This window comes from Camarhynchus parvulus, chromosome 14, assembly GCF_901933205.1.
Source record: "Camarhynchus parvulus chromosome 14, STF_HiC, whole genome shotgun sequence".
Lineage (NCBI taxonomy): Eukaryota > Metazoa > Chordata > Aves > Passeriformes > Thraupidae > Camarhynchus > Camarhynchus parvulus.
The window spans coordinates 5,098,730-5,218,291 of record NC_044584.1 but is presented as its reverse complement, the minus strand read 5'-3'; the positions used below and the strand labels follow the sequence as shown (position 1 = coordinate 5,218,291).

General features: G+C 51.2%; 7 protein-coding genes across 15 annotated transcripts; 2 read left to right on the top strand and 5 right to left on the bottom strand.

Moving 5' to 3' along the window:
* Positions 1–399: 399 nt before the first annotated feature.
* Positions 400–23,710, bottom strand: MSLN (mesothelin). The gene is made up of 20 exons (XM_030958443.1): positions 23,638–23,710; positions 23,503–23,530; positions 16,392–16,533; positions 15,388–15,603; positions 13,880–14,050; positions 12,828–12,974; positions 12,660–12,709; positions 11,673–11,793; positions 11,184–11,269; positions 10,392–10,515; positions 9,779–9,969; positions 8,528–8,618; positions 7,598–7,709; positions 6,950–7,155; positions 6,186–6,329; positions 5,172–5,305; positions 4,025–4,152; positions 3,438–3,532; positions 1,967–2,156; positions 400–494 (listed from the first exon to the last, which is right to left on the bottom strand). The coding sequence occupies exons 1-20, from the start codon at positions 23,708–23,710 to the stop codon at positions 400–402; spliced, it is 2,544 nt and encodes an 847-aa protein (XP_030814303.1).
* Positions 23,711–32,340: 8,630 nt separating this feature from the next.
* Positions 32,341–42,844, top strand: CIAO3 (cytosolic iron-sulfur assembly component 3). The gene is made up of 11 exons (XM_030958080.1): positions 32,341–32,426; positions 34,074–34,169; positions 35,207–35,350; positions 35,900–36,032; positions 36,640–36,774; positions 37,051–37,169; positions 38,415–38,544; positions 38,771–38,843; positions 40,517–40,651; positions 41,639–41,796; positions 42,462–42,844. Exons 1-11 carry the CDS (start codon positions 32,361–32,363, stop codon positions 42,698–42,700), a joined length of 1,428 nt encoding a protein of 475 aa, XP_030813940.1. The 5' UTR covers positions 32,341–32,360; the 3' UTR covers positions 42,701–42,844.
* Positions 42,845–44,338: 1,494 nt separating this feature from the next.
* Positions 44,339–48,891, bottom strand: HAGHL (hydroxyacylglutathione hydrolase like). Of its 5 annotated transcripts, none has more exons than XM_030958155.1 (8): positions 48,742–48,891; positions 47,994–48,058; positions 47,588–47,705; positions 47,062–47,170; positions 46,827–46,930; positions 46,493–46,594; positions 46,332–46,411; positions 44,339–45,615 (listed from the first exon to the last, which is right to left on the bottom strand). In XM_030958155.1, exons 1-8 carry the CDS (start codon positions 48,844–48,846, stop codon positions 45,426–45,428), a joined length of 873 nt encoding a protein of 290 aa, XP_030814015.1. In that variant the 5' UTR covers positions 48,847–48,891; the 3' UTR covers positions 44,339–45,425. The 5 variants fall into 5 exon arrangements, with proteins under 5 accessions (XP_030814015.1, XP_030814017.1, XP_030814019.1 ...); XM_030958157.1 differs by having other exon boundaries at positions 44,339–45,591; XM_030958159.1 differs by having other exon boundaries at positions 44,339–45,519.
* Positions 48,892–49,915: 1,024 nt separating this feature from the next.
* HAGH (hydroxyacylglutathione hydrolase) lies at positions 49,916–58,442 on the bottom strand. 5 transcript variants are annotated; one of them, XM_030958035.1, is made up of 10 exons: positions 58,369–58,410; positions 56,851–56,875; positions 55,448–55,659; positions 54,892–54,956; positions 54,031–54,148; positions 53,058–53,166; positions 52,150–52,253; positions 51,639–51,740; positions 51,335–51,414; positions 49,916–51,014 (listed from the first exon to the last, which is right to left on the bottom strand). In XM_030958035.1, exons 3-10 carry the CDS (start codon positions 55,550–55,552, stop codon positions 50,915–50,917), a joined length of 783 nt encoding a protein of 260 aa, XP_030813895.1. In that variant the 5' UTR covers positions 55,553–55,659; positions 56,851–56,875; positions 58,369–58,410; the 3' UTR covers positions 49,916–50,914. The 5 variants fall into 5 exon arrangements, with proteins under 5 accessions (XP_030813895.1, XP_030813893.1, XP_030813894.1 ...); XM_030958033.1 differs by lacking the exon at positions 56,851–56,875 and having other exon boundaries at positions 58,369–58,426; XM_030958034.1 differs by lacking the exons at positions 56,851–56,875; positions 58,369–58,410 and adding an exon at positions 58,109–58,240 and having other exon boundaries at positions 55,448–55,629.
* A 47-nt stretch (positions 58,443–58,489) lies between these two features.
* FAHD1 (fumarylacetoacetate hydrolase domain containing 1) lies at positions 58,490–59,825 on the top strand. The gene has a single exon (XM_030958119.1). It carries the CDS (start codon positions 58,564–58,566, stop codon positions 59,248–59,250), a length of 687 nt encoding a protein of 228 aa, XP_030813979.1. The 5' UTR covers positions 58,490–58,563; the 3' UTR covers positions 59,251–59,825.
* Positions 59,826–61,459: 1,634 nt separating this feature from the next.
* Positions 61,460–72,259, bottom strand: MEIOB (meiosis specific with OB-fold). Its single transcript, XM_030958441.1, has 13 exons — positions 72,191–72,259; positions 68,896–68,953; positions 67,562–67,693; positions 66,939–67,011; positions 66,368–66,563; positions 65,716–65,816; positions 64,185–64,237; positions 64,005–64,100; positions 63,511–63,612; positions 62,900–63,053; positions 62,384–62,567; positions 61,855–61,941; positions 61,460–61,576 (listed from the first exon to the last, which is right to left on the bottom strand). Exons 1-13 carry the CDS (start codon positions 72,257–72,259, stop codon positions 61,460–61,462), a joined length of 1,422 nt encoding a protein of 473 aa, XP_030814301.1.
* A 17,982-nt stretch (positions 72,260–90,241) lies between these two features.
* On the bottom strand, positions 90,242–117,929 carry HS3ST6 (heparan sulfate-glucosamine 3-sulfotransferase 6). The gene is given in 4 exon segments (XM_030958110.1): positions 90,242–91,089; positions 117,562–117,770; positions 117,772–117,894; positions 117,897–117,929. Coding segments are annotated over 4 exon segments (984 nt in total). The 3' UTR covers positions 90,242–90,470.
* Between the last annotated feature and the right edge of the window lie 1,633 nt (positions 117,930–119,562).

Below are 119,562 nucleotides of genomic sequence, written 5' to 3'. Positions count from 1 at the left end.
CTCATGAGTTTGCTTCTGGCATTTTTACTCAGTTCCAGGATTTATTTACAAGCAGCTGGCAAACTTCACTCCCACCCTGAGGTCTTGGCAGTGTCACGAGGTCAGGCTCTGAGAAATGTCATTTTTAACCTGCAGAGCTCACCCTTAAACCCAGCAGTAAGATGGGCTTTAGCAGTGGTTTGGGGCTGAGCTGGCCTTGGGCTGTCCCAGAGGAAAAGATCCTGCACCAAAGAGTCTGGGATCTTCCCGTCAGACACAACTGGGGTTTTCCAAGTGATTTGAAAGCCAAAAGTACCTAAAAGTGAGTCCTGGGCTGACCCCAGCTGCCTGGAGCTCTGGGCACTCCTCAGGCCGGGTCTCAGAGCAGGTCACAGGCTGGTCCCTCGTGGGAGGAGATGGTCAAGAGAGGATGGACACCGTGAGGAAGCTGAGGAGCAGGGCAGGCAGGAGGTGGAACACCATGGCCACGGTGCCCAGAGGGGCTGAGGACATTGCTGGAGGACAAAGAGGGCATCAGAGCAGAGCAATCAGTGACTGAACTGTGGAAAATGGATTTGTAGAGATAAGATTTGTTTGAGATAAGAAATGCTGACTTAGAAACGCCATGGAATGAGACAGATGTTGAGAGAGAGGAGTAAAACTAGAAAGAAGTTTCAAAGGAGGGCCTTGCAAATAAGACTGGATACTTTAAAGAAATAGAACTGTGAAAGATGCATTGTAGTAGGACCCATGAGGGGTAATTTTAGATTGTTAACTTTAAGGCATTTACAGAATAGTGTAGGAAAAGCTACACTATATAGGCCAAGAAATGCTTATAATAGAATTAAGAAATAGTTGGCTTCTGATTGTGATGGTGTGAATTATAACATCTGCATTGTCTCACCCTTCACATGAGACTGAAAATGGAATAAAAGTTTTTAAAACACCTCTCAGTTACCCCATCTCTGGGTTAGAAAACAACTTAATCTGACAACTGAACCACTCCTCCACGGGGAAAGCATCCCTCCGTGCTCCCTCCAGGGATTCTCTTCTACTGTCTAACCATGGCAAACACCAAGCTGAGTTTGCGGCTGGAACTGGAGGATCCTCACGTTTCCTTCAACCCAAACCACTCTGATTCTGCCCAAACCAAACATCCCCGAGGAGGAAGGCCTGGAAGTGCTCCTCACTCAGCTGGGATGTTCAGCAGGGATGCTCCCAGTGGGATGCAGGATTTGCCCTGCAGGGCTTTATGCTCCTCAGCAAAGCTGCCCCCCTTGCAATCCTTGCTGCAACCTCTCCTGGATTATCAACAAATTGTATTCTATTACCATCTGGATGACAGTTGTCTTCTGGTCAGTGGGCAGTTTCTCCTTATCTCTTCCACAAATGGGGAGACACTTGCTGATAGCAGCTATTGAATGTCACTGCATGGCTGATAAGAGCTACAGCATCCCACTGGGAGATGCTCTGCCCAGAGGGGAGAGCAAAGCATTCCTTCCCAGATATAATCTGGAGATTCTGGAACACCAGCACGGCTTCTCCACTGGATTCCCCAGAGGAGCAGCAGCTGCCTCTTCTTCCACTGGATCTTCAGAGGAAGACTGCACCTTTCTCCAGGATCCCTGCTCCAGCAGAACCACACCTGACACTGCAGGAGGGCTGAGCCACAATTCCAGTGGGACTGCTGCCAACACCCTGACCCACAGGGTGCCAGGTTGGGTTCTGACTCTGGCAGTGTTGTTTTAGTTTACTGCATTGTTTTATATTTTTATTTTCTTCCCTATTAAAGAACTGTTATTTCCTGCTCCCATATCTTTGCCTGAGAGCCCCTTAATTTCAAATTTATAGCAATTCAGACTGGGGGGTTTTACATTCTCCATTTCAGGGGAGGCTCCTGCCATCCTTAACACACACCTGCCTTTCCAAACCAAGAAAATCCCAAAAGAACCGTGAAACCCCAACCACCAGGGGCCCCCAAACCCACCTGGGAATTTGGGGGTGACGAGGTTGATGTATCCCTCCTGCACGCCCCCCGTGAGGCCGATGTTGAGCTTGTCCAGCTCCGACTGCTTCTGCAGCGCCAGCCACTCCCGCACCGGGGCCCTGCTCTGCCACTGGGCCAGCTCGGGCAGCTGCACCCCCAGCAGCCCCTGCACCTCCCCGGGCGTCAGGAGCTGGGGAAAAACAAACAGACGCACAGCAGGAGTTAGGATTGTGCTGATGGGCCTCGTGTAAGAGAGAGAAATTAGATCTTTAAAAATGTAATTAATAAAAAATAGAGAAAATCATTTAATATGTAATATTTAGTATACACTAATATTAATAATATGTAAATAAATAAAAATTAATAAATAAATGAACATATTTATTCTATAGAAATATGTATTTATATTAATATCGTTATATATTATTAAATATTAATATAAAAATATAAATTAGGTAATAATTTATTCTTTAATAGTATATTGATGATATAATCTATTAATAATATTATAGTAATATATTAATTATTTATTATATATAAAGAATGAATAATAATAAACAACATATAAATAGATATAATAAATTTAATATATTATATATATTAAATAATTCTATATTATTTAATGTATACGTTAAAATATTATTTAATATTAAATATTTAATAAGCAGAAAATATTTAAAAATTAAAAAAAAATTAAAAATAAACCAAGAAATTCTTTCACTACATAAAAAACAGAATATCTTAATTTATATATTAATTTTATAATTGATGAATAGTAAATAATATATAAATATTATATAAATATGTAATATAAATAATTAAAATAATGAAGAATAAAATATAAATAATAAAATAAATTATAGTAGATAAAAAATGTAATATTAGCTATATATAATCTATTTAATAACTATACATATTATTCAATAGGTAATATTTTATATTTATTATATATTAAATAATTCTAATATATACTATTTAATATATAAATAAAATAAGACTTGATTTTATAAGGTTGTGGTTTTTTAATAAGGTTTTTACCTATATGTGACAGGGTGGGAAGTCTGGGATGGAAGGGACCCCTCTGGAAATGATGGGGCTTCCATGGGAAGAAGAAAAATCTCCTGCACTCAGCTGGGGGTCCCACCCCTGCTGAAATCACCGGGATTTCTGCCCAAATTGGTGCCATTGCCTTGTCTGTGGGCTCATGGCTCATCCCCTGCCACTGTGAGAGCCTGCCCTGAGGAAATTCAGCTGCCTTTGCATCCACCCAGGACTCCAGATCTGTTTTTTAAGGTATATCAGGCCCTTTCCCCACTTTCTGCTGGTCTAACAGAAGAAATTTTGGATTTGATGGAATCTGGATTTGATGGAATTTGGATTTGATGACTTCCACCAATGGACAGCACAACCAAACCCAAGCACTGAACACAACAAAAGGCAGGGAATTAAAGAATTCCAAGGCCCAGCTCACCATCAGAGAGTCTCTCCTCAAGGTCACAAAGGTGCTCATGTTCATGTTCACGTCGTCCTTGCTGAGAACCTTCAGATCTGCAGCAGGAGCCCCCCCTGCACCAAAGCAAGGAGAGCATCAAAGAATGGCACAACCCAAAGAAGCACTGCACAAAACGAGGATTTCTCCAAACCCCATTAGGCTGGGGCTGATAACACACTGAGGTCCAGCTGCAAAACGTGGGGATGCTCCTCTTTTTTTTATTGGGAGTTCTTCTGTTGGGCATTAAAAATCTGTGGCAATGCCAAACAGTGGAAAGAAGGGTGAGGAGAATTTGGTAAAATTCTTGGCTTAACAGTGAAAAAAAATTGTGACACAGAAAAAGGCTTTGAGATAAATCCTGAGTTTGATTTTCCCTGTGATGGTCGGGAAACAGATTTGGGCAACTTAAAGCAGGCACAGAATATTTTGTACTATCTACAAGCTGGGAAAGACAAACTTTTAACAACTTGACTTTGAAAATCCCAAAATCTTTGATAGATTTGGATACCAATTTAGTTTGTGGCTAAGAGTTCTCTTTCCCCACAGCATCCTGGATTTTTACATACCCAAGTAAGGTAAAATCAACTCATAGTAAGCAGGTGAATGGTGCTGGTCAGAGAAAGCTTCTTTGGCTTTCTGGTACAAGATGTTCTTTGTCTCCTGTGAACAGGCTGAAGGATTCAGAGACGCCAGTCTGCAGAAAAATAAAGATTTAGGGTGAAGAAAGCTTTTAATATCTTCAACCTGTTCAATTTTTGCATATTCTGAGTGTTTTTCTGGGAGTCTCTGCACAGAACAGGTGATCCCTAATTCCCAGCTCTATGGAGAGAAGCTGAGAGGAAAAACAATGGCCCAGTTTCCTGCTGAGAATTTGTCCTTCAGGTGATGATGGCTCTGATGGTGCCCAATAAATCTGTCTGCTTGCCAAGTGGCAATTAATTAATTTAATTTAATTTAATTCAGTCTTTAAGAGGAGTTCAATCTGGAAATGCGTAAAAACCACGAGGATGTGGCACCTGATGGTTTAGTGGTGACTACAGTGCTGGGTGATGATCTGAGAGGCTTTTTCCGACCTTAAGGACTCAGTAATTCTATGAAATTCAATTTAATTAACTCTTCTGCAGATGAAAGCAGGCACAGAGTCAGATTTGCAGCTGCTGGGCTGAAATAAAGAGAGTTGGATTGGAAATCTGAGCTCTGCCTGGCAGGTTCTAAGGTGCTCCCTAAATTCCCTTTCCCTGAGAGCATAAAAAATGAAGTGTGATATACATATTTTTTTGAAAAATCCCTTCACGCAGGATTTTTCTCCTGGGAAGCTGAGAAGCCTCAGAGAAAAAGGAAAACAATAATTATCTGATTTGCTTCTCTTATGTTTTGCTGCTTTGGAAATTGCTTGGAGATAGTTTCATTGGTTTCATGTGAATTGTTTTGACTCAATGGTTAATCAAGGTCTCTCTCTGGAGAGAGCCACAAGTTTTCATTATTATCTTTTTAGCCTTCTGTCTGTACCCTTTCTGTATTCTTTAGTATAGTTTAGTATAGCTTAGTTTAGTATTATTTAATATATTATAGCATCATAAAATAATAAATGAGCCTTCTGAGAACACAGAGTCAGATTCGTCATTCCTTCCCACCACGGGGCACCCCACAAACACAATCAGGATGGGAAAGGGCTTTTGGAAGAAGCCCAGGACAGCCCAGCGTGGGACTCACTTGAGGCTGGAGGGGTTGATGGCCTTCAGCTCGGTGGCATTCAGCAGGCACACGTACTTGGTGCCAATGGCATCCAGGGCCGTGGCATTCAGGGCATTGCCCAGCTCCACATAGCGTTTGATTACTGCTGAGGCCTGGAAACACAATTAATTAGATCAATTTAATTCAATCAGGAGGTGTGGTTTCATCCCTGAAAGAAACTCAGTATATTTTATAATTACAAAAGTAAAATGGAACTGTTTGTGTTGCTATGAGTTTTGTGTTAGAGATAGAAATATTTGGTTTTTATCTATAATAGTTATTTTTTATTGTACACAATTTTCATATTATTTTATTATTTTTAATTTTAATTGTGTTTATTTTTATTAATTTTTTAAAAATATATTTTATTGTATACCATTTTTATATGGTATCAGAAGGCATTGTGTTTGAATTTAATTGGTTTGCAATCTAGTGAAACTTAGTTCATGGGTTGGTAAGGGTTATTGCTTATTAAACAATATATCTTATATATTTATATATATGTAATATATTTATATATGTTATATGTTTATTAAATGTTTTATAGAGATGTTTATATATTTATTTAACCGATTAGTAATCTAGAAATCTAGTTCATTATACATTTTTATATATGAAATATAAAAAATATGTTATACATTTATTAAACATTTCATAGATATGTAAAATATAAAAAATATGTTATACATTTATACATTATTAAACATTTTATAGATATGTTTCTATATTTTTAATGGAATTTTATGAGATAGATTTCTTGTTTTATAGGTGTGAACTTTTTTTTTACAAGTGCTAACTGATTTTTATTTGTATGATTTTTTTTATTGGGAATTTAATAGGTTAACTTCAAACAGAAAGGCCTGATTTTACAAGGCCTTTCTTTTATAAAGTTTATGTTCATTGGGCTACCCAAAATTGTGGCACCAAAGAAGCTTCAACCACCTCAGAACCCAAAGCAGCCCCAAAGCCAGGAGAGTAAGGCCAAGCCCCTACCAGGGAATCCGAGGGCTGAGTTTTCAGGAGAGCAGCCAGGGTGTCACCTGTCATATTCCAGGTGGAGATCTCCTCTGGGCTGAGCAGGGGGAGCAGAGGGCCCACCGCAGAGAGCACTTTTTCAGGATAACCATCAGGATACCTCTGTGGAGACAGCGCAGGGATGGGCTCAGAGCGGGGCTCAGGGAGCTGGGGAAAGGTGGGATGATTTTAGAGCTGTTTCCAACTCTCTGATTGGGATTGGAGGGAGGACGGAGCCACGTTCCTCTCAGAGGTGCCCTGTGAAAGGCTCAAAGCCAACAGGCCAGGAAAACCCTGATTAGACATAGAAATGAGAGATAAGAAATAAATATTTTCCCAGTGAAGATGGTCAAACCCTGGGAGAGGAGCTGAGAGACAGTGGAGTCATATCCTTGGAGATCCTAAATTCACCAGGACAAAGCCCTGAGAGATCCCGCCAGTGGAAATTTGAGTCACATCCTTGGAGACCCCAAAGTCCTCAGGACAAAGCCCTGAACAATCCCATCAGTGGAAATTTGAGTCACATCCTTGGAGACCCCAAAGTCCTCAGGACAAAGCCCTGAACAATCCCATCAGTGGAAATTTGAGTCACATCCTTGGAGACCCCAAAGTCCTCAGGACAAAGCCCTGAGTGATTCCATCAGTGGAAATTTGAGTCATACCCTTGGAGATGCTAAATTCTCCAGGACAAGGCCCTGAACAATCCTATCAGTCGAAACTGGACATTTTTGGGCTGGAATTACCTTGTCCAGGTATTCCTTCAGCACAGCCAGCTGGGGGTTGCTGAAGGGGTAGGTGAGGATTTTGGAGAGCTCATTTTCCAGGTAGAGGTCATTTTCCACGGAGATGTTCTGGAGGCAGGCACGCAGGAGCTCCTCAGGCATGTAGTTGGTAGGCATCAGCTCATCATCCAGCATTGTCTTTGTTATCTCCAGGTCAGCTGGGCAACCTGCTGAAGCTATGGCAAACACAGGGTTAAATTAAATCCTTTGGCTCCAAGCTTTGGATCCCAGAATCATTTTAGTTGGAAAAACCTCCAAGGTTGATTCTGTGCCCGATCCCCACTTTGTCACCAGCACCGAGCTCCTTGGACACCTCCAGGGATGGGGACTCCAAACCTCCCTGGGAGCCTCTCCCAAGGCCTGAGGAGCTCCAGGGTGACCCCTGGTCCCAAAAGGAATGGTCAGGGTGACCCCTGGTCCCAGAAGGAATGCTCTGGGTGAGCCCTGGGCCCAGAGGGAAGGATCAGGGGGAGCCCTGGCCCAGTGGCAGGATCGGGGTGAGCCCTGGGCCCAGAGGGAAGGGTCAGGGTGAGCCCTGGGCCCAGAGGGAAGGGTCAGGGTGAGCCCTGGGCCCAGAGGGAATGCTCTGGCCCAGGGCAGCCCCCATACCCTCCGCTCGCTTGTGCCGGCGGGGCAAGAGCCCCCCAACGACGGTGGCCACCTCCTCCCTGGACAGGTGGGAATCCCAGGCAAAGTTCCTCAGCCAGGTGGTCACAGCTTTCTGCAAGGAAAAGGGATCATCAGGGGGATTTGGGAATGCTGGATGTGCCTCCAGCACAGCCCCTGCTCCTCACACACCGGGCTCTGAGCCTGGAGATCCTGAACCAAAACCAACTCCTTAAATGTTTGAGCTGTCCCTTTGCCCCAACCACCAGTGACTGCAGCTCCTCACAAAGCACTGGGAGTTATTCCTGCTCTCCCCAGGGGACAGAAAAGGGCTGGCAGTGACCTGGATTTGCAGGTCCAGCCTCTCAACCCTGATGCCTTCAGGTTGAGCTTTCCTGTTTCCCAGATTCTGGACTGCCCTGGTACAGAACTCTGAACTCCACAGAAAGTGTCAGCAGTTCTCCTCACAGCTCAGGCACACAGAACAATCCTTTTCCAGCCCCAGAACCAAGGACACCGCTGCAGCTCCAGCCCCAAAAAGTGCAAACAACAGGGAATGGAGGAGAGCAGTCTGGGAGGGTGGGACTGCATCACCTGAGCTGGAATTGGACAATGAACCCCAACATGGAAATGGACCAAAACTTATCAAAGGGTGAAAACTTGTGACCCATCTTGGGTGTAGCCATAGCCAGGCCCTTGTACTGCCCAGTGTTCATCCTTTGAGGCCTTTTAATAAATCCCTGCCTTATTCCTTTAGCTCTGCCCAGCCTCTGCTCCAGGCCCCAGCTCCACAAACCCTCCCTTCCCACACCCCCATCCCTCTGGCCCCAGGTGCTTTTAAAGGAAGAACTGCTGGAACCAGGCTGGCTCTGCAGCCCCCAGCCCATTCCCAGCAGTGCCCCCCAGGGTCCCCAGGCCATGGGCAGAGCCCACCTTGGGGATCTGCTGCAGGATGCTGGGACCCAGCACGGGGATCAGCCCGCTCAGCTCGCTCAGGGTGAAGGCTGACCACGCCGAAGGAGGCCTGCAGACAAATATATATTGCAAATAAGTAAAGCCTTATAAAATAAAGGCCTTATAAACATAATTTAAACCTTACTACTCTAACTAAGCTATTAAATTCCCATAGGGAAAAAAATTATAAAAATAAAAATCAATTTACACAACAATCTATTCTTGTAAGAAAACAGTTTGCACCTACAAAAATAAGAACTCTGTCTCATAAAAATCCATAAAGAAAAAATATCTAGAATGACAAAAGTTTAATAAACATACACACTAACCATTACCAACCAATCAACTGAGTTTCAATAATTTACTAACCTGTTAAATTCAAACACAGTGCCTTCTAATATCATATAAAAATGAGCCATATACAATAAAAATTCAGCTATTCTACACAAAACCAAGTGTCTCATCTGTCTCATTTCTATCTCTAATGCAACCTACAATGAAAATGAGCAGGTGTCAGCTCTCAAGGAAGAACAAAACTGAAAAAAACCACCTGTAAATACCCCAGGATTACATCCTTGCAACATGTGACGTTAAGAAAACATAAGCTTTAAGCCCTAAAACACCTCAACCACTTCCTGTTGCACAAAATGTCATTGCAGCCAAGCAGAAATTGTCAGGGACATAAATCAGGGCAGCTGGGTGGGAAAATGGCCTTGAACAAACACATTCTTTTCTTAAGACTCTTTCTGGAACCCAAAGAATTTCTGTTGCTTGCTATGGCCCAATTCAGTGCCAAGATCTTGGGGCAACTGACAAGGAAGGAAAATATTTTGCTTCCCTGTGTGTTAGAATAGGGATTTATCAAACATCTCTCACTGGACAGGCAGAATGTTTCCTGAAATCCGTGCCTGACAAACAGCTTGACCTCACCTGTGATCACCAGGCCAGGCAGAGAAGTTTGATTAATGAAAAATCAGTTTTTCAGACTGGAGGAAAAGCTTTCATAACGAGCAAGAGAGACACAGAAGTGACCACATTTTACAGGAGAATTTCACCCAGGCCTTTCAGCGGAAATAATTTCAACCAAACAACATGAAAGACCCAGTGTAAAGCTCAAAATGAAGATTTTTTTGGAGGGGGTTTTGATCAAGCTGCTTGGCTGGAGTTCACTCAGGCCTTAACAGGACCATGGGTTTGATTAAGGGAAGAGTCCGGGAGGAAAACCCATACCCAAAGATGGTGTTGCCACTGCTGAGGACGTCCCTGATGGCCTCTTCTTGCTCGGGCAGGAAAGATCCACACTGGCTCAAATCCTTCAGCAAAGTGCCCCCAGAACTCCTGATGTAGTCCCCATCCAGCTCACACACCAGCCAGCCCAGCATCTCAGCGTTTGTCTGATTTATTTGTGTGCCAGGAATTCCCTGGGAGAAGGGCAGAGGCATTAACTGGGGTGGAGCATCCTTGGACCCCAATCCCTGCAGGATCCCCATGAGCCCTGCAGGATCCCAATTCCTGCAGGATCTCAGTCAAGCCCTGCAGGACCTGATCCCTGCAGGACCCCCATACTTGCAGGATCCCAGTCAAACCCTGCAGGATCCCAATCAAGCCCTGCAGGATTCCAATTCCTGCAGGATTCCCAGTCCCTGCAGGACCCCAGTCAAGCCCTGAAGAATCCCAATTCCTGCAGGGTCCCAATCAACCCCTGCTGGACTCCATCCCTGCAGGATCCCCAATTCCTGCAGGACCCCCATCCCTGCAGGATCCCCACACTTGCAGGATCCCAGTCAAACCCTGCAGGATCCCCAATCAAGCCCTGCAGGACCCTCAATCCCTCTCCCCATACCAGACACTCCAGAGCCTCCAGGAGCAGCTGCTGCCTCTGAGGGGCCTCTCTGGGCAGAACATCCTCATTTGCCTTCCCAACGTTGATGAAGAACTGGCTGCAGTTCCCTGCATAGTCTGAGGGGCTGGAAAGACAAACCCCATGAATTTTAGGGAATGAGGTCAAGCTCGAGGCACCCCATGTCTGATAAAACACCTCTCACACCTGCACACTGAACTCCAGGAGTTGTTCTTCCCCAGTTTTCTTCTAAGCCATTAAATCCTTTAAAAATTCCCTGAATTTAAAAAATTGTTCTTTAAAAATCAATTTTCGCCTGAAGGAATCTATTGTTCAAACTGTTCTAATTGTTAGATTCAAATTCAAACTAATTCAATGTTAGATTCAAATTCAAGCTAATTCAAACTAATCTATTGTTAAAACTGTTCAAGGTTTGGGTACAGAACCACAGCAGGGAGGTACTGGAACAGGGGAATTCACTTTATTTCCTGTTTTCTTTGGTGTTGTAAGGGAAAAGCACATTCAGAGACCTGGGAATGCTAAACTTGGCCTTGGCCACTGCCTGGGATGGGGCAGCCTCAGCCTCTTTGGGAAACCTCACAAGGAAGGATTTATTCCAATATCTCATACAAATCTACCCTCCTCCAGCTTTCTGCAATCCCATTTTTTATTCCCCAGGAAGAGGCCAAAACAACTCTCAAATAGAAATCAAATTAATCAGCCTGGTTATAAACTAATTTTTATTTTTCCCCTGTTGCTCTAGAGGCAACATGATGGAAACCACAGCACAGTTACCTTAAAAACAGCAGCAGGTCTTGGGGATAAGTGTCCCAGTCCTGGGGAATCCCATGCAGAGTCACCATCCTCAGCAAGCAGCTCAGCTGCAAGGACACCAGGGATTGCATCAAGGAGAGAAAAAAACACAAGGAAAAGATAAAATAATGGAAAGATTTTATGCTGCTCGGGGGAGAAAAAGGGGGAAGAAAAAAAGGGGGAGAAAAATTATGGAAATCAAAGGGTTTGGACTTCTCCTCTCTTCAGGGAAATTCAGAGCTGTGGGAGGGACATCCAGGACATTTGTTCACAGGAAGGGACCCACAGGGACCACCCTGACACCCCAACAACCCCCCCTGTCCCTGGGTCACCCTCTGGGGGGAGAACCTGTCCCTAAAACCCATCCTAATCCCCCTGCTCCAGCCCCTGAGCCCCAGGGGCTGTTCTGGCTGAACAATTTCCTTCAGTACCTGCAGGACAACCCCAAACCCTTGGGAATGTGGGCATTACCTGGTCCTGGCCCAGCCTGACCTCCTTCTTCCTCATGACTCTGGCCAGCTCCTGGAACCTTTCTGCCCCCACAGCGCCGGCAGCTGCACAGGTGAAGCCCTGGAGCACAGACTGGGACAGCCTGGGGGTTCCCAGCAGGAAAATCAGGAGGGAAAAGCCACCAGGAAGGAGCATTCAGAGCAGGACTCTGCTCACCCCCCACTGGTTTTCCCAGGTATAAATCTCTGTTTTCACAATTTTCATCTCAAATACGCCAAGAAGGCACAGCAGCCCTGTCACAGACATTTCTTTTATGAAAAATCCTCTCTTAGGATTTTCCTGCTGAAGCTGAGAAGTTCAGCAACCAGACATAAACAATAGGTTATCTGCGGCTGTGGAATGTAACAAGTCTGCCTGGATTGGCCCAGTTTAGATGTTTGGAGTTGGTGACCAATCCAGAACTGAGATCTCTCGGACACAGTCTGAGAGAGCTGGTTTGTTATTCTTCTTTACTTTCTATTGTTAGGTAGCTAGCAGCTTCTGGAAACTCCTCTTCTTTTTCTTTTTAGTATAGTTATAATAGATGTTTATATCATAACTTAATAAATCAAGCCTTCTGATCATGGAGCCCATCTCGTCTCTTCCTTCACCCCAAAACCCTTGTGACAACCGTCAACACAGCCCCTCTAAATTAATCCCTGGAATTGCCCTCCTGGAAGGTTTGGAAATGCATTCCCTGCTTAGAAATGCATTCCAGAGGCAATCTGGAACAAGATTCCAGGTGCAGCCTGAGCCAGCAGCATCATTTTAGAAGGAGAATGTGGTCCCTGGGTGTATCTGGCAGCTGAGCCCTGGTAAATCTCCGTGTTCCACGTCTGTGTTTGGGCTCCCATTCCATTTCCCATCTGTGTCCATGGATTCCAGGGGGTGGGTGTGGATGGGACATGGAAAGGTGGGAATTGCCAGGAAAACAAACAGAAAGGGGAAGGAGAGGAGGGAAATCTTTACCTGCTGAGGTCAGGCTCTGCCTTCACCACATCACTGAAGAACATGGCAGCCTGGGGAGCAAAGGCAGAGGTTTTCCAGGGAAAAGGGCTCAGTTTCCAGGGGGATTTGTGGAATTCATGGTCCCACAGAGGGCAGGGCTGCCAGGGAGGGGAAGGAGGAGCCCTTTACCTGCTCTCTGGTCCATGGTTTGTTGTTGAGATCCTGCAGGTTTGGCATCTCTTCCCCAAAAACCAGCAGGGATTTCGGGATGGAGCTGGCCAGGGTGCTGGGAATGAGTCTAACCAGCTCAGCAGGGCGGGCAACACTGGAGGAAACCTTGAAAAAACCCAAGAGAACAAACCATGGCAAAAAACCCAAGAGAACAAACCATGGCAAATCTCACCCAGCTTTAGCCCAAATCATGGCAAGATCAAAATTAGAGAATTGTTTGGGTTGGAAAAGACCTCCAGGATCAAGTCCAACCTTGAATTATTCTATGGTTATAATATAAAATACATTGGTTATGTATATAATATATTGGTTATATATAATATAACAAAAAATACATTGGTTATATATAATGTATATGTATGTAATATATAATATATATTATTTTTATATATATAAAAATACTATCTATAATATATATTTTAATCATAACATATTACATTATCATTATAAAATATTATATATTATATATAATATAATATTTTATATTATATTTTATACAGATGCACAACAATAAATATATATTATATATTATATATATATAAAATATTGTATATTATATATTATATATATTATATGTGATATATTTTTACCTATATTATATATATAATATATATTATATATAATACTATATATATATTATATGTGATATATTTTTACCTATATTATATATATAATATATATATTATATATAATACTATATATATATAAATAATATATTGGTTAATATATTATTACCCACTTATATTCTTTCCCTGGGAACATCCACAGGGAAGCAGCTTTTGGGAGCACCCCATTAAACAAATCCCTCCTGGCCTTGTCCCCAAGAGGCTGGGCAGGCCAAGGACAGTGACACAGAGGCAGCGGCAGGGTTTGAGTGGCCTGTCCTGCTGCCACCCTGCCTGGCTGTCACCAGCCCCCAGGGGATGCTGGCAGGGTGCAGCTGTGCCACACCTGGCCCCAGGTAAGCAGTGCCCCCGCCCCTGCTCCTGGGTGAGACAAAACAAGGTCACCTTTTCCACCAGGATCCTTTTCAGAGCGCAGGGCAGAGTGTCCACGTGCTGGGCAAAGGCTGGCAGCTGGATGGCCTCCAGGACAACCTCTGGGGACAAACTCCAGAGAGCGCTGCTGTTGAGGCCACCCACCAAAGTGCCCAGCTCTGCCAGGCTCTGACCATCCAGGATCTGCAAGGGAATCCCAGAAAAAAATCAGCTTGGAAAAAAAAAAAAAATCAGCTTGGAAAACCCTTTGAGATCCTCGAGTCCCAGCTGTGCCCAACCCCACCAATCCCCAGCCCAGAGCTCTGAGCGCTCATGCCTTCAGTTTGAGCTTTTATATTTTCCAGATTCTGCATTGGTTTCTAACCCCAAACTTCATATAAAGTGTCAGCAAGTTCTCCTCACAGCCCAGTTACATAGAATAATAATTTTTTGTCAAATTAAGCCATTTTCTGACCCAGAGATGGGGTAACTGAGAAGTGTTTTAAAAACTTTTATTCCATTTTCAGTCTCATGTGAAGGGTGAGACAATGCAGATGTTATAATTCACACCATCACAATCAGAAGCCAACTATTTCTTATTTATATTATAAGCATTTCTTTGCCTATCAGATTTAGCCACACTACTCTGGAAATACCTTAAAGTTAATAATCTAAAATTACCCTCATGGATCCTGCTACAATGCATCTTTCACAGTTCTATTTCTCCAAAGTATCCAGTCTTATTTGCAAGGCCCTCCTTTGAAACTTGTTTCTAGTTCCATTCCTCTCTCAACAATGCCCGTTTCTCTAGAAATTCATATTTCTCTACAAATTCATTTCCTGCATTTTTTCCAGCCCCAGAACCAAGGACACCGCTGCAGCTCCAGCCCCAAAAAGTGCAAACAACAGGGAATGGAGGAGAGCAGTCTGGGAGGGTGGGACTGCATCACCTGAGCTGGAATTGGACAATGAACCCCAACATGGAAATGGACCAAAACTTATCCAAGGGTGAAAACTCCTGACCCATTGTCCATCTTGGGTGTAGCCACGGCCGGGCTCTTGTGCTGCCCAAGGTGAATCCACGGAATTCACAGAATCACCAGGTTAGAAGAGACCTTCAAGATTGAGTCCAACCCAGCCCCAACACCTGAACTCAACCCTGGCACCCAGTGCCACATCCAGGCTTTGTTAAACACACCCAGGGGTGGGGACTCCACCACCTCCCTGGGCAGAACATCCCAGAACTTTATCACCTTTCTGTAAAAATGTTGATCACTCTTTCTGTAAAAAACTTCTTCCTAATACCCAACCTAACTTCCCCTTGGTGCAGCTCAAGGCTGTGTCCTGTGATTCTGTCAGAATCCTTTGGAGCCCATTTGATAAATCCCAACTTCATTCCTTTAACTCTGTCCAGCCTCTGTTCCCAAGGCATCAGTGCCACCTCCAGACATCCCTTGGGCACCTCCAGGGATGGGCACTCCCAGTGCCCGAAACCCTTCCAGGAGGAGCCTCCTGGGTGTGAGTGAGGAGCTCTGCAGTACCTGGTAGCCAGACTGGAGCAGTTTGTTCACCACAGCCCTGGCCTGCTCATTCCTCCAGCCCTGGACTCTGCCCAGGGCAGGCAGAGCTGCCTCCAGGTCCTCCTCTGGGATGTTCCTCTGGATTCTGGACACTGAGAGCCCCAGGGCAGCCTGGCCCAGGCCTGCCAGCACGGCTGGGGAGAAATCCTCCAAATTCCTCAGCAGGGAGGAGGCCACCTGTGCCACGAGACAGAGCAGAGTCAGAGCAGCAATGCTGCATCCCACGGCCCTAAAGCCCTGGGGTTCTGCCTCAGGTTTGCCTGTGGATGTGTGGAAGAGGTTTTACAGCGACTTCTGTGAGCCAGAGAGGAGTTTGGTAAGTTTGTTTACCCTGAAAGAATTTCTACTGAGGTCGTTGACAGAGAAACCAAGAAAGAGAGAAGGATAAGGAAGAGAGATCAAGAAAGAGAGAAGGATAAAGAAGAGAGATCAAGAAAGAGAGAAGGATAAAGAAGAGAGATCAAGAAAGCAAGGAGAAGAATAAAGAAGGGAAACCAAGAAAGAAGAAGGATAAATAAGAGAAACCAAGAAAGAAGGATAAAGAAGAGAAATGAAAAAATCAAAAAGCTATAAATAAGAGAAACCAGGAAAGAAAGAAGGATAAAGAAGAGAAACCAAGAAACAAAAAAAGGATAAATAAGAGAAAACTGCAACTGTTCCAATGAGCATTTTCTTTGTCTTTCCTGACCAATGAGTAAAGTGTAAACTTCTGAGCTTTGTAAGAATGTATAACAAGCACGCATGCTGGGATAAAAACAGTTTGAAGCCTTCTGGAAATGGAGTGTGTTGCTTTGGATTGTCTCCCTCTCAATGTGGATGGACCATCCCCACTACTGAGCCCTGTGAGGTGATGAAAGCCCAGCCAGAAACCAAAGGTGACCCAGAGGAGAGTGGTAGGAGGGGACACAGAGCTGGGCCCACCCCTGGCAGGTTTTGTGAGGCTGAGAGGATTCCCAGGTGCTCACCTGCAGCTCCAGGGAGGCTCCGGGCATCTCCTTGCTCCAGGGGCAGCTCCTCCCCAGCCTCTGGGCCACTCCCAGCGCCTCCTCCCTGCTCAGGTTTGCCACTGCCCCGGGGCTCAGGTAACAAAGGAACCTGTCCGGGAGGCTGGGGACAAAAGGAGAGGCTGGGTCACACAGGGGCTCCAGCAGAGCTCTCCTCTGTTCCGGAGGATGTTCTTCTCCAGGCACCTTCCCCCATCACCTCAGCCCTGCTGGTGCCAAAGCTCCAGCTCAGAGACCCTGGAAGCACTGCAGGGAAATCATCTCCCAGGAAAAGAACTGGGGATCTGGCCCCAGAGAGCAAGGGCAGTGGGGTTATTTGAAAACGGAACCTTTAAAAAGAAATAGAATGGAAACTTTAAAGACAAAATTGATAGAGCCCTTAAAGAGAAAAATAAATGGAACCCCTTAAAGAGAAAATGAATGGAACCCCTTAAAGAGAAAATGAATGGAACACTTAAAGAAAAACACAGAGGAACACTTAAAGAAAAAGAATAATGGAACCCTTAAAGAAAAAGAATAATGGAACCCTTAAAGAAAAAGAATAATGGAACCCTTAAAGAAAAAGAATAATGGAACCCTTAAAGAAAAAGAATAATGGAACACTTAAAGAAAAACATAGAGGAACCCCTTAAAGAGAAAAATAATGGAACCTCTTAAAGAGAAAAATAATGGAACCCCTTAAAGAGAAAAATAATGGAACCCCCTAAAGAAGAAATGAATGGAACCCTTAAAGAGAAAATTAATAGAACCCTTAAAGAAAAAATTGGTAGAACCCTTAAAGAAAAAATTGATAGAACCCTTAAAGAAAAAATTGATAGAACCCTTAAAGAGAACATGAATCAATAGTGCCATGCTGAGCCATGCCAGGAAATCAGACCCCCTCAGATCCATACCTGGCCAGTGGAAAGGCAGGAGCAGAGGTCAGGAGCAGGGTATAGTACAGGGCAGTCTCCCTGAGCAAGGTGAGGTTCCCAACCATCTCCATATTCACTGGGTCCCTGGCAAATTTTTGAAGCTGAAGGTGAAAAAAAATAAAAAGGGAAAATGACTCAGATGGATCCTTCAGTCCTGACAGTGACATGGGACAGTCTGAACCAACCTCAGGGCTTTTCACCTGGGTTTAAAGTTGTGCTGAGGTTTATGTTGTTTGTTTTCAAGTAAACACCGGGACCCTGATCAGGTTTGGGGTTGCTCCTCTCACTGGCTCCAGTTTGCTCCCTGCAGAATTCCCTTTGTGGAACCAACTTCTGTGCAAACCCCTCTCATCACACGATGGGGGGAAATAACTGCAGTGGCTGTTCACCTCAGATTAGCCAGAGAAATATTCCTGCTGGCACGAATTCCAGGGCCAGGCTGGACAGGGATTGGAGCACCTTGGTCTTGTATTTTCTGGGACCCCCGTGGCAGGAAGGAAATTATCAATCTGACTCCATGTCCTCAGAAGGGTAATTAATTATTTTATGATACCATATTATATAAAAGAGTACTATACTAAACTGTACTAAAGAATACAGACAGAAGGCTAAAAGATAATAATGAAAATTATTGACTCTCTCCAGAGTCCTGACACAGCTTGGCCCTGATTGGCCAATAAGTCAACACAATTCACATGAAACCAATCAAACAATGACCAGTTGGTAAACAATGTCCAAACACTTTCCAAAGCAGCAAAACACAGGAGAAGCAAACCAGATAATTATTGTTTTCCTTTTTCTCTGAGGCTTCTGAGCTTCCCAGGAGAAGAATCCTGGGCCAGGGGATTTTTCAGAAAATATGAATGTGACACGCTGGGACAGTGGATGAGGCTGGAATGGGATGGGTGACCCTTAAATCCTTCCAACCCCACCATCCTGGGGCTCTGATTCTGCTCAGGGTCCCCACTTACTGTGGCTTCATCCCCAAAAAGCTGCAGGTCCTCCACGGTGGCGTGCTCCAGGAAGGATCCCAGGAAATTCCGGAACCAGGCAGTGGAATTGGGGCTGTGGCAGCTCTGGCTGGGTCCTGCAGGAACACAGACCCCACGGAGCTGCAGCCCCCTGGGAACTGGCATTTCTGAGGCTGCAGCCCAGCAGAGCTCCCAGCTCACACCCAAATCCAGCGCTCGCACCACAAATCCCCATGGGACAGGGCAGAAGGAATCCCAGCCCTGAAAATATTCATGCCCAGCCTCTTTCTCCCTCCCTCCTCATGCACCAGAAGCTTTCTGCAGGGAATTCATGGCAGCTCCTGCCTGGGTCTCCATCCTGAGCACAACCAAACCCTGCACAGGCAGCAAATGCAGTGAATTTATAAAAAAATTACAAAAGTCCTGGGTTAATCAAGCCTTCAGGCAAGGAAATCATTCCCAAATCCATTAATTGCTGACATTCCCAGCCTGTTCCCATTGGAGAGTCACAGAAACCCTGTGAAGCCTCAGCCCTGGGACAGAGCCCAGGGAATTCGGGGAAATCCTTTACCATGCTGGGTGAGGAAATGCTTGATCCCAGAGTAGAGATTCCTCTGCTCCTGCACAGAAAGCTGGGGATAGATTCCATCCAGGGCAGCCACTCTGCAAAGGGAGGGAAAACACCTCAAACATTGCTGAGGCCAGGGCTGGGCTCTCACAAGAACATGGATGTTCTCAATCCCATCCTTTTCTGGTGGATTATGCCCTTTTCTGACCCAGAGATGGGGTAACTAAGAGATGTTTTAAAATCTTTTATTCCATTTTCAGTCTCATGAGAAAGGTGAGACAATACAAGTGTTATAATTCACACCATCACAATCAGAAGCCATTGTATTGGAATTTCTTAATTGTAAAAAAGCCAGTGCATTGTAATCTCCTAATTGTAAAAAAGCCAGTGTATTGTCATTTCCTAACTGTAAAAAAAACCAGTGTATTTTAATTGTAATTTTCCAATTCCAAAAAAAGCCAGTGTATTGTCATTTCCTAACTGTAAAAAAAACCAGTGTATTGTAATTTCCTAATTCCAATAAAGCCAGTGTATTGTAACTTCCTAACTGTAAAAAAACCAGTGCATTGTAATTCCTTAATTCCAATAAAGCCAGTGTATTGTAATTTCCTAATTCCAATAAAGCCAATTTCCCAATTCCAAAAAAGCCAGTGTATTGTAATCTCCCAATTCCAAAAAACCCCAGTGTATTGTAATCTCCCAGTTCCAAAAAACCCCAGTGTATTCTAATTTCCCAATTCCAATAAAGCCAGTGTATACTAATTTCCCAATTCCACCACACTATAAGCATTTCTTGGCCTCTCTATAATATTTCTAAATCAACATTTCTTAGCTTAAAGTTGATATATAAATACACACTATACACATATTTAATTAAGCTTTAAAGATTTTCTACAAATCCATTTCCCACCCTTCTCCAAAGTGATTTTCCCCCCCCTGGAGGAGCCCCCAGGGCGTGGCTCTGGTGGCACAGAGGGGACATCAGAGGGGACATCCGAGGGGACATCCCGCACTCACAGCAGCTGGAATTGCTCACAGGACACATCCTTGGCACGGAGGCAGCCAAACACCTCGGGGTGCAGCAGGAGGGGCTGAAGGCCCCCGTGGAGCCACCGGAGCAGCACTGGGGGGGTCCCAATGCCAGGCACCTGGAGCATCCTCTCCCACAGCCCATTGAGGAACACCAGGCTCCACTCCAGGGAAACGGGCGCCTGGGAAAACTGGGGGCAAGGCAGGAGAAAAAAACCCTGAATTCCAGGGAATTCCAACCAGGCATTGACAGAAATCCAAGAAAATCTGAATGTTAAATTAAATCTGCTGCTTTGAATGGGGCTCTTTGCACTGTAGGACGTGAAACACGACATGGACTCACTGCTCTTTTCAAGGTAAAAAGAGAATTTTAATTTCTGACTCCAGCGTTTATAGATTGCCAAAAGTGACAGTGGGTTGGAGGGTGACAGTGCCACCTCTCCAATGACACTGGACAAACAGGTCCTCAAATTTCTCCTCCTCCAGAAAAGAATGCAAAACAATCAGTTATTTACATAAAGTGTGTGAGAAAGTTCCTTACAAGAATGTAAACATCAGAAGGCTTAGAAAATCAAAATCTTAAAAAGAATCTTTAAAAAAAAATCTTTTAAAAAAATCTTGAAAAGAAAAATCTTAAATCTTAAAAAAAAATCTTTGAAAAAATCTTAAAATGAAAAAATCTTAAAATGAAAAAATCAGGGTGACATCTCTTTCCAAAATCAGGTAAAAAATAATCAGGGCATTTGAAATGAAGTCTTTTCCTGAGCAAAAATTCCCTGGATTTGAGGGAATTCCATTTGAGGGGAGGCTCACCTGCTGGCTGAACTCGGTCAGGGATGCCAAAAGCTTCCCGGCATCGTATTTGGAAAACAAGAGGATGGAATATTCTGGATCCAGAGCTGTGCTGGGTTTAGAGGCCAGGCAGGAATATAAGGAGGAGAGGAAATCATCCTGGACATCCTGGAGCCAAGCTCCCTGGAAAAGAGAAAGGAAATGCAAATCAAGAGAATATTTAGGGGGGAAATCACCCTCAGGGATTCCTCCCTTGAGGGGGGTAAAACACTGGCACAGGTTTTTAAAGCTTTATCCCCAAAAAAACCCACCCCCAAAATTGCCAAAACTTTGCCCAAATTTCTGAAAAACTTCATCTAACTAGAAACTTCCATGGGGACTTCTCTAATTCCCAAACATTTTTTCAGGGAAATGGCTTACAAACAGTAGAAGACAAAAACAAAACCAAGAGAAAAACAAACACCAAAAAATCCCCAAACCCACTGATAAATATTTGCAGGAGTACCATCCTTCTGTCAGAATTATTTACCAACAAACACAAATTGCTGTCAATTTCGTTGCAATTACTGGCAGCTACTTGAGAGATCACGACAAAACCTGGAAGAAACTAAACCTGGAATAGCCCAGGTGGCATTTTCCAGGCTGCAACCAGTTCTAATTGTGACTTTACCCCTTTTAAATGTACTTTTACCCCTTCTAATTGTGATTTTATCCCTTCTATTGTGCTTTTACTTCTCTAATTGTGCTTCTTTTACTTCTCTAATTGTGTTTTACTTCTCTAATTGTGCTTTTACCTCTTCAATTGTGCTTTCACCTCTTCAATTGTGCTTTTACCCTTCTATTGTGCTTTTTCTTCTCTAATTGTGCTTTTTCTTCTCTAATTGTGCTTTTTACCCCTTCTAATTGTGCTTTATCCCAACACCCAGCGTGACTCCCCTGCAGAGATTCACCCCAATGCTGTGACACCAATTTTTGAAGAGTCAATTTGATTTGCAAAGTCCCTTTGCCCCAACTTCCTTCTCACCCCAGTGGTTTGGAGAGGGAAATCCCCAATTCCCCAAGGTGTCCGTGGTGGTTTGGGCACCGCTGAGCCCCGTGGCACAGGGCAGTGTCCCCTGGAGGGTGGCAGTGTCCCCTGGAGGGTGGCACTGCCCCAGCTCAGGGTGAAACCCCAGCACAGCCTTGGCAGCTCCCCAGGGCTGGTGGGAAGGGTCAGAATTCCCAAGGAACACAAAGCCCAGCCCCAGGGATTGGGGGATTGAGGGTCCTCACCTGGGCACAGGCCAGCTGGGCAAAGCTGAGGCTGCACGGGGACCTTCGGCCTCGGGCCACCTCCAGGAGCTGCTCCTGGCTGGCACTGGGGGGACAGGGACAGGGTGGGAGTGGGGAACTGGGAATGGGGAAACTGGGAATGGGGAACTGGGCATGGGGAAACTGGGACAGCGTGGGAGTGGGGAAACTGGGAATGGGGAACTGGGACAGCACTGGGAATGGGAATACTGGGAATGGATTGGGGAAACTGGGAATGGAGTGGGGAAACTGGGAATGGAATGGGGGGACAGGGACAATGTGGGAGTGGGGAACTGGGAATGGGGAACTGGGACAGCACTGGGAATGGGAATACTGGGAATGGGAATACTGGGATTGGAGTGGAGAAACTGGGAATGGGGAAACTGGGACAGCACTGGGGGGACAGGGACAGGGTGGGAATGGGAATGGGGAAAACTGGGAATGGGGAAACTGGGAATGGGGAAACTGGGAATGGGGAAACTGGGGGACAGGGACAGTGTGGGAATGGGGAAACTGGGAATGGGGAACTGGGATGGGAATGGGGAAACTGGGAATGGGGAAACTGGGAATGGGGAAACTGGGACAGCATTGGGAATGGGGAAACTGGAAATGGGGGACTGGGGATGGGAATGGGGAAACTGGGATGGGAATGAGGAACTGGAATGGGGGAACGTGGGAATGGGGAAACTGGGATAGGAATGGGGAAACTGGGACAGCACTGGAAATGAGGAACTGGGATGGGAATGGGAATGGGGGAGCTGGGAGGGATGGGAATGGGAGAAACTGGATGGGAACTGGGGCAGAACTGGATGGGGAACAGCTGGGTGGGGGCAGAACTGGTGGGGAGCTGAGGCAGAAGCAGAGGGGAATGTGGGGTAAAACTGGATGGGAGCTGGGGCAGAGCTGGATGAGGGCACAGCCAGTGGGGAGCTGGCACCAGGCTGGCTGGGGACAGATCCAGATGTGAGGTGTGACCCCTCAGCAGCCCAGAGCACAGCTGGACACAGCACCCAAAGGCACCTGAGCGCCCTGAGCAGGGTTTGGCTCCTGGCCGTCCCCCCAGGGCCCAGCAGGGATCCAGCCCTCCCAAGTGAGCAGGAGCAGAGCTCAGGGCACAGGGGGCACACAGGGACAGGGCAGGACGCGGCTGCTGGCGCAGGGACGGGCAGGGGGGCACTGCTGAGCCTCAGCCACCATTCAGGTTCAGTGAGGTCTGGAGTGGGGCTGTTTGAGCCCCACTGGAGCCAAGATAAGCTCAGCACCAGTGCCAAGGCTCTTGGCTGCTCTCCAGAGCCTGGCCCTGCCTTTCTTTGTCTTCCCAGGCACAAAACCCCAGCAGGGCACTTTCCCTTCATTCACTGTTTGAACAAGTGCAACCGGAGCCCTCCCTGCCCACAGGCAACCCTGGGGAAAATCCCAAAATCTGGGCTCAGAGGGGTCTGGTCACCCCAAGAAAAGCAGAATCCCTCCCAAGGAAATGCCACAGTCCCCAGGCATGGCTCACCTACCTCTGCACCGAGGCACACACGGCTGATTCTGAGCCCCAGAACAAGAAAAGAGAGACAAAGGTAAGGAATTGTGGGAGGATTTGGCACACAGAGCCCTCTCTGAGTTTTGTGATAAATATTTGGAAAGGAACTCACCATTGACAGGGGAGTTGGAGCACTGCACCGGGAGGGGGAGAAAAGAGACAGGGTTAAAATGCAGCTCTGACATTGTTTGGGATCACTGCACACAGACTGGGGGAGCCCTTTGGGTTGGGGTGGGACCTGAGCACAGTGAAACCCCAAACCCTGAGCACACCGAAATCCCAAACCCTGAACACACCCAAATCCCAAACCCTGAGCACACCCAAACCCCAAATCCTGAGCACACGGAAACCCCAAACCCTGAGCACACCCAAATCCCAAATCCTGAGCACACGGAAATCCCAAACACTGAGCACACCCAAATCCCAAATCCTGAGCACATGGAAATCCCAAACACTGAACACATGGAAAACCCAAATCCTGAACACACAGAAATCCCAAATCCTGAACACACTGAAACCCCAAATCCTGAACACATGGAAATCCCAAATTCTGAGCACACTGAAACCCCACACCCTGAGCACACCCAAACCCCAAACCCTGGGCCCCTGGACAGTTCTTGGCTCTGCACCTCATTCACCGGGGCAGTTCCAGCCCATCCCACTCCACAAGGGGAGGGAAGTTCCCCTGGTGGTTCCAGTGGGGTCCCAGAGGAAGGGGGGCTGCCATGGCTGATCTTTAAGGCCCCCCAACCCAAACCACCCTGGAAGATTTTACCCACACTAATTTCAATTTTTTGGGTGGAATTACCCTTACCAGCTCTGTCCCAGCAGCAGCAGCTCCGTGGCACCCTGCAAGACAAAGGGATTTAGGAGCAGAGCCAGCACAGAACTCCTACCCAGCCCCAGCCCAGCCCCCTCAGCTCCCTGAAGGATTTCAGAGCTCAGTTTCTGCTGGGTTCTGCTTTTTTCTGACTCAGAGATGGGGGAACTCAGAGGTGTTTTAAAAACTTTTATTCTATTTTTAGTCTCATGTGGAGGGTGAGACAATGCAAATATTATAATTTATGTTATTATAGAATATATTATATGAATATATATAATATAATATATATTTTCTATATATGCATTCTATATATATAGAATGCAATGTAATGTAATATAGTATATAGTATATATTATATTAGCATATATTAATTAATAGTATATATTAATAAATCAATACATTATTTATATAATATATATCAATATATTATTGATATATAACAAGGCATTATTATATACCATATTCTATATAATATATTATAGTAATAACATATAATAATATGTTATAAATATATGATATAGTATATAATATTCTATATAATATATCTATATATTCTAATATATTTTTATATTATAAGCTAATATATTATATAGTATACCAGTGGGACAGGGAGGGGACACAGAGAGGGCTCTGCAGCTCTCAGGTCTGATGGAGGAGCGACTTTCCTGCTGTGGATGAGTTCATAATCCCAAAAACTGCATTAGGAGGGGGCCCTAAAGCAGCTTGGATGAGCACTTCATTCCTGGGATGGGAGGGGTCCCTGCCCATGGAGTGGAGGGGATTTAAGGTCCCTCCCAACCCAAAACCGTGCTGGGATTTACAATTCAACGAATACAGAGGTAATCAGATTTAATTATGATTATTCCTTAAGTGCTTTCCCAGCAGAGGAACAGGGAGCACACAGCTCTGAACAGACAGGAGGGATCAGTCCTGGTGGGATCTTCCCACCCTAAAAACCGAAATATTTCACTCACAAATCCAACAACAAACGGGACCACGAAAGGCTGGGGATTGAGAGCAACCACCCAAGTCACATTCAGTGCTCTGGCAGCACAAATTTCCCCTTTTAGGGTGACCCCAGCTATGGAAAACCCTCCTGGACCAGCCCACAGCAGACTCACCCAGCAGGAGGAGGAGGAATCCCAGCCCTGGCAGCAGAGGAGACATTTCTGGACAGGTCTGCAGGAACCACCTCAGCTCAGCCAGGAAAAACCAAACAGGAATAAATAAATAAAAACCAAACAGGACAGGTGTTCAGGAGAGCCCCAGGAACCAGTTCAGAAAGGAAAAACCAAAGAGAAATAAATAAATAACAATCTCAAACCCAGAGGAGGAAAGGAAAAGGTCAGGTGGAAATCTGGACACCCCAGCACCCTTCACAAACCCCAAAATTCGCCCCAAAAAATGGGAAAAACTCCAGGGGTGGGGGGAGGTCTGGGAAAACACAAGGAGAATTTGGAGTTAAAGAAGGCACCACGCCCTGAGCTGGGTCTGGGGTGGCAGAGGGACAGGAGGCGGCAGAGAAAGAGGAAGTGACCCGGGGGGGGGGTGGCCCAGGGGCAGGTGGCAGAGGGACAGGGGGTGGCAGAGGAAGTGACCCAGGCGGGTGGCAGAGGACAGAAGGTGGCAGAGGGACAGGACGTGACCCAGGCGGGTGGCAGAGGACAGAAGGTGGCAGAGGGACAGGAGGTGACCCAGGCGGGTGGCAGAGGACAGAAGGTGGCAGAGGGACAGGACGTGACCCAGGGGGGTGGCAGAGGACAGGAGGCGGCAGGAGGGCAGAAGGTGGCCCGGGTGGGTGGCACAGGGACAGGAGATGGCCCTGTTGGGTGACCCAGAGCCAGGAGATGACCCGGTTTGGTGGCCCAGGGCCAGGAGGTGGCCGTGCCCGCCCGGAGGGGACCCTGTGCCGCTCACCTGTGCCCGTTCCGGTCCCTGGCACGCTCGGGCACCGCGGGCTCCTTTTGACGGGCGAGCCGGGGCGTGGCCCGGGCTGCTGCATCCCGGGATGGAGCGGGACACGCCCTGGGCATGGAACGGGGCCGGGCGCGGAACGGGAGCCGGGAGCACACAGGGGATGGAGAAGGACACGGCCCGGGCACGGAGCGGGGATGGAACCGGGGATGGAACTCCCTGAGCTCCGAGAGAACAGAAGGGCATGGAGAGGGAGCGGGGCACTCCCCGAGCTCCGGGAGCCCAACGGGGATGGAGCCGGGCACTCCTGGGCTCCAGGAGTACCACGGGGATGGAGCGGGGACCGGGCACTCCCCGGGCACGGAGAGGGAGCTGGGCATTCCTGGGCTCCGGGAGCACAAAGGGGATGGAGCCGAGCAATCCCCGGGGATGGAGAGGGAGCCGGGAACTCCTGGGCTTGCGGAGCACAGAGAGAGGATGGAGCAGAAAAAAACCCACAAACAAACAAAAAACCCACCAAAAAAGAAAACCCCGACCAAATAAATAGGAAAACCAAAAAAATCACAAAAAAACAAAACAAAACACCACCCCAAAAACAAACAAAAAAACGCACCAAAAAAAGAAAACCCCGAACAAACAAACAAAAAAACAAACACCAAAGAAAAATAAAACAAAAAAATCCAACAAAAATTTAAAAAAACCAAAACCAAAAACACCACAAAAACCCCAAAACCCCAACCAAAAAACAAAAAAAACCCACCAAAAAAACCCCAAACAAAACCAAAAAACCAACCAAACGAAAAAAAAAAAATCGCTGTTTGGTCACTTTCTGGATGTTTCTCCAGGCAGGTTTTTGCCAAGCCCAGCTCCGGGCCTGGCCTGGGCTTGCCCGTTCCTGGCCATCAGTAATTGGTGTCGCTGTCCCCTCCCAGTGCCACCACACCCCCGCGGTTCTCGGCGCTCTCCAGGTCCTTATCAGCCCTCTGGAATTCCGGGAGTCACCAACAAACGCGGCTGCTGTGACTCAGAGACTCCCCCCAGGCCCCATCGCAAAGCACCAACCCCGCAGGAACCATCAGCGCTTGGGAATTAGGGTAATTAGTAATTAGTAATTAGTCACAGGGCTGAAGGCAAGAGGCCTCTGGGGATCCTCCAGCCAGGTTTGGGGCCAGAACTCTGCGGTTTGGCATTTTTGGGGGATTTTGGGGCTCACCTGGAATAAAAAATCCCCTTTAATTCACTCACTCCATGACACATCAGCCCTACAGGGCTCTGTGAAGGGGATTTGGGGCTCACCTGGAATAAAAAATCCCCTTTAATTCACCCCATGACCCTGCAGGGTCTGTGAGGAGCATTTGGGGCTCATCTGGAATAAAAAAATCCCCTTTAATTCACCCTGTGACACACCAGCCCTGTAGAGTCTGTGAAAGGTATTTTGGAGCTCACCTGAAATAAAAAATCCCCTTTAATTTACTCCAAGACCCTGCAGGGTCTGTGAGGGGAAATTGGGATCTTACCTGGAATAAAAAAGTCCTCTTTATCTGACCCCATGACACATCAGCCCTACAGGGCTCTGTGAAGGGCATTTGGGGCACACCTGGAATAAAAAACCCCTTTAATTCACCCCATGACCCTGCAGGGTCTGTGAGGGCATTGGGGCTCATCTGGAATAAAAAAACCCTTTAATTCACCCTGTGACACACCAGCCCTGTAGAGTCTGTGAAAGGTATTTTGGAGCTCACCTGAAATAAAAACCCCTTTATTTACTCCAAGACCCTGCAGGGTCTGTGAGGGGAAATTGGGATCTTACCTGGAATAAAAAAGTCCTCTTTATCTGACCCCATGACACATCAGCCCTACAGGGCTCTGTGAAGGGCATTTGGGGCACACCTGGAATAAAAAATCCCCTTTAATTCACCCCATGACCCTGCAGGGTCTGTGAGGGGCATTTGGGGCTCATCTGGAATAAAAAAATCCCCTTTAATTCACTCACCCCATGCCACACCAGCCCTGCCTCTGCCTCCAAGGAGCTTTTTCCCCAAAACCTGCTCCCAGTTCTGCACCAGGGCTGGGGGGGAAGGGTGGGGCACCCCAAAATTGAGGGGGGGGACAGCCCCAAAACGGGCCCGAGCGTGCCCAGGGCTGGGCAGGGCTGAGCTCAGCCAGGTGTGACAGGGACAACAAATCCTGCCCAGTCCCCCCCGGGCACGCCCAGCCGGGACAAAGGGGCTTTGTGCTGGCCCAGCTAAGCCGGGCCTGGCTAAGCCTGCCTCGGGGTGAGCAACGAGGCTCAAACTTTTCACTTTTTGAAAGCTGAATAAGGGATAAAAAGGATAAAATCCAGCAAACTGCCAAAAGCACAGCAATAGCTGTAGCAAATTTCCTTATGCACTTTGTCATTGAACTGTTTAAATGCATATTCATAGATATGATATAGTATATATTCATATATTATAAATATATTTATTATGTATAAATTATAATTTATAATATTATAATTTTATATAATTATATAAAATAGATAATGTCTAGATTTAATATTTATATATTTTATATAAATATATATATTTTATTCCTATTTATATAATATAAACTTATAATATCAATAAGATATAAACCATAATATAAATGCATATTATAATGTATATTTATATTATATATAATATAGTATATATAATGTATATAATAGATATTTATATTACAGTATCTATTATATATATAATAGATATTTATATGATATAGATAAATATCTGAGGGTTTATATAATACATATTATATTTAATATATATTATTTATATTATATATATAAATATTTGAAGGTTTTCTTTAATGTGTCCTGGGAATTCTTTAGCTTTGTTTCATCTCTGACTCCTTTGATTTTTGGGACTCGTGGATGCCATTTCCTCACAAAGTGGACGCTGATTTTTCACAACAACAATCCGTTTGTTCTGGGAGTTCCCTGCATTTCACATTCCTACACCTCATCCTGGGCTTTTCCTCCTGAAAAATCTGAGATTTTCTCCTGGGATGGAGAGAGCTCCAGCAGGGATGGGGGGACAGGGCTGCTCCAGTGCCACCCTTGTGCAGGAGCTTTCACAGCAGCTTTTGGAGAAGAGAATCCACGTGGAAAGAATTTCCTACCAAGGTCGTTGGTAGAGAAACCAAGAAAGAAAGAAGGAGAAATAAGAGAAACCCGAGGCTCACCTGGAATAAAATTCTCTATTCCAATGAATAAAATTCTCTATTCCAACGAATCTGCAATTCTCTATTGCAATGAACACTTCGTCATTCCTGACCAATGAGCAAAGTCAAATTTATGAGTTTTTATAAGAATGTATAAACAGCATGCACGCTGCAATAGTTTAAACATTTTGAACCCAGTTTAAACCTTCTGGAAATGGACTTTGTTCCTTTGGATTGTCTCTGTTTTAGCCACAACAATCCCCAGTGCCAAACCTGGCACGGAGCTGAGGGAGGATGAGGAGGATGAGGAGGAGGATGAGGAGCTCACCGCAGCCCGCGCCCCTGGGGTGACACAGCCTCCGTAAATGTCACCAGCAGCGAGATCCCTGTCCCACAAACAGGACAATATTTGCCTCCCCAAGGAGTTTGTGTCACTCTGTTTGCTCAGGGCTGCAGTTCCCAGCGGGGAATTCAGGAACAGAAACAAAATTTTGGCTCCAAGGAGCCGCAGAGCCCACGCCCAGAAATGCCAGAGGGGTCAGCCCCGGGTGGGGGTTTGGGTGTCACAGCTCAGGCACCCCGGGAGCAGGGACAGGACAGAAGGAAATGGCCTCCAGGTGCACCAGGGCAAGTTTAATTTGGAGATTAATGAAGAATTTCCTCCCCCAGAGGGGGGAACAGCCCTGGCACAGCTGCCCAGGGCGGTGCTGGGGTCATTGCAGGGATTTCAGAGCTGGCCTGGGGACAAGGTCTAGGGGTGGCCCTGGCAGTGCTGGGTTTTTAAAGGTCTTTTTAAACCCCAGTGATTCTGTGATCCCCTCCTCAGCTGCCTCAGCCCCTCACCTGAGGGCGATTTTAAGCAGCAAAGAAGGAGGGAGGGAAGGCAGGGATGTCAGAGGTATTTTCCTACCACCAAACCCCCCAGTCCTGATTTATCGCCTGCTCTGGGACCTGCAGAACAAAAATACAAACACTGCCACCCTTCTAACCCCAATCCTGACTTATCCCCTGCTCTGGGAACTGCAGAAAAATCCCACAAACACTCTAGACGCCCTAAAGCCAGCCCTGATTTAACCCCTGCTCTGTGAACTGGAAAGCAAACTCACAAACACCCCAATCCTAATTTATCCCCTGCCCTAGGAACCGCAGGGCAAAACTACAAACACTCCCACCCCTCTAACCCCAATCCTGACTTATCCCCTGCTCTGACACCTGCAGAACAATCCCACAAACAGCCCAACCCCAATCCTGATTTATCCCCTGGTCTGGAAATTGCAGAGCAATCCCACAAACATCCCCACCCCTGATATATCCCCTGCCCTGGAGCCCTCCCACAGCCCCTCCTGCGTCCCAGGGACAATGGGGACACCCCCAGAAGGCCCAGCAGCACCAAACACCCCTTTGTAGCTGGAATTCAACCCCACAGTTCCTTCCTGCAGGTTTGCACAAGAGCTTTCCTTGGCTCTGTGCTGTTTGCATTGCACAAGGCCCAAACCACGCTCAGAGAAGGCTCCAAGCCCTGCAGAGCAAACAAACTGAGCAAGGAGAGGGGAAAAGGGACTGCTGGGACGTGGGCTGTGCCTCTGTGCCTGGGTTTGGGGAGCAGCAGGGCCCAGAAATGGGGCCAGCGGTGCCCCAGCCCCTCCTGCTCAGGATCCCGTCCCATCCCATGGGTCCCATCCCATCCCATGGATCCCATCCCTTCCTATGGACTCCATCCCATGGATCTCTTCCCATGGATCCCATCCCTTCTTATGGACTCCATCCCGTGGATCTCTTCCCATGGATCCCACCCCATCCCATCCCATTCCATGGATCCCATCCCATCCTATTCCATTCCAATCCATCCCATGGATCCCCTCCCAGGATCCCATCCCACTCCATGGATCCCATCCCACCCCATCCCATCCTATTCAATTCCTTCCCATGGATCCCACCCCATGGATCCCATCCCATCCTACTCCATTGCATCCCATGGATTTCTTCCCATGGATCCCACTCCATCCCCATCCCATGGATTCCATCCCATGCCATGGATTCCATCCCATCCCATGGATCCCACCCCATCGCATCCCATTCCATCCCATCCTGTGGATCCCACCCCCTGGATCCCACCCCATCCTATTCCATTCCATTCCATCCCATCCCATCCTATTCAATTCCTGTCCACAGTCCCAAAAATCAGAGCAAACCTCAACTACTCCCTGCCTCTCACTCTGCCTAAACCCCAAATGTTCCCCACCCTAAATGAGCTCCTTAAGTACCCCCTGAGCACCTGGCTGGGCCCAGCAGCTGCAGGGAATTCACCTCATTTTGTACCTAATTATTTCTTTTCTTTTTTTTTTTTTATTATTATTTCTCAGAGCCCGAAACATTTGCTGAGATTTCATTTTGGGATCCCCTTGAGGCAGGAGATTCTCAGCACCCCCCAGCGCGTGAAAGAAGAGAATTACACCGAATTTTCCTGGCGCTGACACTTTTTTATTTGCTTAGGACGCCAAAAGGCCTTATACAGTACCAGTTTATCCCAAAAACTGAGAGCAGAAATAAAAAAATATTATATTGTAATTGTGGGCGCTTTTACGACAGTACTGCTGCTCGCTTGGCGGCGGTGCTGTAGTCCCGTGTCACGACACACGGCTCACTTTGCGGCGGTGCTGTAGTTCGGTTTCACGACACACGGCTCACTTTGTGGCGGTGCTGTAGTCCTGTGTCACGACACACGGCTCACTTTGCGGCGGTGCTGTAGTTCGGTTTCACGACACACGGCTCACTTTGCGGCGGCGCTGTAGTCCCGTGTCACGACACGCGGCTCACTTTGCGGCGGTGTGGCAGTCCCGTGTCACGACACATTGCTCGCTTGGCGGCAGTGCTGTAGTCCCGTGTCACGACACACTGCTCGCTTGGCGGCAGCCATGGCGGCGCGCTTCAGCGGGGTGCTGCAGCTGACGGATCTGGACGATTTCATCGCCCCCTCGCAGGTGACAGCGCCGGGGACCCGCGGGGACTCCCGGGGCCGGCGTGCGGAGGGGCCCTGAGGGGAGGCGGCGGTGCCACCTCAGCCTCTGCCCCTCGGTGTCGCCGCACGGGACCGTGCCCGGCCAGAAAAGCCCTCCCGTGCTGCTGGGGAAAGTGAGGGCTGGGAGCTGATCCTGCCACAGGGCCGGGGCAGGGCTCGGGGACACCGCGGGGTCACTGTGGGACACGATGGGGACACTGCGGGGTCACTGTGGGACACTGAGTCACTGTGGGGACACTGCGGGACACCATGGGGTCACTTTGGGGTCAATGTTGGACACTGTGGGGTCACACACCCGAGATGTCAGTCCTGGATTTGTATCCAGATTCATATCCAGCATTCATGTCCAGGATTTGTATCTAGGATTCATATCCAGGATTGATATTCAGGATTCTTATCCAGATTTATATCCTGGATTCCTATTCAGATCCATATCCAGATCCATATCCAGGATTCGTATCCAGATTCATATCCAGATTCATATCCACATTTATGTCCTGTGTTTGCTGAGAAGCACGGCAGAAGAACTGAGCTGGGACTGTGGGCAGGGCAATAGCAAACCCCAAAATGGTGAATTCTCCCTGCGTTTGGGTTTGTAAGGGAATTCCTCAGGGAATAACCAGCCCTGCCTTTGCTCTGAGTGAGGGGTTCCTGCAGGGGGATTCATTTAGGGGAGCTCAGAGTGCTCAGAGGAGGGGCAGGACACAGAGCCGGGGGGGGCTGAGCACTAAAATCAGGATAAAATCAGGATAAAACCAGGATAAAATCAGGATAAAATCAGGATAAAATCAGGATAAAACCAGGATAAAATCAGGATAAAATCCAGAAAAACCCCCTGGGACTCGTGCTGGGGCACCAGGGCAGGGTGGCACTGAGCCCCTTCTGTCCCCAGAGGCAGCTGGGCTGGGCACTGGCACCTCCCTGCAGCTGAGCTGGGACCTGGCGAGGAGGAGGAGAAGGAGGAGGAGGAGGAGGAAGGGGCTGGCTGCTCCTGCCACAGCTCCAGAGCCAGAGCTGAGCTGGAGGAGCAGCAGAGCTGTGCTGGGCTGGGATGATGCTGGAGAATTGTTCCTCCTGTTCCCAGGGGGTGAGAGAAACTTGGGGAAATTCCAGCCTGGATTGAGGGCAGGATCCAGAGCTGCTCTTTGATCCCTTTAGTTCTTTATTTTTTATTGAAACCCCTATTTTTTTAAATTTAATTCCCAATATTTATTTTTTATTTTCTCCCCTAAACTTATTTAATTCCTAATATTTTTAAATTTAATCCCCTATATTGATTTTTTATTGAACCCCCAATATTTACTCCCTATTGAATCCCCTATATTTGTTTTTTATCCAATCCCCTATATTGATTTTTTTATTCAATCCCCAATATTGATTTTATCCAATCCCCAATACTGATTTTTTAGCAATCCCCAATATTTAGTTTTTATTCAATCCCCTGTATTGATTTTATCCAATCCCCAATACTGATTTTTTATCAATCCCTAATATTTATTTTTTATTCAATCCCCTATATTGATTTTTATTCAATCCCCAATATTGATTTTTTACCCAATCCTCTCTTCCTTGCTCAGCTCCTCACCTCCAGGCTCTGCTGCTCTTTCAGGAATGCATCAAGCCTGTCAAAGTGGACAAAAAGCCTGGAAAAGCAGCAGCCAAGATCAGAATTGAAGCTGATGGAAGCTATTTCCAGGTCAATCAGGTATGTGGGGTCTTTGTTCACTGTAAAAAACCCCAGAAAAATCAGTGTACTTTAAGTAATTTAATTATCTACATCCATTTAATGGCTCAAAGAGGTGCTGTCAGCATTCCTGGGGTTTTTTTTCCCTTTTTAATTTATAATAAATAATTCCAATTTTGTGCCAGTTTTATGCTCTGAAACACTGCTATTAATTACTGATTATTAATATAAGAGCAGATGAGCTGAGATTGTATTAAACTTCAATTTAGCAGCATTTTAATTTATAAATTCTTTTCTAAGCAGTCATTTTATACTCAGTAATTCCAATTTATTCCAGTTTTTTATACTCTGAAACACTGCTATTAATTGCTGATGGTTTTCATAAGAGAGCAGATAAGATGAAAAGTTTATTTATTTTATCAATATTTAAGGATTGGCAGTTCCAGGTTGGTTGTGACAATGCCCTTGTGCTCACTCAGAGATTTAAGCAAGATATTTTTAATAAATCGTGCTGGGTTTTTTAAAAATAATATTTCAAATTATTTCTTTAAAAGCTTGAAGAATTCAAGCTGAGTTTTTTCTGTTTTCCCCAAAAAAAGCTGGCACTGCTCAGTTAACCAGGCTGGGAATCCCTCTGGGAATGGAACTTGGAATTTTAGGCAGATTTGATTTTAAAAAAGGAGGGCACAGCCCTTCCAAAGGAGCCTGGTTCCTTATTTTAAAATGTTAATAGTGCCTCATTTCCTGGTCTGTTCCTGGCTTTACTGAGGAGTGGTGATTGGAAGAGAATCTCTTGGGAAAATCAAATTATTCAGGGCAGATAGAAGGGAAAATATTCCCTTCCAGTGTCTGGGATGAAATCTCCTTTGCTGTGCCAAATAATCCCATTAAAAGCAGCCAAATTCAGGTGGCTTTATCCTCATCTCATTAAAAATAAAGATGTAAAAATCAAAAGAACAACATCTTCATTATTTGTAACAAAGTGGGGAAACTGCTCCTTAAATTCTGCGGTCAGAACTGAGCCTGCTTTGGGTTTTTTTTTTTTTTTTTTTTTGTAGGATGGGGAAGCCCAAAAGCTGGAGAAGGCCAAAATCACCCTGAATGATTGCCTGGCCTGCAGTGGCTGCATCACCTCAGCTGAGAGTGTCCTGGTGAGCCAGCAGAGCCACGGGGAGCTCTGCAAGGTGCTGGCCCTCAACAAGGTGGGTCCCACTCACCCTGCAGGAAAAAGGGGGAAAAATCCTCAGGAAAAGGGAATTCCTGAGCCCTCGGGGATCCCACTGCACTCCTGGGCTTGTTTCTCATTCTTAAAGTTGTAAGGGTGAGCCTGAGGAGCTCTGTGGTGCTGCCACTTTGGGTTTATTCTCATTTTTCAAGGGTTTGGTGTCAGTTCCTGTCTTGGGGTGAGCCTGGGGAGCTCTGTGGTGCTGCCAGCTCTGCCTGTGCCACACTTTTGGGTTTATTCTCATTTTTCAAGGGTTTGGTGAAGTTCCTGCCTGGGGATGAGCCTGGGGAGTTCTCTGGTGCTGCCAGCTCTGCCACTTTGGGATTTATTCTCATTTTTCAAGGGCTTGGTGCAGGTTCCTGACTCAGGATTAGCCTGGGGAGCTCTGTGGTGCTGCCAGGTCTGCCACTTGGGGGTTGTTTCTCATTTTTCAAAGGTTTGGTGTAAATTCCTGCCTGGGGGTGAGCCTGAGGAGCTCTGTGGTGCTGCCAGCTCTGCCACTTTGGGCTTGTTTGGTTTTTTCCAGGCTGCTGCTGCCCACGAGCAGAAGCTGGTGGTGGTTTCTGTGTCCCCCCAGTCCAGAGCCTCCCTGGCTGCAAGGTGCAAACTGGGGCTGCTGGAGACAGCCCAGAAGCTGAGCACCTTCCTCAAGGGCTTAGGCAAGTGTGGGGTTTGTGCTCTCTGGGCTGAGCTCAGGTTAAAGGGATTTAACCCCACGGGGATTCCAGACTGTCCAAAAGTTCAGTCACACAGTGAGCTTGGAGAGAGGGGAGGAAAGCTTGGGAAAAGGAGGGGGAGGGATTTTTGTAAGGGCAGGACAAGGGAAGGGATTTAAACTGCCAGAGGGCAGGGACAGGTGGGATTTTGGGAAGGAATTCCTGGCTGGCAGGGTGGGCAGGCTCTGGCACAGATTCCCAGAGAAGCTGGAGCTGCTCCTGGATCCCTGGCAGAGCCCAGGGCCAGGCTGGCTCACCCTGGCATAGTGGGAGATGTCCCTGCCTGTGGACCTGGCTGAGCTTTGAGGTCCTTTCCACCCCAAACCATTCCATCAGTCCATAAAACCTGTAAAGAACCACTGAAAACAATTTAACATTTTACATTTGCACTTCTCCTGTCACCTTTCCTCCTTTTCCCTGCTGTGAAACATCCCCTGCCCACTGCAGGGCCCAGCACCTGTGCCTGAGCCTGCCCCCGGGTGAAGTGGGAGGTTTTTTGCTGTATTTTGCTGTGTCCTGAGGTTTCTAACCCAGCTGCTGTCCTGCCCAGGTGTGCACCACGTGTTTGACACAACCTTCTCCAGGAACTTCAGCCTCCTGGAGAGCCAGCAGGAGTTTGTGAGGCGCTTCCAGAGACAAGCAGAGGACAAACAGGCCCTGCCCATGCTGGCCTCTGCCTGCCCAGGTATGCCTGCAGCTCCAGCTGCAGCCCAAAATCCAGCAGCTGCTCAGAAAGCTGCAAATGGATGTTCTGACCTGCAGGATGATTCTCCTCACAGCCCAGATTTTGCTGCTAAAGCAGTGGTGAGACACCTTAAAATCAATCTGGGCTGACATTTGCTTTGCTTTTTGTGCTGAACCGAGGCTGAAAATGGCACCAAACCTGGGGTTTGGGGAGAATGGGCAGAGTGAAGACCTGCTTCTTATTTTTTAATTAATTTGTTGATGATGTTCCTTGCAGGCTGGATCTGCTATGCAGAGAAAACCCACGGCAGCTTCATCATCCCCCACATCAGCACCACCAAATCCCCCCAGCAGGTCATGGGCTCCCTGGTCAAGGGCTACTTTGCAGAGCAGCAGGTACAGCTCTAAAAATGCTCTTCTTACTGCAGAACTCCTCCAATTCAACACTTCAGGCTGATTTTATATAAATTTGCTGTGTAATACACATGTAAGGGTCAATATTGCCTTGCCGAAGGCAGAAATCTTCCTCACTTCTGTCTTAGCTAATGAATAGTAATTAGGGTAGAACACTGAGCATGGGGTAATTAAATTAAACCCTCTGAATTATTTGGGAGAGCTGAGGAACCTTATTTTCAGTCTTTGTGCCATTGTTGTTTAAATTTGGTGAATCATTTCAAATAAGTGACCCAAGCCAAGGCTGCAGTGGGGGCTTAGGTGCACATCATGGCTTCTCCAAAAGGGATCCCTCATTCCCAGCCTCCTGTTCTGCTGCTGTCCTCAGGCTGGAACCTCTGGAATCTTCCCAGGGGGGAGCTGGAGATCCCCACAGCCAGCAAGGGGCTGCAGCACCCACTGGGATTTCCTGTGACACTTGCATGAGGCAGCTGCAGATTTGGGACAAAATTTGGCAATTTCTGGGAATATTTGGCACAAGGGACTGGAACAGTGGCCCAGGGTCAGTGACCTGATTGCTCAGCCTGTGTTTATTGCTTGGATGATCCTGAGGTTTTGTGGGATTCCAGATCAAGCCCTGAGGGGCTGAGCTTTGGGAGTAGGGAGGAAGTTGATTCCCTAATGCCTTAATTAGGGATTATTGGCTGCTCTGCCTGACCTTGGATCATTGCACCAGAGTGAGGGAAACTTCAGGAGCTGAAGGGAGCCTCAGGAGAGATGGAAAGAGATTATTCCCAAAGGCCTGGGGTGCCAGGACACAGGGAACGTGTGCACTCCCAGAGGGCAGGGCTGGATGGTGTTGGGAAGGAATTCCTCCCTGGGAGGGTGGGGAGGGGCTGGGATGGGATTCCCAGAGCAGCTGTGGCTGCCCCTGGATCCCTGGAATGCCCCAGGCCAGGCTGGACAGGGCTTGGGACAGTGGGAGGTGTTGGGGTTTAAGGTCCTTCCCACCCCAAACCATTCCAGGATTCCATGAAACCTCTGAAGCTCCATAACTGCTGACACTGCCTGCGGCTGAAATTGGCTTTAGGAGAGAAATCATTTCATTTACTCAGAAACATATAAACACACAAATTCTCATTCGTAGTGGGCGCCATTCCAGGCATTATTTCCCCCACTCTTTGCTCCTGGGATGCACTCCCTGGGACCAGGGGGATTTGGGCTGCCCCAGCCTTGTCTCCCTTGCAGCACCTGCCCCCTGACAGGATCTACCACGTCACTGTCATGCCCTGCTATGACAAAAAGCTGGAGGCCTCCAGGCCAGACTTCTTCAACCAGGAATACCAGACCAGGGATGTGGATTGTGTCATCACCACAGGTAAGCAGAGCCACAGGAGATTCCCAATTCCAGCAAATTCTGGGAGCCTTGCAGTGTTCCCTGGCTTCACTAACCCTTTGTCTCAGACAGAGGTTGCATATTGATCTGTATTTAATAGGGCAAATCATGCCCTGGTAAAATGCAGGTGCAGTTTAGGGACTGCTCTGTGGGGTTTGTTTGCCTGTATCCCAAAAACAAGAGCTCTTTGTGCCTGGTTCTGCCCTAGGAGAAGTGCTGAAGCTGCTGGAGCAAGAAGGAGTGTCCTTGTCAGATGTAGATCCTTCTCCCCTGGACACCATGTAAGAGCAAAATCCCATTTCAGTCATGTTCCTTTTCCTCCAGGATTTAGGGAGTTCAGAATTCCCTTTCCTCCAGGATTTAGGGAGTTCAGAATTCCCCTTTTCCCTGCTCCCTCTCCTCCAGGATTCAGAGAGTTCAGAATTCCCCTTTTCCTGCTGTCTTACACAAGTGTGTTTGCCCTTGATTTGGTTTCTTGTGTCACTTGAACCAGAACAATTGGGAGTTAAAATATTTCATGTACAGAATATGGTGAATTTCCACTGGACAATCACTCCAGCTCCTTTCATCCCACAAAAAGCTGCTGCAGGCTTTGGGAAGGACAAGAATCTGTCCCAGTGCTAAAAATTTCCTGAAGCAGAAGCTGTTGCTCCTCCTTATCAGAGCCACTGCAAAGATCCCAGAATGAAAGCAGAAATAACAAATATTTAGGTCACCCAGTTAATCTGCAGGAGGCTGTTGGTGAAAAATGACATTTAGGACGTGTCAGATGGGACTGGGGTTATTGCAGTGAGGAGGAGCTTCTGCTCCAGGGCCAGCTACACATTTTGGGGTCTGGGCTGGGAGCAGGGCTGGCTCTGCACTGAACACCCAGAGCTGCTTCCCCTGTGCTTCAGGGCTGGAGAACATCCCAGAGCTCCTGGAACACCAGAGAGGTGCAGCAGCAGCACCTCCCCGAGTTATCCATCCATTCATGAGGATTAATTATAGAATCATGGAATGGTTTGGGTGGAAAGGACATGAAAACCATCCAACACCTTCCACCATCCCAGGCTGCTCCTCCCTGAGTTATCCATCAATTAGTGAGGATTAATTAGAGAATCATGGAATCCTGGAATGGTTTGGGTGGGGAGGACTTTAAAACCATCCAACCCCAACCCCTTCCACCATCCCAGGGTGCTCCTCCCTGAGTTATCCATCAGTTAGTGAGGATTAATTAGAGAATCATGGAATGGTTTGGGTGGAAAGGACTTAAAAACCATCCAACCCCAACACCTTCTGTAAGAGAACCAAATTACCCAAACACCCAGTCTAAACAACTGAATAACTATTCAGTGCAATACAACAACCTTCCACTTCCCCAGGCTGCTCCTCCCTGAGTTATGCATCAATTAATGATGATTAATTAGAGAATCCTGGAATGGTTTGGGTGGGAAGGATTTGAAAACCATCCAACCCCAACACTTTCTGTAAGAAAACCAAATTCCCAAAACACCCCATGCAAACAACAACCTTCCACTGCCCCAGACTGCTCCAGGGTGTTCCTCCCTGAGTTATCCATCAGTTAGTGAGGATTAATTAGAGAATCGTGGAATGGTTTGGGTGGAAAGGACATGAAAACAATTCAACACCTTCCACCATCCCAGGCTGCTCCTCCCTGTTATCCATCAATTATTGATGATTAATTAGAGAATCATGGAATCCTGGAATGGTTTGGGTGGGAAAGACTGTAAAACCATCCAAGCACTTTCCACCATCCCAAGCCCCTTTCAGCCTGTCCTGTGACACTTGCAGCCTCCAGGGACAGCCACATCCCCCGGCACGCCCCGTGCCGCCGTTCCCAGGACAAGGGGAGAGGCTGGAGCTCGGGGGGAGCTGCAGTTTGGCTGCTGGGGCAGCCCCGGGGCTGTGTGTGTGCCCCCCAAGGGCTGAGGTGCTGCTGCTGTGCCCCCAGGCTCGGCAGGGCTGCGGAGGAGCTGAGCTCGCACCGCGGCGGCGGCTCGGGCGGCTTCCTGGAGCACATCTTCATCCACGCTGCCCGGGAGCTCTTCGGCGTCCACGGGGCCTCCATCCACTACAGACCTCTCAAGTAAGGAGCTGCAATCCCACTGAGAACTCTGGATTTTCTCAAGAATTCTCTCCCTGTTGATAGGCTGAATTTTTTGGGGTTTTTTTGTAATGTTCAAGTTCACGTCCAGGCTGAGATTGGCTGCTCCATCCCCCAGCTGCTCAGCAATAAATCAGCCAATATTAAATAAATCAGCCAATTCCAGGGAGAATTCCAGCCCCTTCCCCAGGCACACCCTGCAGTTTGGCCTGGTGGATTTTCCCACTGATAACTTCTAGAATAATTATAAAGTTTTAGAGTAATTGAGAAGGCAGAGCTCTGGTGGAGCTGGGATTCCTCACCTTGGATCAGGCCAATCAGGGAGATTTGTCCCTGATTATTGATCCCAAAAAACCTTGTGGGAGGGTTTTGGGGCTCTGTTTAACTGGAGTGAGACACAAAATAAATCACTGAGAGTTTGGGCATTGAGGCTCATCCACCTGAAGTTCCTTCTGCCTTCCCAGCTCTAATTTAATGTATCCTTTGGAATTAATTATATCCCTAATGAGCAATTTTTATGTTTAGGAGTCCCTGGTTTAAGAAGCAGAAAAAAACAGTCTCAAAAACTTGATAAAAATGAAATTACTTACGTTTTTTATCAGGACCTGGTATTCCTACTAACCTTAGAAATCTGGAATCCTCAGTCAGGGTTTGTTCCATGTGTTATGATCCAGCAGAAGTCAAAAATCCCCAACTGATGCTGGCTGAAGGAACTCAGGTCTGTCAGGAGGGACTCCCTGGGCTGAGCTTTTCAGGCTTTGTCCAGCACAGGTGTCCTCCTGCAAATTCTGCTCAGGTGCCTCCAGCAATCCTGGAAGGTTCTGGAAGGAATTCCTTCCTGTTTTCCTTGGATGGCCCAGAACTGGGACAGCTCTTCAGTGAGACTCACAAAGCATTTGGGTTTTGCTCTTTGAAGCTTAAAATAGAAACTGATCTGGAGAAACCACTTGCTGTGCTCTGCTCCCTCAGGAACAAGGACTTCCAGGAGGTGACCCTGGAGAGGGATGGGCAGGTCCTGCTCCACTTTGCTCTGGCCTATGGGTTCAGGAACATCCAGAACCTGGTGCAGAAGCTGAAGAGAGGGAAGTGCCCCTATCACTACGTGGAGGTCATGGCCTGTCCCTCAGGTGAGGCTGCTCCAAATCCAGCCTGGGGGAGCTCCAGGGCGTTCCAGACAGGAGAAAAGGGAGATTTCTCACCCCCTTGGGCTGTGACAGCCACACCAGCACAGCTGGGAGGGGGGGATTTTCCAATAATTCCTCAGCATTTAAAGAATTGCAGCTGAATTCCATCACACAACATTTGCATCATTCATTCATTAATTGCTTTTAAGGAGGATTTCCTGAGCTCTGGTACCTGGGGGGATTTTTCCTCTGAAATTGCCCAGACCTGATCATCACACGTACAGAAAATGCTGCTGTGGAGGAATATTTAATATTTGATTCCATTGTCCTTGTGCTGCTGCTGGCTCCCGTGGGAGCAGGGGAATTCATCCCAGAACTCATCCCAGGCACTTCTCCCTTTCCTGCAAGGCTGGGCTCACCTGGGCTGGGCTCAGGCTCCCTCCTGGGGGCAGGAGATAAGAGATAAGAGCTGGCAGAGCCCCAGCTGGAGCCAGCCCACATCTCCCTGCTGCTGGCAGATAACTGGGAGGGAACCTCCATCCCTGGGGTGTTTTCATCCCTGCAGCTGGTTGCAGGAGCAGGATAAATGACCTGGAATTTCTGAGGATGTTTTCCCAGCTGAAGTTACTGAAGTTATTAATCTTTTTTTTTTTTTTTTTTTTCCCCAGGCTGTCTGAATGGAGGAGGGCAGATCAAACTGGAGGGGGAATCCAGCAAGGAGGAGCTGCAGCAGGTGGAGAGGTTGTATGAATCGCTGAGGGCTGAGAGCCCAGAGGAGAACCAGGCAGTGAGGGAGCTCTATGAGCACTGGCTGGGGGGCTGGGGCTCAGAGAGGGCCCTGCAGGTGCTGCACACACAGTACCACGCTGTGGAGAGAGCCAGCTCTGCCCTCAGCATCAAATGGTGAGAGCTGCCCTGCCCAGGAGACCCTCAGTGCCTTCTGAACTCCACTGCTGATCCTCCAGGGACTCTGTGCAGCTCCTGCCTCTGGGAGAGGGCCTGGCACTGCTCAATCCTCCAGCTGGAGGGGATGGGATGGGAATAAACCCCAAATCTGCCTCTGGGAAAGGGCCTGGCACTGCTCATTCCTCCAGCTGGAGGTGAGGTGATGGGAATAAACCCCAAAGTCTGAGGGGATGGGAATAAACCCCAAATCTGCCTCTGGGAAAGGGCCTGGCACTGCTCATTCCTCCAGCTGGAGGTGAGGTGATGGGAATAAACCCCAAATCTGACAGGGACACAGCTGGCAGGAGAGGCAGACACACGTCCCAGGCTGATGGGACAGCCCCAGAGCTGAGGAGCTCAAGGACTGAGAGCTCAGCTCCAGGCTGAGCTTTGTGCCACAGCCCAATATTGCTCCCCCAGGCCTTGCTGGGTTGTCACAGCACTCAGATGTGTGCCTGCCCCTGCTGGAACAGCCTCATGCCATTAGAAATGGTCTCCTGAGGCCTGGAGCTCTCCCCATCACTGCCTGCAGTGCCCCCAGAGAGGGGATCCAAAGCCTGGGATCATCCCTGGGGCTGCAGAGGGACTGGAGTGAATGCTGGACAAAACCCCTGTGATTCCTTTTCCTTAAATTAGAATAATTTATACCAGGGCACTTCCTTCTCTGTGTCTTCTTCCTAAGCACTCAGCAGGGAGTGACAGAATTGTCCCACTGACCCACCCTCAGCAGCCACTTCCTGAGGGATAATATCCCTAAATCCAGGCAAAGCAGGCACGTACTGCTGGATAACATCCTGGAATTACCACAGAATAATCCCTGACCTTGGGGCTGGCAGGAACCAGAGCCTCCTCTGCACTTTGTTCCAATGAATCCACAGAGCAAATGGTGAATTTTCATGTTTTTAATTAAAAGCTTTCCTTTCCATTTTCCAGCTGTTGCTGATCATTCATGACCTCACAGTGTTCTAAGGCATCAACCCCTCCCCTCCTTCCTGAGGAGCAAACTGGTGCTTCCAGAGAGTTCCCTTTGCCATGCAGGGATTTGGCTGAAGCAGGGAATGGCCAGGGAGGGGCTCCAGGCTGGACTCAGCACATCAGCCCAGAAATGCACAAAATTCAGTGAGGCTGCATTGGCTGGGAATGAAATGCCCAGGGCTCTGCCCTTGGTCACTTCCCCAGTTCCCAACACACACACAGAGGTCACAGGGCCACCCTGGGCTCCCTGGCTGGCACCAGGACAGCTGGAATTTGTCCCAGTTTGGGGTGTGGAGCAGGCTCAGGGCTGGTTCACACCCACAGGGGCATCCCTGCCCCAAGGATAAATAAAATCCCAAAGGGGACATCCACAATGCAGCATTTCATGGGAACTGAGGGATGCAGGCCGTGGTACCAAGGGAGCTTTGGCAGCTGAATAAATCCTTCCCCTTCATGCAAAGTAAATCCAAACTATAACTTAATAAAAGGGAAAAAAAAAACCAAAACAAAATAAACAAAAAAAAACCCCAAAAAACAAAACAAAAAACAAAAACAAAACAAAAAAACCCCACACAAAACAAACAAAAAAAACCACAAAAAAAAAAAACACAAAAACCAACCCAACTTGGTTTGTAGCACAGGAAAAAGCCCCAAACCAGAAGACTCCAGTGGCAACAAAGAAATTCACAGTCCACACATGAAAATCCCTGAAATCAGCTCTGCCCCAGTGCTGGGAGCTGCCATCAAACGCTCGTTTTCTTCACAAAAATAAAAAAGGAATGACTTCACTGGTGTGAAGTGCCTCCCCACAGCTGCAAATAAAACTCTGCTCCTTTCTCAGACTCAAAAATAAATAAAACACAGCCCTGATTTTGCAGAAAGTGAAGGCTGGGCAGGCCTGGGAGCCCCAGCTGCTCCCTGGCTCTGGCAAGGCAATGTCCATGGAGTTGGCACCGAGTGTTTTCCAGGTTTTCTCTTGGAAAAAGCAAAAAGCAAAAAGGGATGCCTGGCAGCACTTTGTTCCTGGCTGCCTAAACTCTGTCCCACCCTGGGAAATCCCTCCTGGGGCTGACCCTGCTCCACATGGACATCCCACAGGGGCCAAGGGCTCCCCAAGGCAGCCACTGGGCCACAAATCCCTGTGGGAGCTGCTGGAAAATAGGGCAAATGGGGGGGAACCCACCCAAACCCTGCTGTGATGGGGGATTTGTCAGCACAGGGCTGGAGCTGGGTGGGTTCTGGTGCCACCAGTCACATCCCAGTGTCCCATGGGGGGGATCCAAGTGTCCATCAGCCAGGACACTGGGGCAGGGCGGGGCAGGGCCAGGAGGGCTCCCAGGAGTCCCAGAGCCATCACAGCAGCCCTGGACTGGGATGCAGGGCAGGCAGGGCAGCCTGGGGCTCCGTGGGGCACAGCACCACAGTCCTGAGCATCCCTGGCTCCTTCCATGGCAGCTCCCCAAAACTGGCACTGTCCCCTGCTCCAAGCCTGACCCTCTGCCAGCACCCCAGCCCCAAGGGGGGTCCCACAGCCTGGGATCCCCCCAAAGAGATCCAGGAGCTGCACAGGAACCCCAGGAGCCAGGGGGGAGCAGAGCAGAGCAGAGCAGCCTCACACAAGCAGCTTAAAGAAAAAATCCAGCCCCAAAATCCAGCTGGGAGCCAATCCGAGCTGTGCCCAGCCAGGAGGGAGCCCTGGCACCTCGGGGGTGTCACTTCTTCTCCAGGAAGGGCCCAAAGAGCCCCCAGTCGAAGGCCAGCATGGCCTGGGGGTTGGGCCTCTCCTTGGGCTTCTTGAAGTTGTCCCTGTGGGAGCGCAGAGCCCTCAGCACCTCCACAGGGTCTGTCCTGCCCGTGAACCTCTGCACGGCCTCCTCCCTGCAAGGGGACAGCCCTGAGAGCCTGGGGACACAGGGGACACACCCTGGGCTGGGATGGACACTGGGCACTGCCACCCTGTGCTGGCCCTGCTGGGGCACACGGTGGCTTTGGGGTGACCCCATGTCCGGGCAGCCTCCCCTGGCCCCGGGCTGGGATTTCCCAGCAGGGTTTTGGGAGCAGGGATGGATGGTTCAGGAGGGTTTGGGAGCAGGGATGGGGCAGGAGGGGTTTGGGAGCAGGGATGGATGGTTCAGGAGGGGTTTGGGAGCAGGGATGGATGGTTCAGGAGGGGTTTGGGAGCAGGGATGGATGGTTCAGGAGAGTTTTGGGAGCAGGGATGGATGGTTCAGGAGGGTTTTGGGAGCAGGGATGGATGGTTCAGGAGAGTTTTGGGAGCAGGGATGGATGGTTCAGGAGGGTTTTGGGAGCAGGGATGGATGGTTCAGGAGAGTTTTGGGAGCAGGGATGGATGGTTCAGGAGGGTTTTGGGAGCAGGGATGGATGGTTCAGGAGGGTTTGGGAGCAGGGATGGGGCAGGAGGGGTTTGGGAGCAGGGATGGATGGTGCAGGAGAGTTTTGGGAGCAGGGATGGGGCAGGAGGGGTTTGGGAGCAGGGATGGATGGTTCAGGAGGGGTTTGGGAGCAGGGATGGATGGTTCAGGAGGGTTTGGGAGCAGGGATGGATGGTTCAGGAGGGTTTTGGGAGCAGCTTTGGGCAGGAGCCCAGCAGTGCTTACGTGAGCCGCAGGAAGGGGTTGTACAGGAACTCCTCCTGCAGCGTGGATGGCACCGTGGGCAGGTCCTCGTCATCCCTCTGCTGCCAGGGGAACAGAGGTGTCCAAATCCCACTGCCATCCCACACCCTGGCCCCCCTGGCACAGGGGGCACTGCCACTTACTTTGGCCCACGCCAGCTTCTCCTTCACCACTTCATTCTCTGGCTCCACCTTCAAGGCGAATTTGAGGTTTCTGACGGTGCATTCGTGGCCACAGAAAACTTTCTGCAGGAGCAGCGGGCATCAGACCTGCTCCCAGGGCAGGTCCCAGCCCCGGATCCTGCCCTGAGCCCCAGATCCCTGCCCTGAGCCCCAGATCCCTGCCCTGAGCCCCAGATCCCCGATCCAGCCCAGGATCTCTGTCCCAGCCCCGGATCCCTGTCCCAGCCCAGGATCCCTGCCCTGAGCCCCCTCCCAGCCCCAGGAGCCCCCCAGGCTGGGAGGGAAGGGCCCTCACCGTGTCCTTGGGCAGGGTGCCCAGGATCTGGGTGAGGTTGGTGTGCATCTGCTCCGCTGTGCCCTCGAAGAACTGCCCGCAGCCCCCCACGAACAGGGTGTCACCTGTGGGACAGGGGTGGGCACCGAGGGACCCCAGGCATGGGGGTGCCAGGGTCACCCCAGCAGTGCTGAGTGTGGGGACAGGCGGCACATAGGGAGCGTGTCCCCAAAAGCCACGGGGGGCACGTGGGTACCTGAGAAAAGAGCTGGAGCATCTGGGGAATCGTCCTCCCACATGAAGTAGCACATGTGGCCCGAGGTGTGGCACGGCGTGAAGAGACACCTCACCCTGATGGTCCCAAACTGGGGGGACAGAGGGTCAGGGTCCCCCTGAGGGGAACAAACAGACCCCCCAGACCTCCCCACGCCTGCCTGGGGCCCAGCAGCTCACAGATCTGATGGGGCTTTGGGTGGGTCCAGCTGTGTCAGCTCATTTGGGACCCAGGGAGCCTCCAGCACAACCCCAAACAGGCTGGGACTGGGATGAGCTTCCTGGAATCTGAGGGGCCACATCTGCACCCACCCCAGGACACCAAGAGCTGAGCACGGCCCAACAGCAGCAACCCCACTGGGGACCACTGGGGACAGGGTGACCATCCCACTGGGGACAGGGTGACCATCCCAATGCACTCCCCACTGGCCCCCATGGGGACGCCCCTCAGCAGCAGGAGCCGTGTGTGGGTGTCCCCAGCCTGGTGTCCCCAGCCCTGCAGCTCTCACCGCGAGCTCCTGGCCGTGGCTGACCCTGTGGGTGAGGGCCCCGATGCGCTCGTCAGCCCCGAACACCTGCAGGCCTGGCAGCAGCTGGGCCAGCTCCTCATTGCCCCTGGCGTGGTCCCTAGGGCAGAGCAGGGAGTGGGACTGGGAATGGGAATGGGGCTGGGAATGGGATCAGGACTGGAATTGGGATTGGGACTGGGATCAGGACTGGGAATGGGTTTGGGATTGGGAATGGGAGCGGCAGTGGGAATGGGTTTGGGACTGGGAATGGGAGTAGGATTGGGAGTGGCACTGGGATCAGGACTGGAACTGGGATTAGGAATGGGAATAGGACTGGGATCAGGAATGGGAGTGGAATCGGGATTGGGAACGGGCACCGTCCCCATGGGGACACAGCCACACCTACCAGTGGTGGTGGGTGGTGAGGATGGCCCTGAGCACCACGTCCTCTTTCTTGATGATCTCCAGCAGCTGCAAGGGACCAGAGCAGCGGTGAGAGGGCAGGGGAGGTGACACACCCCCACACCGTGACCTGTCCCCTGTGCCACCAGGCAGGGCAATCCCCCAAAACACCCCCCGAGGGTGGGACAAAGGTGTGACCCCGCCTGGAGCAGGGCGATGGCACCACGCTCTTCCACGGCCATGGGGGCGTTTTTGGCCGGTGCTTTCTTAAGGAAGGCACATAGGAGGGCACGGTGCCACGGCCAGGGCAGGGACACGAGGGCCGTGCCACCCACGCTGGCCGCAGGGCACTGCCAGCCCCGCTCGGTGCCAGGAGGCTCCGATGCCAGCTCAACACGCAGGGCCAGGAGCTGCCCCGGCTCCGGGAGGAAGGAAATGCCCGAGGCAGCGCCGAACGCTGAAAAGCCGCGACGGGGAGGGCTGGCACCGGGGACAGCGGGCACAGCGACACGGGGGGCACGGCGGCCCAGGAAAGGGGGGTGCCCATGGGGTCACCCTGCACAGGGCTGGCTTTGGGGCGATCCCGCTGGCTGCGGGGCGCGGCGCGGGCTGGGAGCGGCTCGGGGACCCCGCGGAGCCCGGGCAGGGCAGGGCTCCCAGGCACAGCCAGGGCATGGGGGGCTCTGTCCTGCCCGGGGATGTCCCACGGACACCCCGCCATGGGGCCACCGCCACCCCCCGGACCCGCTCACCCGCTTGGGCACCGCGGCGTCCACGGCCAGGGCGTGCCGGGTGCTCTCCTCGATCACCAGGTACATGTAGTTGTCCTCCAGCACGGAGATCACCTTCACCTTCATGGCCCCGGGAAGGCTGCGGGACCCCGGCGCGTCCCCAGCGCCACCCCCGGGGCGGTCCCCGCGTGTGCGGGGCGGGTCACGCAGCGTGGGGCGGGCACAGCCCGGCCGCGGCCACACGGGGGACACGGGGGACACGGGGGACCGCCCCTGCGCCAGCCTGGGCGCGTCCCGACACTCCCGGCATGGAGGAAGGAGGGGAGCCCCCAGCCCTGTCCCCAAAATCAGCCCCTGCCTGCCCCAGGGCCAGCGGGGACGCGGGGAGGGAGGGGGGCTGGCACTGGTGGCATTGGTGGCACTGGAGGGAAGGTGCGGAGCGGTGCCGGACGCTGGAACTGCTGCAGGGGGGTCCTGCAGGGTCTCTGCCCCACGGACAGGGTCCCACCCCGAGTGCAGGAAGCCCCAAAGGCACAGGGAGCTGAGCTGAGCATCCCCAGCGCTGGGGCAGGGCTGGCCATGGCCCCCACACGGCCTTGTTGAGGCTGGAAAAGTCCCCTGAGACAGAATCCAACCATTCCCCCCAAAACCAAAGCCAGCACTGACCCACGTCCCCAAGTGCCACATGCACAGGGCTGCTAAATCCCCTCAGGGATGGGGACTCCTGCCCTGGGCAGCTGTGCCAGGGCTGGGCGGCCCCTCCAGGAAGGAATTTTCCCTAAAATCCCACCCTGAGCCCAGCCTGAGGCCGTTCCCTGTGCTCCTGTCCCTGTTCCCTGGAGCAGAGCCCGACACCCCCGGCTGTCCCCCGCTCTGCACAGAGCCAGAAATTCCTCCTGATCCCCCTTTTCTCCAGGCTGAGCCCCTTTCCAGCTCCCTCAGGAATTCTCCAGCCCCTCCCCGGCCCAGTTCCCTTCCCTGGTCATGCTCCAGCCCCTCCATGTCCCTCCAGTCCTGAGGGGCCCAAATGCCCCTTGTGAGGAGGGACTGGCACTCACAGCAGCAGAACCAGGGCTGAACCCTCCCTGTTCCCCTCCCACAAAAATGCAGCTGCCACTAAAGCCCCTGGGGTCCCCACAGTGCCACCCACTCACCCCAGGATTAGGCAGAATGACACTCCCAGCTGGTTGACTTCAATCTCCAGTCCAAACCCAAGAAATTCAGGAATCTGTGAGTTAACAACCTCTGCTTCCAGCTGTTCTTTATTTCCCCTCTGCCCAGCCCTCAGGACAGCCGCAGTCAGGTGTGGCAGCACAGAGTTCCAGGAGGCACCACAGCTTTAGGCAGCACTTCTCTCTCTGAACCACATAAAATTCAGCATTTTAAAGCAAATGAAGACTGGTGCCACCCCCCCATCCCTGCTCACCTGGGGACAGGTAACAACTGCTCAGCTGCCTGTGACTCCCAGGCCTGCTGCAGGGCTGTCACCTCCCTCAGGGGGACAGGCACCCACCAGGAGTGGCTGCTCCTGCATTCTGAGGCACCAGCCAAAGCCCTGGCACAGGTCACACACAGGGGACAGCAGGGAGCAGCTTCATGCAACAGCTTGGGACTCAAAGGGTGCAAGCACAGCAAGGCCTGGGGACAAGAGAGCAGCTGGATGGCCCCAGAGCCAGAGCAGCCCGTGGGGCTCCCAGGTGACACCTGAAGCAGCACTGGCATGGCAGGTCTGTCCCTGGAACTGGTGTTGGGGGAGCCAGGAGGACACCCAGAATGTTGAAGCAGCAGCATGGAGGAAACATTGGAATCTTCAGCTCCTGAGTTTGGTCTCTGCTACACACAGAGACATCTCAGTCCCACCTTCTGCATCCACAGCAATGACAGGAGCTGCTTCCTAAACCCCCAGGCTTGATCCTGCCCAGCCTGGAGTCTCACATCGACACTTGCACAATGATCTGCAGGCGACACGTGACAGCTTGAGAGAGCAAGAGGAGGATAAATATTCTTCATTGTAATATAAATATGCTGTGGAACATCTCAACAAGGGCAAAGTGCTTTTTTTTCTCTTAAAACAAAAAACCTAAAGAAAACTTGTCTCAACCACGACAGAAGATTTGACTCCTAAAACATCTGGAAGGTCTAAGTGACAGTTGAAGTGACATTAAAGTGATGATTAAAGTGATGCAGGCAGGGCTCAGTCCTTGGGCACTCTGAAGTTGTCCTTCTCTTTCCTGATGGCCCCCATGACCCGCACAGGGTCGCTCTCCCCAGCGTGCTCCTGGACTGACTTCTCCCTGCCAGGAGGGAAGAGCAGGGTCAGGATGGGACCCTGGAGGCACCAGGGGCAGGGCTCAAGGCTGCACTTCAGCACCAAACACTGGGCTTTGGCACAGCTCCCAGCCTGGTCTGCAGGCTCAGGAGGAAATGGCACTTCTGTGCCCCAGCAGCATCTGCTGTTTGAGGGAGCAGGACACACCAAAGCCTGTTGTGCCTCCTGAGCCAGGGAATGATGCTCAGCACAACCCCCAAACCAGGAACCTTCTGCCAGGACAGCCAGTGAGAGCCCGGGAGGCTCCCAGACAGGGATGTGGGAGGCACTGGGACAGTTCCCTACCTCACTCTCATGAAGGGGTTGTAGGTGAACTCCTCGGCGATGGTGGAGGGGATGGTGGGCTCTCCACTGTCGTACTGGGCCTGCAAGGAGGGACACAGGGCTGCTCCACCAGGAATTCTGGGGAGCAGGGAGTGTCCTGGACAGAACAGGACTTTCCAGGCAGGGAATTTCTCCCCCAGACAGCAAACTGTGGGCACAGCCAAACCCTGCTGCCCTGCAACGCAGCAACCTGGCTCTTAACTCCCTGTTCTCCCCAGCGGCTCCTGAGTGAGGCTCTGTGTGCAGGGAAGGAAGAGCAGCTCACCTTGGCCCAGGCCAGCTTCTCCTGGATGCTGGGGTTCCTGGGTTCCACGTGCCGAGCAAACTTGAGGTTGTTGATGGTGTACTCGTGGCCACAGTAAACCCTCTGGGAAGAGGAAGGGACAGTGACACTGGGCACTGCAAAGGCACCAAGGGGGGACTGCCAGGTGCCAGCAGCACAGCAGGAACAGCACACTCCACCCAACACCCCCAAATGGAGACAGGCACACGTGCCAGGACTCAGCAGGCAGGACAGGCTGCCAGCAGAACAGATGAGAGAGCCCCATGTTCCAGCCCAGCAGCCTTTCATAACCGGCCCCTGCTCCTTCCCCACAAAGCACAAACGCATTTGGGGCAGGCCAATCCTTCCCAGGGCACTGCAGCACCACAGAACTCCTGTTAGCATCCATTCCTTGCACACAGCAGTCTCTCTGCACAGCAGCACCCTCAGGGTGTTTCTCTGCTCTGTGTGCTGCTCTGGGCTGCCTCACTCACACAGAAGGAGAGGTTTGTACCGTTCTGGGGTCCAGGCTGCCCAAAATCTCAATCAGTGCCTTGTACATCTCTTCTGGGGTGCCCTCGAAGAACTTCCCACAGCCAGCCACGAACAGGGTGTCACCTGCAGGGGTGACATGGCATCAGGGCCACAGCAGGCTGCCCACACCAGCCTGGGGGCTCAGCCCTGCCACTGCTGGCCCAGCACAGCAGCTGAGCACGGGGACAGCCGGGCTGTGCCACACCAACACTGGTGGCAAATGTGGAAGCCTCACCAGGCACCTCCTGCCAGCACCTCCGAGCTGTGGGCAGCCCCTGTCCCCTGCTGTCCCTCCTACAGGGGACAAGGAACACTTTTCTTTGCTGTGAAACTGAACAAAGATGAGTCGCCTCTATTTTCTCCCCAGTGCTCCCTAAAATCTTGTTTAAGGCTCTTTCTCTTCCATGCAGGAGCTTCTGGAGAACACAGGGATGAAGCACAGCCCCAGGGAAGGGGAATCCTTCTCCCCAAAGCAGGATCCAGGCCCTGGCCACCAGCAGTGGAGCACCAGCCCTCCCTGACTCCCCTACTCTCTCCTCTCTCTGCTGTCAGACCTGAGCACAGATACATGGAAAAGCAACAGGGTTTGGGATCAGCCAGTTTGGCCTCAAACAGGAAACCAACAGCTCTTTTTTCCAGAAAAAAAAAATGCTGGATGTGGGACTCATGCAGGGCTCGCTCCTGCTGCTGCCTGCAGGGTGTGCAGCCCTGGCTCACAAATCCAGAGGGGCTTCCCCAGCTCCACCTACAGCTCCTGCTTGGGAAGGGGAGCACGAGATGTGGATGTTATAAACAGCTGCCCTGGCAGGAAGGGAGGGATGCACATCCAGAGGCACCCAGGCAGAGGGGGAGCTTCTGTTTTTGCAAGGGAACCTCCCAACTCCTCACCTGTAAAAACTGCAGGTGGCTCGGAGCTATTTGGCTTAGTCACATAATAACAGATGTGTCCCGAGGTGTGACACGGCGTACTGAGGCATTTCACACTCAGAGATCCCACCTGGGAAGAAGGCAGAACACTAAGCTGAAGCTGCAATGGCATGGTTAGAAAAGAATTGCTACTCTCAGTGCTCTAATGGTCCCAAATCTGCCCCAGGCTGGCCAGGAAGCAGCAGCTCTGCTCCTGGGAGAGCCCAGGGAGGGAGGGAGGGCTGGCAGGGAGCTGTTTCCTCCAAGCAGGTGTCCTGACAAAGGGAACTGCCAGATCCTTTCACGTCCATGCACTCAAAGCCTGGGTGGCAGCAGGAGCCAACAGAGAATCCTAAACAAAGCTGATGGAGCGTGAAAAAAGCCCCAAACAGAAATGGAGCTGAAGGGGAGAAGTAGATGAGGAAAAGGCAAGGATTCAACACAGCCTCATGTGCCCACCTTCCTGGGCTCCCTCCTGTGCACCCGAGGCCAGCAGGGCCCTTCATGCCTGCCTGCACCTGTCCCAGCAGTGCTGTCACCTGTCCCAGTAGCGCTGGCACCTGCCAGCTCCCCTGCCAGCAGGGGACAGCCAGGCTGGCACTGCTGTGCTCAGCCCATCTTCCAGCTGGCATCCCACGGGAACAGCTGGATCTGTTCTGGATCTTGCCGTGCTCCTGGCAGAGCACAATCCCTGCCCTGTCACACTCTCCCTGCCCTGTCACACAGCCCCTGTCCTGTCCCCCAGCTGCACAGGGACATCCAGCATGTCCCAGGTGCCCCAGTGCTGTCCTCACACATGGCAGAGGGGTTGCAGCTCCCAGGGCTGGAAAATGGTGAAAGCTGCATTTCAGCCATCCCCCATGTGCTGAAAGGCACCAGAGCTGCCCAGCCCAGGTGGGATCAGAGCTGTGCCACAAGGAGGGGATGCCCAGAGCCCTGCAGTGCCTCCCTTTACCTTGAGAGCTGTCAGGTGGGACACTCTGTGGGTCAGGGCCCCCACCCTGCTGTCCCCCCCGTACACGTACAGCCCCGGCTCCATCTTCACCAGCTTCTCGTTGCCTCCAGCATGGTCCCTGGAAGGGAAAAAAGGGATTTGGGGAGGGATGAACACAGGTTTATGGTCACTGGGAGTGCAGTGGTAAGCTCCAGGTGATCATTTCTGATCCAGCCTCTCCCAGGATCCATCACTCCTCACAGCCAAGCACACGCCATGGCAACAGGAGTGGAAATAATTTCTGCAGTAATTGGGGCAGTCAGAGGGGGAATCAATCCCTGACAAGTCCATCCCAGGTGGGAAACAGCAGCCTTAGGGGCTCCCAGTAACCTCTGCAGTAACTGGGGCAGGGAGGGAATGGGGTGAGTGGAAAATGTGCAAAACACCAGGGAGCAGGCACAGAGCTGCCCCAGAGCCCAGCACTGCTGTGCTGCTGCTTTGTCCAGCTCAGGGCTGCTTGTTTCGCTCTCCAGCCACAGAGGTGGCTCCACTCTGACCCACACACAGGTTACTACAGCAAAACATTCATGTTACACCCCGGCAGAGCCGATCTGCACTGAGTGATCCTCCCACAGTGCTGACTGCAGGACGCCTCACGGGCCTGTCCTGGCACCTCAGCACCGCTGTGCTCCCTCCCACACCCACAGCTGCCCGCAAAAATCAGCGTTTTAAAGGTGAAAGGCACTGACACACAGCTCAGAGCAAGGCCAAAGGAATGAGCTCTGATCCTTCTGCCTCAGCTGCTGCTCAGAGATCCCCTGGAGCCAGGAGAGCAGCAGCTGCTGGCTGTGTGTGTGTGAGGGACCAGGACAGGGCGGTTACCAGTGGTGGTGGGTGGTCAGGACAGTGGTCAGCCTCACTCCATGCTTCTTGACTGCATCCAAAACCTGCAGGAGCGACACAGGAGGAGAGTCACACCATGGAACGAGCTGGCAGCACCCCTGGTGGCACCTGGGCATGAGGAGTGAGAGCCACAGCAGCCCTGCAGGAGCTCATCCCACCCAGGCTGGAGGGAGAGGGCAGCACACAAGCTCTGACCCAGCCCCAAGTGCCATTTCCCTACATCTGCCCTACATCAAATTAAGGCCAAAATCCCAGAACAGGTCAGTAATTCCTGGGGTGAGGGAGGGACACAGCAATCCCTGGGGTGAGCTGGGGACACAGCAATCCCTGGAGTAAAGGAGGGACACAGCAATTCCTGGGGTGACTGAGGGACAGACACAGCAATCCCTGGAGTAAAGGAGGGACACAGCAATCCTTGGGGTGACCCCAGGCTGTCCCTGTGCACAGCCAGCCCTTCCAGCCTTTCCCCCACACCCGGGGCAGCCTGGGGCTCGTTCCCTCCTGCAAGGCCATCCCAGAGCCAGGGGGGTGTTACCTTCTGGGGCTGCACAGGGTCAACGATGGCAGCCTCCCTGGTGTCCTGGTCGATGAGGAGGTACATGTAGTTGTCAGTGAGGGCTGGCAGGATTTCCACCTTCATGTCGGCCTGGCTCACTGTCCTGGGCTCCCTCAGCTCGTGCTCGGTGTGCAGGAATTGAGCTCGCAGCTGTGCTGAACCTGGGCACCAAAACCAGTCAGAGCTCAGCCCTGGGAGGGGACAGGAGGGACAAGGCATGGCAGGTGCCCCAGCTCACAGCACAGCCCGACCTGCCCCCTTCAGACAGGAGGAGTGAGGCCACCATGGGACAAAACCTGGTGCCCCTCAAGGCTCTGCGTGCTCCAGAGCTGCCCTGAGAAGGAGAGGACACTTTGCTTTCCATGCAGGGACAACTCTGCACTTGCATCAGAGAGGAGATTTCAAGGGGCAAGAGAGCAGAATGGAGCTGGTCAAAGGCCAGCCTGGGACAGACGTTTTGCAAAAAAGGCACAAAGGACACGTCAGAGCCAAAAAACAAGAAGGAAGGAGGGCAAAAAAAAAAGGAGAAATACGGAAATACACACACTGCTCCGACAGAAATATCCAGTTTGTATTTCTGTGGGAAATGTCATCCTGCACTGCACATGGAGAGCAAAGAGGCTCTCCAAGGCAGGAAGGCTCCCTACCTGGCCAGGTAACACAGGGCCCTTGCTCATGCCTGCCCTGATGCAACACCAGAGCTTCCATGTTTGCTTTTGGTTCAATGTTTAATCAGATCCAAGAAGCAAATTCCAGATGCAAATAACCTGGGCTCCACTGCTTGGCTCTTAAAGAAATAGCCAACGCTGAGAGGTGTTACCACACAAACTGAAGGGAGGGAAGCAGAGACAGCGAGGCCTGGCATTGCTGGGGCCCTGCAGTTCAGAGCTGAGCTCAAACACTTGCAAGGAAAGAGACGCCAGTCCCTGCAGGTCAGGAACTGCTGGCTGAGCACCCACGAGGTGTTTGCACAACCCAGAGGTGCCTGTGCTGGCTCAGACCCATTTTATTCTGCACCACTGACTCTCCCAGAGGCTCCTGACTTTCCTGCTTGGCCACCTCCCTCCGGGCCACAGGGAGGGTCCCTGTGCTGGTGCTCACCACCCTGTCCCACTGTCCCCAGCCTGCCCAGCCCCGATAAGAGCAGCTCTGCAGGAGCCCCACAGTCCTGCAGATCTGCTCCTGCTGCCAGGCACAGGGAGCTGTCAGAGCCCTCTGGCACTACCATCCTGCCCAGAGCTTCTTCCACCTCCACCATCCCTGCTCAGGAGGGAAGGGGAACCAGTGAAATTAAACATAGTGCTCAAAAAAAACAACAAACCCAAGGCACAACACAACAGGCATGCACTGGGTATTTACAGGATTGGGAGAAGCATCCCTACCTGCAGTGCTCCTCTGGAGAAGCTCCTTTCAAAAAAACACAAAAAAGCCCTTACTATTCTTTGATGGGGAAAAATGCCCAAAAATCAACTGCTCGCCAACAGGGAGAACTTTTGGATGCTCTCAGTCACAAGAGTTATCTATACTGGGTGTTTGTTTGCAGGCCAGACATCAACTAGGAAAAAAAATACAACCAAACAAAAGGAAACAACCCAACCTTAACTTCAACTCAAAGGAAATATTCACATATTTCAAATGCTTCTTTCCCATGAACCATCCCTAACCTTGGCCCAGATCCCACAGTCTCTTTTCGTGTGTAATTTGCAATTCTTACCAAACAAACAAACAAGCTGCACCACATAAGGAAATGTTTCCAAACATGTAATTTCAACAAAGGAATGAGAAAGCATCCACCAAGAATGAAACTCACATGTTGTGAGTTGCCATGTGCAGCTCAGGAGCAGAGCAGGGAGCTCCTCACGCCCTGCTCAGACCTGTCCAGCCCAGAGGAGCTCCCTGGCCATGCTCAGATCCTGTCACACACACAGCTCTGCCCCAGAACTCATTAATGCCCAGTGACTTCATTATTACTCAGCTTTGTCTGGAGCAGAGGGGTGGGACAGCAGGCTCTGAATCACCCACCTGGGCTTGTGGAATGGATCATGGGCACAGCTGGAGCTGTTAATGTCAGCAGGCAGGTTCCCTCAGAACCCGGCTGCTTCGTGCACTTCCTCCAGAACGTTTGGGGTTACTCTATTACATAAAAGAGTGGAAAATTCCCGTTCCCAGCAGGGCTGTCACTCAGAAATGACTGCACGCCCAGCTGCTGCGCTGCCTCACAAGAACCACGCTCACTCTTTACACTCTGCGGGGATTTTTGGGATACCCAGCGAGTCTGTGGCTCCAGGAAATGCGTCTGAAGCCAGGGCAGCTCCCAGTCCCGGCAGTGGAAGGTGCAGAGCCCACCCTGGGACCTCGGGAGCTGCCACAGGCTCGGTCTGGCACTGCCACACGGCAGCTCCCGGCAGTGTCCCTGCCACAGAACCCCGGCGATTCTCGCCCATCACAGCCACGTCTTAAAACCCCAGCGATGCAAAACCACCTGAGGAGATTCCCAGAGAGCCCAGGAGAGGCGTTGAGGATTTAGGCCCGAAATGCAAACGCAAGCTCGGACCGTTTGGGGTCGGTTCCATCACCGGTACAAGCTGTCACCCGCCGAACGCAGCCCGGCCCCCCATCCTCCTCCTCCCCAGCACTGACCGCCGGCGCGGGGCTCCGCGGGGCCTCCGCGATGGGCTCAGCACGGCACGGCCCCGGCTGCAGCCCAGAGCTGCCGGCCTGCTCGGGCCGTGAGTCAGCCCCAGGGCCGGGCACGGCCGGGGCCGCGAGGCACGGCCCGAGAGCAACCGCCGCACGTACCGGCTCGGAGAACGGCCCCGAGGACGGCCCCGGCTGCCAGGGCGGTGCCGAGCCCCCGCCAGCCCCCGCGGAGCATCGTGCACCCCGCCCGGCCCGGTTACCTTGGCTGTCCGCCCCAGGAGGCGGCGGCAGCGCCGGCACGGCCCGGCCCGGCCCGGCCCGGCGTGCGGGGGGGCGGCGCTGCGCCCGGCCGGGCCCCGGGCCCGGCCCCCGGCCCGCCCGCTCAGCCCGCGGAGGAGGAGCGGGAGGAGCGGCGGCGCCGTGCGGGGACCCGCAAGGACGCGGCAAGGGCGGCCATGGCCGGCTCCAAACCGCTGTCCCGCTTCTGGGAGTGGGGCAGGAACATCGTGTGCGTGGGGCGCAACTACGCGGAGCACGCCAAGGAGATGGGCAGCGCCCTGCCCGCCGAGCCGCTCTTCTTCCTCAAGCCCTCCTCGGCCTACGTGCGGGAAGGGTCCCCGATCGTGCGGCCCTACTACTGCCGGAACCTGCACCACGAGGTGGAGCTGGGGGTGCTCATCGGCCGCAGGGCGCAGGCCGTGCCGCAGGACGCGGCCATGGAGCACGTGGCGGGCTATGCCCTGTGCCTGGACATGACCGCCCGCGACACCCAGGAGCAGTGCAAGAAGAAGGGGCTGCCCTGGACCTTGGCGAAAGGGTTCGGCTCCTCCTGCCCCGTCAGTGACTTCGTGCCCAAGGAGAAGATCCCAGACCCACACAAGCTGCAGATCTGGCTGAAGGTGAACGGGAAGCTGAGGCAGGAGGGGGACACCTCGTCCATGATCTTCTCCATCCCTTACCTGATCAGCTACATCAGCCACATATTCACCTTGGAAGAAGGGGACTTGATTCTCACGGGGTCTCCCAAAGGAGTGGGGTCCGTGGAGGCCAATGATGAGATCGAGGCGGGGATCAGGGACGTGGTGTCCATGAGGTTCAAGGTGGTACAGGGCACGGAACCCAGGAGCCTAAAAGGTGTTTGACTGCCACGGCCCCATTTCCATGGAGGCTTCAGCATACCTGGAGTGCGGCCCAGCCTGGAGCAGGTGGAGCCCAGAAGTTCCAGATTCCAAAATTTAATTCCAAAACCATACCTGGGAGCTGGTGACAGAGACATTGGAGAGGGCAATGGGCCTGGCTGTCCTTCTGCATGTGCTTCTCTTCTGCTGCTGCTTTGAGTATTGCCTTAAAATAAAAATTACTGATCAAAACAATTCAAACAATGATGTAGGAGCTAAGGCTTAGCCATGCTGTGGAAAATCAAAGATTTATATGAAGATATTCAGCCCTATATCAAGAGTTGCAGCTTTGCAAAGAGCTTCCTCTACAAGAGAAAGACGTCTGATTTTTCAGATTAATTTTGTGATTTCTCCCTGCTTTTTTCAAACATACAAATTAAAGAAGGATGGCTTTTCCTCGCACTCCAGGAAGCGAAGGCAGCAGGAAGTGTGCCAGATGTTTGGCAGATTGTTTTTTGCCTAAACTGAGATTTAAAAATGTTCTAAAAGTGAAATATTGTAAAAAGATCAAAAATAAAGAAGCATATGGATAAAGATCACCACCAAACTTTTCTTTTGAGTGATTTCAATATATTTTTAGTAAAACTGTAACTGCAGCAGTTGGAGTTTTAAGTGTTTCCAGCTGCTAAAAGCCATGCTGGGTAACTTTCCCCAGTTCCCAACTCCAGCTGTTCCAGCACTCCCCACCAGTTTGCATGACAGCGAGTTCTCTTTCAATTCAACAGCAAGTTGTAAAATATAATTCAAAAAATCCTCCCCATGCAAACATCAAAACCTAGATTTTCAAAGTTGCACAGAACTGGCTCACTTCTAATAAAAACAGATGGATTTTTTGTTTTGTTTTTACATAAATGCAAAACAGCAAAGTTAAACACTTCCATTTATCAGAGCCAGATCTTAATAACTGCAAGGATAAGCTTTGTTTTTAAAAGTGGGGAGTTCTACAGAGAAAAATCCTGTCTCCCAAAGAGAGGCAGCTCTGTGAGAGCAGCACAGTCCAGGGTGCTGCACACCATAGCGGCAGAAGAAATTGAAGAATTCCTTTAGAATTTCTTCAGAATTAAAAGAGCCATTAGGGTGAACAGTTCTGGAAGAGGAAGGATGGAATTAAAGTGTCTGTACTGTTTGCATTTCCCATCTCTGGCAACAGCAGCAGGGCATCGTTTGCAGTTTGGTCTCCAGCCCTGGGTATTGACAGAGCTGGGATTAAGTTATTGGAAACATTCCCTTCAGAATGGGAATTGTTATGGCTGGGAAATGTTGAATCATTTATTGCTACAAGAGGGATGCTGTGACCCAATGCTGGCAGCGTTTTTGGGGTCTTTATTGCCACCCATGAGTCAGGGGTGCAATCTGGGTTTGCTTGTCAGGATTTCCTGTTTCTGTGGGGGTTTTCTCTGCCACGTTGCTTTAAGGGTAGGGAGGGATCAGAGTTTCCCAGGGTGTCCTGGCCTAAAACCCTTTGGCAGAGCAGGGCTGGGGGATCTCCCTGTGTTAGAAACAGGCTGTGTCCCAACGTGCTCAGGAGTGAGGATGTGACAAATACTCCAGCAGGAGGGGAAGCTATGGACAGGAATATATTAAAAATAGGGAAAAATACACGGAGGAAGGCACAGTATACATACCTGGGTTCTTTAAATCCAGCTTTGGTGAACAGAGTCCTGCTTACAGCCTCAGCTTGATTTTTACTTGTCAGAGGTCACTGCTAATTGATTACTCTGCTCTAATTAAACTTAGTCTGCCCACAGAGACTCAGCCCTGCTGTTGCCCACAGCTCCATGTTTGGCCTCACCAAGGTGCAGCACAAACCCAGGCAGTGTTTCAAGGGGGGGTCTTTTATTTCTTTAACACAAAAGCAGCAAAGCAGTTAAAACCACAGAAGTTCAACAGATCTCTTTTAACCTGTTTGTTATTTCTGATTTTTTCAAAGTTCTCAGCTGAGTGAGGAAATTTCCAGCCCCCTTGAAAGGGGTTGAATTTGGTAGAAATAACATTTAAGCTGAGGCCCAAGTACACTTTTTAAAGTACAATCACCCAAAAATATGAACTCAGAAGCCCACTTAGAGGTATTGTAACGTGCACTTCTCTTTTACCATCAGAACAGACTTGGAAAAACCCAACAACAGCAGAATTCCATCTCTTACAACAGAGTGAAGGAAGCCTTTCCTAGCATTTATAAATAATTCCAGTCTCTTCCCAACAAGCTCTGACTGGCCTCTATGGGATCTGCCAGTTTGCAGGAAAGAAGATTCACTTTTAATCCAGTTCTCCAATTGGGTGATGAAGTAACCTGGAAAAATAATTAAGGATCTTTGGTATCACAGCACCTTGACAGAGATTATTTTCAGATATTTGACAGCATGTTTGACAGATTTATTTGCATTATTTCCTGTGTGAGTACACAGTTATGCCATCTGCCTGTCACTGCTGAAGTCAAACACTTTCATTTTGTCCTGGAAATAGGGAACAGAGAAAGGGGAGATGGGAGAGTAAAAAGAGTTTTGCCCAAAAGGACAAGTTTAAAAGTGAAAAACAGCTACTGTTTTGAATTAAACATTAAATACTAACTTTGAAGTAAATCTTGCTTCGTTCCAAGAGGAGTTGCCATTTCAGTGCAGTCTTCTGGTCTTCTTCCAGCATGAGGAATTCAGGGACCTGTTAAGAGGGCACCACAGACCACTTCAGCAGGTGTTAAAATATCTCCACAACGGAATGATGATGAAAAGAACATCTCACATATTTTTATACATTTCTAAGCTGTATTTTTCTATTTTAACCTAGTGCTTGGTATGAGATGTGTACCAAGACAGTCACATTGACCAGATAAACTGCAGGGTGTTTGAAAATCAGAGTTAGGGATTTCCAGCCACATCCTCAGAAAAGCATTATTCTGAATTGGGTTCAGTCTTACACTGAACACAATTCCTGTTGGCATCTGCTGACTTCCAACTTCTGCCAAGCTCTGTGTCTGTCCGTCCGTCCATCCATGCCATTTTTGTCACTCTTGCACACACCCACACAGAGACATTTTCAGATATCTGTAATTCTCCTCAGGCTCCCCAGCTGAGCTCAGCAGGAGCAGCCCAATCGCCCTTACTGTGCAGCCCAGGGTGTCCTCAGCCACACAGTCAGCCAGGTAGCAGGAGCGCAGGGTGCCCGTGTGGTCTGTCACATCCACCAGGATGTCAAAGCTGGCAAAGGTGGACTTGGCCTCTGGAGACACGTCAGTGCAGAAGGTGCAGGTGTTTGATGCCTCATTCACGATGAACCGGCACACTGAGCTGAGACACAAGGAGAGAATTCATGCAGATATGCAATTTGTTCTTCCTGAAACATTTTTCTAGACTGAGATTTCCCAAGAGACTTTGTCTTTATAAAAATTATTCCTCTTTTAAACTCTGGAGCCTGTCTTAGACAAAGTGACCTCTTTCTTTTTCACTCTAGGACCACAAAGAGCACCCAATCAAACCCCACACCAGAAACCCACATGGCATCCTCCAGAGGAGTTTTATTTCTTCTCTGGGATGGGACTAAAACGTTGCTCCACGTCACTTGGCTCTGGGCAGGAGGGACAAGCAGTGTCAGCACACACGCCAAGCAGGCAGTCGCTCACCATCTGTTGCGCAGGACTCTGGACACGCTCTCGTCGATGTCCAGGGTGGAAATGTAGCCATAAATAATTCCATGGACAGGCTCCAGCTTCCCATCACTCTGGAGAGCTTTTTCTTTCAGCTGTTCCACTGTGTAGACATCCACTACAGCCTCCACTATAAGTTTAAAAGACAAGTTAAGTGTGTCTGAGCCAGAAATGATTCAAAGAGCAATGGCAAAAGTGGATCTTAAGGCAATAAAAAGGAGATTTAAAGCAGCGTAGTAAAGCCCCCTCCAAAAAAAAAAAAAAAAAGTAAAACAAAAGGGACTCAGATCAGGAATATATCTATTAATTAATCTTTGTATCCTCCAAAAGGAGTTTTTGACAAAAGCTTTCCCCCTCACTTTTCCAAACTGGCTGCAGACAGAAAGAACACAGCAGACAGGCTGCAGCTGGCACAGTCAGCTGAGATACATAAAGATAAAATAAGGGACAGCCCCAAGAAACCATCCAGACTTTACCTACTCAGCCAGGCTGGACCTGAGCTTTGTTTCTGTGAGCACACAGAGCAGGAACTCTTTCAGCTGCACTATGAAATGACACTGTGCAGGTAAATAAAATCAAATGCTTACAGTTAATGGTTTCATTTGGCAGCTCCTTCACTGGGCTGGGCAGGGCTCCTGCCTGGGCACTCTCTTTGATGAAGCTGAAGAGAACATTTGCTTCTGCTGTTTCTGAAGATGCATTTTTAAAAGCTATCAGTATATGTTGCATGTAAAAGTCACAGCATTTTCGTATTTTACAGGTTTTTATTTTGGTAGCAAAACCACATTGGAATTAGCCAAGATTTGCTTTTCTCTTTTTTATTTTAACTGTTAATCCTGCATGGAATAAACATATGAAGGTTGCTAACAATAAAATAAAATAAAATAAAATAAAATAAAATAAAATAAAATAAAATAAAATAAAATAAAATAAAATAAAATGTCAAAGGAACTGGTCACATAGCAGACAAAAAGCAGGGAGATTTATGAAGAGCAGGCAGAAGAAATCACAGTTCAAACAGACTAATTAATGCATTCTAGAATAATTACTAAAAGCAAAGAAATACTTGGGCAGCTCTTACCTGGGTTAGTTGTAATGATGGTTTTGGATATCACAGTTGCAGTCATGCAATTCCTAAATTTGTCAAAATTGATTCTCACATCTGATGCAAATATAACTGTGCAGAAAAACACCCCCATGTTACTGGAGAGTAAATGTCACATGAAGAACTTCAATAAAACCATAAACCAGACTGGTTTACCTGTTTCTTGGGGGATCCAACTCTGTGCCAGCTGGATGGATTCATTATCCCAGCTAAATTAAACAAAAGTGGATTATGAAAACATTTTTGAAACACCCCTCAAGGTGTTTAGTACTAAACTACTAAATAACGTAGTTGTAATAAAATTGGCCAAAGGGGACACGACTCCTTTGTGACACACGTGGCACTGAAATTCCATGTGCCTGCTTTATCCCAAACAGGATAAAATAAAGATGGGTCTAAATACAGAATATACCTGGGAGAATGCTGTGTTTCAGCTTTTATCAAGTCATTTCTAGCTAAAGCAAATCCCAGTTAAAGGAGCTGTGTGTGCTGGGCCAGGCTGATTGCTCAGATCCCCAGGCCAGATGTTCAGCACATCCAACACTGGGATCTTTGTGGCTGGGGATGATGAGGCTGGAGTGAGGTCAGAAACATCCCTCAAAAATGGTAATTTCATGGTCTCTTGATAAAATCTCATTCAGCTCCTCCTAAATTTGGCTGGCAAGAGCACAGCCAAAGCACAGATTTGTTCTGGTGGGTTTTCTCCTTAATCCTTGGGAAAAGATTTAAGATATTTCCTTCTCATCTGATATTGCCCAGGCAGCTCTTCACTGCTGGGCTCTGGAATCCCCTGACAGTGCCCAAGTGCCAGCACTGAGAGAGCTGCTGGAGGAGTTAATTTCCAAATTAACCGTGGGCTGGAAAGGCTCACCCAGAGCTGCTTCTCTTGGCTTTGTGGCTATGAATTGTGTTAAACATCCCTGGTGGTAACAGCCCACAGTGCTGGGCTGGCTGCCTGCTTCCCCTGAGGGAACAAAGGTCCCTGAAGTCACTTTTTAACCACCAAACAGCAATCCCAGGGCAAGGGAACACCACAGCCCCACACGCCCCTGCACTTGGAAAAGCCACAAGTTTATTGAACAAACTCTGGGCAAAATGCAAAGGTTCCTCTGTGAACAAGGCACTGTTCATAGCAGGGATGGGCTGGGTGGAGTTGTGTTTGTAAACAGGACAAAGTTTGAAAATACAGCCAAAGTCACATCAAAATGTTCCTGCATTATTTTAAATATTTAAAAAACTATTTCAACCTGTTTCCACTCCACTTGCGATTCTGCTTGGCTTTAAAAATGGATCGTGCTCTTCATTTTCCTGCCCTTGTGCTTGTGGAAGAGACACAACAGCCTTTGCAGCTGGTTGTAAAAGTCATTTCCTGAATTAGCTCAAATGTCCACATTAAAAAAAAGGAATTATTTGGAACTGAGTTTCATTTTGCTATCCATGAGCCAGCAGGCTGTCAGCAAGCCATAAAACTACACAAGATATATAAGGCCGCTCTAATGAATCTCTTCAAGTCTCTTTTCAGTGTACATTGTTGCCTCATCTCAGTTGCCTCCTAAATAACAATATATTTAAATTAAAAGACGTGTTTACAGCTAATTAGTGTGTATTATAGCTAATTTCTTTACCCGTGTTTGCATTATTTTTTTAGTGAATTAAAGAACATTTAGTGAATTAAAGAACATCTTACCATACTATTGGGAAAGACCTCTCTGTTTCATCATACAGCTTTACTTCACACCTCTGGCCTTTCCTTTTGTCTGAAGTCATGAAATACTTTGGCTCCCCAACCTTGAAGAGGAAAGAGAAGAAGTCACTTGTCCTCTATTGAATGTTTAGGAGAATAAAACTCATCAACTAGAAAAGAAAAGGGTTAGAAAAGGGAAGAAAGACTGTAGACTACTAAAAATGAGATCACTTCATTGTCCCTTCATTTTGTTGATAAAAATCTCATCCAAGGGTGCGTGTGGTTACTGCCACTCAGCTGCCAAGCTGAACAAATGGAGCCCTGGCCACTGTGAGGCCCAAAATCCATTTACACAGATTTACAGTGAAATTACTGATGGCAGAGCACAGAAATGCTCCTCACTCACTGCCATCACAGCCCAAAATCCACATTTACACAGATTTGCAGTGAAATTACTGATGGCAGAGCACAGAAATGCTCCTCACTCACTGCCATCACAGCCCAAAATCCACATTTACACAGATTTGCAGTGAAGTTACTGATGGCAGAGCACAGAAATGCTCCTCACTCACTGCCATCACAGCCCAAAATCCACATTTACACAGATTTACAGTGAAGTTACTGATGGCAGAGCACAGAAATGCTCCTCACTCACTGCCATCACAGCTGCCAGCACGTTGAGGACTCTCCCATGGAGGCTTTGTCCATTTGCCACTATGTCCCCCAGGGAATAATAATCCTGAGGGTCCTTGACAGGCAGGTGCAGCAGAGCCAGGAGCCTGGTGTCTGTGTCATAGCAGGAAGAGGTTTTAACCACGGAGTGATTTTCACTGAGCAATAATTTGTAGCCACTAGAACAGAACAAATCCCATGGATCAGCACTGCACTCACTGAGGTATCAAGTGTAAAATGTTCATTCATATGAAAAAGCAACTTTATTCCATTATAGTTGTTTCCTAAAGGTACAAAAAAATCTTGTAGATTTTACTCAAAGAATGAAATTTACTCTGTTTAGTAACAAAGAACATTATTGCTTTATGACCTTCTGTTTATTAAATATATTCTCCTTTGAGGTTTGACTAGACATTGTTGAGCACAGGAGGAAGGTACAGCTACAGAAGAAGAAAACACCAAAAATTTCTACCAATTTCATATGTCTGGAAGTTAAAGCAAGTCTTAACTTTGATCTTTCTAGAAAGAAGTACCACTCCATGCTTTAAATTTACCTAGGAGTTACAGGGTTGAATTTTTCTTCTCTTTCTGCTTCCTTTGTCTGAATTAAAGGATTTTCAATTGTAACTGCAATAAAGCATTGATAAGTAATGTTAGAAATTGATTATAGGAACAATTATAGATATTTTTTGTGTGTGTACACTCTGTAAGCTCACAAGTTTTACCCAAACAACCACAGGCAGCAAAATCTTTCTATGAACTTAAAAGATAAAAGTGCATCCTGTAAATAAATACAGGATTTTTGTTGTGGTTTTATCAGCAATCATAGTCATATCTATAACTGAGGGAAGACAAACAGCAAGCTGCTTTACAGCTTATTTTTCATCATGTTTAAGACCTCAATATAATGTGAGCTTTGACGTTGATTAACTGCAGGCCAGCTCTGAGCTGCTGCACTCAGTGGGTTTCTTTTGTTGACATATTTACTGGGCTTGAGCTGAAATCCTTGGAATCTTGTTCCTTTCCTCTTTCTATTGAACAGAACTGAACAATTTGTTTCCAATTAGGCTGTTTGTGAGTCCTCAGAGCAAAACACAGCAAAGTCACCAGCACAACCCTGATTGCCATGCAAACAGAAACGTGGTGGGAATAAATAAAATCAAATAAAGAAACTCACCACAGTCACCAACCCTGAAGCTTTCTGAGAGGGATCTGATGTACTCTTCTCTGCCCCAGGACTGGACATTAATGAAATAAGTTGGGGAATCACGAATGGTAAAACTGAAGGTGTATCTCTCAGTGCCTATGTCTGCAAAAATAAACAGGGCTGCAGCAATTGCTCAGCACAGCTTGATTTCTAACCAGAATATGTGTATAAAAACTACTATTTTGGGGTTTTCCAGGATTTTGGTGGGAATTTTCTCCCACTGGAGGCCAGCAGGTGGTGCAGGAGCACGGTGGTGTTTGGGAAAGGGCTGCAGTTCCTGCTGTGGCTGTACCTGTGCACCCCGCAGGTGTGAACTTCAGCTCAAAGAGGAGAGGGGCAGGAGCTGCGGGAGGTGACAGCCAGGGCTGGCACGCAGGCGGGGCTGTTTGTACACACAGCCCCAGATCTGTGGGAGCTGGGCTGGCCGATGGCTCAGGCGGCAGGGTCGCTGCCGGGGGGGCCAACTGAATAAAGCAAAGTGTTTCCAATGCTATGGAAAATTCAGGATATTGGTGTCTGCATCCCTGCCCTGTCTCATACAGGTAACTAAGAAAGCTTTCCAGGATCACAGCATGATGCAGTAGATTGCTAAATTATCCAGGAAAACTTGAGTGATCCCCCAGAGTCCCCTGAGTGCAGGCCCATGGGGCACACACACCAACACCCCTCTGTGGACTCTGCACTAAGCTGGCCCCAGTTTTGGGTGACAATGATGACTTTCCCCTAAAACCTCACCCCTCCAGAGTCAGCAGGAGCCAGTGGCAGCAGAATAACTGAGCCCTTCTCCTGGAGCTGGAACGGCTCTCCAGGGCTGGAGGTGCTTCCTGACAGTGTCTGCACCAACCCTGACTGTAAATTTGTTATTTCAATTTCCAATTAACATTATTAACAACATACAACTCCCATTTTGTCCCAGATGAAGCTGTTCCTACTCAGGCCAGAAATTACTTGTGTCACTCCACAAGACATGACCTGAACATTTCTGTTTTAAGAGAGAACAAATATGAAGCACCAGCCCCATTCCAGCAGTATTTATGGAAGAGTGGGTTCATACTGGTTCTATCTTCAGAGCATGAAACACTTCCATGACAGAGATTTTCCAATTTCTAATTGATATGGCTCAGCCAAACCAATGCTGCTCTTTCATCTTGGTTCTCAAACAGACACCATTTTTTTGAGTGCATTTTTATTCTGGCCATTTTACACTGAGAAATCTGTTTATCATTTAAATCTTGATTTCAGTCATCTCTGCCAAATTACACCGTTGAAGAAAATGAAGTAAAAAGAGTTTAAAGGGACTGTACTTTTTCGGTCTGGAAAGCTTCTGACATCTGTTTTCCCAATAACCAGCCCGATTACATTCTGAAAAATAAAAAGATTATAGAGTACAAGTATTAAACCCAGATGTAGATGATGAATTAGATTTCATGGAATTATACTCTGCTGATGATAATAAACATATTTCTGGCTGGTAATCATTTTAATCTATTTATCCCACAGTACCGTATGAGCTAAAGAGTAAAACATAAACACACAAGTTTACATTAGGAAAAAATTGTGACTAATAAAAATATTAAAATAAATGCATGTGTTTCTGTTTGCGAAGAAAATGAGAGGACAAAAGTTCACCCCAACCCTACACAATTTTGGCTGTTCTACAGCAATCTCTCCTCAGGTAGGCAGCAACGTTGTTGTTTCATGCTCTCTGCACAGGTCTCAGATCTCCTCAAATGCTCCATGGAAAGTCTGGACAGGATTTATTTTACAGTGAAGTGCCCAAGGTTTTCCTGGCTCTCAGCACCATGAACCACACGTGTGCACCTACAGGAGCTTGTCCTGGCCTCAGCCAAACAGCCTAAATTTCTACAGGTGCCTCTCTCTTGCTATCTTTCAACTGACTCCAAGGGAGCTGAGGCAAGGAGCTTTTCTGTTGATTCAGACCAAAATCAATCTTATTCTGCTTTGCTAAACCTGTGTCTATTATGTAAAAACATCCTGTTCTCAATTGTCAAACACAACTACTGGGAGCAAACACACACACATGTAGATATAGATATATTACCTATCTATCTATCTATAATATAATATAACATAACAGCTGTGTGGTGGGTTCTTGTTGTTTTTCAGGTGGTCCTTGGTGTCAGAGAAGAGTTTTGAAGTGCTTGTTTGGGATTTAAAAGGTCAGCAAGGAAAGTCAGAGTGGGACATGGTCTGGAAGAACAGACTGACAATGCAATACTGCCAGGATCCTTCAAAACATGAAGCATCCTGCCTCAATTCCACGTCACAGAATCCTGGGATGGTTTGGGTTGGAGGAACCTTAAAGCCCATCCAGTGCCACCCCTGCCATGGCAGGGACACCTTCCACTGTCCCAGGGGGCTCCAAGCCCTGTCCAGCCTGGCCTTGGTCCCTCCCAGGGATGTGGCAGCCCCAGCTCCTTCACACGAGCCCTTCTGGCAGTCCTGAGTGTCCCATTCCAGCGGAATTCCAGAGCCAGCTGGGAAGGGCAGGGCGGCAGGTCAGTAACCCAGCCAGGATTCACTTTGTACATATTCCCAAAGCAGCGTGACTTGCCCGACTTCACTGCAGCAATATCGAGATGTGCTCAAAAAGCGGCTCTCCCATTTCCTTGGGATCACTAGAGGCAGCACGGGAACTGCCTTATCCTGCAGGGATGGACACACTCGGGAAGAGGCCACTTGAGTGCACCACTGTAGTATGCCCCTTCCAGACTGAATGCTTTATATCCACTGCATGCAGTGAGACTGATTAGGATCTTGTTTTTCTATTTTGGGTTTTGTTTCTTAAGAAAATAAAATCTATTAAATCAGAGTGCAACATTCCCTGTATCTCACCACCAAATGTCAAAGAACTGACATTTAGGATGAGTGCCTGCAGATATTAGGCTGATTGTGCCTAATTTCTGGTGTAAATATCCAATTTCCCAAAGAAATCTGCCCTGGCCCTGCTGTAAATATGTTCACCTCTCTGTCTCCAACCCCAAGCTTGCACAGAGAGCTGGCAGAAGGAATTCATCTGGCTGGAAACTATTTTGGACTGAGGAAGGGAGAAAAACTTCCAGAGATCATTTCCTTGATCAGCTCATTGTGCCACTGCCCAAGCACTCATTTCCTCAAAAGAGGAGGGGAACCCCCCCACGGTGCCTGTTTTGGCAGAGCACTGCTTGAGGCTGCTCAACCAACTCCTAAACACTGCAAGTGTTTACACTTGCATCTCTTTCACTTTTTAAAATAAACAGCAAACTCATAAACCGTGCCATTTGGATACTTCAAACTGTGTGTTCAGCTGTTTTAACAGCCTAACACAACACACACTGATCATTCTATCATCAATTATTATTTTATAAAAATACTTTCATTGTCGTGTGTTGCTAACCTCAATACTCAAGATAAGTTTTATTTGTAAAATAAAAGCTTTTATTTGTAAAATAAAGGCTTTTAACTGGGTTAGTGGATCATTATTTGGGAGGAACTGTGAATGGCAGGTTAGATTAGCATTGCTGAACACCAGTTTGGATCAGTATGGCTCTAAGGAGATAGAAAACTTCTCTTAGATCATCCCTTTTCTGTGCTTCCTCTTTCATTTGTTTAAAGTAAATGAGAAAATAAATTGTGCCATCCCAAATAAAAAGCAGTGGGAATGGGAAAACTCCCTATTTTCACTCTTTCCAGGAACATCAGGACTTCCCTGGAGCAGGGGAGGGGGGGATTCTGCCTCTGCTCAGGTGACACCCCACCTGCAGAGCTGCCTCCAGCCCTGGGAGCACGTGGAGCTGTTGGAAAGGCTGAAAGAATTGGGATTGCTCATCCTGGAAAAGAGAAGCTTTGGGATCACCTAATTGTGGCCTTCCAGGGGCTGAAGGAGCTGACAAGAAACATGGAGAGAGACTCTTTACAAGGGATGGAGTGACAGGACAAGGGACAATGGCTTCAAACTGAGGGAGTGGGCTTAGGATTGGGTAGAAATCCTTCCCTGGGAGGTGGGCAGGCCCTGGCACAGGTACCAGAGCAGCTGTGGCTGCCCCTGGATCCCTGGCAGTGTCCAAAGCCAGACTGGGCTTGGAGCACCTGGCACAGTGGAAGGTGTCCCTGCCATGGCAGGGGTGGCACTGGATGGGCTTTAGGCTCCCTTCCACCCCAAACCAACCTGTGATCCTATGCAAACCCATTGTTCATCCCAAAGAAGCAGAGCCAACCCTCGCCATGGAACTGTGAGGTTTTTACCCTGCCTTCCCAGCGTGCCTGAAGGTCCCAGATGATTGCAGCTGCATAATGCTGACTCTGTCATGTCCTTAATAATGTCTTCACTAATTCAGCATCCATTTCAAGTGCTACAAAGGAGCCTCTGATACATGGAATTGTCCAGTCAATATCTGTGCCCGTGGTACCCACAGGCTGTGGACAGCAACAGCATCAATTTTCATTTTGCTGCTTTGCACACAAAGAAGGGAAGTCCTTTCTACCCAACAATTGCACTAATGCTATCAGTACCTAAATACACATCAATTACATAATTTTGCAGTAATATAAGACAGTCAGGTACAATTTCATCTGGGAACAAAAGGCTGTGAGACTTACAGGACGAGCAAGGTTCGGATGCAGATCTGAAAGTGCAACAAAGTCCCGTGCTGAACGAGAATGAGCCATTCTTTATCTGAAACTGAAGGAAACTGACTTAGATTTTGTAAAAATCCAAACAAATCACTTAAGACCATTCACAGTGAGAATAACAAGTTATTTTTTAACATAAATGTTTTGACCTAATAGCATCTGTTTTCAATAAGAGGCATTTCAAGCCATCTGAAGTAGACAATTCTTTATTGTTTGGATTTGGCGATGGAAGTTATGAATTTTACTGTGACAGCTCTACCTAAGCTTCTCAAATAAAAGCCTGTAATTTTTATTTATTATTCATCATTAAATGACTCCATTAGCACCAGGCTCTGAAAAATATTTACCCTCCTTCTCTCTGGGAAGCCAACTGAATTTAATGAGGCAGCTCATATTTAAAAGGCAATTTATATGTGAGGAAAGAGAAGTGTTGGGTTGCAAAGCACCTTTAATTGAGGTTTTGGACTAAATATTAAACTACTTTAAAATGTGAGTTTATTCCTTCCTCAAAACAGAAAAGTTGTGAATTTATTAAAATAAAATTTGTGAAAACCAGTTCTTTTCAGGCTGCCAACGTGGCATTTACTGCCCAGCCCTGAGAGCACCCAGGTTCTCTCTAGGGGTGCCTAAGTGGGGCCATAGGTGCTTTTTTAGACCTTCTGAATGCCTTTTATTATTTCTTGGGTTCCTCAGAGACATTTAGATACTTAACAAATGGTTGTCAGATTCTGGTTTTTGTTGTAAAAGGAACCATGGCATTGTCCAAATCTTAATAACCTTTAATAGGAGAGAACTGCTGACATTTTTCAGAGGATGCCTGTTCAATCTTTAGAACAAAATCCTGAATGGCTTTCACAGTCTTTATACGTGGAACCTCGTGTGAGAATTGTTAACCATTTCATCAGGCATTAGGATAAAGGTCTGTTGAGCTAGAGAACAAATAAGCCTACATTTTAAAGAAAAATAAGCAGTTATCTGAGAACCAAGTGATTTTTCTAAAAGAGCATTTCAAACTACACTCTCACAGAGAGACAGCCCAAATTTGCCTTACAGAAACCACTGAACAATGGGGCCCTCAAACCTGTTCCCATCCCATTAGATGGAAGAATTTATGTTTCCTTCTGTAGGAAAATTACCTCAGCATCCCTCCAAGGCAGGGCAATATTCTCACCTCAGAAGAAGTTAAATATTGTTACCTGCTGTACCCCACACCAGCTGGGTCGAGTCAAAATGAACCAACACTGGAGCACCTGTATCAGAGGAAGATTAAAATGGTCATTTAGGATTTTAAATGGTCTGGGTTCTGAGAGCTGGAGCAGAGCTGCTCCACTCAGGGACCCTCAACTTCCTCAGGTGCTGCTCAACCCATCACTGACCTCCTCACACACCCGCCATTCCCCTCAGGTGCCCCTCACTGACCCTTCAGTCTCCTCCTGGACTCTTCCACCCCTCACCAATCCTTCAGCCTCCTCCTGGACTCTTCAGCCCCTCAGGTGCCCTCACTGACCCTTCAGTCTCCTCCTGGACTCTTCCACCCCTCACCAATCCTTCAGCCTCCTCCTGGCTCTTCAGCCCCTCAGGTTCCCCTCAGTTCGTGAGGGAGACAAGATGGCGCCGGCACAGTGGCGGGAAAAAGGCCCCGCGCCCCTTCGTCCCTCAGGGCTGAGGGGAGATGCTCTCCCATCCCGGCACGTTCAGTGGGATCTCCAACAGACCTGGAGTCACTGGGTTTGAGGAGGTAACAACAGGGTTAGACAGGATTTTGGGCTGGAATTGTTCCCTGTGAGGGTGGGCAGGCCCCGGCGCAGGGTGCCCAGAGCAGCTGCGGCTGCCATGGATCCCTGGCAGTGCCCAAGGCCAGGCTGGAGCTCCCTGGGGTAATGGAAGGGTCCCTGCCCATGGAGCTGGATGGTTTTTAAGGTCCCTTCCAACCCAAACAATCCCGTGATTCCGTGACTTACCAGATCAGGAATTAAAAATCAGGTTCATTCTACAAATATAAATGCACAACGCACCGGCAAGACAAAGCAATTCGCAGAAAGCTCTGGAGAAACCATTCCTTACTTCCTTTTTTTTTCTAATATTGGCTGTAAGGGAAAAAAATGTTGCAGCCTGTATTTTATAAATTAATCAAAATTTCTGGGTTAAGGATATTATTTGTATTGATTTACACCCAACAGTCCTATATTTTCAGGCTCTGCAGAAAGCTGGCTTGAGCCGTTTTCTCCATTTATATTGAATATAAAATTATATTTTATAAAATCAATACCCTTCACTTCTGCATCATAAAAAACTTTACTCCTGATGAGTAATTTTATAACCCCAAGGTCTCAGCTATTGCAAGTTTTCAGCATAGCCTGACAAATTCTCTGTGTTGACTCTGCATTACAGGATCTTTCATTTCTTCAATTAAACAGCTGAAAATGGATCCCACCTGTGCTCTTGTATTTATTGTGTCACAAAAATCCACGATAATTATCCCATGCTGATGACAAACAGGATGCCAGGGAACTGACAGCCTGGGTGTTTGGTTTTTTTTTCTTTTTAGGTCACCTTTTATACAGGATGATCCATGGATCTAATTTTGTTTCGTAGGTTTGATGTCTCCGCTAAACGGAACACGGCATTTTTTTCTGTTGGTTTTGTTGTTTTCATTACCTCAAGCTAATGAACAAGCAGAAGGTAATGAGCCTGGTGATAGGATCCCAATGGAATGGGAACAGGAACCTGGACACTGGCTGGGAAATGCTGGCAAAGGCGCAAGTCTCATTCTTACAGCCACGACTGCAATGCAAAACAGGAAAAAGGATCCCTGAAATGAGACCTGTGGGGTGCCCACTGCTGCAGAAGGTGACAAACCAGCACCACAGCCCAGGGGCTCGCAGGAGCTGAGCTGGGCCAGTATCTCAGCAAGGTTTTGGTGGGACACGAGCCCCTACTGCAGTGGAGCCTTGCAGGGATCTTGTGCATGGGTAGGTCCCCAGTTCCAAGTGGGTTTTGTCCAGGTGGAGCTGCTTTTCTCCCACAGGCACAAAGGACAGGTGATACCCGACCCTGCCATGTCCCCTCCAGGCCTTTGTTCCATTTCAAAGCCCCCAGAACAAGGGTGCTGTTGTGCCTCTCCTCGGCTCCCCATAATCACCGGCAGGGTTTGCTTTGTGGGCTGCTTCCACTCCTATTTTCAATGTACATTTGAGGGGAAAAAAGAAGCTGCTTTTTAACTTTCCCAGGATAGCTCCTGCTGGGAAGACGTTATCAGGGCCATCGTGACAGGAGGCACAAAGGCAGGGGACAAAGTGAGACCCGGTTCTTTCCCTCTGAGATGTCTGATTAGATGCTGAATTTCTGCCTTGCAGATACTGAGCCAAGGACTCGTTTGATGGGTCCTGTGGTGTCTCAGGTGACACTGTGAATTCTGCCATTCACACAGCACATGGCACCTCAGGGGCAGCCAGGGACTTCTGTGGTTACTGCAAACAAATAACACCTTTTTTGCTGCTTATAACCAACAAATGTCTAACCTGCCTTTATCCCACTGATTTACAATGCCAGCTGATTCTCCCAGCCGGGAATTTTCAATACAAACGCTGGAGAGCATCTGTAAAAACAAATGTTATTCAACTTCTATCCTGCTTTACTCAACCTTTCCTCCTCAGCTGACCTCGAAGTGGTCTCAAAAAGAAATCAGCATCGTTATCTCCCTTTGACAACTGGGAAAACAGAGGCGAGAGAAAGGCCAGAAGAGGTTTCCTACAATCCATGTGCCACACAGAACGAGCTCCCCTCTCCAGCACCAGCCCCCGCGGGAGAGCACCAGTGTTAAACCAGTGCTTTTCTGATCTAGTGCTTGATCCCTGAAAGCTCCAAGTGATTTGAACTCCGCAGCACTTCAGCGGCACTCAGCGCTCTGCCCATTCCTCCTGTGATTGGCAGAGCCTCCCCGTACACCGGGCTGCAAATTGCCCAGTCCCTGCTAATTAGCCTTCATGAATAGATTTATTTAAATTACACTCATTGGCATGGCCAAGCAGTGCAAACGCCATTTCGTAATTCACTTTAGCAATTTGTTACGTGACCATCAGTACACTTTGAGTTCAGGGGAAGAAAGTCCAGCACTAGCAGGGACATTTCAGAAATCATTTCCAAACCCAGAGCAATATAAAAATATTTGCTCTGTGCATTTTCCACTGCCCACAGCGTTTACTGAGAGGGCTTATTGAATATTTATACATCCTTAAGACCAAAAGAACTGGTAAAATGGAGAGGGCAGACATGTAATTTTATGTAATTGGCCTGACTGAATGCATTAAAAGCAGCAGATGATTAAAGGTGCTCAGTGTTCAGTGGTTTTGGCTGATACCTGAACTGGCAGAGCCTCGGGAGCACTGATGGAGTAAGGATGGACATCTTCAGCAGCAGCAATGCAGGTGCTGATGCAGCCAACAGGTGCTCAGTGTGTGTTTAGGGATATTTAATCCAAATTTCTCCCAGTCTTTGTTCAGCTCTCACTTCAGCCTGGTTCTCCCCCTCAGCACTGGAACCATCCCAGTGCTGTTTCAGTGGAAGCAGCAGCACCATCACCTGCAGCATGGAAAAACACAACAACCCAGAGCCTTGTTGTAAAATTAACACAACTCATGGTTGGTTCCCACCTCACCTGGGCTAATTCTGCCTTCTTGGGGCCAGGGAGATGCCAGGACCTGAGGCTGGTGCATGCACGTGGCAGCAGCACGAGCCTGCAGGGAGCTTAGACCCCAACACAGGCGTGAGCAAACAGAACCACATGCCAGGGGCTCTGCTGGGAATGCCAACAGCTCTCTCTGCTCAAGAAAAGCTCCATTTCTGGCAAAGACCAAAATAAAAAAGCTTTTTTTTAAGGTGTAAACCCCTGTGGGCCATGTAGCTGCTGTGCCCATGGGCAGGGAGGGAATGGCATTGTCAGGGCTGGAGCCTGGCACGGCATTGCTCCTCTCCCTCCCAGACTCACGATGTCTGCTCATCAGTGAGCTCAGCTCCTCATGATTCCATCACTAATTAATCCCTTCTGCAGCAGTGGTGGAGCAGGAATGTCACGGAAAGGATGTGGCACATCCCGGGGAGGAACAGCAGCCATCTGCACCAGCCCCTGCCCCAAAATCAGCTCCCCTCAGGTGCCAGGGCAGAGTGACAACCCAACAGAAACACCACAGCTGACATCTGAGACCTTCTGGATCATCACTAAGCAGTCAGCTTATTTTCAGTGTATAATTAGCAAATAAACTTATCCCAGAACTAACCTGTGTAGTTTTCCTACCAAAAAGGCAGAATAAGATGCCCATGTAGGAACTCACTGCTTGAAAGCACTGGCACAAGGCTTTTTTTCTTCAATTTTCTCCCTTTTTTGAAGCTCAGGCTTTGATTGCCCAAGATTTAAAGCCCTCAGTCTGCAGTTCAACTTGACTGAGACTACAGAAATTCAAAATTCTTCTTTTTAGAGCCTTCAGGCTACAGAGAATAACTTTTCCTGCACATAATTCCAAAATGACTTGAATTTTCATCACTTTCCCCAAGACCAGAATTTCCTCCTCCCTCTCTGAGCAAACAAGTGATGAATATTTTCCAACAAAACATCATGAATTAAAACACACAACAATTAAAAATAGTTTTAGTGACAGCTCCCTGACACAGAGGAAGAATGCGTTGAGGGGGGAAGAAAAGAAGATATTTAGCATTGTTGGCTGCTATTCAGACACTTCCAGCCATTCAAATCCATGAAACCAAACCCAAATTATATCTGGATTTCAGCTGGAGACAGATGAGACTGAGCAGTACCAATTAGGACACATGGAATGAGCATCTCCCACTGACAATACTGGGAGAAAACCTTCCAACCTCCAGTTGCTCCAGTTTCCAACCAAGCCTAAAACTTGATCCCTGCATGAGCAGTTCACAAGGAGGAAACCTTAGGATATCATTCCCAAAGACATATGGGGGTGGCTGTAAAAGAAAACTGGGACCTTAGAATAAATCAAATTTTTCCTCACCACAGAATTCAGTGAAGGGAGCACCAGAGAAATCCAAAGGGCCCATCCAAGCTAAACTTTCCAGCACAAATCCACCTTTGATCTCCTGGCTGAGCGTTTGGCCCCGGCCTGGTGGTGGCAGGGCTCCCGCTGCAGGGAGAGCCAGGACTGCATCCAGCCCTTCCTTCCGAGGGAATCGTGTGTCAACATTTCCACAGCCCTCCTGGCTGCCTGTCAGGCAGCTCGTTGGAAAACTCCTGCAGACCCACACTGACATTTGGAGGGTTTATCCATTAGAAAAACAAAACCTCCCCTCAAAGCCTGTTCAAAGTGCAAAGGTACGAGGCTTGATCAAAACGGGACTGGATCACGGAATTCTCCCTTAAGAAAATGAACACTAGAGGTCAATCTAACAACTTGTCCCAGAAATATATATCCCTGGAACAAAATATTACAGACTGCTGTGTTCTGTACAGCTCTAACCACCTCCAGACCCCCTGGCTCGGCCCGATCTAACAAGGGTTTCCTCTGTTCTTTGAGAGTTGCTCTTGTCTCGCTCTCCATTAGCATTTCCTTTCTGGAGCTCTCCCACACGGTCCCTGTCCCATCACAGGGACCTCTGATGCACTGAGCTCCCTGTCTGTGGGAGGAAAGAGGCAATTGGCTTTGTGTGAGGAGGCTGCAGGCCAAATGTGTCCCTGATGGAGCTCCACTGCAGCTCAGGTTTGATTAAGGATCAGGGCAGGAGCAGAGGAGCAGCCGGGGGCCGTGCAGGTGAAAACTCAGAACAACACGCAGGTCAGGATCCCATCTCATGGATAAACCCTGGAATGGGTTGGGTTGGAAGGGATCTTAAAGCTCACAAAGTCCCACCCCTCCTGCCATGGCAGGGACACCTCCCACTGTCCCAGGCTGCTCCAAGCCCTGTCCAGCCTGGCCTGGGACACTGCCAGGGACAGGCAGCCACAAACCCATGGTTCAAAAGAGGCAGCAGGGAACAGGGCTGGGATGCAAGGGGTGAGTTTGGGACTTCCAGACTTCAATTCTGATTCCCTTCCAATGCATCTCCCACCTAACAGCAGCAGGGTGACTTCAGTCCTGCACCTCATGCTTTCCTCATCTCATCTCTCAGATTCTGGAGAACCTTGAGACTACAAACTCCCACAGACTTTTTCTGCTTAACATCACTTTTGGCTGAGCTTTTTTTACTTTACCATTCTGAAATGCCCAATATTCCAATTCCAGCCAGTTTCTTCCTCCCCCTTCCCTGCTCTTACCACCAGAAATAAAACACAACCCTGCCAGCCTGTTTCAGCCTCCCCATTGCCACCTTCCTCAGCAAATCCCAAATTCCCCTCCACAAACCTGCTGCCTCAGACAGCCTCGATGGAGCACAGGAGCCCGCCTCCACTGGGAGAGCCAAGGGTGATCCAAGGCACAAAAGTAAATTCAGATGAAAGCTCATACCCAGCAGAGAGCGAGTTTAAGCACAAGATTTCAGCTGGGGACTCACTCGTGTGCTGCTCCCCTGCATTGGGGCCAAACTGTGGCTCTTTGCACCCGCAGATGGATCCTGCAACCCTGAGTACCCCGAGAGTAACATCTATTTATCCCCACCCAGGGGTTCTGTGCAAGGAGTAACATTTATTTATCCCCACCCAGGGGTTCTGTGCAAGGAGTAACCTTTATTTATCCCTACCCAGAGGTTCTGTGCAAGGAGTAACTCTATTTATCCCCACCCAGGGGCTCTGTGCAAGGAGTAACATCTATTTATCCCTACCCAGAGGTTCTGTGCAAGGAGTAACATATATTTATCCCCACCCAGGGGCTCTGTGCAAGGAGTAACACCTATTTACCCCCCACCCAGGGCTCTGTGCAGCAGGGCTGCCAAGCCCTGGCCCCTGCTGAGCTCTCCGTGAGCGAGCAGCTCCATATGGCAGCACCGGCTCCTCACTCAGCAGCTCGCCTGCTGCCAGCTCCTCTCGCTGCAAACGGCCCAGAGCAGCAGAAATGTTCCAGCTCCACCTTGGCATGGCCATTACCTTTCCAAACCTGCCAGATGAGTGCCTTCAAATCCTTCCCGAGAGTTTCTTGCTGCCTGGATGAGCGCAGCGGCTCTGCCTGCAGCCTGCCATGCTCCTCCAGGGCAGCAGCCAAGGCATTCCCAGGTGGAAATGTCTGCCAGGCCACAACCAGAAGCTGCCCAGCCCTAGTGCCCAGCTCCTCAGAGCCCAGGCACACCCAGAGGGCATGAAAATGTCTCATTTTAAAGCAAGGTGGTCCTAACACAGAGCTGAAGCTTCCTCAGGGATGTATCTCTGAGCCCTTCCCAGATAGTGCAGGCACAGGAGAGATTTTGGAGGGGTATGAGCATGGCTGGGACAGCAATGGATGCCTTGTGCCACTGGTGTGCATTAACACCTTCTCTTCAAGGCATAAAAGCTGGGCAGAACTGAACAGAAAACCTCCATTTTTGGGGCACTCAACACCTCACCTTGGCAGATTTCCATCTATTAAAATGCACAAATGCAATTCCTTGGCTGCAGGAGCTGCCCTTTCCAGTACCCCCATCCATCCCCATCCCCTGGGAGGAGGTTCCCCAAAAGCTGACTGCCAGAGACCCTTCCCCAAGACCAACAGCATCACAGCCCTCGGTGCCACCACCCCGTGGTGGCGCTGGGCACATGGCAAAGCCAGCAGTGACACCAGAGGGGTGAAAGGCACAGCAGTAGCTCAGATGGTGTGGCCTTATCCCAAGCAGGGTCACACTCAGCCCCAGGTTTGCAGGGATCCCACTCTCAGTTCATGGATCCATTCAGCCTCAGCCCCGCCACGTGCAGTTCCTGCCAAATCAATATCTGCGTCTTCCTGGTGAAGAATTGTGTCAGTGGGACATTAATGGGGCACAGTGCTCGTGGTGTCGAGGCTTTTTAACTTTTTTGTCAACGAAGCAAAGTCATTCATTTCCCTCCCCCTTCCCCCTCTGCCAGCCTTCCCAAATGCACAAAATGGGCTCCAGACCCACCTCCTACAAGGAAATGAGAACCAGCCCCGGAGGATCACCCAGCAAGAAGCCTCTGTTCAGAGATCTGACGCCTCTTCAAAGCCAGGGGAGCAAATGTGCTCCTACCTCGGCTGATTTATGGGGAACGGCTGCATCACCCGTGCGGGGGAAACGCTTAAACGCTACCAGAGGGAAAGGAACCAGCCCTGGCTGCCTGCTCCGAGCAACCCCGCTCTTCAGGAGAGTTTGTTTTCATCTCATTAGAGCTCTATTGCGTTTTAAAGGGAAACAAACAACCTGGAGGCTGCAGCTCTGCTAGGAAAACAAACACCGGGGTGGCAGCGCCAATGGCAGGCGGGATGTGCCCAGGGGGGCTCTCAAATGGTGGCACCAGCCTGGCACTGTGTCCCCACACACAAGGGGATGTGGGCAAAGCAGGTGGCTTCCCACATATCCCCTTCCCAGCCAAAACCCCCCCAGCTGGAGGCAGGAGCAAAGCCAGAAGCACCCAGGAAAGGCAGGAGCAAGGTTTAAGTGAGGGGTACAGCCCTGGGGTGTTTTTTTTCCCTTCCTTTCCGCGTTGAAAAATTCTGGGTGTAAATCGTTGTGTGTGTTTGGTTTTAATTTCTGCTGCTGCCCCCCTGTTATTTATGCTCTTGAAATATAACAGCAGGCACATGGAGAGCGTGGTGCTCATGAAATACAGCCCCAGTGCCCAGAGTGTTTATCGACCAATGCAGTAAATAATTCCAACAAGCACAACTCATCCAAGAGAGCAGGGCCATGCATGAAGGCTGCCCATCTGCCAGGCCCCTTCCAGCGCTGCCAGATCTGCCCCAGAAATGCTCTTTTCCATCTAAAATGCAGCCAAGAAAGCCAAGTGCAGCTCCCGAGTGGGTCCTGGTGGCAGCTGTGGCCTGGGCTGGCAGCATGGCCAGTGCGGCAGGGACATCCCTCAGGACTCCTTTGCCCACCATGGCATGCTCCCAGTTCATGCCAGAGGGACTTTAACAGAAAACAACAGCTCAGCTCCATCCCAGCTGGAGCAGAGGCACCCAAGGGACACAGCCACACCAGGAGCTGGACCTGCACAGCACCGCCAGTGCTCCAGGACAGCCAGGAGGTCACTGCTGGAAATAAAACCTCTCTGCAAGGACCTGATCTGGTTTGATGGTTGAGGAGGAGGCAGCAGTAACAGCCCTGTGCAAGCACTTGCTCATTTAGCATAGGTAATGGCTGTGGAATTTATTCAGCATCTGAATTCTCGGGTTTTTTTCCAGGGGAAAGGCCAGAGGGGACTCTGCATGCTGCTTCCATGCAGAGCTGGGTCCCTCAGCAGTCCCAAGGATTTCCCTGGATGCTTTCCCTCTCCTGCAACACAGAGAGCCCTGGAAAGCCCAGCGCAAGGCCAGGCAGATTTAGTGCTGCTACACTGGGACTCGTTCATCTTCCCGCCGAGGTGAGCCCACACTGTCCTCAAGGACAGGAGCTTAACAAGCACAGAGGAAGATCTGAACCAGATCTTGACCTGATCTCAATCACACAGCTGCTCTGAACCAAACAGGGCTGATTTATGCCCAATGTCCTGGCTCCAACTCATTCCCAGCTCCCTCTGTCCCCCCAGGCAGAGCCATGAAGGGACAGCAGTGCTCAGATCCCATCCTGGGACACTCACCAGGCATTGCAGCACTGACATGGGCAGCATGAAGCCCCTCAGACAGGGCTGTGCTGCAGCAAACCCTGCCCTGGGTGTGCCAGGGCTGCCCATCCCTGCAGTGCCTGGCTTTAGGGGGGAGCTCAGCACCACAGGGTGCCTGTGGGACCAATGGAGCTCACAGCCAGCTCCTCTGGGCATTGCTGCCAAAATATCACTGCCCAGAGGGGAAAACCTTCACCAAACCTGTGTCAGCCACAAAGCCAGGCTGGGAGAAAGCCCCTGCTCTGGGATTCCAAGAGACAACGCCCCCAGTGCTGCTGTGAGCTCTGGCCCTGCTGGTCCCAGTTCATCTCAGGGCAGCATTTCCCAGCAGGGTGGTGCCCAGCACAGCACAAAGGACACTTTCAGCACTTCTACCCGTGGGCAATCCTGATATCCCAACTCTCCTCAGCAGGGAACAGCTCCTTCAGTTCAGCAGGAGTCTAAAACACCCTGGAAATCTGGAATCCCCAGGCTGGGATCCCCAAATCCAGGCAGCATGAGGTGCCAGAGGCTCTGCCTCCACCAAGCCCCTCACTTTGCAGCACTGCCTGCACACACCAGGGCCTTTTACCTTCTCATCCTCCACACCAGGGCCTTTTACCTTCTCATCCTCCACACCTGGGCCTTTTACCTTCTCATCCTCCACACCTGGGCCTTTTACCTTCTCGTCCTCCACACCAGGGCCTTTTACCTTCTCGTCCTCCACACCAGGGCCTTTTACCTTCTCGTCCTCCACACCAGGGCCTTTTACCTTCTCGTCCTCCACACCAGGGCCTTTTACCTTCTCGTCCTCCACACCACGGCCTTTTACCTTCTCGTCCTCCACACCAGGGCCTTTGACCTTCCCAAGCTCCACGGGCAGACAGCAGCAGACACCACTGACCCATTTCCAGCCCAGCACCCAGGAGATTCTCCCAGCCCCAAGAGTTCCACACCTCCCGCTCCCTGCAGAGCATCCCCGGGGCTGGAGCACAGGTCAGCCCCCAGCCCTGGAGCTGGCAGGAGCAGGGAGCAGCACTGCAGCCCCACGGATCCCCAGCACAGCCACTCCACCTTGGCTCCCTCCCCACGCAGGAGCCGCTTGCCAAGCCCACATTTGGATCGAGCAACAGACTTTTGTGCTTTGGCTCAGGGATCCTGCAAACAAGAGCTTTAATCACTGCTTGCTTTTATGTGCTGAGAGCCAAAATTGTCTCGTTAAGTACAGTAAGTGATCAGTACTCACAGCACAGAACGTTTCAATGGCTGCTTGTGTGGGTAATTATTCCAGGCTTGCCTCTCTTCCCCTCTTGAGAAAAATTACGGAATGTGGAAATTATTGCGAAGCCTCTCTGGACTTGGAATGTTTTCCACCGGTTACTTCAGCCCTGCCTGCATTCTGCTGCCTGGCTGTGCCCCTTGCTGAGGGATGCCCATGCTTGGGCAGGCTGCTCCAGGATCTCACCTTCCACAGCTGGGCTTTCCTCAGGCAGAACAACCCCAATACCTGTCCTAAAGGTAACAGGAGGCTCAGCCTGGGCTCCCACCCCTGTCCTCCCCTGCCTGAGCACAGCCCAGCCTAGCAAACATTGATTTAATTTGGTTTTTCCCCCATTTTCCCCGTGCATCCCTAAATGGAAGCGTGGATCCGTGCTTGGGACCCCAGCTGTGCCATGGCCCCAGGCAGGAGCCTTTCCCTCCCAACCCTCTCTAATATTACACTATTAAAGTTGCCTTTTGGCTTTTATTAGGATTTTTTCCAGAGATAAAAGCAGGCTGTGGGAGCAGAGGGAGCCCCAGCAATATCCATGACCTTGGAGCTGACAGAGTGGGGAACCTCAAGCTGGGAGTGCTGTGGTGAGGCTGGGACATGCAGAGGAGGAGGAGGAGGAGGAAGAGGATGGTGCTCAGCTGTGCATCCCTCAGCCCCAGCCTGGATGAAGGCAGCAGCAGAGCAAGCTGCAGGGATGCTCCAGTGTCAGGGGATGCTTTTCTGGAAAAGGGGGAACAAAACACTCTCAGCACACTTGGAGCTGCTCTGCATCACCTTCTCCTCTGCAGATGCAGCTGGAGGCTGAAACCTCAGCGGGAGGTTTTGGGCACCCAAAAAGCTCCTGCTGAAACAGGGACAGCACCCCAGAGTCCCCAGCCCATGGGCAGCTCTGCTCTTGCCTCCAAGAGGATTTTGTCCGGGGCAATTCCAGCGTGGGATGGAGGAAGGAAAGGGATGGGAGGATTGGGATGAGAGATAAAGCCAAAAGGGATGGGATAAGTCCCCAGGAAGTTCCAGCAGGTTTCGGTGCACAGCAGAGCCTGTCCCCAGCTGGCAGGAGGGCAATGCTGTCACCCCAGAGCTCATTGCAGCAGGAGGAGCAGGACAGGGGCACCAGCTCCAGGGAGGTCTGGGTGCCCATGGCACCCCCAGATCCCACAGCTGCCACACAGGGCTCCTGCACTTCAGGTGGAGCTTTGCCCTCAGGGCTGGCTCCTGTCTCCAGTCTCCACCCCAGGGCTTGCTCAGGTATCCCCAGTCCAGCTTTGGGTGCTGGTGACGCACACTGTCCCCTCCAGCCCCGGGTGGTGCCACTGGCACACCCCCCCTCCAACTGCTGAGCACTTGAGTCTTTAAATGCTTTAAAGACATTTGTGTGCAGCAAGCAGCACAGAAAATACAGCTGCTCCCCTGGGAGGGTGGAGGGCTCTCCTTGTCCTCTCCAGCCAGGCACGGACCCGTTTTTCTCAGCCCCGTTTTTGCAGAGGGGTGAGGGACCAGGACCCATCTCACACACACAGGGCTGACAGGAAGGGAGCCACTCCAGAGGAGCATTGCTTCTAAACCACTCCAATATGGCAAGGCAATGTTAACCAGCTGGGAAAGCTCTTTAAAGACCCTTAATTAAAGGCTGGCTGTTGCACAGGCCCCTTTCCCATCCCCACCAGGAGTGTTTCCCAGTTTCCCGGCCTCTCTCCTGCTGCCCTCCATCCCTCACACTTTCCTTCCCTCTGGCATCTGCCAGCAGCGTGCTGGGGCTGCCAGGGGGGGTCTTCAGCCATCAGATGGAAGTTTAAACTCAGAGTAAAAGGGAAAAAACCAGGGGGGAAATTCCCTCATTCCCTCGCAGTTGATTTGCAGGCGTGGCTGCCAGCCTGGATGGCAGTGCTGGCACGGAGCTGCTGTGCCAGCCTGATCCTTCCCATCACTGCTTAGTGATCTGCACCAGCACTCCCAGCCACATAAACTGGGAAAAACGGGGCTGGATCAGCCCTTTCAGCTCCAGTTTCTCTTCCAACACCAGCGGTGGCATCACCATGAGCCAGCCCCAAAGGCTCCAGCCATCTCACGTGTGCCAATTCCCTGGGCAAGGGGCAGTGGTGGCAGTGCCCCATCCACCCCACAGCCATGAGGGGGTCACAGTCAGGGCTTGGGGCTCACCTCCTGCCAGAAAGGCATCCATTTATTCTTTCATCTGATATAAATTCATTAAGCGAGGAAACACCTTGCTCTTCCAAATCAGAGCACAAATTTGGCATTTGCACGGGATGGCTGCACACAACCACGCTGCTGCACACCACCACACTGCTGCACACCACCACACTGCTGCACACCACCACACTGCTGCACACCACCACACTGCTGCAGCCCCCAAAGCAACCACACTGCTGCACACCACCACACTGCTGCAGCCCCCAAAACAACCACACTGCTGCACGCAACCACACTGCTGCACACGCACACCACCACACTGCTGCAGCCCCCAAAACCAGCAGGGAGGATGCCCAGCAGCCCTGGCACAGCCCCCACTTACCAGGCAGTGCCAGCTCCTGCTCCCTGGGCCAGGGCAGCCTCTGCACCCTGGGGGAAATCCTGGGGAAAGCTCCGGTGCCTCCTCCCAGCTTTTATAGCCCCCAGGTGCCTGGCAGCACCAGCCTCACCTGGGGAGTGTGGGGTGGGACAGGTGTGGACACACACGTGGCAGCAGGAAATGGGAATGGGGATTGATGGGCATTTCCAGGGAAGAGCACGAGTTTCCATGTCACAGGTTATAAACATTCCAGATGAAATGTGGGACTGAAAATCAGCCCTGCTGCTCTCCTCATCTCCAGACCCACGCAAAAGCAGGGAAGTTTGAACTTCTTGCTTTTGGAGGTTTTTTTTTTTCTTTCTTTCTTCCCTATTTTTGTTCGTTCCCTTCTGTCCTCCTAAATCTGGTATAACAGAAAAAGGAGTAAATAAAGAATTTTGGAAAGCTCTTCCAGCCCTGCTCTTCCTGGCTTATGGAGCGGAATGGAGAGGGAGGCCCAGAGCTCAGGAACCACAAAACTTTGGATCGCTGGATTTTCAAAACAAAATTGGGTCTAGAAATGGAAACTTCGGTTAACTGAGGCGGGGATGAAAACTTCATTTCATACTTGGCTGCAAAGCTGGATCTTCATCATCCTCTTGTTCTGGCACTGCCCCAATTAACCTGAGACATTTTTCCAGCTCCACCAGCACGGGGTGTTTGCCATCATCCCCTGAGCAAGCAGCTGCCCCAGCTCCCTGTGTCCCAGCAAACACCAGCACAGCTCAGCATCCTCTCGTTATAACTTTATGAAAAGCTTTATTCCCCGAGGTTTTGAGCAGGGAGATCCAGCAGTGCCACCTCTCCCTGAGCCTCTGTGTGAGTTTCTGAGCAATTCCTCCCGGAGGAGCTGCCCCTGGATCCCTGGAGTGTCCCAGGCCAGGCTGGGCAGGGCTTGGAGCAGCCTGGGACAGCAGGAGCTGTCCCTGCCATGGCAGGGGTGGCACTGGGTGGGATTTAGGGTCCCTCCAACCCAAACCAGGATTCCATGACCCTGGAGAATGAAGTGTCCCAGTGAGCGCTGGGAATTCCAAGGAATCTCTGCTCAAGCCGAACCCTCCAGGACGGCACAAGTGGGACAGGGCTGCTGTCACCATCCCCAACGAAACACTTTTTTCGGAAGCACATCGCTCCACTGGAGCTCCTGAAAGCGCCACGAACTCCGCCGAGGTGGACTTAAACCCGCGCTTGGCTCGGAGCAGGAGCCGGGGAGATTTCATCCCCTTCCTACCAAAGCTGCTTTTATTGTCTTGATCTAATGAAGTGCAGACTTCACCTGGACAGAGCCATAAGTGGCTCCTCTCGGAGGCAATGAATACAAATACTTGACCTCGTGAGCTGCGGGGCAGCAATTAGTTTAAGCAGGGGGTTTGTGTAACACTTCAAAAGTCTTAATCCGTGCGGTCAGCCCTGGCACGGTATTTGCCAGAGCGCATTGAGTAGTCTTAATGAGTCCGCAAAGCGAGCTTTCAATACATTTTGGGTCGCTTCAGATGCTTCAAATGGCATAGTCTATATGGTATTGTGCGGCTTTAGAAAGGGCCGGGCTTTAAAAAAGTATGGTTCCCTTTCACAGGGCAGACAGAAACCATCTTTAGAGCCGGGACCCTTAACGTTTTGCATATCAATACGGCTGGGGCTGAATGCAGTCACTCAGCTGGGAAATAGGATCACTATCAGCGTTTCCAGCCTTTCACAGGCACTTGGGAAACTTTAAAGCCCTTGGCGGAGAATAATTTGGTCGAATGTCGTCGCTGGAAACAAAACCTAAACAAGCAGAGCGCAGTCCATCATGCGGAGCTGCCAGCGAGGCTGACAAGGGGCTCCAGCGGCTGCGACATCCCGCCCTGGAGGGGACACGGCCGGGGGACACAGCCCGGGGGGACACGGCCGGGGGTCACAGCCCGGGGAACACAGCCTGGGGGACATTGATGGCCGGGAGTCACAGACAGGGAGGACACAGCCTGAGGGACATGGCCTGGGGGACACAGCCGGGGGGACGAAGCCTGGGGACTCCGTACTGGGCAGGGGATGCTGAGCCGATCCCATCTCTGCTGGTTGATGGCCGGGGGTCACAGCCAGGGCAGGGGGTGCTGAGCCCATCCCAGAACAGCTGCATCACTCCAGGACTTAGGGATTTCAACCAGTCCTGGTTTCATCTCCTCTCACTCTGCCTTGGCACTATCCTGCTTTACCCCGGTGACAAAGCCCTGGGGGCTGTCACCTCCATGGCCCAATCCACACAGAAGCTGGCAGCTGCTTGCTTTTCCCTCCAGCATCACCTTAAGCAGGTGTCACTTGTCCTGGGAGTGAACAGGAACATGCCCAACCTCACCTGCAGCCCGGAGAATGAGACAGGACACAAACCTCACCTCCAGGGACACGGGGGAGGTGCCAGGACCCGGGACAGGGAGAGCTGTGTGGGATGAAACTGCAGGTGTGGGGTACTGGGAGGAGAAGGGATGAGGCCCCTTGTACATCCCAGAAGTGGGACCTGCTCCCCTCCTCCTGCCCAGGCAGCAGCAGCAGCAGCGAGGAGAGGAGGCACCTCGGCAGCTTTGGGATGCTGCATGATGGAAGGAACCACAGCCAAAGCAGATCTGCAAATAATGCAGGGCCTGAGGGCCCTCCAAAACTCATAATTAGCTCATTAAAGAGACAAATACGAGTCACTAATAAGATCATAGAGGTTAATTAAATGTTTCCCCCATCTTTAATTAAGGGAAAACTAGTTAGTAGAGATTAAAGTAATTTCTGCAGCCTCCCGTGATGACCCTCGATGGCTGCAGATTTGAAAAACTGTTGAGATTATTGAACTGAAAGGGCAGAGTTGGGTAAATTGCGGAGAAGCTGAAATTTTCTGCTAAGGGTTAGAAAGGCCCTGCCCTACCAGCTGGGCCACTCCAGGAACACGGGGAAGTGATCCACAACTCCCTCTTCCTAAGCCAGGACCTGGCATTTATTCAGAACTGCTGCTGTTCGTTGTTTTGCTCAGCTGGGAAATTCCTGCAGACTCTTTTCCATCTCCAAAGCATCTCCCAGGATTGGGGTTTGCTGCCCAGCCCTCCCCTGGCCACCAGGGACTGTGTTACCCCCAGAACCCTCAGCTGTGTGGCCCAGAGGTTTCCAAAGGTTTCACTCTGGATGGATCCACAATCCCTGCGCACACAAACCCACAGTCCCGCCCGGAACACTCCCAGTTAATGGAGATCAGCAAGGTTTATATGGAAGAATATTTAATCTGCTCAGGGAGGGGAGAGGGCTCATCTGAGGTTTTATTAAATATTTCTCTCTACTCCAGAAAAGTCCGTTTCTTGCCAGAAAAGGTCCGATATAAATTAGAACAAGGGGAGGAGGGTGCTGGTGGGGTGGCCACGGGCATCCCTGGGCCACAGTGACCACAGGCATCCCTGACAATGACCACGGTCATCCCTGGACAATGACCACGGGCATCCCTGGACAATGACAACCATGGGCATCCCTTGACCACAGTGACCACGGGCACCCCTGGACACTGACGACCATGGGCATCCCTTGACCACAGTGACCACGGGCCTCCCTGGACAATGATGACCACAGACATCTCTGGGCCACAGTAACCACGGGCATCCCTGGATCATGATGACCACAGATTTCCCCTGACCACAGTGACCACGGGCATCCCTGGACCGCAGTCCTGGCAGCCCAGGTGCCAGCCCGGCAGCGTGCCCTGGGGATGGGCTCAGTCCCACCCGAAATCCTGCCCTGTCATCTGGTAGAACTTCATGTTGAAGGGTCTGTAGAAGTCCCGCAGGCGCTGCACCACCTGCCCGTCGATGGTGGGGTGTGGCCGCCCCTTGGACTTGCCCAGGCAGCGGGGTTTGCTCCCCCCCTCCGGCTTCTTCAGGCAGGGAAAGCCCTTGGTCTCGTTAAAGTAGAAATGTCTGTCTGTCACCAGCCTCTGGAGGCCCAGGAAGTCCTGGACACGGCCCATCTCCCCGGCGGGGTCGCTGACCAGCCTCTCCCCGCTGACGAAGAGGAACCTGGAGAGGGGGAAGAACTGCAGCCAGTTCTCCAGGTGCTTGGCGTAGATGCCGATCCTCACCGCGCTCCAGCTGGTGTCGATCAGTCCCGTGCTGAGGTTTTTGAAGGCCAGGGCCTGGAAGCTGGGGATGGAGGGGTTTTTGGACAGGGTCTGCGTGTAGTCCGAGATGGCGCGGGTCACCGGGTCGCGCACCACCACGATGAGCTTCGTGTCCCGGGACATGTTGAAGATGCGCCGCGGGGCCTCCTTGGTCACAAAGTAGCTGGGGGTCTTCTCCATGGTGATCTGTCCATCCAGGGTCCGTGGCATCAGGCTCCTGAGGACAGACAGACACGGTCAGGGCTCAGCTGCTCCCACCTGGTGGGACAATGGGTGGGAACAAACCCCAAAACCCGGCTAGAAAGGCTCAGGGGCTTCCCAGCTGTAGCCAGGATATTTTCTGAAAAATCCCTTTGCCAGGATTTTTTTCTCCTGAGAAGCCTCAGAAATTAAATGTAAACAATGATTATCTGCTGCTGTGGAATGCAACAGGTGGATCTGTGATTGGTCTCGTGTGGTTGTTTCTAATTAATGGCCAATCACAGTCCAGCTGTCTCTGACTGTCTGGTCAGTCACAAGATTTTCTTATCATTCCATTCTTCTTCTATTGCTTGCAAGCTTTCTGATTAAATCCTTTTCTTCTATTCTTTTAGTATAATTTTTACATAATACATAAATCATTTACTTTTAAATATAATATATATATATATCATAAAATAATAAATCAGCCTTCTGAAACATGGAGTCAGATTCTCGTCTCTTCCCATGTCGGGGCTGCCTGCACACTTCCACACCCAGCCACGGCCCCATCTCCCCTTTCCTCCTGCCCCACTTTGTCACACCCCTCTGGTCATTTCTCATCTTCAAAACCCTTCCTAGGAGTCCCTGAGCTCCAGGCTCTCTGCCCATCTCGGCATTACCTTTGTCCCCTCCAGAGGCCCTAGGAAGGAGCTCCCTGTCACCCTGCCCCACCTTGCAGGCTGCTGCTCCCCCTTGGAATCCCTTCCCAGCCCTGCAAATCCCTCCTGCCCTTCTCCTGCCCGCAGTGCAGTGGGCGAGGGACATCTCAGCACAAACATTTTGGGACGGGGCTGGTGTTCATCCCTCCCTCCAGTCGCATTTCATGTCCTGGAGGTTTCAGCTCGCCCCGTGGGATTGCAGAGGAAAATCCCGGGAAATCCCATCACGGGGGCGATGCCCAAGCGCCAGCTGGGAGCGGAGATGCCCACCAAGGCTGCCTCCTCCCCTGCCTCCAGACAGGGAGCAGTTAAAGCCAGAAAAAAGACTGTTTCCTTTTCAAAAGAAAGGCAGAAAAAAAACCCTGAGGGCCTAGCCATTGTGCTGGGTAAAATTCACTGCTCTGATTGTTCCCTCGTGCACTTTAATGAGGCATTAATTGCCGCAGAAATTACCCAGCCGTGTCACCCCGTGTGACAGAACGGGTCCTCCCTGCCACCAGCACAGGCACCTGCCCTGCTGCCCTCCACAAAACCCTGGAATGGTTGCGAAGGGACCTCACAGATGCCACCCCTGCCAGGGCAGGGACCCCTCCCGCTGTCCCCGGGTGCCCCGAGCCCCGTCCTGGCCCCGGGCACTGCCAGGGAGAGCCGGGGATTCTCTGGGAATTGCATCCCAGTGCTGGGGCTGAGCCTGGCAGGGAGCTGGGGACAGGGACAGGGCTGTGCCCAGCAGCATCTGCTCCTTATGTCATGGGGGAAGCTTGAGGTTTCTGGGATTTTTCCCCTGGACTCAGGAAAGAACATTTTATTAGAAGCATTTGCGAGCGACGCTGGGCCCGCGCAGCTCCCTCCCCCGAACAAGAGCAGAACCCATTTGTGGCTTTCCCCCGCTCCTCCACACTTTTATTTTAATTTTTGCACAGTGCCAGCGTTTTTAGAGGCATTTCCTGTCCCCGGTGCCCTCACCTGGCAGCACAGCCCCTGTTTGGCACCAGTGGATCCCAGGGCAGCCACGGCTGCTTTTCCCATCATTTCCAGCGGTTTCCCCCAAATAACTGCGCTCACCAGAGGCTGACTGACAGAGCTCCTGCTGGGAATCACCTTCCCGAGCAGGGATTAGACCCATCCCTGTCCCAGAGCCCAGGAAAACCCAAGGGACGGGGATGGGGATTTATTGGGAGCACAGCTCCACCACCCTCCTGTGGGGCTTCCCGGCCAGCCGAGCATCCTGAACTTTAATTCCGTTCAGGAAATGCTGCAGGGCTTCCCTGGCTGTTTCAGCAGCTTCCCTGGCACCTTCCTGCGGCATCCATTCTGTGTTCCCTTGGGATTTCTGAACGGCTCCATCCTCATCCTCACCCGACCGCACCCTCGCAGCAAACCTGGGGTCAGGGTCTGACCCAGCCCCGCTCCTCAGTGGGCAGTCAATTGTTTATTACCCACGGCAAACGCGGGATGGGGACCTGGAGAGGCCCCACTGAACCACAGCCTGGCCCTGGACCCTTCCAGGGATGGGGCAGGCACAGGGATGGGGCAGGCACAGCCCCTCTGGAAAAGCCCTCTCATCCCTCCCTGTCCTGCGCAGGGACATCCCGGCCAGGCTGAGCCTCCCAGGGCCATCCACACCACCCACAGCTTAATTACCACGTAATTAACAGAGGTTTTAATGAAATCCCGGCTTGGGCGGGATCTCCCAGCAGCTCCTGAGGCTCTCATGGGTTCGGGGACCTTCAGTCCCTGAATTTCCCCATCCCAGGGACATGCCGGGATCCCCTCGGGAACAGCCATTAATTGTGCCTCACCTCCTCTTCCTCAGCAGCCCCAGCGCTGCCAGCTCCTGGCACAATAATTAAACATTTCACAGTTTCATTAACGCCCTAACACTTCCCCTAAATGAGCCCGGTTAATTATTGATAACACCCACCTCTGGCTTAAACCGGCGAAGAGCAGAGCCGGCTTTGCTGGGCTCCACTTTAACCCAAGCATTAGGAACGTTAATTAAATTTACAGTTAATTCTTCCTGACCTAAGAGAGCGCCCTGGGAATGCCAAGCAGTGCCTGCAGGTACAGGACACGGCACTGGGGGAGCCTTGGAAGGAGCTGGGATTTGCAGAGGAGACTGTGTGCCCAGGAGGAGGGATAAAAACGCCTTTTGCCTCTCTGTTAAACTGATAAATGTTTGCTTTTAATTAATAAAACAACTGGCACTTGAGAGGCATCGGAGCAGGGGTTTCCTGCATGGAGACATTCAACACATGAAAATGCTTCCTCGGTTAAGGTAACACACAATAAATCACAGCAGATAAAATGATGATAAAAATGCAGAGAGCTGCATTAAATAGTGATTAACAGCCACAGCAGGCAAGGAATCAAAGCAGACTTCAAAAACTGGGCCAACAGAACTTTCCAGAGTTAATTGCTTCACGATTCCTGATGATTTTTGGAGCAGAACTCCTCCCAGCACCAAGCTGAGAGATGAGGGGATGCACTCTCGGGAGATAAACAAGTCTCCAGCCCAAAGCATCCCTGAGTTCTCACCCAGGGCAGCTCCAGCGGTTAAATTAACTCTGTCCCAGCTCAAACAGGAGAGCAGCAGCGGCTCTGCCTGCTGCTCATCCCCTGGAAACGCCAGGGGGGAATTTCCACATGGACACAGGTCCTGCCTGAGCTGGGAGAGCCCAAAACCCCAGAGCAGGCACAGGTGGGAGTGATGGGGGCTGTGGGGCCAGAGGGACAGGTGACATGGGGTCAGGGTGCTGTGGGGTCAGGGGGATGGGTGCCACGGGGTCAAGGCTTGCAGGTTCCATGTTATCACCAAAATGAGCAAAAGGGGGGTTAAAAATCCCCTCTCCATCACTATTTTTAAAAAAATGACCGAAAAGCCTGGCCAAAAGGAGTGAAAGGCAGGGGTTTGTGCCAGAGGAGGGACAGGCTGAGAGCTTTCTGCAGGGCAAAGTGACTCCTCCAGGCACTGGGACGGGGCTGGGGACACTGGGGACAAACCCAGAGCAGCTCAGCAGTGACAGCTCCAGGGACACCCCGGGCTCCAGGGGACAGCCGGGACCCAGGGGACACACCGCGCTGGGGCTCGGGGAGGGACAGAACAGCTTTTGTGTGAATGTAAAATAGTTTGGGACCGGGAGGGGCTCGGGACATGGATCCCGCGAGCAGAGCCCGGTGCCATCGGATCTGCAGAGGAATCCTGGCCGGGTTTATCACAGCCGGGACAAGGCTGCCTTTGTGCCCGCGGGGCTGCCCGGGTGTCGCGCTGGAGCTGCCGAGTGCAGACAGCGACCTTCTCCTCCAGGCAGCTCAAATTGCTGCCCCTCCGCCGGGGAAAAGGGTGCGAGGGGGCAGGGACGGGAATTGCAGCCCCGAATCCTCGCTGGCCACTGCTGAGGGACTGATCCCCAACCAGGGGGGCAGCCGGGCTGAGCCCATCCAGGGGTGACCCCATCCAGGGGTGAGCCCATCCAGGGGTGACCCCATCCAGGGGTGACCCCATCCAGGGGTGACCCCATCCAGGGCTGAGCCCATCCAGGGCTGAGCCCATCCAGGGGCTCTCCAGGACCTCTCCTTCCCACAGGAACCAGTGCAGGGCACGGAGGGGTGGATTGGGAAGGGATGGACTGGGAAAAATGAACTGGGAAGTGATGGAATGGGAAGGGACGGGGTGAGCTGGAGGGAAGAACTGGGAGGGATGAACTGGGAAGGGGTGAACTGGGAAATATTATTTAGGAAGGGATGAACTGGGAAGGGATGGGATGAGCCAGAGGGAAGAACTCGGAAGGGATGAGCTGAAAAGGCTGAGCTAGGAAGGGATGAACAAGGAGGGAAGAACCGGGAGGGATGAACAGGGAAATATTATTTAGAAGGGAAGAACCGGGAGGGATGGACCCGGAGGGATGGACCGGGAAGGGATGAACTGGGAAGGGATGCACCGGGAGGGATGAGCTCCCCAAGCCGCCCGGGACCAAATTAGCCCGCGTTCCTCTTTACCCTAATTACCGAGCTGCTGCCCCTCGCCTTCCCCGGCAGGTCCTGGCAGAGCCCCCCCAGCGCTCCCCACCCCCGAGCTGCCCCCATTATCTTTGATTCTTTCCCCGATTCAAAAATGTGCAAATGAGGCCGCGGCTTCCCAATCAGGCCTGGCCGGGAGCTAATTGGCTTTAAGCAGGGAGCCCCGCATATGCTAATGAGGGCAGTAACAAGGCTGTGATGCGCCTGGAAGGGGAGCCGAGCCCTGGGCTCCACCACGGGCTGACTGAGACGCGTCAATTAACAAGCAGGCCGATAATTTATTAATGCTCCTTTGCGCCCCTCTGCCCTTTGCTCCTAATTACCGTTTGGTACATCACACAGCGAGGGGCTCTGGCGGGTCGTGCTCCCAGCTGGAGCATCCCCAGGGGCTCCTCCTGCCCCCCAGAAGCCCCAAATCCCCCCTCACCCCACAGAGCCCCACGGCCGGGGGGTCCCCGGCCCACACAAGGGACCCCCGAGCTGAGCCAGTGCCACCCCACGGGGTCCCCGGGCTGGGTTCGGGTGGATGAAGAGTCCCGGAGGAGGAGGAAAAGGGGGGGGTTGTGCCACCCGGGAGGGTGTGAGCCCCCCAACCCTCCCCGAGGGGCTGCAGAGCAGAGGGGGCTGCCCTGGGGGGGCTCAGGGAGGTTCGGGCTGGAGCTGTGCAATAAAGGCAAGGGGAGAATCCAGAGCCAACATTTGCATTCCTAATGGCAGGGCTGCTCCCAGCAGCCACACCATTATTCACCCCCACAAGAACCAGGGCTGGTGAGCCCGGCTTTTCTGCTTTTCCCACCCAGAAAATCTCCCAAACCCCCTGGGATCCCAGGATTCCCGGCAGGAAGGTGTGGAAAAGGCCGTGTTCCCCCAGCCCTGGGTCCCCACACTCCGTTCAGTTCCCAAACCCCAGAATTTCCATCACATTTCGTGCCCATGTGCACGGCCAGAGGCTGCAGTTATGGGCAGCTCCAGGCCCTGCAGGGTCCTTTCCTTGCCTGCTTGTTCCAGCCGGGTCCTTAGGGTGAAAGGTGGATTGTGGAGAGCAGGAATCAGCCTCAGTCAGGGCACAGCTCCTTCCCCGCAGTGCAGAAGAGGCTCTTTGGTCTCTAAATGGGGTTTGGGACGACCCCTCCTCACCCTTCTCCACTGTGGAGAAGCTGCAAGATTTGGGGTCACCCCAAAAATGCCACCTGAGCTCCCCAGTGACACTGCCAGGGACCCCTCGCAGCCAGCAGTGCTGGGGCTGGCCCTGATGGGGTCCAAAAAGAGCCCCCAGGGGCTCCTCCCTGATGGAGTTTGAATAACTGAGTGAAAACACAGCTTGGGTGCTTGGGTGAAAACAGGTAGGAAACAGAACAGCTCCATGAATTCCCAAAAACCCCGAAAAAAAATCAGAAAATGGGGGCTGGAAGGTGCCCAGCCATGGTGGGGCACTGAATCCCCAAAAACTCCTCAGAAAATGTGGTTGGAAGGCTCCCAGCTTGGTGGGGCACTGAATCCCCAAAAACCTCTTGGAAAATGGGGCTGGAAGGTGCTCAACCATGATGGGGCACTGAATCCCTAAAAACCCTTCAGATGGTTGGGCTGGCATGTGCCCAACCATGATGGGGCACTGAGTTCCTAAAAAACCCCTTGGAAAATGGGGCTGGAAGGTGCCCAGCTTGGTGGGGCACTGAATCTCCAAAAACCCTTCAGATGAGGCACTGAATCCCCAAAAACCCCCAGAAAACGGGGGCTGGAAGGTGCCCAGCTATAATGGGGCACTGAATCCCCAAAATCTCTTCAGATGGGGCACTGAATCCCCCAAAACCCCTTGGAAAATGGGGGCTGGCACATGCCCAACCATGATGGGTTACTGAATTCCTAAAAACCCCTCGGAAAATGGGGCTGGAAGATGCCCAGCGTGGTGGGGCACTGAATGCCCAAAAACCCTTCAGATGGGGCACTGAATGCCCAAAAACCCCTCAGAACACGGGGCCTGGCACGTGCCCACCCTGCTGTGACCCTGGGCTGGGCTGTGCCCGCTGGGGACAGGGCTGCACTGGCAGCTCTCCCTCCCTCCCTCTGGAATGAAGCCCCCCAGCGTGGCAGCAGCCAGGAATGTCCTCTCCTCCCCTCTGGGTGTCCCTTTGACGGCCGGAGGGAGGGGACAGCCTGTGGCAGGTGTCCTGCCTGTGACCCGGGCCAGCCCCGGGCTCTGATCTCGCGGTGACCCTTCCCAGCAGTGCCCGTGTGTCCCCTCAAACAGCTTGCAGATGAAGGAGCAACAGACTGGAGATGATTTATTCAGGAATTAAAGGTTCAGTACCCCTTTTAAAGGCTGTGCCTCGGCACTGTCAGCCTTCATTGCACACAATTAAAGGCCTTGGCTGCCCCAGCCCCCTCTCCTGCCTTCCAGGGGAAGGAAATCAAACAAAACCAACCCTCCCCAACGCCCCCGGCCCCGGGGGGCTCTGCTGAAGGACTCGGGAGCTCGGGAGTGGCCCTGAGCTCCAGCTCCAGCCTGGGAAGCTGCTCCAGCCCCATTCTCTGCTCGGGATGGGGGATGGAGCTCTTGGGTTTGGGGATGCTCGGGCTTGGGAGTGCTCGTGGCTGCTGGGGAAAGGCTGTTCCTGCAGCTGGAGCTGCACTGGAGAGGATTTATCCCTCCTCCTGGTTACCCCTCATCCTGGTTATCCCTTCTTCTCTTTATTCCTCCTCCTGGTTATCTCTCATCCTGGTTATCTCTCATCCTGGTTATCCCTCCTCCTGGTTATCCCTCCTCCTGTTTTATCCCTCTGCAGCAAACTCGACCCCTCCAGCCACCCTGGCAAACTGCAGGCACTGCAAACTCCCTCGGAAACCCAGCCCAGCTCCAGTTTTGCTGTCCCACCTGGGCGGGGAGATGGGATAACCCGGGGAGATGATGGGATAACCCTGGAAGATGGGATAACCCGGGAAGGTGGGATAACCAGAGAAGATGATGGGATAACCCGGGGAGATGAGATGGATAACCCTGGGGAGATGGGATAACCGAGGGAGATGAGATGGGATAGCCCAGGGAGATAGGGATAACCCAGGGAGATGGAGATGGGATAATCTAGGGAGATGATGGGATAACCCGGGGAGATGAGATGGGATAACCCTGGGGAGATGGGATAACCCGGGGAAGATGGGATAACCCGGGGAGATGGGATAACCCAGGGAGATGGGATAACCCCGGCTCCATGCGATGGATCCCTCCCCTCCAAGCCCTGCAGTGGCTGCAGGAGTGGCTCCAGCAGCAGGAATTCAATGAAAAACTTCCTTCCTCTAAGAAAGAAAGGGAAGAAACCCGCTGGCAGCGGCGGCGCTGGGATAATCCCTTTGCAAGGCAGTAAATTTCCCTGCAGCTCCCCCGGCAAGTAATCCTGCGGATTATTGCACCTTTCAGCACGGGCAGCCTTTACAGAGCCTCTCCCCTCCCCGTGGATCTGGTGCTTTATGACCTGACCTGCTGTCTGAGCAGGGGGAAACACAAATTACCCTCCTCTGAACCTGCAGCACAGACACTGGTGACAGATTTTATCCCCCTGGGAACTGGGGTCCTTGGGAGCGCCGATAAATAAGGGAAAATTGCTCTTGGAGCTGCTGGGGAGGGAAGGGGACACCACTAACCCTGACTAGCACAAGGTTTCTTTAAAAATAAAACAGAAAAAAATTCACGAGACCACTCTGTCTAAAGATCTTGGTTTCAATTACGAATTTTAAAATTACACTCATTAGTTGTCACTAAATTATCCCCTCACAGCAACAGGCTGGTCCTGCCTGGTTTCCCACCTTGATGGAGGAGAGGAAAGGCATAAAAATGTCACAAAAATCACTGGGGTTTCCAGGTTTACCACTGGAGTTTCCAGGTTTACAGTTACACAGACAGCAGAAATAGGAATTCTTCCACCTCCTGATGCTTGGCTGAGCAGAAGGAAAAGGAAGGGATGGATCCTTTCCACTATCCCAGGTTCCTCCAACCTGGCCTGGCATCTAGGGGCAGCCACAGCTTCTCTGGGCATTTTTATCCCCTCCCATCCAGCCATCACCACACCATCCATCCAGCAGGCATGCTTCCATCCCCCCAAAATCCCATCCATCCATCCATCCATCCATCCATCCATCCATCCATCCATCCATCCATCCATCCATCCATCCATCCATCCTCATCCATCCGTCCATCATCCATGCACCCATTCATCCATCCATCCATCCATCCATCCATCCATCCATCCATCCATCCATCCATCCATCCATCCATCCATCCATCCATCCATCCCCATCCATCATCCATCCATCCATCCATCCATCCATCCATCCATCCATCCATCCATCCATCCATCCATCCATCCATCCATCCATCCATCCATCCATCCATCCATCCATCCATCCATCCATCCATCCATCCATCCCATCCATCCATCCATCCATCCATCCATCCATCCATCCATCCATCCATCCATCCATCCATCCATCCCACGGCCACTGCTCCCCAAGCCACAACTCCCACCTAATTAGCCCAGCCTAATTAACCAGGGCAGGACCCTCATCCCCTCTGTGGCCGTGGCTCCCGGGGGTCCCTCCCTGTCCCAATCCCGGGGTGCAGCCGAGGGCCACCCCCCGAATTCCTGCCCCTCCCGGTGCCGCAGGTGCGGGAGCAGCGGGAGCCCGGCAGGGAGGAAGGAAGGAAGGAAGGAAGGAAAGGACGAGGAGGAGGAGGAGGAGGAGGAATTGCCCACACATGTCAGCCAGAGCCAGCCCCTCCCGCTGCCCCATTGACAGCTGCCCTGATTTGCTCAGCAGCTGCTGACGGGCAGCACACAAGTCCCCAGAGCCATGAATAATTTCAGGCCGTTTGTGTTTATTTGATCTCGGGATGGGGCCGAGCCCGGAGGAGCCCCGGCGAGGGGCAGCCGGGCTCTCCAGATGGCTCCGAGGCCACCGTGGGCAGGGCTGGCTGTCCCCTGGCTGTCCCCTCCCTCGCCCTGCTCCTCACCCTCCTCCTGCACAGCCAGGGGTTGGAGGAAGGGGCTCCCCAACGACTTCCAGGGAATAGAAAAGATGCCCCAGCCCCACGACTCCTAACATGACCCGTTCTTCAAGTCATTTATCCAGTGTCTCCTTTCCAAAGGACAAAAACGAGCACTGGGTGCTTTCTGGGCTCCCATGCCACGTTTGGGGACACTTGTGACCCCAGCACCAAACCCCTGTTTGGGGACACCCATGTCCCCAGCCCCAAACCCATTTGGGGACCCCAGCAATGGGATGTGAGCAGGAGGTGCCCCGTGGGACAGGAGAGGCGAAAATTTCTACTTTGCCTCACCCCAAACCTGCACCCCCTGCTCCCCTCACCCTGGGGGCTCACAGGGAAAGTGTCACCCAAACCCTGTCCTGGCCACACTCGGCGGCTGTGTCCCCCCAGAGCAGGTTGTGCCTCTCACAGCCGCATCCCACACTCAGTGTCCCACCCAGCTCCTCTGTGCCCCCTCCTCCAAACCCCAAACTGGTTTTTGTGGGGTTTGTCTCGGGCCTGACGCTGTCACGCTGCTCTCCTTGGGATGGAAAAGGAAAATGCATCCAGTTTTCCACAGAAACAACACAGATTCCCCATCTGGGTCAAATTTGTGATCCAGCCTGAGGGAAGATGGGAAACAAATTTAGCTTTTTTTTTTGTGTGTGTGTCAGAAAAAGCCTCATTTCCTGGCAAGGAGCTTCACCCACAGCCTGGCAGGGATGGGAGCCACCATCCCCAAACTTCTCTGTGCCATCCCATCCAGTGGGAGGGAGCTGGGAGAGGAGCCCCAGCATGGAGCAAATTACTCTGGTGTCCTTAACCTGCTCAGCCCCTCGCCCTGCCCCAGGTAAGGGAGCAGCCCCACAAACGCAGCCCAGCCTGGAGCACGTGGGAGCTTTGGGAATGTGGGGACGGTGCTGGGAGCCCCTTCCCCCTGCCCAGCTGGTGCCCAGGTGAAGGAAATCCCCCCTGAGGAGGGAGCTGGGCTGGATTCCGCACCTTGCTGCACGAAAAAAGGGAGAGCTGTTCCTCCAGCCATGGCCAAAGGGGCTGTGGAGGTGCTGGGAAGGCTCAGGAATGTCCCAGGAGAGGCTGGACAGGGCTTGGAGAACCTGGGACAGTGGAAAATCTCCCTGCCCTTGGCTCTGGATGGGCTTTGAGATCCCTGCAACCCAAACCACTCTGGAATTCCAGGATACCCTGAGTTTTCTGCAGCTCCCAGAGCTCTGGGTGAGCCCCAGGTGATGGAGATGGGGGCTCCGTCTGTCCTGTCAGGGCTCCCTCCCTGCCTGTTCCAGCAGGAACAACTGGGGATTCTCTAACAAAACACTTCTTCCCACTGGAAGAGCTTCACTTCGTGGCAACTGGAGCCATTTGTGGGAAAGAACTGGATTTTGCTTATTTTTAGCCTGGTTTCCTAAGGAAGTGTGGCTGGAGCAATCACACGCTCTGTCTGTCTGTCTGTCTGTCTGTCCAGCTGTCTGCCCTGTCAGATCCCATTCCAGCTGCATTTGAGGGAGGACGAGGAGCAAAAATAGGAATTTTTGAACATTGCCATGGAAAGCTGCAGCTCATTGGTGGCCAGGACCCCATGAGGAAAACACCCCAGGATCAGGTAAATCCATGTTCCCAATGAGGAAAACACCCCAGGATCGGGTAAATCCATTTTTCCAATAAGGAAAACCCCTGGGATCAGGTAAATCCATGTTCCAAATAAGGAAAACACCCCAGGATCAGGTAAATCCATTTTTCCAATGAGGAAAACACCCAGGATCAGGTAAATCCATGTTCCCAATGAGGAAAACACTCTGGGATCAGGTAAATCCATTTTTCCAATGAGGAAAGCACTCTGGGATCAGGTAAATCAATTTTCTCAGTGAGGAAAACACCCCAGGATCAGGTAAATCAATTTTCCCAGTGAGGAAAACCCCCTGGGAGCAGGAATGCCAAGGGTGCCACCCAGGAATCCTGCTCCAGGATTAAATTCAAATATTGGGGAATTAAAATCCTTCTGAAAAGTGAGCTTGCAGCAAATGGGTTTCTCCCTGCCCAGCAGCAGCTTTAGAATAAAACAACACAACCCCAACCCTTCTTTGGGCATCCCCAAATAGTTTTTCCCCCCCTCCCCCAAGTTGTTGTGAAAATTTTAGGTAAGAAAACGTGTTGGGTAAAAATATCCAATTCCCCACAGCCTGCAGAGCCTCATCAAAAATCCATTTGAAGTATTACTCTCAAATCCCTCATGGCAATGGGATATTTTAAGGTCAGTTAAACTTATTATTCACTCAAGATTTGCTTTCAGGTCCCTGCATATTTCAAACAGATTTTCCCCTCATCTCTAACCCAACTGTGTTACAAAAAGCCCTTTCCTCCTCCCCCTCCTTTTTTTTTTTCTTTCCTGAAAAGAAAAAAAAAAGTTGTCAAAAGAAAAGATCCTAATCAAAAACAGCTTCTGAAGCCTTAAAAGCTGCTACAGTTTGTACTTGTTACCCAAAAACACTGAGCTATCTGCAGATCCCTAAATCCCCTGGCTCCCAGAACACTGAATGGAGCCGTGCTGGAAAAGGGGAATTAACTCCAATTTGTTTTTCTTATTTGCAATTCATTTCCTTGCAACAGGCTTTAGACACAGGTTTCATTTTTTTTCCCTTCCCTCAAACAAGGAAAAGAAGCAACTTCCAAACGTGCAGCCTGGGATATTTTTGGATTATTTAGGATTTCCAGCCTGACAGAACTGCAGTTTCTGCTTCTACCATGCCTTTGCCCTCACAGGTACTTTTGGTTGGGTTTTTTTACATAAATACAACTTTTATATTTCCCCTGAACCACAAATCTCCTTTTTCAGCCTGGGGAAGGGAAAGCTCCAGGGAGAGCTCAGAGCCCTTCCAGGGCCCAAAGGGGCTCCAGGAGAGCTGGGGAGGGACTGGGGACAAGGGATGGAGGGACACGACACAGGGAATGGCTTCAGACTGGAAAAGGGGAATTTGGGTGGGATATTGGGGAGGAATTCCTGGCTGGGAGCGGGGGGAGGGACAGGGATGGATCTGCAGAGGAGCTGTGGCTGCCCCTGGATCCCTGGGATGTCCAGAGCCAGGGCTTGGAGCAGCCTGGGGTGGTGGAGGGTGTTGGGATTGGAACTGGATGAGTTTAAGGTCCCTGCCAGCCAATCCAGTCTGGAATTCCCTGATTCCATGACCAGGACATGGAAGGTCCAGGGCCTTCAGTGTCAGCCCAAGCACAGCCAGATGTGCAGGGCTCTCTCCCAAAGCCGTGCCCAGATGTGCAGGGCTCTCTCCCAAAGCCATGCCCAGATGTGCAGGGCTGTTCCCCAGAGCCATGAACCCCCCAGATGTGCAGGGCTCTCCCCCAAAGCTGTGCCCAGATGTGCAGGGCTCTCCCTCAGAGCCAAAGCCATGCCCAGATGTGCAGGGCTCTCCCCAAAGCCATCCCCAGATGTGCAGGGCTCTGCCCAGAGCCATCCCTGGATATTACTCTCATGCCCTGTGGCTCTCTCTCCAAAGCCATGCCCGTGGGGTGGGCTCTCCTCCAAAGCAAAGCTGTGCCCAGATGTGCAGGGTTCTCCCCATGCAGATGCTACAGATCCTGCCCTGCTTTTCCCACCACCTTCTAACGAGGCTGTAAATCCCCGGGCCCTCCTCAGGTGACCCCCTGATTGCCCATTTGTGTCTCTGAGCAGATCTCAGCCCCGTGCAGCCAAGGGGACCTGCTGGGAGCCAACCCCTTCCTGCTCCAGCCCAGCCATCTCTTGGCATCTGTGCCCCAGCTGCAGCCAGGGCCAGGAGTGACACAGGAAGATGAAAAAAAAAAGGTTTGGATGGGTCTGTTCCTAATGGGAGCCTCGCTGCTCGCAGCCTTTGATTGCCACACAAATAAAAGATGGAAATTCACTGCAGGCACAGGAATTAATTAACGGGGAGAAGAAAGGAGCATCAGTCTGTTGGAGGCCTGGCATCAATTCCCAGGCGGGTTTTGAAGCGGCAGCAGCTCTCCTTGTTCTCTGGGAGCTGCTCTCCTCTGTCCTGCACGGTGACAGCGCGTGTGGGGCTCACCCTGGGCACCCTGGGCACGACAAACCTGCCCGGCTGTGGGGGCACCAGGCAGCAGCTCCCACCTCCTGCTGCTCCCTCCTGCCCTCATCTGACCTGCTGAGCTCCTCAAACCACAGCAGCCGCCTTTCTTCACCGGGCTGCCAGCGTGGTTTGGGGCTTTTTATGGTCTGGGAGATGGTTGGGGGTTTTTATGGTCTGGGAGACGGTTTGGGGGTTTTGGGGGCCTGGGAGATGGTTTAGGGGTTTTGGGGGCCTGGGAGATAATTTGGGGGTTTTTATGGCTTGGGGAATGGTTTGGGAGATGTTTACATCTCCAAATAGTTTCCTGACCTCTGTTGCTGAAGTTTTTCTGCAGGTGAGAAGATCATGAACCACCTCTCTTGTATGGCAGGAAGGGATGATGAATCTGACTCCATGTTCTCAGGAGGCTCATTTATTAATTTAAGATACTATATTATATTAAAGAATGCTATCCTAAGCTATACTAAAGAATAGAGAAAGGATACAGACAGAAGGCTAAAAGATAATAAAGAAAAACTTCTCTCCAGAGTCTGACACAGCTCGAGCATAATTGGCCAAAGAGTGAAAACACCTCACACCAGAATCCAATGAAACAATCTCCAAACACGTTCCAAAGCAGCAAAACACAGGAGAAGTGAATCAGATCATTATTGTTTTCATTTTTCTCTGAGGCTTCTCAGCTTCCCAGGAGAAGAATGTTGGGCAAGGGGATTTTTCCAGGAAATATGACAGTGACACACCTGCAGCCCACTTCCAGCTCAGACTGGGATTGTGTTCAAGCACAGCTGTGCATGCTCACATGGGCCATGGTTCTCCTGCTCCTGGGACAGTTTTCTTGTCTTCAGGACTTGCTGGCTTCAAGCAAGAACTGAAACTTCCCCCGTGCCAGGGCTCCATGACTCAAAAATCATCAAATCTCTGGGGATTCCGAATTAAATCAGAGTTCCCACCCTGTCCTCCACCCAGATCGTGCTTTAATTTCTGTCCAGCTGCATGCAAAGAGTGAGATCTGTCCCTGAGAGCTCCCCAGCTGATCCCAGGGGGTCTCACAGCCCCCTGGTTTTGGGTTTTTTTTGGTTTCTTTCCACAGAGCCCTGCTCTGCACCCGTCAGAAGTGGGGCTCTGGGGCTGGCTGTGGGGTCACAGCTGGGTACATCACACACACACAGAGCTGAGCGTGGAACTCATCAGCCCCGGGTGTCAGGAGAGCAGAAACCCCCAGCAGCCAGGTGTGTGCTGACACTTGCAGGAATTTGTTTGCTTGTGGCACTGACGTGAGGCTCGCACAGCTGGGCACAGCTGGAGTTAGGTGCTCACTGAACCTCTGAGCCTTCATTTAAAGGCATTTTGCCCAGAAAAAAAAAGTGTTTAGAAAAGGTCTTGCACCAGCAGAGTGATTAATGCTGGAAGGAATCTCCCCTGCCCAGCGTCTGCTCAGCAATTCAAGTTTTATGAGCTCTAACATGAGGCCTGGGTGTGATCCCTGCTCAGCCCCGTGGATGCAGGGCACCCTCACACGCTCCTGATCCTCCTCAAAGCAGCCAAAGATGAATTTTTCATACTCACACCGAGAGCAGAACGAGGCTGTCCCTCATTATCTGCCTTGTAACGAGACGGGGATCAAACACAGAGCGCTGGCAGAGTGACACCAGCCCCACACGGCCCCTCCGATGGCACAGGGGACAATTAACCCGCATGTCACACTCAGGCTAACGAGGGTGACCCGCTGGGGGTCCCAGGCCTGTCCCCTGCCCGGGGCTGGGGGCTCTGAGGCCACCTCTGCTCCCCCTGGGCTGGGCTCAGCCCCAGGGATGAGTTGGAGCAATGGGGCCGTCCCAGTTTGGGACATTCTGTGCCCCTGAGCTCAGCAATGTCCCCACTGCCACCACCCCCCAGGGGCTGGGGAGGCTGGGGGGATCCTCCCTGGTGGCTCCCTAAAGCAGCCCAGGGATTTGGGGGGGCTGGGGACACCTTCAGCACTGACTGGGATGGGGTGAGAGATGTGATCCAAACACCCAGAGGGACACAGCCACAGCCCTGGGGACACCCCAGACCCAGAGCCACCTGCCAAGGGGACACCAGCCTGGAACAGCAACAGAACCAGAGCCCAGCGTGCTTTATCCATCCCACACCATCCAAAACTCCCTGCACACCTCCTGCCCCACACCAGCTCCAAACAAACCCCAAAGCCAGGGGCAGCCAGGATCCCAAAAAACCCCGGGAGGCCAGGGCAGGACAGTGCCTGAGCACAGCAGGTGAAATCCCCAACCCAAAACACCACTCAAACCTGTGAAAAAGATGAAGAAGAAGGATTAGTTATTGTCTTAAAACTTTCATCTTAGCTCTCTATGTATTACTATATTCTAAATTTCAAGTTTTTGACTCTGTGATATGACACACTTCTAAGCAACTGCACACTTGCTATCCTGGTGTTATCCATCAATTCTGGAATTTTCTCCATGGCCTCAGGTCCAGTGCAGCGCCCTCCTGGGAGTCAGAGTCTGTCAGCACAGAAATCTAAAAATCCCAGCACCCAGAGCTCCAATCCTGCAGGGCCCTTCCTGGGCTGCTCCCAGCCCCGTGTCCCACCCCACGGAGCAGGAGGGGGACACCTGTGTTCCCTGTCCCATGGGCTGTGTCCCATGGGCTGTGTCCCATGGGCTGTGTCCCTGTCCCTTGGGCTGTGTCCCCTGTCCCTTGGGCTGTGTCCCATTGGGCTGTGTCCCATGGGTTGTGTCCCTGTCCCATGGGCTGTGTCCCTGTGCCATGGGCTGTGTCCCTGTCCCTTGGGCTGTGTCCCTGTCCCATGGGCTGTGTCCCATTGGGCTGTGTCCCATGGGTTGTGTCCCTGTCCCATGGGCTGTGTCCCTGTGCCATGGGCTGTGTCCCTGTCCTGCTGGCAGCAGCCCACCCCACCCCACCCCACCCCACCCCATCCCACCCCACCCCACCCCTTTCAGGGCTCCTTTGTGCCCCGGCGGATGCGGGTTTGTCACGCTCAGGCTCGGGCACCGCGGGGGGACGTTCGGCCCGGCCCTCCCCCAAATCCCGGCTTTTCATGCACACAAACCCTGCCTGCCCTCAACAAAACCCAAACCTCGCCTGAAAGTCCTTGGCAGCGGCCCCTCGAAACTTTTCTCAGGCTTGTGTGGCTTTGGGGGATGACTTTGGGAAGCAGAGGAGCGACAGAGGAAGAATAAAACTCCCTTGTCCCGCCGGGCTGGCGCTCTCAGGAAAAGGGGGGACAGCCCTGGAGGGGCTGTGGCACACCAGGGACCGCGGGGACAGCAGTGTCCCCTCTCAGGACAGCAGTGTCCCCTCCCCTGGCACAGCAGTGTTCCCCTCGGGACAGCAGTGTCCCCTCCCCATCCCCAGGCACCGGCAGCGCTGAGCGATCGCGCTGTGACAATGACAAGCGGCCGATCGATGGCACTGACCGAGCCCCTCCGGGAACTGGAGGATTTCTTTGGCTGCCACTTCAGGGACATTTCCTGCCTGGCAGGGGGCCCTGGAGGGGGCATTTGTCACTCGGAATTGCCGGGGACTCGGGGCAGGTGGGCACAGGGAAATATTCGGGCACAGAAGGCTCCAGAGAGGGGAAAATAAAATCGAATTAAATAATCTGTGGAGATGGCTGAGGCATTTTGGGATCCTGCCCTGACGGGGGCTTGATTTCACCCCCAGAAGGAATTATGGGGCTGCGGAATCATGGCTGGGAAAGCCCGCTAAGATCACCCAGTCCAACAATCCACAGGGCTGTTAAATCCCCTCAGGGATGGGGACCCCACCCCTGCCCTGAGCAGCTGTGCCAGGGCTGGGCAGCGTTTCCAGAAAGGAATTTTCCCTAAAATCCCACCCTGAGCCCAGCCTGAGGCCATTCCCTGTGCTCCTGTCCCTGTTCCCTGGAGCAGAGCCCTTTCCCCCCGGCTGTGCCCTCCTGGCAGGAGCTGTGCAGAGCCACAAGGGCCCCTGAGCCTCCTTTGCTCCAGGTGAGCCCCTTCCCAGCTCCTCAGGGATTCTCCAGCCCCTTCCCAGCCCCGTTCCCTTCCCTGGCCCCGCTCCAGCCCCTCCAGGTCCTTCCTGCCGTGCCCAAATCCACCCCCAGAGCTGAGCCAAGCCCTCCTGCAGCCCCAGCGGGTCCGTCCTGCCCTGGGCTGGGGCTGCTCTGGGGAGCAGAGGGGGGCGGGGGGCGGCTCCTCCAGCCCCGGGGTTTGGGGTCGGTTTGGGATCGGTTTGGGATGGGGTTGGGATGGTTTGGGACAGGTTTGGATGGGTCTGGGACAGGTTTGGGATGGCTTTGGGACAGGTTTAGGATGGGTTTGGGACAGGTTTGGGATGGGTTTGGGATGGGTTTGGGACAGTTTGGATGGGTTGGGCGGGTTTGGGGACTTTGGGATGGGTTTGGGACAGGTTTGGGATGGGTTTGGGACAGGTTTGGGATGGGTTTGGGATGGGTTTGGCTTTGGGATGGGTTTGGGACAGGTTTGGGATGGGTTTGGGACAGGTTTGGGACAGGTTTGGGATGGGTTTGGGATGGGTTTGGGACAGGTTTGGATGGGTCTGGGACGGGTTTGGGATGGCTTTGGGATGGGTTTGGGACAGGTTTGGGATGGGTTTGGGACAGGTTTGGGACAGGTTTAGGATGGGTTTAGGATGGGTTTGGGACAGGTTTGGGACGGGTTTGGGATGGTTTTGGGACAGGTTTGGGACGGGTTTAGGATGGGTTTGGGACGGGTTTAGGATGGGTTTGGGACAGGTTTGGGATAGGTTTGGGACAGGTTTAGGATGGGTTTGGGACAGGTTTGGGGTGGCTTTAGGATGGGTTTGGGATGGCTTTGGGACAGGTTTGGGGTGGCTTTAGGATGGGTTTGGGATGGCTTTGGGACGGCACAGCTCTGGAGCAGCTGGGAGGTTGCACAAGGCAGGAGCCCCCGCCGAGCAGAGCCAGGCTGTGCCCCCCGGGGACGGGACCTGTCACTTTCCTTGGCCCTTCCCATCAATCACCGCCACCACCGCCTGCTTTTATTTATTTATCTTTTTTTATTTGCATAACGCGGCTGCGAATTCCCGGCTGAATCAGCCTGGAGGGTGTGGATGGGGCAGGGGAGGCGACGCCAGTTCTTCACTCCAGCTACAGAAAAGCCCTCCAGGTGTGCCCAGGGCCAGGTGTGCCACACGCAGCTCAGGGGCCCGGTGATAAATCAGCAGCAAAGTGGTCAATCAGCCTTTCCCTGCCCAAGGAGCTTAACAAGGTCACAGCCTTGTTCTCCCCACACTAATGAGCGCAGATTCCTAATAAGACCTCAGTGACAAGTGAGTGTATTAATGTAATTCCCTCCTGCTCCTGATCAATTTTGTGTGCTGAGATGCAGAGCAGCCCCCGGGGCGTGGGAGGCTCCTGCCACCCCCTCGCTGTGAGCTGCTGGCAGGGAGAGAGGAGTTGATTACGAGATTTCCTCGGTGGAGCACCCCAGAATCAGTCCCAGGAGGAGCCCAGCAACTCATCCCACTCCCAAAGTGCTGCTGTTATCCCAGGCTGCCTAAAACATCCCGTGCTGGGGCTCTAACAGCCCAGATAGTGAATTTTTCTGAATTTCAGCCATTCCCTCCCACATTTCAGCCTGGGACCAGCACCCCATGAGCTCCAGGTCAGGGCAGTCCATGCACAGCCCGTGGTGGTGGAGCAGGGATGCTCTCCACGGCTCTGGAGCATCCCTGCCATGCAAACCCTGGCTCATCCCTGCTCTGCACCAGCCCTGGAATCACACACAGAGCTGGACACTGACCCTGAGTCCTGGGGTGACCTGCAGGACCCCACAGTCCCTGTGCCCCCTCCCCGTCCCAGTGCCACATCCACATCTGCACCTCAAACGAGGCCGAGTGACTCCCTGCAGGGATGCATGAATAATTTTGACGATTCCTTGATCTGAGCTGTCTCTGAGCACAGGAGAAGGAGGGGAAGTCCAAGGAGCTGCTGTGAATTTTCCACCCAGGACATCACCACAAAATGTGGGTGTGTAAAACCTGAGCCGAGATCTCAACCCTGCCACGGGGAAAGCTCAGGGCTGCAACCACCATGAGTTTGTCATGGTGGGATTGGGGATTCTGGGCTGTTCTTCATGAATTTGGGGAGGCCCTGGTGCAGGTGCCCAGAGCAGCTGTGGATCCCTGGCAGTGCCCAAGGCCAGGCTGGACATTGGGGCTTGGAGCAGCCTGGGACAGTGGAAATGTGGGATGAGCTGACCTTTGAGGCGCCTTCCAACACAAACCAGTCCATGATTCCATGAATTCCCTCAGGAATGGACGGACTCATCTTAAACCACTGCCCTGACGTGCCCAGCATGGACCAGCCCTGGCTGCCTTCGCCCCCCAGACCAGGCTTCCAACCAAGCCCCACAGAAGCCTCTCAGAACATCCCTGCGCTCCTCACTTTAATATTTTGGCCGTCCCAAGAGCCAGGAGGTGGGGAGGGAACTGCCAGGCTCAAGTTTCACCCTGTTCCCAGAGTTCTGTCCTGCAGACCAGGAGCATCCATCCATCCATCCATCCATGATTCCATCCCCATCCATCCATCCATCCATCCATCCATTCCATCCCCATCCATCCATCCATCCATCCATCCATCCATCCATCCATCCATCCATCCATCCCTCATCCATTCCCATCCCTAATCGAACTCTCACCCATCCATCCATCCATCCATCCATGATTCCATCCCCATCCATCCATCCCTCATCCATCCATCCATCCATCCATGATTCCATCCATGCATCCATCCATCCATCCATCCCTGATCCATCCATCATTCATTCCCATCCCTAATCCAACCCTCACCCATCCATCCCTGTCTGTCCATCCATCCATCCATCCATCCATCCATCCACCCACCCATCCCTCATCCCTCCCTCTCTCCGACGCCCCCAGCTCCCTAAGCAGGAGGATTTCCACAGCCCTTTGAAAAGCCATTTAGAGCTAAGTCTCGGTATTAAACCTGGCCTTTCCTCGGGCAGGTTTTCAATCTCTGCCCGAGCCTGTTGCAGCAGAAAGTTTTTGAAAAGGTCAGGAGGAAGCTTTTAAGCATCTTTGCCAATTAAGTGCTGGAACCCCCTCCCCGCCGCCAGAGCTGCCCGTCTCCATCCCAGGGGAAGGTAATTACTGTTTTATAAATAAGCTTTGAACTCTCTTAAGTAATTGTCTCTCCTTGCATGAAAGCACCCTCTAAATCCACCGGCCTTTTCCACCTTCTGTCACTATCAAGGAAAAATCCAGGGGAAAAATATCCACCTAATGCCTTGATGGAAAAACTCCCAAACTTTCCTTTACACTGCAGTGATTATTTCTCCAAGCTTTCAGTAATTCCACTAACAGAAGCCTTGTGGCTTTCCCGGCTCTTGGTGAATTTTTTTGGCAATATTTGACATATTTTCAAAACTTCTCTAGAGTTATATGGACCAAAAAAAAAAAAAAAAAAAAGCCACGTTTCAATATTTCAATTTCTACCCCCTGAGGTTACAACAAGAGAAAGGACAGGAATGAAGAAGCCTTTTCCAAAGGTATTAATTCCCTTAATGTTATTTTTTTTTAAACTAGCCCTGTGATTTCTGGGTGTGTTTAGGCAGCCTGGGACAGAAATCCTGGCAGATCTGAAATCCTTTGGGAACTCAGGTTACTCCTGCACACCCCCTGCCCAGCCCGGGTGTAATCCCCCCATTTATTTAACAGAGCAGCGACAGGGAGAGCATTCCTGAGGCGGGACGAGTACCTTCCACCCTGCAAGTCGCAGCTTTTATCCCCAAAATCCCAGCCAACATTAACACGCAGCTCCAATCGCTCGGGCCTGACACGATCTGAGCAGCAGCACAAGGAACAACCCCGCTTCATTTCGCCTGGACGCTGAGCCGGGCTCAAATCCAGGCTCAAATTCAGGCTCAAATTCAGGCTCCCAAACCTGCTTGGGTCAGCAAGGAACACTTGATGGGACCGGGAAGAAAACGCGGCCGGGTGGAAATCAGGGAACAACAACGTGAAAATGGGGGGCAGGAGGGTTGAGTTCCTCACCCCGTCCCCGACCCCCCAGCACAGGACAGGCACAGCCCCTGTCCCTCCCCACCCGCAGCAATCCCTGCCTGGGAGCTCTTTAAATGGTTTCAAATGTTAATTCCTCATCGTGGCAGTAAAAGCTATTTTTAATCCCACGTGAAAGCAGTTTGCAGAAACCCGAACTTTGCACGAATTATGGATTGCTTCCCAAGTGCTGGGTGCGTGTTAGGGAGCGGAAAACAGGGGCACATCATCAGAGAGACCCATCCGGCTGCCCAGCACTTAAACCTGGCCCTAAGAGTAGGGCTGGGGCTAAAACAGCGCATAAAAGCCGATCCAAAACACTACACCTTCAGTAAAAGCTTTAGTGTATCTTATTCTTAGTTAAAATCAGCTTTTTCTCAGGTTTCCCGCATGTTTGCTTTGTACTCGGGGTTTCATTTCCCAAACACGGGGGTGAGGATCCGGGAAGCTGAGACAGAAAGGTCTCACTTGTGAATGGAAGCGGAAAAAAAAATAAAAAAAAAAGAGAAAAGATTGCAAAGAAATAGAGGCGAGAAGCTGCAGGGCTGTCTGCGAACGGCCCGCGAGAACAAGGGCCGCTCTGAGGCTGAAATCGAGTCCGTCAGGAGGGGAGATTAGCGGTGCCAATGAATAAAGATAACGTCCCGGAGCAGCTCCGAGCATCGCCAGCCCGGATTCCTTTGTCCGCCCGCACCTTTGCGCTTCCCCGAGGAAAGCAAAGCTCGCCCTGGAAGCGGTGCCAAATCGCAGCCCGGTGCCTCCGGAGGAGCCGATCCCATTCAGCAGCTCGGGCTATAGAGTGTCTCGATCTGTCTGTACAATCACAACACACACAAAAACCCCTCAAGGCACCTACTTAGCTGCACTTTTCAGCTGCCAATAACACCCCCGGCAAAAGTCAAAAGAGCAGCGCCGCAGCCGCGTCCTTCCCCCGTCGCTCAAAGGCGTCGGGGTTGCGAGGTTCCGAGATAACAAAGTCTGGCTCAAGAAATCCTGGATGCCTTTCAAGAGCGTTATTAGCTCCTGTGAATGGGGCTGGGGAAGGGGAGGGGGCGAGCCCCACAGGCCAGGGAAGGGCTCTCTGCTCCCCCTGCACCTTCCCGGAGGTGCTGCCGAGCTGGGACAGCCCAGCAGGAGCACAGAGGGATGAGGAGCCCCACGGAGAGTTCCTGCCCCCTTCATGCCAGCTTTCGTGTTGGATGGGACGGGGAAAACGACGATGAAAAGTTAAATTTGGCCTCGGGAGTCTCGGAGCCCCGGGCTGGCTCTGCAGGGCCTGAGGATGCTCGGTGGGGTTGCAGCTCCTCGTGTCCCTGGGGCTGCAGAGGAACAATCACCAGATATCCCATGGAACTTTTTAATACTTCTGGTGCAAACTGTATGAAAATACAGTTTACAATCCCTACAGATGGGTGCAGCTGCCAGGGCTGGATCCCAGGGATACACGGGGCGCAGGGAGCCCTGGCCCAGCACCATTCCTGCCTAAACCTTCCTTTGGCTCTTGGGAAAAGCAGGAGGGCGGGATGGAGGAGAGGGACAGGGACCCCAGATCAAGCAGAGAAACCCGAGCCACGGGAGAACCCATTCACACTGAGCCCCCAGCCAGGGGAGAACCCATTCACACTGAGCCCCCAGCCAGGGGAAAACCCATTCACACTGAGCTGATGTTGCCACAAAGTTCTGGCAGATGGGGACGAGGAGACCTCTTTGGATGAGCTCAGGGCTTTCCACACAATTCCCTCAGAGCTGCATTCCCCTTTCTCACAAGCCAGGCCCCTCTCCCAGCTCCCCAAAGCTGCTGTTCCCCTTTCCTCCTGCCCTGTTCCCCCAGAACCCCGAGGTGGGTGCGAGGCAGAGGGAGCAGCCGGGAGCTCTGCGTGGGAAGCAGAGCAGCTCTGGCCTCCCAAAAGGGAACAATCCCCTGCAAGGATTCTGCTACGCCCCCAAAACTTCCCCAGCGGAGCAGAGGGTGACACTGGAGAGCCCCAGCCCTGCCATGCAAGGGGTGAACACGTCCCAGGTGTCCCCTGTGAGCCCAAACCTGCTCCCCTCACACCAAGGTGGTTCCAGCCCCCAAACCCCTTCACCCCACAAATGTTGTTCTCCTTCATCCCCACAGGCAAAGGCAGGACCTGGCCCCACACCTTCACAAATGCTCCAAGTTTTGCAATGGATTTCTGACTCTCACCCCAAACTGCTCGGATTCAATTCAGTTTTTACCATTTGTCCTCACCTGCGTTCCCACAAAACAGACACAGACAGTCCCAGGCTCCCACAGGGGACCCCCGCACCCCAAACTGCAGCAGACACCCCAGCATCCTCTCTTCTTTTTATTTAGGTTTCCTTCAAGCAGCACTGAGGGCCAAAAAAATTAAAATTGTGTTTTGCTTGAGGAGAAAACTTCCCATCATGCTTGGATCAGCCATTAAATCATTTATGCTCCAGCCTCAAAAAGGTGTTTAATCTTCTCAGAATTAGCTAAAGCTCTAGTAACTCAAGGAATTCTGTAGGAGATGCTTTTACAGAACATTTTCTTTTCTCTACTACTCAAAAAAAAAGGGGGGGGAGCTTTGGGCCATTTCAAATTTAAATTAAATAAAACAATCCAGTAAGAATAAATTATTTCAGTCAGTAACTTACAACGAACTACTCATCACTCACGAGGAGATGCTCCTGCCAGAGCAGGGAAATCGCTACGGGACGGAGCTACTAAGAGAGAACAAGGAGTGATATTTCCAAGGGAATTCTTTTTCCACATTTACTCAAAACAAGCAACAACCTACAGGTGCCTTCGGGCCAAATATCTTGGCGTGAGAAGCAGTTGGGTGTAATTTCGGTTTCCTAGCAAGTTCAAATATTTTAAAAATGTTTACACCACTTTAGAGATACCCATAGGAAAAACCCGATTTTCTGTCCAACTCCTCTTCCCCTCCACTCCAGCACATCCCAGCTTTAAACATTTAGCTCTGTCTGGCTTTGCCGGGGATAAAATCCCTCGGTACTGCGAGGTCTTCTGAGAAGACAAAACAAGAGGCAGAGCGGAGAGGAAGCGAAGGGAAATGCTTGTGTGTGTGTGTGTGTGTGTGTGTGTGATTAAAACCACACTTTATGCAGAGTTAAGTAAAACATCTCCTGATTTTTGCCTCGCCCCGGAGGATGCGGATTCTCCCCAGCCCAGAAAACCTTCCCCGCTCAATTTCCCCAAATTTACCACAACCACATGCGGGATCATCTCGAACCTGGTGTCAGGCCAGGCTCCCTGCAAGCACTTCCAGCGCTAGAAACCCGCAGCAGAGCCATCCAAGCTCAGATTTATTTCTGCTCCTTCTCTGCGGTCCGTCCTGCGAGCCTCGCCGGGCTCCGCCGAGCGATATGAAAGCGCTCGATCTTCCCGCTTTAATGATGTGCTCGCAGTCATTAAAGCCCCATTCTGCCGAGCAGCGAGAGCCAGCTCGCAGTCCTCACCCCAAAAAGATTAGTGATCATCATTATTGCTCCTGGAGCGGCGCGGACCCGAGCGGAGCTGAGGAATGAGCTCATAAATCACGGGAATATTAATGCAGCCGTAAAAATGAGCGCCGCTACTTGCTGGGTTTTGAAGGTGTGTTAAGTCGTAACTTTACAGCCCAGATGTGGGCTCAGAGAGCTGAAAGTCTGCGGGTAAAATTACCGCTAAAATTACTCTTTCCATTAAACACGCTGATTGCTCACAGGTTGTTACTTCGGCGAGGGTTGGGGAGCTGCAGCCTCCCCCAAAAGCTGGGGAGAAACGCGGCGTTCCCGAGGGGCTCGGGGAGAAGGGGATGGGGAGGCAGGAAGGACAGAGCGAGCTGCTCCTTTTATTATTTTCAGATGTTTCCCCGAGAACACCACGGCGCTTTCATACATCGACACATTTGGATCGCCTTCAGAATAACGGGGCAGATTCCACCCCCGGCTTCAAGGGACTTATCGCTGCCGACTGCCTTGGCCCAGCGCTCTGGAGCTGGCCAGGAGACGGAGTTTAATACACTCCACATGCACAGTAGCTGCTCTTCCCAGCGCTTTATCGCCCGGAGAGCTCAATCCCATGGAAACCCTCAAAAAACAAACCCTTGGATCACTCCAGCTCTGCCCTTTGCCCACCGAGGATCCCACGGATTCGTCCCGAGCCCGCTCAGGACCACCAAGCCCGAGGTCCTCGCTCATTTGTGTTTTTCGGAAACCACACGAATAAAACAATTCCTAAAGGTGGGGAAACGGGGGCACGGCTGGGGATAAAGCGCTAAAGGTTGAAACCGCAAAGCCTGCGGAGTGAAACGAGCGCATTTCTGCCGCCGCCGGGCGGGATGCGGGATGGGAGGCGCGGGGCCAGGGAGGGACACGGCCGCACGGGGACAAGGACACCGCTTCTCACAGCGCGGCAGCCCCGCAAAAGCAGCCCCAGCCCCCTCCCCAGCCCGGCCGAGGCTCGGAGCCGCCGGGGACCCCCGGACCCCCTTTCTCTCCCGGGACCCGCCTGTTGCGGAGCCGCCGCATCCCAGCCCGGGCAGCAATTAACTATGCGCTAATTACCGACCCCCTCATCCCCCCCACCACCACCGCCGCATCCTCACCTGTACCAGCGCAGCCCCTTCTCGTAGCACCTGTCGAAGAAGTGGGGCTCGGCGCCCACCGCCCGCACCCCGGGGTGCGCCCGCAGGAACTCGAGCAGCGCCCGCGTCCCGCCCTTCTTCACGCCCACGATGATGGCCTGGGGGAAGCGGCGGCTGCCGCCGCCCCCCGCGCCCCCCGCGCCCGCCGCCGCCTCCCCCGGGCCCGCGGGGCAGCGTGGCGGGCGGCGGCAGCAGCAGCGCGGGCGGCAGCGGCTCGCAGGGCCCGGGCAGGCAGGAGAAGAAGTAGGTGAAGAACAGGATCATGGTGAGGAGCAGCGAGGCGCGGCGGCCCCCCCGGCGGCTCCCAGCAGCCGCCCGCTACATCCCATCGGGGGCCGCGCATCCCGCACCGCCGCCGCCACCGCGCCCCCCGCCCGGCCCCGGAGCCCCCCGAGCTCCCCCCGGGCCCGGCCCGGCCGCGCCGCCCCCACGCGGGGCGGGGGAGGGCGAGGACACGCGCGTGGGGCGGGGAAGGGATGGGGAGGGGATTGGGAACGGGGAGGGGGCGCGGCACACGCGTGGCTGTCACACCCGGACGGGGCAGCGCCCCCGGGCCCGGCCCTGCCGCACACCGGACACGTTCGCCCACATTTCCCTGTGTTCTCACGTGTTTTCCCTGTATTTTCCTTTTTTCCCCCACGTTTCTGCTTGTTTTTCCATGTTACCCCACGTTTCCCTGTGTTACTCCATGTTTTCCTTTTTTTCCCACGTTTTCCCACATTTTCCCCTATTTTCCCATATTTCCACACATTTTCCCATATTTTTTCCATGTTATCCCACATTGCCCTGTGCTACTCCATGTTTTCATTTTTTTCCCACATTTCTGCACATTTTCCCATATTTTTACCATGCTTCCCCATGTTTTCACATGCTTCCCACATTTCCCTGTGTTCTCACGTGTTTTCCCTGTATTTTCCTTTTTCCCCCCCATATTTCTGCTTGTTTTCCCATGTTACACCACATTTCCCTGTGTTACTCCATGTTTCCACTTTTACCCAATTTTTCCCCATGTTTTCCCATATTTTTACCACACTTCCCCATGTTTTCACACACTTCCCACATTTCCTTGTGTTCTTACATGTTTTCCCTGTATTTTCCTTTTTTCCCCCCATGTTTCTGCTTGGTTTTTTCCATATTACCCCACATTTCCCTTGAGTTACTCCGTGTTTTCACTTTTTCCCACATTTTCCCCTATTTCCCCACATTTCCCCCCATTTCTCCACATTTCCCCCTATCTTCCCACATTTCCAGACATTTCCCCACGTTTTCCATACTTTTACCACGCTTCCCCACGTTTTCACACGCTTCCCACATTCCCCTGTGCTCTCACACGTTTCCCCATGATTTCCCACATCATTTCTCCATACTTCACTACATTTTCCCATCAATTTTTCCCCTTGTTTGTGTTCTCTCCTCCTCTCACCATTCCTGGGGCTGGTTTTGGGAAGGGTCCCACTCCAGCAGCAGAGCAGGATCCCAGGCTGGTGTCTTAATTAATCAATTAATGTAATTAATTCTGTTTAATTAATCCCCGCGTTTTCCAAGAGCTGGGGAGTGCTGGGCACGGGGATCCAGGGCCTGGGATGGGCAGGGTGGAGCAGAGCTGGGTTGGGGTCAGTGAAGGTCCTGTAGGGCCACAGTGGCACCAGTGGGGACTTTGTAGGGTGACAAAGCTGCGGGGTGACATGGGGACAGGGCTGGGGGGTGACAAAGGTGCAGGGTGACATGGGGACAGGACGGCAGGGTCACAGGGCTGCAGGGTGACACGGTGACAAGGCTGCCTGGCTGCAGGGCCAGGGCTTTGTGCCCTCTCGTGGCTGGCGCCCGCCGGTCCCCGCGGAGCTCTCCGAGGGCTGGGACAGCCCGAGATCCCTCCCAGCCCCAGCCCGCAGCTCCCAGGGCCGGGAGGGAGCGATGGCACCGAGGAGTGCAGCTGTTACTGATGCTTTGGGTTATTTCCTA

Bases quoted from the DNA above. Each gene is read 5' to 3' on its own strand.
- CIAO3 (XM_030958080.1), top strand. From the start codon at position 32,361: ATGGCGGCGCGCTTCAGCGGGGTGCTGCAGCTGACGGATCTGGACGAT. The intron at 38,545-38,770 runs GTAAGCAGAGCC...GTTCTGCCCTAG, and splicing joins GGATTGTGTCATCACCACAG to GAGAAGTGCTGAAGCTGCTG. The intron at 40,652-41,638 runs GTAAGGAGCTGC...CTGCTCCCTCAG, and splicing joins ATCCACTACAGACCTCTCAA to GAACAAGGACTTCCAGGAGG.
- HAGHL (XM_030958155.1), bottom strand. From the start codon at position 48,846: ATGAAGGTGAAGGTGATCTCCGTGCTGGAGGACAACTACATGTACCTG. The intron at 46,931-47,061 runs GTACCCACGTGC...CCTGTCCCACAG, and splicing joins TGCTCCAGCTCTTTTCTCAG to GTGACACCCTGTTCGTGGGG. The intron at 46,595-46,826 runs GTGAGGGCCCTT...CTGCTCCTGCAG, and splicing joins GCACCCTGCCCAAGGACACG to AAAGTTTTCTGTGGCCACGA.
- FAHD1 (XM_030958119.1), top strand. From the start codon at position 58,564: ATGGCCGGCTCCAAACCGCTGTCCCGCTTCTGGGAGTGGGGCAGGAAC.
- MSLN (XM_030958443.1), bottom strand. From the start codon at position 23,710: ATGTCAGAGCTGCATTTTAACCCTGTCTCTTTTCTCCCCCTCCCGGTG. The intron at 23,531-23,637 runs GTGAGTTCCTTT...TCTGGGGCTCAG, and splicing joins CTCCAACTCCCCTGTCAATG to AATCAGCCGTGTGTGCCTCG. The intron at 16,534-23,502 runs GTAGGTGAGCCA...TTTTGTCCCCAG, and splicing joins GTGTGTGCCTCGGTGCAGAG to CCTCCCGGACAGGTTCCTTT.
- HAGH (XM_030958031.1), bottom strand. From the start codon at position 58,343: ATGCTCCGCGGGGGCTGGCGGGGGCTCGGCACCGCCCTGGCAGCCGGG. The intron at 55,630-58,267 runs GTACGTGCGGCG...TTTGGTGCCCAG, and splicing joins CGGGGCCGTTCTCCGAGCCG to GTTCAGCACAGCTGCGAGCT. The intron at 51,741-52,149 runs GTACAAACCTCT...TCCTCTTCCCAG, and splicing joins GCAGCCTGGACCCCAGAACG to AGGGTTTACTGTGGCCACGA.
- MEIOB (XM_030958441.1), bottom strand. From the start codon at position 72,259: ATGGCTCATTCTCGTTCAGCACGGGACTTTGTTGCACTTTCAGATCTG. The intron at 65,817-66,367 runs GTGAGTGAGGAG...TTCCTCTTCAAG, and splicing joins TGCTGGCAGCTGTGATGGCA to GTTGGGGAGCCAAAGTATTT. The intron at 62,568-62,899 runs GTGAGCGACTGC...CTTGTGTCTCAG, and splicing joins AGAGTCCTGCGCAACAGATG to CTCAGTGTGCCGGTTCATCG.